This window comes from Somniosus microcephalus, chromosome 17, assembly GCF_052327205.1.
Source record: "Somniosus microcephalus isolate GS21.2 chromosome 17, FLI_Smic_1.0, whole genome shotgun sequence".
Taxonomy (NCBI): Eukaryota; Metazoa; Chordata; class Chondrichthyes; order Squaliformes; family Somniosidae; genus Somniosus; species Somniosus microcephalus.
The window spans coordinates 16,886,724-17,030,902 of record NC_141003.1 but is presented as its reverse complement, the minus strand read 5'-3'; the positions used below and the strand labels follow the sequence as shown (position 1 = coordinate 17,030,902).

The window sequence follows — 144,179 nt, the reverse complement described above, 5'->3', positions numbered from 1 at the left end:
GAGACTCCTGCACCTGTTCCGGGAGTTCCAGCACCGCTGTTCTTCTGGATGGACCCAGAGGCAGAGGATCGACATGCAGCTGAGCCGAGCTGGCAGAGTCCTGCGCCCTCCGATTAGGACTCTCCACTACTGTCCCTGTCTCCACAATCTGCTGATGCTCACTTGTGAGCTGTGATACACCAGGTGACAACACTACTCTATCTCGCGATGGTCCCACCAAGGTGTGAGTGTCTGCGCTGGTACTGGGTTGGCTGAATTCTGCTGACGCTGCACTCTCAGAGGTTGCAGCTTCCTCTGAGGAGTCTGGAGACTCAGGCTGTTCCTCCTGGCTAGTGGGGACGGGTGCTTGTGATGGTCCTGTGGGGGAGTAAAGGAAAGAGTCAGAGATGTGAGGCCAAGGTTGTAAAGTCTGTGGGTTGTGCAGTTAATAAATACACAGACTTCAGAAGTAACAAACAAAACAGGTCTTTACTATTCGAAGGTCCGGGCGAATCTGCCCCAGCAATCCTGCTACAACACTTATATACTGGTGTGGTCACTATCGGTATTACAGTATACAGAAGCCAAACAAATAGTGCCACACCTAAAGTAGTTCCCTTAAAGGTGAACGGTTACATTCAATAGTTCCCTTAAAGATAGACGGGTACATACACTACAATCCTCCCTTTTTAGCTTATTACTTACAGAGTCCCCGTTAAACATACATATCTTCAACTTCCTATAAAACAAATTACAGATATAATCTCGGTGGAGTCAATGTCATATAAAACAATTTACAAATATAATCTCGGTGGAAACAGTTCACAGGTTCAGTCTCTGCGGAAACAGTTCATAGATTCAGTCTCTGATCTTGACTCGTTCCGAACAACATTTCTTTGGTGTAGCCGGATTACCTGGCTAGCGTGACTCCTCCATAGCCTTTTTCTTGACGTAACAGCTTGAACCTTCGTCCTGTTGAACCAGCAGTGCGGACTTTTACAACCAACTGGCTGTCTTGACATTTTCCAGTTTTTCAACTAATTTAGCTCCTTTCGTAATGTCCCGCCTGGAATGGTAGAAGTGCTAATATTTTAGACAGTTATTATCTCCTGCTTCTTCTTTTTCTTTTCTGCCTTTTTGAAACTCTCGGAGCTCCTTTCTCGGCTGCCAGCTGTAGCGCCACCAACTCTCTATGTTCCTTAGACCTTAAGTGCTTCCTCCGGATTTCAGCACTTTGAGAGTTTTCATCACAAGCTGGACAGACCACATCCTCGTAATATTCAGTGTCACTCAACAGGTCATGGTAATATTCGGGTTCGTCCTGAGTTAGGTCAGCGAGAGAGACTTCTTCTTCCTCCTCACCCGTCTGGACGTTAGCTGACGGTGGTTCCTTCCCTAAACATCTTTCTTGAAAAGCCTTCTTCATGCATTCATATTCATCCCGCTCTTCCTGGGTTATCTGCCATTCCTTCACGGCGGACCTCATTTGTGAGTTCAATACCTTCCTTTCCATCGGTAATTGCGTTATCAGGCTATTTAACCCTTCTACTGAAGTAACGGTTTCCACATTCTTCTGTTCACCTTGACGTGATTCAACGTACTTTTGGCATCCTTGTAAAATTTGTGTTGCCACCTCAGCTATCTCCGTGACCTTTGAGAGCTCCGAACTCGTTCCCCCTGAAGATTGAAGCTCGTGTTCAGATTGTTCCCCTTGCAGAGTCTTGTCCTTCAGCATATGAAGGAGTTGGCTGACCGTTAACTCTTCCCTGGGAACACGGTGGATCAGAGTCTTCTCCATTTCCTCCACCTCTTTCTCCAATACTTCCACCTTACGTTCCTCTTGAACTTTGGCTTTCAGCGCTCGGAAAAGTTGCGCCCTGATGCTCTCTAGTTCATGTTCAGGGACCATTCTTACAGTGTCCTGTTCTTCCACTGAAAGGATTCCCAGTTGAATCTGTTCTTCAAGTTGTTGAACCTCGGTCATTGCCGCCTCATATTTGTCTTGGGTGTCCTTCAATGTTTTTATAAGTTCTTGGACATCCTGTCTTTCATGCTCTGCCATGAATTTCACCTCTAATTTCTCATCTATGGATGGAGCTCCTACCGATGAGTCTGTCTTGGCCTTGAGCTCATCAAGAATTTCCTGCAGCCTTTGGACTTCTTGCTCATGTTCAACCTTTAGTTGTTCATATGCTTCTACTGAAACTAGCTTTTCGGAGGCTGCCGAGTTAACCCCCTCCAGAATTGTAGCCTGGGCCTGTTCATACTGTTCTTTCAACTTCTCACACTCTGCTTGTGAGGAGTCGTAGAGAAGAACTGGAATAAAATCCTGGCTCCCTGAAGATTCCTCTTCCTTTGGTTCATTCTGTAAATATTCTAGTTCCTGAACAGCATCAGGGGAATGTGATTGGTATTTGACCACGATGGCTCTATGGTCACTCTCTGCTTGAGCTAGCTGTCTCTGTAGTCTTTCCAGGTTCTCCCATTCGGTGTCCCAGAACCTTTCCATATTTTTCATCTCTTGTACGAGACGGTCACTCAACTGTTCCAATTGTTGTCGTACTTTGACATAAGTTTGCGTCCGAGCTCGGTGTTCTTCCGTCATGGATGAATCCTTTGCTTGAACAGGCTCAGAATTCTCTGTCAACCTGGAGTTCTGCTCTGCAGCTTTATTCTTCTTGGTACCATAAGTCCTTCTGCATGTCTTCGTTTTCTTTCCCATCGTCGGCAAGTCCCTTTTAGCCTTGTCTTCCATATTCGACTTGGTCTTATCATCATCCATTTCAGAATCTGAGCAAATAGCTTGCACCGAGTCCTCCCTCATTATGGCTTTTAGGTAATGCCATTCCATGTCTATTTTCTTAATCCTCTCCCGTCCTAGAAGTGGTGGTCCTCCCTCAGGTAATACGTACAAGTTCATTCTTGGGTGTTCTTTACCCCATCTCTCACCTTGACTCTTATTTTCCCCACGGGGTATACGTTATGCCCCGTGTATGTCTGTAATACGAACTTGGTATTTCTTAAAGGTATGTGAGAGAATAGCCGGTGGTAGTCCCTTCGGTTGATGACTGATAGAGCTGATCCAGTGTCCAGCTCCATTCTTACTTGGACTCCAGCTATTTTTAGTATGACCCAGATGGCCTGTAGATCCGTTTCTTTACCCACATTGTGGATTCTCAGCCTACCCAGCTCCTGGTTGTTTGGGTCTGAGTCTGAATTCTGTTCGTCTGAACTCTTCTCAGCCACCTTGTGTACCTTGTTGTACTTTTCTTGTGGTGGCTTCCTTTGATTATTGGTCTTTTTCCCGGACCGGCATACCTTCGCGATGTGACCCAGTTTGCCACATTTCCTACACTCTTGGTTCTTAAACCAGCATTGATTCTGGTCATGCGTTGTCTTCCCACAACGGTAGCATTTTGTTGTGCTTGAAGTAATTTGGTCCACCCCGAGTGCCGCCGCCTTTAGTTGCATTTCCACCATTCCTTTCGCTGCGGCTTCGTGCGATGCAGCTATAAGGACAGCCCTGTCCAGTGTGAGGTCGTTCTCTTCCAGTAGTCGCTTCTGCGTCCCTTCTTTGGACAATCCGCATACGAACTTGTCCCGCAGCGCTTCTGTCAGATTCCCTCCGAACTGGCAGTATTTCGCTAGCCTACGCAGTTCGACCAAGTATTCCGCATTGCTTTCGTCTTTCTTCTGCGTTCTTGCGTAGAATTTGAATCGTTCAGCCAGCATCAGCGGTGTGGGGTTCAAGTGGTCCTTCAGCACAGCCACAATCTCTTCGAAGGTCTGATCCGCTGGTTTATTTGGTGCTATTAGATGCTTCAAGAGCCCGTATGTTTTTGCCCCCATCGAGTTTAGCAATGTTATCGCCTTGTCGTCTTCCTCTATTTTGTTGGCTTCGCAATAGATCTCTATGCGTTCCACGTACGTGGCCCAGTCTTCTATTTCAGAATTAAAGTCGTTAATATTCCCTCGCTTAGGCATTTTTCTTCCCTTGGGAGCAGCACCAGTATTTCTTTAAGTATTCTTATTTATTTGTTTGTTTCTAAGATGGCGGTTTTCCCGCGAAATCGGCGGTTTCCCGCTCTTTCCTTCTCTCCCCGCCCACTTCAATGGCGGTATGTCAATCAAGATGGCGGTTTTCCCGCGAAAATGGCGGTTTCCCGCTCTTCCTTTCTCGCCCCTCCCACTTCAATGGCGGTTTCCCGCTTCTGGCGTCTTCTCCGCCTAATGGCGGCTTCCCGCGTTTCTTCCCGGTGGAAGGGGTACGCTTCCCCCACAGCGGACAGGTTCAGCCGCTGGCTGGCTTCCGCACAGCTCCCCTTACTCGGCTATGTCTTTTCCTCCCGCCCGCACGGCTCTACCGGCGCTGGGTACACCCCGTTAACGGATGACAGTTCAGCCGCTGGACTGGCTCTCGCGCAGTCTCTCTCTCCGTACCCGGCTCTGTCGCTCTCTCACCCGCACGTTCGGTGCTACCGGCCCTGGGTACCCCGTTGGTGGAGAACAGTTCAGCCGCTGGACTGGCTCTCGCGCAGTCTCTCACCCCGTTTTTGGCTGTGTCTCTCACCCACTCCCGCATGTTCGGTTTTGCCGGCTCTGAGTACCCCGTTGGTGGAGAACAGCTCAGCCGCTGGACTGGCTCCTCGCAGTCTCTCTCTCCGCACCCGGCTCTCACCCGCACGGTTCCCGTTCGCCTCCCCAGCCCTCTCGCAGACCGGTGTTTCCCTCCCCGGCTGCGGCTGGGTTTCTCCTCCCGCGCCTACTCGCAGGCTCAGCGCTTCGTGGCTGCGGCCGCTGCCCGGATTTTTCCCGCCGATCACGGTCCGGCTGTCACCCGACGCCGTTGGACCCGACTTTTGGCCGGCACAGCTCCCCCTCGACCGAGGTCGAGTGCTCTGCCCTTATCACACCTTCCCCTACTCACAGTCTCTTCAGCCGCCTTGTTCCCTGCTGATCGGCTCACTCCGCACCGTGGTAGAAGGGTAGTCAGTGCCTGTTGCAGACGGAAGCTTTTGTTGCTAAAGTCTTCCACCTTTCTCCTGCTGCAGCCTCGTGTTTTCTTCCAGCAGCACGACGAGGGCGGTTGCCTCTCTTCGACGCTCTTCTTGCTTTGGTAATCTTGCCGCAGGGTACGATCGGACTCGTCGCCACTGTAAAGTCTGTGGGTTGTGCAGTTAATAAATACACAGACTTCAGAAGTAACAAACAAAACAGGTCTTTACTATTCGAAGGTCCGGGCGAATCTGCCCCAGCAATCCTGCTACAACACTTATATACTGGTGTGGTCACTATCGGTATTACAGTATACAGAAGCCAAACAAATAGTGCCACACCTAAAGTAGTTCCCTTAAAGGTGAACGGTTACATTCAATAGTTCCCTTAAAGATAGACGGGTACATACACTACAAAGGTTACATGCACATTGCATATTGCAGATGATCATAAGTCCATCTGTTAGAGCTTCAGAATCATTATCAGCGACTCATGCAATGTCAATGAGAGAGATGAAAAACTATTCTGTCACCAGCTTTCTCTGATGCACCCGCCTGTCCGTCCCCCACTTGCGCATCGTCCTCAAGTCCCACGATCTCCAGGACCGCCTCCTCCCAAGAGGTGAGGTGGGCTACTGAGGGTGGCCCTCCTCCTGTCCTCGCTCTTCCCCTCTTATTGTGAGCTCTCTTTTCCTGCAATGAGGGAGACAAGTGGAGTTTGAGTGAGAATGAAGGAGTGAGTGTAGAGAATCCATACCATAGATGCTTAGAAGGAGACAACGATGGAGTGAGGTGGCAAGGCCAAGGGCCCTCCCTGTGTGTTGTCAGTTGTTTTCATAGCATCACAGTGCTAGGGAGTGTGAGGGCTGCATAGTCGAATAGTTAAGTGAATGTGACCATGGAGAAAGAGGGAATGGGTAAGGGTGCAGGGATGTCAGTGTCAAGTGGGATGTGGAGGAAGAGATTGCTAAAGCTGAGTGCTGGTGAGGAGAGGCGATGGGGATCAGATTGAGGGTGATGGGAAATTCATACTCACTTTTCCAGTGTGCAGAAGGTCATGAAACCTCTTCCTGCACTGAAGCCAGGTTCTGCGGATCAGCGACAATGAGTTGACCTCCTGGGCCACCTGGATCCACACAGCCTTCGTCTGCTGGGGAGGCTTCTTCCTCCCTGAAGAAGGGAAGAGCACCTCCTTATTAGCTCTTGCTCCCTCCACCAGAGCTTGCAGGGCGACGTCATCAAATCTGGAAGCAGGCTTAGGTCTCCCGCTGCTCATTTTGCCTCCAGGTCCCTCTCACAGCAAAGGCCAAAAGGTTGGCAGTCTGTAGAAGAAGCAAGGCTTCTTGCAGACCTTAAATGCAGCAGCAATAATGACATCATCGGAGGCGACTTTCAGACTGAAAAAACTAATTGGGCCATGGGTTCCCACACGCTGGAACTCAATTGCCCAATTAGGTGAAAATCGCATCATTCTCCCACCACATTGATTTGGAATTGGGTGGATAACACGAAAAGTGGATGACACGACCCCAGCCCGCCCCATGACAAAATCGAGCCCTAAATGTTGGCAGGCTATGTGACGGGGTCGGGGTTATTACAACAGAGTCCAATTTCACCTACACACAAAATGGTTACATATACACACATGGTATAGCAAGTGTCACTGGACAACAATCAGGACAGAAGCCTTTGGCTGCTGCATTTTCTCTCCCTCACTCGGGTATTGATGCCAATTGTAGTGCCACTACCTTCCTCTCAGCTATACCTGCTAACTCAGCACAGACTGGGGATTTTCCTAGTTTGTTTGGCTTAGCATCATACTAGGCAGTGTATTTACTAACTGAACCAACCAAACGTTTACTGTACACTTGATCTCCTAATCTCTGTCATGCCTATGCAACCTGAGTTCCTTCTGTGTCTAATTGCATGCCCATTTTGGCTGCAGCTCTGGGCCCGAGCCTATTACTTCTACTTGCATGGTCAATAGAACCGAGGAGCTTTCTTTGTTAATTAACAATATAGAAGATGGTGTTTTTGACCTTAAACTACTCAATCTAGAGTCCTCATTCCTTGAATCCTAGTTTAGTTCTAGTTCTTTTAGTAGTTCTTGCAGTAGTCTTTGTAGTAGAAGGTGTAGCAGTTCTTCATCTAGTAATGTAGAAGCGAGTCTCTGTAAAATGGAAATTGCATCTCAGACAGAGAGAGAGGTTACAGAAGTTAAGCTTGTAAGGTAATACCAGGGAGATATAAATGTATCACTTTGATGTACAAGATCCAGCGAGATGAGATTTAAGCCAGTTCATCCAGTTACAACTACCAGGGCAGAAGGTGAATTTACGCATAACAGAGGATTCAGGAGGAATGAATACCACCTCTAGGGAAGGAGGATCATCACTCTGATGTATTAGAAGGTAAACACCATCCTCCCAGAGGAAGGCGAAGCAACTAGTTCATCCAGGCCAGCTTATAAGAACATGGTCGTAAAAGTTCTGGAAAAATTGCTAACCTTAAGCAGATACAAAATCAACAACAACTTGTATTTATATAGTGCCTTTAACATAGTGAAACATCCCAAGGCACTTCACAGTATTATAAGACAAAAAATTTGACACCGAGCCACATAAGGAGTAATTTGGGCAGTTGATCAAAAGCAGGTGGTCAAAGAGGTAGGTTTTAAGGAGTGTCTTAAAGGAGGAAAGAGAGGTTTAGGCAGGGAATTCCAGAGCTTAGGACCCAGGCAACAGAAGGCACGGCCACCAACGGTTGAGCGATTATAATCAGGAATGCTCAAGAGGGCAGAATTAGAGGAGCGCAGAGATCTCGGGGGGGTTGTGGGACTGAAGGAGATTACAGAGATAGGGAGGGGTGAGGAGGCCACGGAGGGATTTGAAAACACGGATGAGAATTTTGAAATTGAGACGCTGCTTAACCGGGAGCCAATGTAGGTCAGCGAGCACAGGGGTAATGGGTGAACGGGACTTGGTGCGAATTAGGACACAAGCAGCCGAGTTTTGGATGACCTCAAGTTTACGTAGGGTAGAATGTGGGAGGCCAGCCAGGAGTGTGTTGGTGTGTTGGAATAGTTAAGTCTAGAGGTAACAAAGGCATGGATGAGGATTTCAGCAGCAGATGAGCTGAGGCAAGGGCGGAGACAGGTGATGTTATGGAGGTGGAAATTGGCGGTCTTAGTTATGCCACGGATATGTGGTCAGAAGCTCATTTTGGGGTCAAATATGACACCAAGGTTACAAACAGTGTGGTTCAGCCTCAGACAGATGTTAGGGAGAGGGATGGAGTCAGTGGCTAAGGAACGGAGTTTGTGGTGGGGAACGAAAACAATGGCTTCGGTCTTCCCAATATTTAATTGGAGAAAATTTCTGCTCATCCAGAACTGGATGTCGGACAAGCAGTCTGACAATTTAGAGACGGTGGAGGGGTCGAGAGAAGTGGTGGTGATGTAGAGCTGGGTGTCATCAGCGTACATGTGGAAACTGACGCTGTGTTTTCGGATGATGTCACCAAGGGGCAGCATGTAGATAAGAAATAGGAGGGAGCCATGGATAGCTCCTTGGGGGACACCAGAGGCAACGATGTGTGAGCGGGAAGGGAAGCCGTTGCAGGTGATTCTCTGGCTACGATTAAATAGATAAGAATGGCACCAGGCTTTAAATGGATAGGTTTTAAATGATTCAATAGACTGGGTATGTTATGTTAACTCATCAGCTATCTAAGGAGTTTAATCTGAAATGAATCTCTCCAATTTATATTAATCACAGACACTTATGTCAACTGTAAATTTATAATCAGCAAGCAGTTAATTCTGAATGACAGTGACCTAATTGAACTGCCTCTGTAACCTCCGTTGTTTATTTTGGTAATTAACCCTATCTACTAATTAATTTTTATTCTCTGTTTAAGTATTATTAACTATGTTTCTAAGGTTAATAACAATTGTTAGCTCATGACTTTGTTGCCTGATTCTTTGTTGATAATTGGTAAGAAAGGGTTAATTCACCCAGTAGCTTGTGCGGAACCTGATGGGAGGTTGGTTGTGTAAATGCGAATATAATCTGAACTGCTTGATGTAAGGCAGTTCGGCGAGCCAAATGTAGGTATTATTAACTCCTAAGTATAGAGTGTGTGGGAAACCTCAGACTTTCCCTTGATGAGGAGTTAAGGTGAAGGAAGGGGTGAAGGATTCATCTGGTACCCTTGACGACTATTCTTGTTAGGGTATCGCGCCCAGGGTTCTTACAGTGGTGTGATGCACTTCACGGGCACTGGAGACTTCAAGCAAGGAAAATGGAAGTCGTGATACCTTCCAAAGGTGGAATGAAGTTATACTGGTACAAACTTACATCATTAAGCTGTAGCAGCCAAAATTCACAAGGTGCATCTAATTCTGAAGGCCCCTCAGTTCCAGGGAACTCTCATTTCTTGATGTGTACGTGATTTGTAATGTTCTGCTGATAGTCTTGCTCAGATTGAGGCACACACGTATATGTACAAACCAAAGGACAATCACAAGGGAGCCAACCTATCCAGTGGGCTCATCAACTTTCACAATTATGCTAATTGATCACATGCATTTCAGTTGAACTGGAAGTGTAACTTTCAGACGAATGGTACCTTTCTATAAGGTTCAGCTACCGTCTGTGCACTTTCGAATAATTGGATCATGTGTCCTCCAGACAACCAACCAAGACCTTGACACAAATTACTACACACTGAACAATTGAAGCTGAGGTTTCTGTTTCCCTCTGGTGTAGATTTCTCAGCATCACCTACAGCCAACATTTGCATCATCAAATGCAGTCTTGAACATTTCTGAAGTCCTATTATGGGTTGGACATCAGAGATCTATCAGTAGACAATGGCTCCTCCAGCCTTACAACCCTTCAAGAACTCTACGTTCCTCCAACTCTGGCCTCTTGTGCATTCCTCACTTCCTTCGCCCCACCATTGGTAGCCGTGCCTTCAGCTGCCTCTGAAGGCACGGCCACCAGTGGAATTCCCTCCCTAAACCTCTCCGCCTCTCCAGCTCTCTCTCCTGTTTTAAGACGCTCTTTAAATTCTACCTCTTTGACCAAGCTTTTGGCCACCTGTCCTAATGTCTCCATCTTTGGCTCCATGTCAACTCCCATGAAGCGCCTTGGAACATTTTACAACATTAAAGATGCTATTTAAATGCAAGTTGTTGTTGTTCCTCTTTTGATTCAAGTTGTTGTTATGTTCCTGCATTTGTCATCTTGCCCATCACCCGATTATTCTTTCGGTTTAGTTGATGTTGGTCTCAGTTGAGACTGTTTTTACAGGCCCTCATGGCCCTTATATCCTATTATGTTAACACTAGATTCTGCATCTAGCTTCAGGGGTATGACATTTCCATTAAGATTCATGGGAACAATCCATGACTCATTTCTGATGTTACTAACAGCAGCCACAAGATACCTCTCTTCATAACTGCCACTGGTTGAGACAGCATTCACAGAATATTTAATGCTTTTCAATCTGGTAAAGTGATTTCTCTAATTTTTTTTCTCCCTTGTGCAGGGTAGGAACTGAAGGAATGTTCATATCCACACAGCCACAGTTGTCTGGCTTACTGGCATAACCTTCACCTGCATCACTCCAAAAAAAACACTCAATTACTTAGTCTTAGTACTTGGGTCAGTTCTCTGTCAGTCATCTCTTCTTTCTGTTTTGTGACTTGGAAATCTCAGCTGTTCTACAAACATCTTATGTTCCTATCTATAGCTTTCTGTCCTTGTGTCTCTGATGATACCTGAGAGACAAATTTAATGGCCCAGAAATTCGGGTCTCCACGGGTGAGTACGCACAGAGTACTCACGCGTGGACCCGATGGAAGTGCCGGTTTCTTGCATGCACTGCGCATGCGCGGGAAACCGGCACTTCCGTTCCCCTGAACGAAGGGGTTCAGAGGTCGAACGCATGCGCGCGGGAGTCTGCGCGTGCGCTTTGAATTTACGTTTTTTTTACAGGTTTTTCCGTGAGGGTAAGTCTTTAGATTTTAGAAATGTTAAAACCAGGCGTAAGGCCTGCATTTTACAAGGTAAGTGGTCAATTAATTAAAATTAAAACATTTTTTCCACAGGTTTATTATTTTTAAATACTTTATTTTTAGCCCCGTTTGAATATAAAATTATTTTTTCCAAAAATTTAAATTATTGTTTAAAATAGTTATTTAATGTAATTTATAGTTTATTTAAAAAGTGTGATGATTTTTAAAAATTTATTTGAAGGTTTACTACTATTTTGGGGCCGTAGTATTTATAAGTTTTGACAGGTCTTCCTGTCACTACTTATGAATGGGCTTTTCCCTGCACCGATTGGCTGCCCATGGCCCACGTGATCCCAGGGGATGCATCACACTAACTACGCCCCTGGGACACGCAAGCACAGCGCGCCGGCAGCTGGGCCAGGCCCCGGAGCGGAATTCCACGGGGCCCTACAGCTCAACTGCCGGCGCGCAAGGTAAGTGCAGGTCGGGGGCTTGCACCCGCGGGAAGCCTCCGACCCGAATTTCTGGGCCATTGAATACAAGATCCAAACACAGAGCTCCACCTACCAGGAGAGATAGTGGTAAATTGAGAAGCAGGCTCCCATGCATGAATGGAAAATGATGGGGAGCACACGTGTTCCAGCAGGCAAGGTTCACTGGCAGGAGTGCGATTTTGTAAAGTTGGAACCTGGTTTCAATCCACAGATTACCTGGTGTCTAGTGGCAGGGTTCCCAAATTCATGAGTTAGGCTAATGTTTCAGGTCTATCACCAATTGATCAACACTTTAATTTAACCTCTTATGTCACTCATATAGTATGTGTTGGGCACATTACAATAGGTTTCAAAATATTCATCACTCTCATTAAGCTTATTTGTTCTTCTGCAAGTACAAACTTATTGAAGATAACCAAACACCTTCACCACTAAGGTAATGACATGCAAATGCAGGGAACATTGTAATGTTACTTTTAGGTGTCAGCTATGACTCAGTGGTATCATGCTCGCCTCTGAGTCAGAAGGTTGTGGGTTCAGGTCCCACTCCAGAAACCTCAACAACAACAACAACAACTTGTATTTATATAGCACCTTTAACGTAGTAAAACATCCCAAGGCGCTGCACAGGAGTATTATAAGACACAAAATTTGACACCGAGCCACATAAGGAGAAATTAGGATAGGTGACCAAAAGCTTCGACACATAATCTAAGCTGACACTTCAGTGCATTACTGAGGGAGTGCTGCACTGTCGGAGGTGCCGGCTTTCAGATGAGACCTTAAACCAAAGCCTTGTCTGCCCTCTCAGGTGGATGTAAAAGATCCCATGGCACTATTTAAAGAAGAGTAGGGGAGTTATCCCTGGTGTCTAAGTCTTTCTTTACCATATCACCAACTCAGTTGTATTTTCCTCTGTTGAAATGACACACACCCAGATCCCAATAAAGCTTGTTTTTCTATATTTGCAACAAGCCATGCTTGCAAAAATATCTGGGGTTTTTTAACTAAATTTAAGAGCCAAGCAATGCATCTTTGGTTAAACTAATACATTTACACAGATAACAACCACATCTGCCACACTGCAAAAAAAACCCTGCAAGGTATATATTCTATACTTCTTCTGTACTGCACCTTGCATCAGCTTTATGATGATATTTTGCATAGAAAACCCTTGTACTGTCATCCATATCCCTCTGAGCTCAGGTAACTCATACTTGTCCAAATAATTTTCCTCTCCAGCTGTGGAAACCTACATGCTCTCGCTTTGATCATACATGCTTCAACATACCCAACTGATTCCATTATTTTGTTCTTCATCATAAAATCCTGGTCCCTTTTGTACTAACCAGGAAATCTCCACACATAAGGGACCAAATTGTCCTCTTGCACAACCTCCAATATCCTCCCAAACCACACTGAACTTACAAGAGTAGAGAATAGAAACAAAACGACATTGGGAACCACTTTCCACTCTTCCTCTACTTCTCTGCACCATTTTTCTCTTCAATCTTCATTACAGTTGCCCACAAAAACTGGAAGACCATTTGATTTCTATTCATTCTTCGGATGTGGGCGTCGTTGGCAAGTGAGGTGCCTCAATGAATCTGAGACTCGACGTTAACGGAGCAAAGCAAGGCTTTTATTAACTCAGAAAGTAATACACATTGGAGAAGTGTCTCTCATCCAGAGATCTGCTGTACTGCTGTGAGACACGCTGGGGCTTGCTTAAGTAGGGGCCAGGTATGGGCGGAGCCCTACACACAATACAATACAGGTAAGGGAATGAAACTGAAACTAAACTAAACACAGGGAATACAGTGCCTGATGAATGGCATATTTCATCACAGCAAGGATGGCATTTATTGACTACCCCTAGTTGCCCTGTGAAGCTAGCTGCTTAATACAACGGAGTGGCTCGCTGGGCCACTTCAGAGGGCAGTCAAGAATCAACCACATTGGTGTGGGACTGGAGTCACATATAGGCCAGACCGGCAGGTTTCCTTCCCTAAAGGACATTAGTGAAGCTGTTGGGTTTTTACGACAATCCGACAGCTTCATGGTCACTTTTACTGACACCAGTTTTTTAGCTATATTTCCTATGATGGAGGAGTCCAGAACAAGGGGGCATAACCTTAACATTAGAGCTAGGCCATTTAGGGGGTAATATCAGGAAGGACTTCGTCACACAAAGGGTAGTGGAAATCCGGAACTCTCTCCCCTAAAACTTGTTGAGGCTGGGGGTCAGTTGGAAATTTCAAAACTGAGGTTGATAAACTTTTGTCAGGGAAGGGTATTAAGGGATATGGAAGCAAGGCGGGTAAATGGAGCTGCGATACAGATCAGCTAAGATCTAACTGAATGGCGGAACAGGCTCGAGGGGCTGAATCGCCTACTGCTGTTCCTACATTCCTATATTCCTAAAACACTTCTCCAAGAAGCTCTAAAATATTCTCCTTTAACTAATCCCGATAACAGCAATAAATCTCCAATGAAAGCCCATCGCCTTCCAGTGTTGTCTTATTGTCAATGATTATTTTGCTTGGGTTACCTCCTCCTCTGTGAAAGGAGTGGGCAAGTGTTTTTTTCCATCCTCCTCTTTACCCCATTGAAGAAAATATTTTGTTACTTTTTCACTGTACTTGGGGGATTCTAATAACTCACTTATTGGTCGGGACAGAGGGAGTAAATAGAGGAAAAGGAATGGAATTCGTAAAAGGTGTACCGAGCTCCTTCTTCAAGCCATATGTTGGTCGGCCTGTGAGGGCATAGGTGTTGCTTGAACTGGTTATGAGGAATTAAATCGATCAGGTAGATGAGCTATTTAATTACATTCAAGGTGGGTGGGCACCTTGAGAGTAGTGACCACAGTAAGATAGAAGTTTAAGCTGCAGCTAGAAAGCTAAAAAGTCAGTACAAAGATCAAAACGCCACATTGAATTAGGGCAGGTTTTAGAAAGATGAGGAGCGAGCTATCTGAGGTGAGGTGGAAGGAGAAAATGGTTCATAGACTGTAGAGCAACACTGGGATGTTTTTTATAAAGAAAGATTGCAAAAGTAGAGCATAAGTATATTACACTAAAAAAGAAAATTACTAGTTGTTTTAGGATGCTATGGATAAATAAAGAGCTTATAAACCAGTTAAAATTGAAGAAGAGTCAATAAGGATGATAAGAATAATTTTTTTTTAAACTAAAGGAGGGTATGAGAAAATAAGTAGAGGTTAAGAGTGGGATAATACAACAATAGAACGGCCCCTTGCATTTATATAGCGCCTTTAATGTAGTAAAACCTAGGAAACCTGGGAAAACTAAGAGGGAGCATGATGAAAACATTTCAAAAAACATCAAAAGGAAAGTTTTTTTATGTATGTCATTCAAAAGAGAATTGTTAAAAGTGAGGTGAGACACCTGAGGAAAGGATGGTCAATTTGCAGATGACGATCCAAAAATGGCGGAGGTATTTAATGAGTATTTTGTATCCACCTTTACTAAAGAGGTGGATATCGGAGCGGAAGTGAATGCTGAAGTGGTTGAGAGCGAGGTGAGTGATATAATGATGAATAAAAGGACATTTTTTGATATTGGTTATGTAGTGTATGTAACCTGTACCACCTTAAGAGAATACCTTAAGGTGATGGACTACTTTTTGATGGCTCCTGTACATTGTAGTACCGGTGGTGACCACACCGGTATATAAACCCTGTGGAGCAAAGTGTATTCCAGTTCAGCCCTGCCCCTCAATTACTAAAGACCTGTTTAATTATTTCTGTAGTCTGTGTCCAGTTATTCAGCATAACTACATTTGGAAACACAGACTCAACAGTGGCGACGAGTCTGATCTTACCTAGCGGCAGTTGCATCAAAGAAAGCTTCGCCTCTGAAATGGGCGTCGATCAAGGACATCCACCCTCAACATCCTGCTGGGCACTGCATAGCACGGGAGGCAATCGGGAACCCGGGTTGGTTTCTGGCCACGAAGTCAAACATCAGTGAACATCCCTTCGATGACAGCGGCGGGTAAGCCCGATCGAGCGGCACGGGGGGGAAGTCGGCCGAGTTGTCAGTAAGAGAAGGGGAGGGAAACGACGAAAAGGGCAGAGAACACGACCGCAGCCAGTGTCAGGGGCTGGACTGCAATCAGGGCAGAGACGCGCAGCAGCCAGAAAAGCGTTTATGTCCACAAGGACCGCGGGAGCGGCGGGGAACAAGAGCAGCAGCGTAGGGGAAAATAAAGGACCGCTGGGAGGCGAGAACAGCAACAGCGCGGTAATCACCATTTTGAGTCGGCGGGGGAAGAAGACAAGTGCGGGAAAAGCCGCCAAGCGCAGGAAGCCGCCATTTTGAAAAAAAATTAAATAAAATAATAATCATATCCGAAGGAAAGGAAACTCAACAAGGATGCCAAAAACGGGTAACATCACTGCTTTTGATAGCGATGTGGAAGATTGGGCCACTTATGTGGAACGCGTCGAAGTTTACTGTACAACAAATGAGGTACCGGAGGATAAGAAAGCACTAACCCTATTAAACTCGATGGGTGCGAAGACGTACGGGTTATTAAGGAACCTTGTAACACCAGACAAACTGGTAGGAAAGAGTTTCGCGGATATTGTTACTACCCTGCAAGAGCATTTAAACCCCACGCCGCTGCTGATAGCGGAACGATTTAAATTCTACAAAAGAATTCAACTTAAAGAGGAAAGCAACGCTGAATTCTTAATCGAACTGCGCAAGTTATCAAAGTACTGTCAGTTTGGTACAGGACTAGCAGACGCACTGAGAGATAAGTTTGTGTGTGGGCTCCTAAGGGAAGGAACCCAGAAGTGACTGCTAGAGGAAAAGGATCTTACGCTGGACAAAGCTTTCAAAATTGCAGCATCGCATGAGGCAGCAGCACGAGGCGCTGCAGAAATACAGCAAAGGCCATTGGAATTCAGCACCAATGAAATGGCATTGGGCGCAGTAAAGTGCTATCGTTGCGGAAGGACAACGCATGACCAGAACCAGTGCTGGTTCAAAGATAAAGAATGCAGGCAATGTGGCAAACTTGGTCACATAGCGAGAGTATGCCGGTCAGGAAAGAAGACCAGCAGCAAAAAGTCGCCGCAGGAGAAGTACAAAAAAGTACACAAGGTGACAGAGAACAGTTCGGATGAACAGAAGATGGATTCAGACTCCAGCAGTAAGGAACTCGGTTGTCTAAAAATACATAATGTGGGTAACACAGCAGACCACCAAACTATCTGGGTCATGCTTCGGATAGCAGGAGTCCAAGTGAAGATGGAATGGGACACTGGATCGGCATTGACGGTCATGAATAAGCAAGATTACAAAAGGTTATTCTCGCACATTCCCCTGAGGGATACGGAGATTGTATTGAAAACATACACGGGGCAATTAGTATACCCCATCGGAAAGATAAAAGTAAATGTGGTCTACAATGGTAAAGAAAGTCAGGAAATGGACTTGTATGTGTTACCTGATGGAGGTCCGCCACTACTGGGACGGGAATGGATCCGGAGAATAAATGTGGATTGGCATTCCATACAAGCACTGACTGTAGATTCCTGTAAAGAGGACGACGTCAAACCTAAACGACTGTCCAAAATATTGGACGATGCTAAGGAGGTGTTCCAACAGGGACTGGGAACACTGAAAGGAATTACGGCAAACATCAAGGTTGAAGAACATGCAAACCCAAAATTTTTCAAACCTGCTGTGGAAGCAGAGCTGGAAGGGCTAGAACGTTCAGGAGTACTGTCAAAGGTGGACTGGAGCGAATGGGCCACACCCATTGTTCCTGTCATGAAGCGTTCGTTGAGCAACAAGCCGGGGGAACCTGGGAAGGTTCGCATCCGTGGCGATTTCAAGATCACTGTTAATCCGGTTCTTCACACGGTGCAATATCCGCTTCCGCGGATTGAAGATATCTTCGCTTCGCTGTCTGGCGGGAAACACTTCACCAAGATAGACCTGGCGCAGGCGTACCTACAGATGGAAGTTGATGAAGCGTCACGCCAGTATCTTACGATCAACACACATAAGGGCTTATATTGGTATAATAGACTGGTTTTTGGAGTGGCATCGGCTCCAGCGATTTGGCAAAGGGCCATGGAGCAGGTATTGCAGGGAATTCCAGGCACACAATGCTACCTGGACGACATTCTGATTACAGGAGATGATGATAAGGATCACCTCGCGAATTTGGAGCAGGTGCTCACCAGATTGAAAGAATATGGGCTCAGAGTTAATCGCCAGAAATGTGAGTTCTTTCAAAAGCGAATCTCGTACTGCGGCCACGTCATTGACCAGGAGGGGCTCCATAAGTCACCTGACAAGATCGAAGCTGTTGTGAAAGCTCCCGCTCCGGAAAATGTATCCCAGTTGAGGTCGTTCCTTGGGTTGGTTAACTATTACCACAAGTTTCTTCCAAATTTATCCACGGTGTTACACCCGCTGAACACTCTTTTGCAAATGGGAATACCATGGAAGTGGAGTGATGATTGTAAGCGGGCTTTTCAAAAAAGCAAGGCACTGATCACCTCTAAGGAAGTGTTGGCTCACTTTAACCCAATGCTGCCTATTCGCTTAGCTTGTGATGCTTCTCCGTATGGTATCGGGGCAGTGCTCTCACATAAGTTTCCAAATGGCTTGGAAAGGCCAGTCGCGTTCGCATCCAGATCATTGACCTCCGCAGAGCGCAACTATGCTCAGATAGATAGGGAGGCTCTCAGCCTCGTGTGGGGAGTTAAGAAATTTAACCATTACCTGCAAGGCCAAAAGTTTACGCTGCTGACAGATCACCAGCCGTTGGTTTCCATTTTTAACCCTAAGAAGGGTGTTCCGGTTATGACGGCGCAGAGGCTTCAGAGATGGTCCCTTTTCCTAGGGGCAGATCAATATGATATCGAATTCAAAGGTACAAAGCAACATGGTAATGCTGATGGGCTGTCGTGCCTGCCACTACCTACAGCGGAAGAGGCACCGGCAGTTGACCCTGTCGAGATATTTCACTCGACCATCATCGAATGCTTACCAGTCACCAATGCGGGTATTGAGAGAGAGACCCGAAACGACCCGACACTGTCTCAGGTCTACGATTTGACAGTGAAGGGATGGCCAGCACATGGCGACCCACTGTTACCAGCATTCTCAGCCAGACGAGTACAGCTGTCCGTCTGTCAAGGAACATTGATGTATGGAACAAGGGTGATTATTCCTCCTAAATTAAGGGAGAGAGTTCTGAAGGAACTGCATGAAGGTCATCTGGGGGGAGTCAAGATGAAAAGCCTTGCTGGGGCTTATGTGTGGTGGCCAGGTATTGACAAACAAATAGAGGATCTGACTAAAAGCTGCTCAGGGTGCCAAAAAGTTCAAAACGCACCTCCAATTGCACCGCTGCATCCGTGGGAATGGCCTTCAACCCCATGGCAATGTGTGCATATCGACTTTGCAGGTCCATTCATGGATTCCATGTTTTTGATAGCAGTAGACGCACATTCTAAATGGCCAGAAGTGATTAAGATGTCGACCACTACCTCTGAAAAGACGATCGCAGTTCTAAGAACCATATTTGCAAGGAATGGGTTGCCGGAACAAATATGTTCAGGCAATGGACCACAGTTCGTGTCAGAAGAATTCCAGAAATTCATGAAAAAGAATGGGGTGAAACACTATACATCTGCCCCATATCATCCGGCTACAAATGGGTTGGCCGAGAGATTTGTACAAACGTTCAAAAAGGCGATAAAGGCCATGAGCGAAGACCATATTCCACTACAACACAAGGTGGACAATTTCCTGATGGCATATCGAAACGCCACGCATGCAGTGACAAATCAAAGCCCTGCCATAATGTTCTATAACAGGAGGTTGCGGTCCCGGTTGGATTTGTTAAAACCCAATGTGCGCAGGGAAGTCGAAAACAAGCAATTCCAGCACGTAAATAACAAGGCCACTCGGAGTTATGAAATAGGACAACCAGTGTTGGCCAGGGACTATAGGAATGATAAATGGCAATCCGGAACAATTCGTGCCTGACAAGGACCCTTGATGTACACGGTAGACGTTGGAGAGAACGTAATACGACATCATGCTGACCAACTTGTGGAATCGAGAACAAGGGTCGACCCCATGTCTACGGCAGAGACACCAGTTGAAGAAGTTATTGAGCCTGTAGCATCTACCTCAGACTCGAACGTACATGATGATGTTCAATCCATAGGAGATCAAATGGATGAGTCACCCCAGCAACGAGAACCAGAGACCCCTGAAAGGCGTTATCCGGCCCGGATCAGGAGGCCTCCTCAGCGACTGAATCTTTGAACAGTTTTGTGTGAAAGTTGTATATATGTTATCCATGTAATGTTTAAATTGGGGTGTACACTGTTAAGCTAAAAGGAGAGGAATTGTAGTGTATGTAACCTGTACCACCTTAAGAGAATACCTTAAGGTGATGGACTACTTTTTGATGGCTCCTGTACATTGTAGTACCGGTGGTGACCACACCGGTATATAAACCCTGTGGAGCAAAGTGTATTCCAGTTCAGCCCTGCCCCTCAATTACTAAAGACCTGTTTAATTATTTCTGTAGTCTGTGTCCAGTTATTCAGCATAACTACATTTGGAAACACAGACTCAACAGGTTAGGCTAAAGGATGGAAGGAAGAACCTGTATTTATATAACGCCTTTCACGGTGCCCTAAAATGCTTCACAGCCAATGAAATACTTTTGAATTGTAGTCACTGTGATAATGTATGGAAAGACAGCAAGGTCCCACAAACAGGAATGAGATAAAGTACCAGCTAATCTGTTTTTGGTGGTGCTGGTTGAGGGAAAATATTAGCCAGGACACCGGGGAGAACTCCCCTGCTCCTCTTCGAAAAGTGTCATGGGATCTTTTATATCCACCTAAGAGGTTTAACACCTCATGCGAAAGACAGCACATCTGACAGTGCAGCACTCCCTCAGTACTGCACTGGAGTGTCAGCCTGGACTTTGTGGTGAGGCTTCTGGAGTGGGACTTGAACCCACCACCTTCTAAACTCAAAAGCAAGAAGTGCTACCACTGAGCCACGACTGAAACCTAAAGGAAGGCTACCAGAGATATATCCTAGACACCCTAGAAATTATATATTAGGTCTCTGCTGAGTGTGGATGTGGGCTGGAGAGATAATCTGTGTAATTACTGGACAGTTAGTTTAATGTCTATGGTAGGGAAAACTTTAGAGTATTTAATTAAGGTTGAAAGCAATGTATGTAGATAAAGAGAAAATCGATGTAACCAGCACGGATTTCATTGGGAACGATTGTGCTTGACAAACCTCATTGGATTCTTTGAGGAGGCAACAGACATGGTGGATGGGGGAAATTAAATGGATGTAGTTTACAAGGTACCACATGGGAGATTACTCAAGAAGATTACAGTGCACAAAATTAAGGTAAGGACAGCAACTAGATTGAAATGGGAGGAAAAAAGATCAGGAGTTCAGGGCAGTTTTTCAGAGTGCTTGGAGGTGGACAGTGATGTCCCTCAGGGTTCAGTTCTGGGCCACTTCTGTTCACTATGTATAGCAATCATTAGGCCTAGAGGGAATGGTGTAGAGATTTGCAGATGATACCAAAATAGAAGGTACAGTTAATTCTTTAAAAGACCAAAGGAAGCTGCAAAGAGATATTGATAAGATGGGAGAATGGGCCGAAATGTAGCAGATGGAATTAAGTGTCAGTAAGTGTAATATGACACATTTTCTAACAAAATTAACAGTAATTATACTCTGAATCAAAGTAGGCTCGGTGCTGTGGAAAAGCAGAAGGATTTGAGGGTATAGAAAGAAAGAACTTGCATTTATATCACGCCTTTCATGACCTCAGGACGTCCCAATGCGCTTTGCAGCCAATATAGTTTAGTCACTGTTGTAATGTAGGAAACGCGGCAGCCAATTTGCGCACAGCACAATCCCACAAACAGCAGTGAGATACCTGATCAGATAATCGGTTGTAGTGATAAATATTGGCCAGGACACCGGGGAGAACTCACCTGCTCTTCTTCAAAATAGTGCCATGGGATCTTTTACGTCCACCTGTGAGGGCAGATGGGGGGTCTCGGTTTAACGTCTGATCCGAAAGACAGTGCAGCACTTCCTCAAAAGCTGTTTCCTTTCCCTAGCCATAGTTAGATGATATTCATTAATTAGTCTTAACTGTTTCCCATCGTATTTCTCAACCATCACTAATCCCTCAGGATCAATTTCCCACCCAGCAACTATATCAATTTCATCATTGACAAACAAGAGCCCTGCCTACCCCTGCTGCCTGCACATCGTTTGATCCCAACCCTTTTTAGAAGCTATACATTGATTTGAAAGATCATAAGGAATAGCAAATTGGCGCCAAATATAGTATTAGCTTTGTTACCTCTGCACACGGGTAAGGTTTTAGCACACCAGCTCCATTCTTTAACACTGCTTAAATTCAAATTAATACTTCCCCATCCCTTTAAGTCAAAATTCAATTCTCCACATTCTCTTTCCTCTACTCCTTCCCCAGCTCCCCCCTCTTCATTAGACAAAGTAACCTCCACATCACAGGGTAGAGTTTGCGCTTTGGGTGCTATCGGGAAATTGTGCCCCCAAAATGGCCTTGAAATTGCGCTGGTTAGGTCAGGCTTCAGGTTTCTGTTAAAATTCATTTGCATAATCACAAACATAAAATCTTCCATGAACCAGCGCAATCGGGCATTGTAATAGAATGTAATCATATTTTTTTTCATCCTATTAAAAAGTATTCCTTGATGTATTTAAAAAGAAAAAAGAAAGACTTGCATATCTATAGCGCCTTTCACGACCACCGGACGTCTCAAAGCGCTTTACAGCCCATGAAGTACTTTTAAAGTGTAGTCACTGTTGTAATGTGGGAAACGCGGCAGCCAATTTGCGCACAGCAAGCTCCCACAAACAACAATATAACAATGACCAGATAAACTGTTTTTTAGTGATGTTGGTTGAGGGATAAATATTGGCCAGGACACCGGGGATAACTCCCCTACTCTTCTTCGAAATAGTGCCATGGGATCTTATACGTCCACCTGAGAGAGCAGACGGGGCCTCGGTTTAACGCCTCATCTGAAAGACGGCAAAGTGGTACCCTGCTGTAGTTTTATTAATACAGCTGAAAATGGGTTTATCACAAAAAATAAGCATTTTTAATCAGAGTGTCCGGTCCTCCACCTTGTGAGTAACCTGATTTTAAATAATTGAAAATGACTTAAAAAAACCACAATGAACCATTTAATAGTACACTAGTCAGTTTCTTAGTAAATTAAATATTTTCTGATAATGAAAGAACTTTTAAAACCTGCTTTTGTCACCTAAGAGAATGAGCGCAATTTGAAGAGTGTCCCCGAACCAGCACAATCGGCGGAATCTCACAATTTTGACCTGGGGGTGTAGTGTCCGCGTATCAATAATACACGGACTGCAGGAGAACAATAATAACAGGTATTTACTGAACAGAGGGTAAGCTTAAAACTGAAAGTACAGAAGCCTGCTATGGCTTTATATACAGGTGTGGTCACTGCCGGTACTACAGTATAAAGTCAGTTCTCTCTTAAAGGTACATACATAACAATTCCTCCCCTTTTAGATAAACAGTACATAACATTCATTTAACAATTAAATAATAACTAATTACAATTACAATTTTCTCTGTACTATATACATCAACTGAAATAATCATTTATAAGTTCAGTCTTTGAGGAGGCTTCCTGATCCTGACTGGATAGCGCCTTTCTTGAGTATCCTGTTCTTGCGGCGGAGTCGATTCTGGCTCATTGTCATTGGTTGGTTCGTCAGCTTCCAATACCACTGATTCTGAGGTAGATGCAATCTGTACTTCAGGTTCATTACCAGGTGCACATGCTCGTGGTAAGGGTTTGGCTTGTTCCTGTGACTCTAGAATCTGGTCAGCATGGCATCTCACGATGCTCTCTCCAACGTCCACTGTGTACATTAGTGGTCCCTGCTGTGTGCATATCGTGCCTGGCTGCCATTTTTCTGTTCGGTAGTCGCGGGCCAAGACCGGTTGCCCTATCTTGAAGCTCCTGGTTGGCTTCTCATTGATGTGCTGGAATTGCTTATCCTCAACATCTCATCTTATGTTTGGTTTGAGCAAATCCAGGCGACATCTTAGCCTTTGGTTGAAGAACATTATGGCTGGAGCTTGGTTGGTGACTGCATGTGTCGCATTCCGGTAAGCAAACAAGAAATGATCCACCTTGTGTTGTAGTGGTATGTCGTCGTTATACATCGCCTTTATTGCCTTTTTAAAGGTCTGAACAAACCTCTCAGCCAATCCATTTGTGGCTGGATGATATGGGGCAAATGTGTAATGTTTCACCCCATTATTCCTCAGAAACCTCCGGAAATCCTCGGACACAAACTGTGGCCCATTGTCGGAGCAAATCTGTTCTGGCAAGCCACTCCTGGCGAAGATGGTCCGTAGGACTGCAATAGTTTTCTCCGTGGTGGTGGAGGACATTTTGATGACCTCTGGCCATTTCGAATGGGCATCCACGGCGATTAGAAATATTGAGTCCATAAATGGACCAGCAAAATCAATGTGTACCCGTTGCCATGGAGCTGAGGGCCACGCCCATGGGTGTAGCAGGGCCTGTGGTGGAGCGTTCTGGACCTTCTGGCATCCTATGCATCTCTTGGTCATATCCTCGATTTCTTTATCGATTCCCGGTCACCACACAAACGCCCTGGCTAGGCTCTTCATTTTTACCCCTCCCAGATGACCCTCATGAAGCTCATTGAGCACTCTATCTCTCAACTTGGGTGGAATTACCACTCGGGATCCACACATCAAGGTCCCCCGGCACACTGACAGCTGTTCTCTCCTTGGCGAGAATGCTGGCAACAGTGAGTCGCCATGTGCTGGCCATCCCTTCACCGTCAAATCATAGACCCGAGAGAGTGTCGGGTCATTTTGGGTTTCCTTCTCTATACTTGAGTTTGTAACAGGTAGACATTCGACTATGGTCGAATGGAATATCTCAACAGGGTCCACTGCCGGTGCTTCCTCCACCATAGTCAACAGTAGGCGCGACAGCCCATCAGCGTTTCCATGCTGTTTCGTAACCTTGTACTCTATGTCGTACTGATGTGCCCCTAGAAAAATTGACTATCTTTGCAGCCGTTGCGCCGTCATCACCGGAACGCCCTTCTTTGGGTTAAAAATGGAGACCAGAGGCTGATGATCAGTCAGTAGGGTGAATTTCTGCCCGTGCAGATAGTGATTGAACTTCTTCACCCCCCACACCAGGCTGAGGGCCTCCCTGTCAATCTGGGCGTAGTTACGCTCGGCTGAGGTTAACGAGCGCGACGCAAAGGCTATTGGCCTCTCTGAACCATCAAGGAATTTGTGTGACAGCACCGCTCCAATGCCATAGGGAGACGCACCACATGCCAACCGAATCAGTAGTGTTGGATTGTAGTGGGCCAATACTTCTTTTGAAGTGATTAGGCATTTACATTTCTGAAAGGCACGCTTACACTCATCACTCCATTTCCATGTTACTCCAGTTTGCAGCAGGGCATTCAGTGGGTGCAGAATTGTAGATAAATTCAACAAGAACTTATGGTAGTAGTTCACCAACCCGAGGAACGACCTCAGTTGCGACACATTTTCCGGTGCTGGAGCCTTGACTACTGCCTCAATCTTGTCTGGGGACTTATGCAACCCTTCCTCATCAATCATGTGGCCACAATATGAGATTTGTCTCCTGAAGAACTCACATTTGGGGCGGTTGGCTCGTAGCCCATATTCTTGTAATCTAGTAAGCACCTGCTCCAGGTTGGCAAGGTGTTCACTGTCATTTTCGCCCGTAACCAGGATGTCGTCCAAATAACACTGGGTCCCCGGGATCCCTTGCAGGACTTGTTCCATTGCCCTCTGCCAAATAGCCGGGGCTGATGCTACCCCGAATACCAGTCGGTTGTACTGGTAAAGACCTTTGTGAGTGTTTATCGTGAGGTATTTCCTAGATGCTTCTTCCACCTCCATTTGTAGGTACGCTTGGGCCAGATCAATCTTCATAAAGCGTTTCCCTCCAGATAGTGAGGTGAAAATATCTTCTATCCGTGGACTGGGTGCACAGTTACCTTGAAGACCCCACAGATGCGAACCTTCTTCGGCTCCCCAGGCGTGCTGCTCAATGATTTCTTCATTACAGGAACGATGGGTGTGGCCCACTCGCTCCAGTCCACCTTGGACAGCACACCCGAATGCTCCAGACTCTCCAGCTCTGCTTCAACGGCTGGGCGGATCGCGTACGATACCGGTCTGGCCTTAAAAACTTTTGGGTTTGCGTTATCTTCGATTTTTATCATTGCCGTTACTCCTTTTAGAGTCCCAAGTCCTTGTTGGAACACCTCTTTTGCGTCAGTTAGAATTTTTGACTGTCGTCCAGGTGTGACGTCGTCATCCTTTTTGTCAGTCACAGTTAGCGCCTGAATGGAATGCCAATCCAATTGTATTTTTCGGATCCATTCACGTCCCAATAATGGTGGTCCTCCATCTTGTAGTATATATAGATACCGTTTCTGTGTTTCCTTGCCGTCGTATTTAACTGGCACCCTTATTTTTCCTCTGGGGTAGACTTTTTGCCCCGTGTATGTCTTCAATACAATGGACGTGTCCTTCAAGGGTATGTGTGAGAATAGCCACTCATAGTCTCGTCGATTCATGACAGTTAGGGCTGATCCTATGTCCAATTCCATCTTTACTTGGGACCCTGCTATCATGAGGGTGACCCAAATGGTTCGGTGATCCTCCTTTGCGATCACGTTGTGTAACTTTAGACAACTTAGTCTCCTGCTCTCGGAGTCATTATCACTCTCCTGACCTTCTGAACTACCGTCTGTCATTTTTTTTACTTTCTTGTACTTTTCCTTAGTAGTTCTTTTAGTGTTGGTTTTCTTTCCCGACCTGCAGACTCTTGCTATGTGTCCCATTTTCCCACATTGCCTGCATACTTTGTCCTTAAACCAGCAGTCCTTCTGATCATGGGTTGTTCTGTTGCAGCGATAGCACTTTTTTGCTCCATACGCCATTTCGTTAGCGCTGTATTCTTGTGGTTTCTGTTGTATTTCCGCAGCTCCCCGTGCTGCTGCTTCGTAGGATACTGCCACGCTGAAAGCCTGTTCTAGCGTCAGGTCCTTTTCCGAAAGTAATCGTTTCTGGGTTCCTTCACTCTGGAGCCCGCAGACAAACTTATCCCTTAAGGTGTCTGCCAGTCCTGCTCCGAACTGGCAGTGCTTCGATAACTTGTGTAGTTCCGTAAGATAGTCAGCATTGCTCTCATCTTTGTGCTGGTTTCTTTTATGGAACTTGAATCTTTCTGCTATCAGCAGCGGTGTAGGGTTTAGGTGTTCCTGTAAGATATTAACAATCTCTTCAAAACTTATCTCCATTGGTTTAGCTGGGGTAATTAAATTCCGCAATAGGCCGTACTGTGGTGTATGTAACCTGTTCCACCTTAAGAGAACTACCTTAAGAGATGTACTACTTTTTCTTGGCTGCTGTATACTGTAATACTGTAATACCGGTGGTGACCACACCGGTATATAAGTGTTGTGCAAGGATCTGCTGGGCAGTTCAGCCCTGACCTCCGAATAGTAAAGACCTGTTAAAAGTTATTCTTGTTGTCTGTGTCCAGTGATTGATCCTAAACATAACTGGGACACACAGACTCAACAGTGGCGACGAGTCCGATCTTACCCTGCGGCAATTTTACATCCAAGGCAGCTTCGTCCTCAAAACGGGCGTCGAGAAGAGGCAGCCGCCCTTATCATCCTGCTGAGCACCATCGCACGGGAGGCATCGAGAACCCGGGTTAAAAAAAAAAAGAAAAAAATTCTGACCACGAAGCCCTCCATCAGCGACAGGCAGTGATCATCCCTTCTACCACGGTGGTGGGTAAGCCGATCAGCGACACGAGCAGAAAGTCGGCCACGTTGACTGTGGAGTAGGGGAGGGAAAACGGAGGAATAAGGGCGGAGAGCTCGACCGCGGCCGGTAGAAAGGGCCGGGCTGCAATCGAGGTCAAGAGGAGCAGCGACTGGGGCAGCTTAAGGCTCGAGAGCCGCGGAGAACTCAAACGCAGCCGGTGTACAGGACCGGGCTGCAAGCGGGGCTGCGAGGCAAAGCAGCGTCAGGGAGTTGAGAAGCTTAAGGCACGAGAGCCGCGGAGAATTCAAACGCAGCCGGTGTAAAGGACCGGGCTGCAAGCGGGGCTGCGAGGCAAAGCAGCGTCGGGGAGTGAGAACCGCTGGGGAGGCGAGAACGGCAGCAGCAAGGCAATCGCCATTGCAGCCAGCGGGGGAAGAAGGCAAACGCGGGAATCCGCCATTGTAGTCGTCGGGGGAAGAAGACGAGCACGGGGAAGACTGCCAAGCGCGGGAAGCCGCCGTTTTAGTAGGCGGGGGAAGAAGACAAGCGCGGGAAGCCGCCATTTTGAGAGAAAGAATTTTTTTTTTTTAAACTTGCAAGGATGCCTAAACATGGGAGCATTAATACCTTTGATAGTGATATTGAAGATTGGACCACGTATGTAGAACGCATGGAAGTTTATTGTAAAGCAAATAAGGTACCAGATGATGAGAAAGCACTAACCTTATTAAGCTCAATGGGTGCGAAGACATACGGGCTATTGAAGCACCTTCTATCACCAAATAAACCGACGGATCAGACTTTCGCGAATATTGTTACTGTCCTGAAAAATCATTCAAACCCCACGCCGCTGATGATAGCGGAACGATTTAAATTTTACAGGAGAACGCAGTTGAAAGACAAAAGCAACGCTGAATTTTTAATTGAACTACGTAAGCTATCGAAGTACTGTCAGTTTGGAACAGGACTAGCAGATGCGCTGAGAGATAAATTTGTGTGTGGATTGTTAAAAGAAGGAACACAAAAGCGGCTGCTTGAGGAGAATGATCTTACGCTTGATAAAGCTGTCACTATTGCAGCATCGCAAGAAGCCGCAGCAAGAGGCACTGCGGAAATGCAGTTACGGTCACCGGAACTCCGCACCAATCAAATGGTCTTGAGTACAGTAAAATGTTATCGTTGTGGAAAGACAATGCACGATCAGAACCAGTGCTGGTTCAAAAATCAGGAATGCAGAAAATGTGGCAGGCTTGGTCACATAGCTAAAGTATGCCGGTCAGGAAAGAAGACCAGCAACAAAAAGTCACCGCAGGAAAAGTACAGAAAGGTACACAAGGTGACAGAGAACAGTTCAAACGAACAGAAGTCAGATTCAGACTCCAGCAGTAATGAACTGGGTAGTCTAAGAGTACACAATGTTGGTAAGGAAGCAGACCTCCAAACAATTTGGGTCACACTTCAGATAGCAGGAGTCCAAGTGAAGATGGAATTGGACACTGGATCGGCATTGACGGTCATGAATAAGAAAGATTACAAAAGGTTATTCCCACATATTCCCCTACGGGATACGGAGATTGTATTGAAAACATACACGGGACAAAGAGTATACCCCATCGGGAAGATAGAGGTAAAGGTGGTCCACAAGGGCAAAGAAAGCCAAGGAATGGACTTATATGTGCTACCTGAGGGAGGTCTACCACTACTGGGACGGGAGTGGATTAGGAAAATAAATATGGACTGGCATTCCTTAAAAGCACTAACGGTAGATTCCGGTACAAAAGATGTCAAACCTAAACAATTGTCCAGAATATTGGATGATGCTAAAGAGGTGTTCCAACAGGGACTGGGAACACTGAGAGGAATTACGGCAAACATCAAGGTTGAAGAACATGCAAACCCGAAATTTTTCAAAGCCAGACCGGTACCTTATGCAATACGACCTGCTGTGGAAGCTGAGCTGGAAGGGCTAGAACGTTCAGGAGTACTGTCTAAGGTAGACTGGAGTGAGTGGGCCACGCCCATTGTCCCCGTCATGAAGCGTTCATCAAGCAACAAGCCGGGGGAACCGGGGAAGGTTCGCATCTGTGGAGATTTCAAGATCACTGTTAATCCGGTGCTTCACACGGTGCAGTATCCGCTTCCGCGGATTGAGGATATCTTCGCTTCGTTGTCTGGCGGGAAACACTTCACCAAGATAGACCTGGCGCAGGCGTACTTACAGATGGAAGTTGAGGAAGAGTCACGCCAGTATCTCACGATCAACACGCATAGAGGCTTGTACCGGTATAATAGACTGGTTTTTGGAGTGGCATCGGCTCCAGCAATTTGGCAGAGGGCCATGGAGCAGGTATTACAGGGAATTCCAGGCACACAATGTTACCTGGACGATATTCTGATTACAGGAGATGATGACGAGGAACACCTTGCAAACTTGGAACTGGTGCTCACCAGATTGAAAGAATATGGACTTCGAGTTAATCGCCAGAAATGTGAGTTCTTTCAGAAGCGGATCTCGTACTGTGGTCATGTCATTGACCAGGACGGGCTTCATAAGTCTCCTGACAAGATCGAAGCTGTTGTGAAGGCTCCCGCTCCGGATAATGTATCCCAATTGAGGTCGTTTCTAGGGTTGATTAACTATTACCATAAGTTTCTGCCAAATTTATCCACGGTGCTGCACCCGCTGAATGCTCTTTTGCAGAAGGGAGTACCATGGAAGTGGAGCGAGGACTGTAAGAGGGCCTTTCGCGAAAGCAAGGCATTGATCACCTCAGAGGAAGTGTTGGCTCACTTCAACCCAACGCTGCCTATTCGTTTGGCTTGCGATGCTTCTCCATATGGTATTGGGGCAGTACTCTCACACAAGTTGCCAAATGGCCAGGAGAGGCCAGTTGCATTCGCATCCAGATCATTGACCTCCGCTGAGCGCAACTATGCTCAGATAGATAGGGAGGCTCTCAGCCTTGTGTGGGGAGTAAAGAAGTTTAATCATTACCTGCAGGGCCAAAAGTTTACGCTTCTGACAGACCACCAGCCGTTGGTATCCATTTTTAACCCTAAGAAGGGTGTTTCGATGATGACAGCACAGAGACTCCAGAGATGGTCCCTTTTCCTAGGAGCACATCATATCAGATAGAATTCAAAGGTACAAAGCAGCATGGTAATGCTGATGGGCTGTCGCGCCTGCCACTACCTACAGAGGAGGAGGCACCGACGGTTGACCCTGTTGAGTTATTTCACTCGACCATCATCGAATGTTTACCAGTCACCAATGCAAGTATTGAAAGAGAAACCAGGAATGACCCGACACTGTCCAGGGTCTACGAAGTGACAGTGAAGGGATGGCCAGCACATGGTGATCCACTGTTACCGGCATTCTCAGCAAGACGAGAACAACTGTCCGTCTGTCAAGGAACATTGATGTATGGAACAAGGGTGATTATTCCTCCTAAGTTAAGAGAGAGAGTTCTAAAGGAACTGCATGAAGGTCATCTGGGGGGAGTCAAGATGAAAAGCCTTGCTAGGGCTTATGTATGGTGGCCGGGTATCGACCAACAGATAGAGGATCTGACGAAAAGCTGCTCAGGGTGCCAAAAAGTGCAAAATGCACCTCCGATTGCACCGCTGCATCCATGGGAATGGCCTTCAACCCCATGGCAACGTGTACATATTGACTTTGCTGGTCCATTCATGGACTCCATGTTTTTAATTGCAGTGGACGCACATTCTAAATGGCCAGAAGTGATTAAGATGACTACCACTGCCTCGGAAAAGACGATCGCGGTGCTGAGAACGATATTTGCAAGAAATGGATTGCCAGAACAAATATGTTCAGACAACGGACCGCAGTTCGTGTCAGAAGAATTCCAGAAATTCAGGAAGAAGAATGGGGTGAAACATTATACCTCTGCCCCATATCATCCGGCTACAAACGGGTTGGCCGAGAGATTTGTACAAACGTTTAAAAAAGCAATAAAGGCCATGAGCGAAGATCAGATTCCACTACAACACAAGGTGGACAAATTCCTGATGGCATATCGAAACGCCACTCATGCAGTGACAAACCAAAGTCCTGCCATGATGTTCTATAACAGGAGGTTGCGGTCCAGGTTGGACTTGTTAAAACCAAATGTGCGGAGGGAAGTTGAAAACAAACAGTTCCAGCATATAAATAACAAGACCACTCGGAGCTTCGAAATAGGACAACCAGTGTTAGCCCGGGACTATAAAAACGAGAAATGGCAATCTGGAACAATTCGGGCCAGACAAGGACCCCTGATGTACACGGTAGATATTGGTGAAAATGTAATACGGCGTCATGCTGACCAACTGGTAGAATTGAGAACAAGGGTCGAACCCATGGTTACGGCAGAGACAACCGTGAAAGAAGTTAGTGAACCTGAAGCATCTACCTCAGAAGTGAATGTACCTGATGATGATGTCCAATCCATAAGAGACCAACTAGATGAGTCACCCCAGCAACGAGAATCAGAGACCCCTGAAAGGCGTTATCCAACTCGAATCAGGAGGCCTCCTCAGAGACTGAATCTTTGAACTGTTTTGCATGAAGTTGTATATATATATATGTTATTATGTTATGTTAAATGGGGATATAACTGTTAAGCTAAAAAGGGAGGATTGTGGTGTATGTAACCTGTTCCACCTTAAGAGAACTACCTTAAGAGATGTACTACTTTCTCTTGGCTGCTGTATACTGTAATACTGTAATACCGGTGGTGACCACACCGGTATATAAGTGTTTTGCAAGGATTTGCTGGGCAGTTCAGCCCTGACCTCCGAATAGTAAAGACCTGTTAAAAGTTATTCTTGTTGTCTGTGTCCAGTGATTGATCCTAAACATAACTGGGACACACAGACTCAACACGTACGTTCTCGTGCCCATCAAATTTAATAATACCGACGCCTTCTTTCCATCGGCCACCTCATTTGCCTTGCAGTACACTTCAATTCTTTCCACATATGTGGTCCAGTCTTCTACCTCGTTGTCGAAAGCAGTGATACTGCCACTCTTCGGCATCTTGGGTGGTTTAAAATGGCGCCTCCCGCGCTTTTTCTTCTTCCCCAATGGATTAAAATGGCGCCTCCCGCGCTTTTCCTTCTTCCCCAATGGAATAAAATGGCACCTCCCGCGCTTTTCCTTCTTCCCCTTGCTGCCACGCTGCTCCTAGCGTTCTACAGGGTAATGGCGGCGACCCGCGGCTTCGGCACATCTCACTTTTCCTTCCCCTCGTTTTATTTTCTCTACGCTGCCCGGTTCTTGAGCACCGACCGCGCCCTGTGCGCTCCACCCTCTCTCTCTCTCTTTTCCTCCCGACGACGCTGCACGGCCCCTTTGCAGAGCCGCTCGATCGAGCTCGAGCCCACCGCAGTCCGGAAGGGTCAGCGCACTACCTGCTACCAGCACGATTTGCTGGAACACCTTGACTGGGGAGCCAAGCCCAGCTCTCCACAGCCTCCCCTGCAATTCTCCGAACTCCGATGGATCCCTGGGCAGTTGCCCGCGGTCGACGCCCGTTGCTCTGACTTCGACCTCCAAGAAACTTCTTTTCAGGGAAAGATCCCCATGAGGTGATGCAGTACTGCAGGTGAGTTCGAACCTGCTCGTCGCCAGATAGTGTTCGCGTATCAATAATACATGGACTGCAGGAGAACAATAATAACAGGTACTTACTGAACAGAGGGTAAGCTTAAAACTGAAAGTACAGAAGCCTGCTATGGCTTTATATACAGGTGTGGTCACTGCCGGTACTACAGTATAAAGTCAGTTCTCTCTTAAAGGTACATACACAACAGGGGGCATGGCCAGTTTTGTGGGCGGGGCCTGATTCAGGCAAATTGAGTCTTGAACCAGCGTAAAAGATTGCGGAAAACACGAGCGTGAGTGGTTTTGGGCGTAACTCACTTGCGTTTAAAATTCCCTGATCTTTCACGCTGGTTCGGCCGATACTGCCCGGATTGCACTGAGATAACTAACGGAAACAAGCGGCAACTCGACCCCCACCTCTTTATTGTTCATTCTCACCTTCTGTTTCTTTACCTATCACTTGGAAAAGATTTTCATTGGAGTTTGTCCTGTTATCATAGAATCATAGAATCATAGAATGGTTACAGCACAGAAAGAGGCCATTCGGCCTGTCAAGCCCATGCCGGCTCTCTGCAAGAGCACTTCAGCTAGTCCCACTCCCCCGCCCTTTCCCTGTAGCCTTGCAAATTTTTTTTCCTTCAGTTACTTATCCAATTCCCTTTTGAAATCTGTGATTGAGTCTGCCTCCTCCAGCCTTTCAGGCAGTGCACTCCAGATCCTAACCACTCGCTGCGTAAAAAAAAGTTTTCCCTCGTGTAGCCTTTGATCCTTTTGCCAATCCCCTTAAATCTGTATCCTCTGGTTCTTGGCCCTTCTGCCAATGGGAACAGTTTCTCTCTATCTACTCTGTCCAGATCCCTCATGATTTTGAACATCTCTATCAAATCTCCTCTCAATCTTCTCTACTCTAAGGAGAACAAGCCCAGCTTCTCCAGTCTATCCACGTAACTGAAGTCCCTCATTCCTGGAATCATTCTCGTCAATCTTTTCTGCACCCTCTCTAAGGCCTTCACATCCTTCCTAAAGTACGGTGCCCAGAATTGGACACAATACTCCAGTTGAGGCCGCACCAGTGTTTCATGCAGGTTTGTCATAATTTCCACGCTTTTGTACTCTATACCTCTATTCATGAAGCCCATAAGCTTTTTTAACTACTTTCTCAACCTGCCCTGCCACCTTCAATGATTTGTGCACATATACCACTAGGTCTCTCTGTTAATGCACCCCCTTTAGGATTGTACCCTTTAATTAAATTTCCTCTCTTCATTCTTTCTACCAAAATATATCACTTCACACTTTTCTGCATTAAATTTCATTTGCCACATGTCTGCCCATTCCACCAGCCTGTCTATGTCCTCTTCAAGTCTATCACTCTCCTCCTCACTGTTTACTATACTTCCAAGTTTTATGTCATCTGCATATTTTGAAATTGTTCCCTGTACACCCACATCCAAGTCATTAATATATATCAAGAAAAGCAGTGGTCCTAGAACCGACCCCTGGGGAAAACTACTGTATACCTCCCTCCAGTCCAAAAAACAACCGTTCACCACTACTCTGTGTTTCCTGTCACTTAGCCAATTTTGTAACCATGCTGCCACTGTCCCTTTTGTTCCATGGGCTTCAACTTTGCTGGCAAACCTATTATGTGGCACTTTGTCGAACGCCTTTTGGAAATCCATGTACACTACGTTAACTGCATTACCCTCATCAACCCTCTCAGTTACCTCATCAAAAAACTCGATCAAGTTGGTTAAACACAATTTGCCTTTAACAAATCCATGCTGGCTTTCTTTAATTATTCCACACCTGTCCAAGTGACTGTGTAAGGCTCGCAAAATTCTACAGATTCCCCCAAACCAAGAAAAGAAGAGATTTTGGACTGTTTGAAATAATATTGGGCCAAAAGGGGCTTAAAGTCAAAACCCCAGGATTTTTGGCTATTTTAACAGGCATGTTCAGGCCTGTGGAAAAGCTGCAACAAAGGAACTGGGTTGGGCACTGTGGGACAGACAGTTTGAGTATTGGAAAAGGCCAGATTGTCTGTGAATGTTCTGGACCATCCCAGTCATTCTACATAAAGACAATAGGCCCACGGAAGGACAGTTCCCGCCAAAAACCTACAGGGCCATCAAGAACATGAATAATACAATACATGCCACTAATCAACAAAAGAGACCCTGGCCCCAGCAGGAGAAGACAATCGAACAACAGTTTAAACCCACTCAGAGAGACATCCAAAACAACTTCGCACACTTAAACTGCTTTCAAAGCAATTCCGAAACTAGTTAAAAGTCAATTAAAAATAGATGGAACCAGCCCCGAAACTCGATAAGAATAAAACCTATTAAAATTAACGAGCCCACCAAAATTAACAATGGGCCAGAGGAGATTTGGCGGTCAGATAAGCCAGGCCTCAAAACAGTATAATTAAGGCCTGCTTTGTACACAAAAGCAGTACACAGAAGGCAGTGCAGAAAGAGTAGTTCACAGAGTTCGAGGAGAAGTTCGAAAGTACGGTTCAGCAGGAGTACTACTAATCATCATCACCATCGCGCACAGTCGGAGAATCGGAGACTTGAGGAAAGAAGAACGAAACGGAAGGAGAGAGGAATCACGGCAACCAAAGGCCTCAAGAAACCAACAACTAACAATATTACCACCAATTAGGTAATATTGGGCCTCCGCGACCAACAAGAAACCAACCTGGAAGAAACCGAAGATTCGCAAGTTTGTTTCCACTCTACAAGCTAGCCTAACTTACCCCTAGGGAAGATTTAACACAAAAGACTCTAAAACTATACCTAACCAAAGGAAATTGGGTACTTACCCGATAAATCCAACTACACACCCAGCCGCATCAGCGGACACGCGAAGACTGAAAACACAACGCAGGTGCAGTCTTCCACCACGTCTGGGGTACGGCAGGCCCCAACCGCCACAACTAAAGAGAACCCCAAAATCACGAACCTCTACAACTGTCAAGAAAGTCATTTGGTGAGCATTTCCTGGTCCTCTGGAATCCAACCTAGTTAGTATAGTGGGATTGGGAGGGGTAAGGTATTTTGTCTATTGTCATTCTCCCTCGCATATTCCAAAGTGTTCCCCCTTTTAGAGTATAAGATTTATTATATTGTATATTTTCCTGTCTCAAAATAAAATCTAAATTCTTTTTGACCAACTCAATTTCATTACAACCCCCAAATAAGTCCAAAGTCTAGAACCAAGGGAGTTGGAGTGATTCGAACTGCTCAGGGAGTCAGAGTCAAAGTTGACCACACACACCACCCCTTACAACTGTCAATTTGTCCCTGATTATTGTTTCTAAAAGCTTCCCCACTACCAAGGTTAAACTGACTGGCCTGTAGTTGTTGGGTTTATCTTTACACCCTTTTTTTGAACAAGGGTGTAACATTTGCAATTCTCCAGTCCTCTGGCTCCACCCCTGTTTCTAAGGAGGATTGGAAGATTATGGCCAGTACCTGCGCGATTTCTTCCTTCTCCATGAGTTTGTCCTGTTCCTCAACTTCTTTCTCCTAATCCCATTCCATTTGCACCTTCCTCGCTCTGTTGATGTAAGATTCTGGACAGCCATTAAACACACGTCTTATCTTCCCACGTGAGTTACACTTTTTTACCGCACTAGTCTCTGCTGGCCATCCGTTTTTTATAATGAGATTTGCTGTCCATTGTTTGAGCAAAGTGCCTCTGTCTAGCAAACTAACTTCTCAAAGGCAAAGACTATTTCAAAGAATTTTATGGATATAAGAATCCAACATTTTTGATGCACCATCTAACAGATACTTGCAGTTTTAGCTGCAACAGATGCGGAGGCAAGACGAAGATAGGATTCCATCCACAATTCAAAGGAAGATGCTTACCAGTCGAGTTCAAGTACCAACTTCCATTTTAATTATTGTTTGTCCTTTTTTTGCAACATCTGCAGAATAAGCCAATCAAAAGAACTCAACTGATGTATTTGTCCATTTAACCCTTTCATGAAATAAAAACAGAAAATGCTGGAAACCCTCAGCAGGTCAGGCAGCATCTGTGGAGAGAGAAACAGAGTTAACGTTTCAGGTCGATGACTTTCGTCAGAGGAGGGTTTTGATGAAAGGTCATCGACCTGAAATGTTAACTCTGTTTCTCTCTCCACAGATGCTGCCTGACCTGCTGAGTGTTTCCAGCGTTTTCTGTTTTGCTTTCAGATTTCCAGCATCCACAGTATTTTGCTTTTGTAACCCTTTCATGAACTGGTTCAAAGCCACAATGTTGTTTGGACTGACCTCAACAACTTGCTGTTACTGCTTGCATCTGTAAATGACTATTGTAATTAAACCTGTTGAGTAGTTTAGGCTGTTATAAAAAAATCTCTGATGTGACTGATAATCATCCTTTGAATTGACCTGGACAGATATTGGTAATCCTATGTGTGATCCAAGGTATTCAGCTAAGACATGCTATCCAAGATTTCTTTGCGCTCAAGGTCACCCTTCAGTTCATTGACGGCATTGGAAAAAAGTGACCAGATCGGACAAAGTCAACATGGCTTTACAAAAGGTAAATCATGCTTGACTAATCTACTGGAAATTTTGGAGGATGTAACTGGTAAAATAGATAAGGGAGAACCAGTGGATGTGGTGTATTTGGATTTTCAAAAGGCTTTCGATAAGGTCCCGCATAAGAGATTAGTGTCATAAATCGCAACTTCTACAAGAAGTAACTCAGGAAGTACTACTGAACGGCCAGCTGAGGGCGCCGCCCGAGGAGTATAAATACTCGGGTGTGGGCCCAACTTGGCCAGAGACAGTCTGGAAACAGGAAGCTAGTGGCTACTAACTAGACCTCCATGTTTTGTTACAAGTCGATTAAAGCCTTGCTTTATGTACAACCAAGTGCGTAGTGAGACTTTATTATGTCAATTAGCGTGTAAAATTAAGGCACATGGGATTGGGGGCAAGGTATTGACTTGGATAGAGAACTGGTTGGCAGACAGAAAGCAAAGAGTTGGAATAAGCGGCTCTTTTTCCGAGTGGCAGGCAGTGACCAGTGGGGTACCGCAGGGATCGGTCCTTGGACCCCAGCTATTCACAATATATATTAATGATCTGGACGAGGTAACTAGATGTAATATCTCCAAGTTTGCAGATGACACAAAGCTGGGTGGGCATGTGTGCTGTGAGGAGGATGGCGAGAAACTCCAGTGTGATTTGGACAGGTTGGGTGATTGGGCAGAAGCATGACAGATGCAATATAACATGGATAAATGCAAGGTTATCCACTTTGGTGTCAAAAACAGGAAGGCAGATTATTATCTAAATGGCAATAGATTGGGAGAAGGGGAAGTGCAACGAGACCTGGGTGTCCTTGTGCAGCAGTCGCTGAAAGTAAGCATGCAGGTGCAGCAGGCGGTTAAGAAGGCAAATGGTATGTTGGCCTTCGTAGCAAGAGGGTTTGAGTACAGGAACAAGGATGTCTTGCTGCAGTTGTACAGGGCCTTGGTGAGACCACATCTTGAGTATTGTGTGCAGTTTTGGTCACCTTATCTGAGGAAGGATGTTCTTGCCATGGAAGGAGTGCAGCGAAGATTCACCAGGCTGATACCTGGGATGGCAGGAATGACGTATGAGGAGAGATTGGGTCGATTAGGCTTGTACTTGCTGGAGTTTAGCAGAATGAGAGTGGATCTCATCGAAACTTATAAAATTCTAACAGGACGAGACAGACTAGATGCTGGAAGGGTGTTCCCAATGGTCGGGGAGTCCAGAACCAGGGGTCACAGTCTAAGGGTAAGGGGTAAGCCATTTAGGACATAGATGAGGAGGAATTTCTTCACCCAGAGAGTGGTGAACCTGTGGAATTCTCTGCCAAAGGCAGTAGAGGCCAATTCATTAAATATATTCAAGAAGGAGTTGGATATATTTCTTAAGGCTAAAGGGATCAAGGGATATGGAGAGAAGGCAGGAACAGGGTACTGAATTTGGATGATCAGCCATGATCTCATTGAATGGCGGAGCAGGCTCGAGGGGCCGAATGGCCTACTCCTGCTCCTATCTTCTATGTTTCTATGTTTCTATAGGCTTGCCTGTGCAATTTAGCTTTCGTTTTTTTGTTGGGGACAAGAAAAAGTTTCTGGAGAAGCCCAAATCATGACACTAATATTGCTTGGCAAGTGTCCGACACACCCCAGTTGTTTAGGCATAAGTCATGCCTTCAATTCTCACACCTCATTCCAAAATCTGTCCACATTCACAACCTATGATGCTGGTGACAGCAAAGGACAATATCACTTAAAGAGCATTTCAATTGAATCATCATGTACCTTTTCATTATACAGCTGTACTGTGAGTGCTTTTACTTCTCTCTCTGATAGATCTTCTACCAAGAATGACTTTTCATTCTATTTCTCATTGCAGAGTTCTCAAAAGCCTCGGAAGATTCAACAATTTCCTCATTACCTTTATTTCTCAGGTCAGGTGATGGGTACCCAGCGGGCTTTCTGTAGAATCTGCCTGCTGAAATCAGGGTGTTGTAAGCATCTCACTCGGTCCTCCCTGCCTTAACGCCAGCCTTACCACATAAGAGCACCACATCCATAATTCCCCTTGGACCAGGCTCCTCGCTTCTCCTCCCTAAGGGCAGATGCACCAAAGCACCTGCAGCAACCTACCTCTGCGGAATTACTTAAGAGAGCTTGTCGCAGCCCTGAGCCAGTCTCTTTACTCTTGAAGAGTGGGTGTTCAGAGAAAAAAACTCAGCAAGACTTTTAGAGCTAGATTTACAATTCAGCGCTAGTCGATGGGAGAAAAATCGAAGTGTCTTTAGTACACTGCATGTCTCAACATTTGCCTGTTTTGATACAAAGCAGCTGTGAGTGTCCAGTGGGGGATTAGTTTGCACAGCTCAACAGATAAAGTGTCATTTGAACTCTAGCAAAAATAGCAATATCAGAAAATATCTTGAGCTCATCTAGAAATTTAATGAGACATTGTTGATTGCAATACGTGACAAATTCTGAGTATCAACTAATTACAATGCACAATTCACATCAACATATTTACACAATGAAAACATCAAACAAACAGAATTATACAGATATCCAAAACAATTCAGATATTAAAAATTCCCCAAGGCACAAACATCAAGCCCTGAGCTCCTTTCACAACTGTCAGAAGCTGCTTGTGGGAAACATTAAAAATGTACATCCTGTGTTCCCCTGCTCTGTGCCTATTGGTGACCCTGCCTCGGAGGCCTAGATACATCAGTTGGCTAGTTCTGAGTGGGTTGCTAATGGCCCGGAAATTTAATCTATGCAACTACAAGAATCTCCATGATACAATTTTATGGCTTGTGTAGAGAAAATTAAATCCAGAGCAAAATTTGAATACATGACATACCATCTGAAACTTAGTAGGCTTCTTCTTCCCAACCTGCCACCCCTCTTAAAGAATGTGAAGTAGACAATACCAACTGATTTTAGGAGCACTACACCGTGATGAACCTTTCAGTGTGGTACTGTACCAGGCCTGTCTTTCCACTTGTTTCTTCTGTCCCTTCAATACATTCTGTCTTCCTTTTCTCCATGTGCTCCATTTTGTCCTATCCCATCCTCATTACTGTACCATAATCTTGTATTGAACAAATTAAGATTTAAAGGAAAATATCAATGAACTCTAATTCACTAAACAGGTGTCAGCCTTGGCTCAGTGGCAGCACTCTCACCTCTGACTTAGAAGGTTATGGGTTCAAGCATCACTCCAGAGACTTGAGCATGTATTCTAGGCTGACACTTCTGTGCAGTACTGAGAGTGTTCTATGCTGCCTCTCAGATGAGACATTAAACCGAGGCCTCATCTGTCCTTTCAGTTTGATGTGAAAGATCCCAAGCTGCTATTTTGAGGATGAGCAGGGGGTTTTCCTGGTGTTCTGGCCAATATTTATCCCTCAACCTGCATCAATAAAACAGATGACCTAGTCATTTATGTCATTGCTGTTTGTGGGAGCTTGCTGTGCACAAATTGGCTGCTGCATTTCCCTACATTACAACAGTGACGACACTTCAAAAGTACTTCATTGGCTGTAAAGCGCTTTGGGACACCCTGAGGTTGTGAAAGGCGCAAGTCTTTCTTATTTTACCAACAGTATTTCTCAAAATGAGATTTTACTAGACCTATTTGTGTGGATCTAACAGAACATTTGCCAGGAATTTCCTCGAGGCTTCTTCCAATCGGGCCAGCTTGATTTTGACGGGCAACGAATTTACTCGGTTTATCGGGGATTTCCGCCCACCTTCTGCCGGCCGACTAGGGGACAACTCGGCAAGGAAATCCCCAGTGATTCTTTTTAGTGTACGTGGAATCATGGACTGTTTTCTGTAGAAATTCCCAGGCGGTAGTTTGGTACATTGCAGTCTCTCTGCAGATATACCACGAGGAATAATCCCAGAAGAAAAACGGGAACTCGCATTATTATAGAGTACCTTTCATGTCCTCAAGGGAGCCCAATGATTACTTTAAGTGCGATCACTGTTATAATGTAACCTGACGAAACAGCCAATTTTCACACAGCAAGGTCCCACCAATAGCAATGAGATAAATTACTCAATAATCAGTTATTGGTGGAATTGGTTGAAGGAGCACAGCAGAAGAATTTCTCTTTTTCAAATAGCGCCATGGGAACCTTTACATCCACCTGAACAGGTGGACAAGGCCTCAGTTTAATGTCTTATCTGAAAGTGGGCAACTGTGACAGTGCAGCACTCCCTCAGTACTGCACTGAGGTGTCAGCCTAGATCATGGGCTCAAGTCCTGGAATGGGACGTAAACCCTGACCTTAAGGCTTGGAAGCAAGAGTACTATCAGTGCATCTGTAAAATTGTACTTTCATGCTCAACACTATTTACATGAAATAACCAAATTCACCTCCCCCTATGTGCTATTTTCTTATTAAAGTAGCGCTAAAGTAGCCTCAAACCTGGCACTATTTCAATTTCATTTCAATTTTATTTGTCACATAACCAAATACAACAAGTGAAATCCAGTCAATGAAATGCTTTTTTCTTAACGAGCCGAGCGCACCAAGCAGCAAAGGACATTTAGCTGCCTGGTATGCACGGAGCCCGCAAGGACGGCAGCCATCTTCATTGGCGCCATCACAATAGGGTCTGCTCTCGCCTCGCTCCGCCTTTCCCGCACTCCTAAGCTCATGGTCTACAGAGCAGCAGTGATACCGACCCTGCTGAATGCCTCAGAGACATGGACCATGTACAGCAGGCACCTCAAAGCACTGGAGAGGTACCACCAATGCTGCCTCCACAAGATCCTGCAAATCCATTGGCAGGATAGGCGCACCAACGTCAGTGTTCTCGCTCAGGCCAACATCCCAGCATCGAAGCTTTGACCACGTTCAATCAACTCCGATGGACGGGTCACATTGTCCGCATGCCCGATACAAGACTCCCAAAACAAACGCTCTACTTGGAGCTCCGGCACGGCAAGAGAGCCCCAGGTGGGCAGAGGAAACGCTTCAAGGACACCCTGAAAGCCTCCTTGAAAAAGTGCAACATCCCCACCGACACCTGGGAATCCCTGGCCCAAAACCGCACAAAGTGGAGAAGAAGCATCTGGGAAGGCACTGATTACCTCGAGTCTCTTCGCCAGGAGCATGCAGAAGCCAAGCGCAGGCAGCGCAAGGAGTGCACGTCAACCCAAGCACCCCACCCACCCGCTCCTTCAACCACCATCTGCCCCACCTGTGACAGAGACTGTAGGTCCCGCATTGGACTCATCAGTCACCTGAGAACTCATTTTTAATGTGGAAGCAAGTCATCCTCGGTTCCGAGGGACTACGTAAGAAGAAGAAGCGATCAAATTTTGCTCCTCTATAATGCTTCATGCTCAACTTTCAGAAATGTATAAATGTTACTTAGAATACTGTGTCCCGTGTTGGGCACCTTCGTTTGAGAACGATGCCAAGGTCATAGAGAGGGTGCAGAAGCGGTTCAGTAACACAATGCCAGAGATGAGAGCCTTTGGTTATAAGCAGAGACTAGTGAAAGTGGGGCTCATTTCCTTCGAGCAGAGGTTAAGAGGAAGTTTGGCAGCTAAGTAGGAGAAAACTTAATGGTTAGTGAGTCAGTAACTAGAGGACACAAGATTAAGATCACCACCAAAAGAACAGAGGGATTAGGAGGAATTTCTTTACATGGAGGGTTGTGACAGTAAGGAATGCTGTCTCAGAAACAGTGATGGAAGCAGAATCCATCATAACTTTTAAAAGGGAAATATTTGAAAAGGAAAAAATAAGAAAAAAAAGACTTGCATTTATATAGCACCTTTCATAACGTCCAAAGCACTTTACAGCCAATGAAGTACTTTTTAAAGTGTTATGTTGTAATGTAGGAAACGTAGCAGCCAATTTGCGCACAGCAAGCTCCCACAGACAGCCATGTGTCGATTGAGGGATAAATATTGGCCAGAACACCAGGGAGAACTCCGCCCCCCCCATCGCTCGTCTCTGAAATACAGGTAGACTATCCTTTATCCGAACTTCCGAAAACCGAAAACCTCTAAAATCCGAAAGTTTTTTCGTTCAGCATAAGTCGTGCGCACGACATGACCAGAGTGGTGCACGACTTACACTGAGCAGGGCAGAGGGTCACAGAGTTCCCTCCTGGGTAGGAGATTGCAGGCCGAGCCGGGCAGTGTGAAGGAGGTACCGGGAGAGTGAACCCAACAATACAGCGGCCCGTCCGATAGCTGCAGCGGCCCATCCGATATTCTTTTCTCCCCCGACCCGACCCGACCCGCGGCCCATCTGATATTCTTTTCTCCCCACCCCCCCACACCCGACCCGACCCGACCCCCGACCCGTCCGATATTCTTTTCTCCCGACCCGACCCGAACTGAACCGCGGCCCGTCCAATATTCTTTTCTCCCCCCTGACACCCGCCCCGGACCCCCCCCCGGACCCCCCCCCGACCCCGACCCCCCCGACCCCGACCCCCCCGACCCCGACCCCTACCCCCCCCCGGACCCCCCGGACCCCCCCCCGACCTCCCCCGGACCCCCCCGACCCCGACCTGAACCGCGGCCTGTCCGATATTCTTTTCTCCCCCCCCACCCGACCTGATTTGCGGGCCAGCTTAGTAGGAGTCAGCCGATATCCGGCTTTCCAGAGAAGCAGGAAGGGGAATGAGACACGGAACAGTCGCAAGAGGTAGCCTGAACTTTTAAAATTTATATTAAATACAAATTTCCCAGTCTTATAATAATACCTTCTGAAATCCGAAAAATTCCAAAAACCGAAACTCAGCTGGTCCCAAGGCTTTTGGATAAGGGATAGTGTACCTGTAGTACCATGGGATCTTTTACGTCCACCCGAGAGACCAGACGGGGCCTCGGTTTAACGTCTCATCCAAAAGACGGCACCTCCGACAGTGCAGCGCTCCCTCAGCACTGCACTGGAATGTCAGCCTAAATTTGCATGCTCAAGTCTCCGGAGTGGGACCTTCTGACTCGCAGGTGAGAGTGCTGACAAGCTAGATAAGTACATGAGGGATATTTACTTATCAGGAAAAGTAAGTTATGCTAATAGGGTGAGGTGAAGTAAGGTGGGAGAAGGTTTGTGTGGAGCATAAACACTGGCACAGACCTGTTGGGGTGAATGGCCTGTTTCTGTGCTGTAAAATTCTCTATAATTCTTACTCATAGCCGAAGGACAGAGGAATGGGATTAAATGGATATCCCTTTCAGGGAGCACCAGTTTGATGGTGCGAGTTGTCGCCTCCTCTGCTGTAAGATACTATGATTTTGTATTGCTCGCGTCCCCAAACTTTCACTGCCTTTCTACCCATGTTGGATTGGTCTTGGGCTGCTCTTGGAGGCTCGCTCGGCACAAACTGGCCTCCCTCAGCACGGCAACCCACTCCTGCCCTTAACCCCAACTAACCCCTACAAACCAAGTCCAAGAAGCTGCCTCAACCCCTCCTGACCCTGATTCAGGCCCAGTCATGACAATAAAACTTGATGTATCAGAGCACTCCTCCCGCAAGCACTGCGCGATCGAAATGCACGCTGGCTTCATCTAAAATATATATCAGCATGTACATTTAAATGTAAATTGGCTTCATGAGATATCTGTGCAAATGTAAACTTAAGTGGACATTGGCTTCATGAAATATATGTGAATGTACATTTAAATGTACAGTGGCTCCTAATGTTGATATGTAAATGTACATTTTTCAGAATTCAATAAAAAAAAAGTGTTAGATTACTGAATCTGACCCTTCTACTCTCACTCACTATCTTCGAATACCATCTGTCGAATGTTGAATGGCCTCAAATAATACAAGCAAGTAACTTGACAGAATGACTGGAGATGAGATAATGATATTGCCTTTAAGAACCTAAACGGCGTTGTCAGCAACCTAATTAATTTGAGTCAGTGTGTTTGACAAATATCCCTTAGGCTCTTTCAGTGCCATCTCCTACTGTTAATGTCCACTTCAGTGAAAAAAAACAAGGCTATATCACATCAGTTCATTAAGTTTTAAATGTAGTCCTCCTTCCATTTCTGCATGGGTACAATGAGAAAACACTATGTGGTGCATTTATAAGGACAGCTCGTCGAGCGATAAACAAAATCTGCATGGGCAGCCCTGCGCTGCGTGAAGGTACTGAATTCCATGGAACTTAAAAAAAAATTATGCAAATATGGAACTACTCAACGACATGTTTTCGAGAAAGTAATTGTTATTGGAGCAGTATGGCTGAATGGAAAATAACAAATCTTCTGTCCTTGTCCAGACAGAGCGTTAACCGGGCAGAATAAAGCTGTCGGGATGCAACCATTATAACCTGAATATTGCTCCAATATCACTTAGAATTTCCGCTTTATCCCTCCTTGGTCGCCATGACAGCTCTTGCCTTGCAATGGAGCATTATAGCACTGAGGAAAGAGCATTCCGAGAGTATTCAACCATTCCTCGTGATCCCGTGGTTTCATTTATAGAGGTTCATCGCGGTTATTTATCAGCTCTTTCAAAGTGTTTAGATGTCCAGCATTCCTTTTATATGCAAGTTGTACTCCAAGCATTAAGTGCCTTCAGTCGCCTAGGCCCTAAGCTCTGGAATTCCCTCCCTAAACCTCTCTGCCTCCCTCTCAAAATTCTCATCCTTGTTTTCAAATCCCTCCATGGCCTCGCCCCTCCCTATCTCTATAATCTCCTTCAACCCCACAACCCCCCGAGATATCTGCGCTCCTCTAATTCTGCCCCCTTGAGCATCCCTGATTATAATCGCTCAACCATTGCCTTCTTTTGCCTAGGCCCTTAGCTCTGGAATTCCCCGCCTAAACCTCTCCGCCTCGCTACCTCTCTTTCCTCCTTTAAGTCGCTCCTTAAAACCTACCTCTTTGACCAAGCTTTTGGACACCTGTCGTAATATCTCCTTATGTGGCTCGGTGTCAAATTTTGTTTGCTAACGCCCCTGTGAAGCGCCTTGGGATGTTTTACTACTTTGAAGGTGCTATACAAATGCAAGTTATTGTTGTTGATTTGTGACAAATAAATGTTATTTTTTAATAGGTTTCCTAGATCTTGATATCTGCAACACAGGTAGTGCTGAAATAACTGTCTCAACCTACCTGATGTGAAACACTACATTTGGGGCCGATTAAGATAAAATACAGTGTTATGTATATTGCTTTCCACCAGCAGTGACCTCAAATAGCCTTCGTATAAGCAGTCTCCCTGGAGTAATTGAAATAATGAATCTTCACCATGTTCACATGAAACATACAGAAGGATCTCAGGTTTAATCAAAAGAAATGGTGCCTCTTAAAGGGGAACTGGTCCCAGGTGGCAATGCCAGTACTTCCATTAAATGCTTACTGCTCACACGCCACATGCGTTACATTATTCTCTGTTGTTCTCCTTGTGTGTTTTCTCTTTCTCAATTATTCTTGTGACCAAATTACGGCGGACTATTCGCTTTATTCCTCCTTGGTCACCATGACAGCTCTTGTCCTGCGAAGTAACATTATAGCGCCGGGGAATGAAACGTCCTGGGTGAAGTCCAATTGGATGTCAGTCACCTACTATGAGTGACATTCATAAGGGTTGGATTCTCACAGGACGCAGTTGTAAGCAACATCATTTTTTTTTGCAACAAAGAGATAACATGGTAATTCAAATTGGCCTAAATAGACAATTAACCTGTTTTAGTCACAGGAATAATAAACAGCAGCGAAACGTCATCAGGAAAGTGGGGAGAAAAGAGAGTTCGGTGTAATTAAAAGACTGACTTCACAATTTGAGTTTAATTCTTCTGTAAACTGGTAACTTTCACACAAACATAACAAGATGATTATGTTGCAGCGATGTCTCCTATGATTTCCCCCGAGCCTCTCTGCGAGCCGTGTTTCTTTGCTATGCTGACAATTTGTGTACTTACAGTATTTGATTCTCATGGAACTTGTTTTGTGCTACGCATCTGGGCTGACAGCTGTTGTACAACAACTGTGTAGTAGCATCTTTGAAAGGATCATTTCTCAGCATTCTCAGTGCAAGATGTCTGCAGGTGCAACATGAAACAAGTAATGAGCCGTCATGCATTACAGAAAGACAGATAAAGAACAGGTATTTCTACAGTGTCTTTCATGACCAAAGCGCTTTACAGCCAATGAAGTGCTTTTGAAGTGTTGTCACTGTCATAATGTAGGAAAACCAGCAGCCAACTTGTGCACAGCAATGGCATAAATGACAAGATAATCTGTTTTATTGGTGGTGGTTGAGGGATAAATGTTGGCCAGAATATCGGGGGAAAACTCCCCTGCTCTTCTTCAAGTGCTGCCTTGGGATCTTCCACATCCACCTGAGAGGGCAGATGGGGCCTCGGTTTAACGTCTCATCCGAAAGACGGCACCTCTGACAGTGCAGCACTCCCTCAGTACTGCACTGGGAGCGTCAGCCTAGTGTCTCTGGAGTACTACACCGAGATGTCAGTGTAGATTTTCAGCTCGACTTTCATTGGGCCGTTGAGGCGGGATTGGAGGCGTGTGAGGGGTTAAAATTTCAAAAACTGGCGGGCGGGCCCAACACCGCCTCCATCCCGCCTCCAAGCAATTTTCATTAAATCGTGTCTAATGGTCCCGTCTCCGTTCCGCCTCCAAGAGGCAGGATAGGCCGTTAAGGCCCTTAACAACCACTAAATTGCCTCTATAATGCCATTTTGAAAGGCCTTTGCGATTTTAACCCTTTTCCCACGTGAAGCACGCCTGTTCTGAAACACGACGGTGAAACCTGGCGGGAGCACAATTGGATTGCTGACTATCAGCTGCAGCTCCACCATTAAATAGGAGATTTGATCAGCCATCATTTGCAGGAGGCAGGACTTTGCTGTCTCAGGTCTCGGGGAACTTTTAGAAGGCATAACCACAGCTGTGGAAGTTTGGAGCCTGACACCCATCTCCAGTGTGACCTCCTGGGAAACCCCTCTCGCCACCTTGACTGAGCGCTTCCTCAACTGAGGCATCTACCAGAAGCATGGGAGCCATTTATTTCCTTCCCTTCTGGACATCAGATGAGGACGAAGACCAGCCGCGGCACCAGCAGAACCAGGAACAACAGCAGCACCAACATCAGCAGCACCAACAGGAGCGCCAAGCTGCTGCTCACCCACCTGAAGCTGCACAGGCCAGAAGGCGCCAGCACACGACCACATTGCTGCCCGGGATGCAAGGAACGCACTCATCTTGGCCAGATTTGCTTAGCCTAGCCAATCAAGCACTTTTGCCTCGCAGCTTCTTACCTGAGCATCGACAATGTCCAAGAACCAGAGGATTCCTAGCAATTTGACCACCATACTGACAATTGCAAGTAATCCTAAGCCCTCAATGTGGAAGCCCCATTGGCGAAATGACACATGCCACAACTACAGCAGTAGCCATCAGATTTTTTATTTACAGGAATCATCTGATGGCTTTTTAACATAAAACATCAAATTTCACCCAAGTGACTACCCTTGCGACTATTTGTGCAGTATCTTTCTCTTACGCGTGCTCCTATGTGGTGCTTCCCCTGTGGCTTCAGCAGATGTGGAGGTCCCTTGCTCACTTTCTTGCTGCTCATGTCTTGACACCTTTGGCGGGCATCCTCTGGGGTTGCGAGCCTGTGAGGGCTCACCAACAGTCTGCTGCTCTTGCGGCTGTGCAGGGGTTGAGACGCCGATCTCAGTTGGGTGTGGACTCTGGTGCGGCTCTGACCGAGGGCTCTGCAGTGACACGGATGTGTGAGCGCTTGGAGAGGAGCCCCCACTTCCTTGATGTCTGCCACCAACTTCCCTCTCATGGGTCAGGTCCCCCTCAGCGCTTGCAAGTGGCTTGAGAGCACCTTGCTGCACATCAGGGGGCCATGGGGACCCATATCTGCACTGTCAGTCCTACTCAGAAGGACTTCCATGAAGGTCTGGTTTCTCTGTTCAATAGATGACCATCGCTCCTCCAGAGATGTCATTTTATTCAGAACACTCACCATGTTTTCTGCACTCTGGCGACTTATCACCTCCATGGAGGTTGCCATCCTTTCCATGATGATGCGTTCATGTGCCAATGACTCCACAAAGGCTCTGCTCATGTTCGCAATGGACTCCTCCATTCGCTCCACACTCGCAGCGACCCTGGAGACAAAACCTGCCAGAGAATCCTGCATCTGTTCCTGGAGTTTCAGCAGCGCTGATCTTATGGATGGACCCAGAGGCAGAGGGTCGACATGCAGCTGAGCCGAGCTGGCAGAGTCCTGCGCCCTCCGACGAGGACTCTCCACTGCTGTCCCTGTCTCCACCATCTGCTGATGCTCACTTGTGAGCTGTGATACACCAGGTGACAACTCTACTCTATGTCCCGAAGGTCCCACCGAGGTGTGAGTGTCTGCGCTGGTGCAGGGTGCGCTTAATTCTGCTGACGCTGCGCCCTCAGAGGTTGCAGCTTCCTCTGAGGAGTCTTGAGGCTCATGCTCTTCCTCCTGGCTAGTGGGGACGGGTGCTTGTGATGGTCCTGTGGGGGAGTAAAGGAAAGAGTCAGAGATGTGAGGCCAAGGTTACATGCACATTGCATATTGCAGATGATCATAAGTCCATCTGTTAGAGCTTCAGAATCATTATCAGTGACTCATGCAATGTCAATGAGAGAGATGAAAAACTACTCTGTCACCAGCTTGCTGTGATGCACCCGTCTGTCCGTCCCCCACTTGGGAATCTTCCTCCACTCCCACGATCTCCAGGACCGCCTCCTCCCAGGGGGTGAGCTGGGCTACTGAGGGTGGCCCTCCTCCTGTCCTGGCTCTTTCCCTTTTATTGTGAGCTCTCTTTTCCTGCAATGAGGGAGACAAGTGGAGTTTGAGTGAGAATGAAGGAGTGAGTGTAGAGAATCCATAGCATAGATGCTTAGAAGGAGACAAAGATGGAGTGAGGTGCAAGACCAAGGGCCCTCCCTGTGTGTTGTAAGTTGTTTTCATAGCATCACAGTGATAGGGAGTGTGAGGGCTGCATAGTCGAATAGTTAGGTGAATGTGACCATAGAGAGAGAGGGAATGGGTAAGAGTGCATGGATGTCAGTGTCAAGTGGGATGTGGAGGAAGAGATTGCTAAAGCTGAGTGCTGGTGAGGAGAGGCAATGGGGATCAGATTGAGGGTGATGGGAAATTCATACTCACTTTTCCAGTGTGCAGAAGGTCATGAAACCTCTTCCTGCACTGAATCCAGGTTCTGCGGGTTACTGACAATGAGTTGACCTCCTCTGCCACCTGGATCCACACAGCCTTGGTCTGCTGGGGAGGCTTCTTCCTCCCTGAAGAAGGGAAGAGCACCTCTTTATGTGCTCTTGCTCCCTCAACTAAAGCCTGCAGGGCAACGTCATCGAAGTGGGGTGCAGACCTAGGTCTCTGGCTGGCCATTCTTCCTGCAGGTGCCTCTAACATGCAAGGGCAAAAGCTTGGCAGTCTGCAGAAGAAGCAAGGCTTGTTGCAGACCTTAAATGCAGCAGCAATGATGACGTCATCGGAGGCGACTTTCAGACTGGAAAAACTCATTGGCCATGGGTTCCCACACGTTGGAACTCAATTGCCCATTTAAGTTAAAATCGCAGAATTTTCCCACATCGATTTAGAATCGGGTGGCTAACACGAAATGCGGATTACACGACCCCAGCCTGCCCCAGGATCAAAATCCAGCCCTTTGTGCTCAAGTGTCTGGAGTGCGGTTTGAACCCACAACCTTCTGACTCAGACGTGAGAGAGTCACGGTTGACACCCATGTAACATTGCTACCCGTAGATTTTCCAGCAATCGTTTTCAAATTATGGTTTTGATGAATGTGCAGGGATAACATCACAATTGTTGATCACTGACAATTAGCAGTCACGCTAACGGGTGCTTTCAACATAACAAACTCCCCCAAAACTGAATGAAACTGCCACATAAAACGAACAGGACAAATAAATATTATAAACAAAAGACATGGAGAGATACATTTTCTTCTTTTAGCAGGTTAATAGCTCGTACCCTGTAGAATTTAGTGGAGCAATTTTAAGATGGTGGCAGGTGCCATTTTACTTGCCTGATCCTCCTGATTTGCAAATCGACCAGCGTTAGGGAAAGTGAGTGGGCCAACGAGAACCCACTTGGAATAACACTGTCGTCATGCTTGTTAGGCATGTAAATGGTAATTAAATTGGTGTAAGTGGCAAAGTATTCTGCCATCCAGCTGTACAGTGTATAAAATCCTAAAGGAAATGGCTGACAGAGATTCCTTAAAGCGAGGCTCAGTGACTGTCCAGGATCAGGATGTCCACACCGATACTGAAATTGAGAGACACGTTGCACGTCTCAGTCCAGGGGCTGTCCAAAGAGTATGATGAGGGTCAGCGTGCCTGGATGGCTACTGTTAACAGGGTGAAGCCAGTGTCCATGCAGATTTTGAAGGCGTAGATCCACAAAACGTTCCACGTCCTGAAAAGGACAACCAAGATAAGTCAAGGAAATCCCCCCTTCCTTTATATGTGACAGATGAAGCTTTAAGTGGCATGTGTTCAATTTAGTGAATGAAACATTGTAACAGTTAAGTGCTTGAATGAGCATCTTAAGTAGTAGCCATCCTAAGATGGACGTGAAAACCATATTTGGCAGGTGAAGTTCTAAGTGGCGTTTAGAAAATCAAATCAATGTAGTAAATTAAATGGTCATGTATTCAAATGAATGCTTGTCATGGCAGGTAGCTAACAGCCTGTCTTAACATTAACACGATTCTTATGTTTTTAGACCAAACTTGTGCAGAGTAAGGAGAAGAACACGTGTGGAATAAAAACAGAAAATGCTGGAAACACTCAGTAGGTCAGGCAGCATCTGTGGAGAGAGAGAAACAGATTTAACATTTCAGCTCGATGATGTTTCATCAGGACAAGTGAGGACCTTATCGTGAAAAGATGTTAACTGCACATGAACACCGAATTGTGGAGTTCATAGGCACAGAGGCACTGCAAGGAGATTGGTGATACTGACAGACCGCTTAGTATGTACCATATTGCATATATATTCTATGTTATGTACCATATGTTACATCAATGTATCCTCGCACTTTGTGCACAGTCTTTCCATAGGTTATATACAGAAAAGATGATAGCCAAATGAAGAAGTGTGCTTGGGTATTATAACTTAGGTTCAGTGGGTAGCACTCTCGCCTCTGAGTCAGAGGATCGTGGGTTCAAGACCAACTCCAGAGACTTGAGCACATACTCCAGGCTGGCACTCCAGTGCAGTACTGAGGGAGTGCTGCATTGTCGGAGATGCCATATTTCTGATGCAATGTTAAACCGAGGCCCCATCTGCCCTCTCAAGTGGACGTAAAAGATCCCATGGCACTATTGGAAGAAGGTTTCCTGCCCAATATCCATCCCTCAACCAACATCACTTAAAAAACATATTGGCCCAGAAATTCGGGTCGGGGGCTTCCCGCGGGTGCAAGCCCCCGACCTGCACTTACATTGCGCGCCGGCAGTTGAGCTGTAGGGCCCCGTGGGATTCTGATCCGGGGCCTGCTCCAGCTGCCGGCGCGCAGTGCTTGCGTGTCCCAGGGGTGCAGTTAGTTCGATGCATCCCCTGGGATCACGTGGGCCATGGGCAGCCAATCGGAGGAGGGAAAAGCCCATTCATAAGTCTTGACAGGAAGAGCTGTCAAGACTTATAAATACTACGGCCCCAAAATAGCAGTAAACCTTCAAATAATTTTTTTTTTTAAATCACATTTTTAAAATAAACTATAAATTACATTAATTACATAACTATTTTAAACAATAATTTAAATTTTTGAAAAAAATAATTTTATATTCTAACGGGGCTAAAAATAAACTTACCTTGCTTTAAAGTATTAAAAAATAATAAACCTGTGGAAAAAATGTTTTAATTTTAATTAATGGACCACTTACCTTATAAAAAGCAGGCCTTACGCCTGCTTTTTAAATTTCTAAATTCTAAAGACTTACCCTCCCGGAAAAACCTGTAAAAAAAGCGTAAGTTCAAAGCGCACACGCAGACTCCCCTGCGCACGCGTTCGACCTCTGAACCCCCTCGTTCAGAGGAACGGAAGTGCCGGTTTCCCGCGCATGCGCAGTGCATGTACAAAACCGGCACTTCCATCGGGCTTACAGGGGAGTACCCAGCGCGTACTCACCCGTGGAGACCCGAATTTCTGGGTCTGGTCATTATCACATTGCTGTTTGTGGGAGCTTGCTGTATGCGAATTGGCTGCCACTTTTCCTACATTACAACAGCGACTACACTTCAAAAATGCTTCACTGGCTGTGAAGCGCTTTGGAACATCCTGGGGTCATGAAAGGCGCTGTATAAATGTAAGTCTTACTTTCTTTCTACTAATAATGTCCCATCTTCTCTCTTCATAGTGCACGGTGAGCTATTCGTCTGCAACAGTCCTTAATACAGAACCATTTATCACAGCATCAACTATCATCATTCATACTCATACTAAGCAGTCACACAAGTACATCCATTGTTTAGTGATGTGAATGAGGCAGCGACAGAGTTGGGCATAGGTGCTGAAAATGTAGCGAAGGAGATGGTCATGGATTGACGACCCAGTCTTGGGTGGAGGCCTTGTGTACTGCCTGCCCCTTGGGATCCTCACCTTAGTGGACCTGCTTTCCAGTGAATGGGACATGTTGAGCAGGTACTTGACTCTATGGCCAACACATTGCAAAGGATGGAAGAGCAGTTGTCTTTCTTTCTGAGTGTGATTGAGCAGGGGGGGCGACACCAGTGGCAACCTCAGTAATGCAGGCCATAGACACAAAGTAGGGAGATCTCACTCTGCTACCATGAATGCTTTAGATTTGAAGATCTATGGAACAGTCCGAGTAATATTCAACCCGCTTGAACAAAGCTTAAAGACAACCATCAGGGAGGGTTCCAAAGACATTTTCACCTTCACCAGCTGAGTGGGCCATTGAACTCAATAGGATGAAAATCAGGCAGGTTCTACAATGGGGGGACGGTCCAGTCTGCCAGATGCTGCCCAGGCAGTGAAGGTGAAAATCACCCCTTCTGAATCTCAGTCAGCTCAACCATTAAGCCCCACTGCTACTTCCTTAAGTAGGGGGACAATTAGGCACAGGGCACATCAGGAAGCAAATAAATAGAAGTCCAATACTGTGGAGGAGGAATTCCTGGAGTGTATACGGGATGGTTTCCTGGACCAATATGTCGAGGAACCAACCAGAGATCAGGCCATCTTAGACTGGGTATTATGTAACGAGAAAGGATTAATTAGCAATCTTGTTGTACGAGGCCCCTTGGGTTGGAGCGATCATAATATGATCGAATTCTTCATTAAGATGGAGAATGAAGTCGTTGACTCAGAGACTAGGGTCCTAAATTTAAATAAAGGAAACTACGATGGTCTGAGGCATGAGTTGGGTAGGATTGATTGGGGAGTGTCACTCAAAGGGTTGACGGTGGATAGGCAATGGCAAACATTCAAAGACCGCATGGATGAACTACAGAATTTGTTCATCCCAGTTTGGCATAAGAATAAAACAAAAAAGGTGACTCAACCGTGGCTAACAAGGGAAATTAGGGATAGCATAAGATCCAAGGAGAGGACATATAAATTGGCCAGAAAAAGCAGTAAACCTGAGGATTGGGAGCAGTTTAGGATTCAACAAAGGAGGACAAAGGGATTAATTAAGAAAGGGAAAATAGAATATGAGAGTAAGCTTGCAGGGAACATAAAAACTGACTGTAAAAGCTTTTATAGATATGTGAAGAGAAAAAGATTGGTGAAGTCAAGCGTAGGTCCCTTGCAGTCAGAATCAGGGGAATTTATAATGGGGAACAAAGAAATGGCAGACCAATTAAATACATATTTTAGTTGTCTTCACAAAGGAGGACACAAATAAACTCCCAGAGATGTAGTGGAACATAGGGTCTGATGAAAGGGAGGAACTGAAAAAAATCAGTATTTGTAGGGAAATGGTGTTAGTGAAATTGATGGGATTGAAGGCCGATAAATCCCCAGGGCCTGATAATCTACATCCTAGGGTACTAAAGGAAGTGGCCCTAGAAATAGCTGATGCTTTGCTGATCATCTTCCAGCATTCGATGGAATCTGGAACAGTACCCATGGATTGGAGGGTAGCTAATGTTACCCCACTATTCAAAAAAGGTGGTAGTGAGAAAACGGGGAATTACATTAATTACATTACATTACATGTAAGCCTGACATCGGTAGTGGGGAAAATGCTAGAGTCCATTATAAAATATGTAATAGGAGAGCACTTGGAAAGCAGTGACAGGATCGGACAAAGTCAACATGGTTTTACAAAGGGTAAATCGTGCTTGACTAATCTACTGGAATTTTTTGAGGATGCAACTGGTAAAATAGATAAGGGAGAACCAGTGGATGTGGTGTATTTGGACTTTCAGAAGGCTTTCGATAAGGTCCCACATAAGAGATTAGCATGTAAAGTTAAGGCACATGGGATTGGGGGCAAGGTATTGACTTGGATAGAGAACTGGTTGGCAGACAGAAAGCAAAGAGTTGGAATAAACGGGTCATTTTCCGAGTGGCAGGCAGTGACTAGTGGGGTACCGCAGGGATCGGTCCTTGGGCCCCAGCTATTTCACAATATATATTAATGATCTAGACAAGGGAACTAGATGTAATATCTCCAAATTTACAGATGACACAAAGCTGGGTGGGCATGTGTGCTGTGAGGAGGATGCCGAGAAACTGCAGGATGATTTGGACAGGTTGGGTGATTGGGCAAAAGCATGGCAGATGCAATATAACGTGGATAAATGCGAGGTTATCCACTTTGTGGCAAAAACAGGAAGGCAGATTATTATCTGAATGGCAATAGATTGGGAGAAGGGGAAGTGCAACGAGACCTGGGTGTCCTTGTGCACCAGTCACTGAAGGTAAGCATGCAGGTGCAGCAGGCGGTTAAGAAGGCAAATGGCATGTTGGCCTTCGTAGCGAGAAGGTTTGAGTACAGGAACAAGGATGTCTTGCTGCAGTTGTACAGGGCTTTGGTGAGACCACATCTTGAGTATTGTGTGCAGTTTTGGTCGCCTTATCTGAGGAAGGATGTTCTTGCCATGGAAGGAGTTCAGCGAAGATTCACCAGGCTGATACCTGGGATGGCAGGAATGACTTATGAGGAGAGATTGGGTCAATTGGGCTTGTACTCGCTGGAGTTTAGAAGAATGAGAAGTGATCTCATTGAAACTTATAAAATTCTGACAGGACTGGACAGACTAGATGCAGGAAGGATGTTCCCAATGGTCGGGGAGTCCAAAACCAGAGGACACAGTCTAAGGATAAAGGGTAGGCCATTTAGGACAGAAATGAGGAGGAATTTCTTCACCCAGAGAGTGGTGAACCTGGGGAATTCTCTACCACAGAAGGCAGTTGAGGCCAATACATTAAATATATTCAAGAAGGAGTTAGATATATTTCTTAAGGCTAAAGGGATCAAAGGGTATGGGGAGAAAGCAGGGACAGGGTACTGAATTTGGATGATCAGCCATGATCGCATTGAATGGCGGAGCAGGCTCGAGGGGCCGAATGGCCTACTCCTGCTCCTATCTTCTATGTTTCTATGTTTCCATGGTCACAGGAACAGCATAGAAAAACACACTGAGCACTCACATTACACGCACTGTAACATCATATGCAGGTGAATAGCACAGTCACTTATTTTTTGAATAAAGTTGCATCATTTGGAATACACCTGTAATTTTGAGCATGAATTCATAAATTGATGTGTTGAAAAATTAGTTTCTTTTATTCCAAAGTAAACCAAAGTTTACTTCACCACACGGACTGCAGCGGTTCCAGGAGAAGCCTCCCCACCACCTTCTCAAGGGCAACTAGGGATGGGCAATAAATGTCGACCTTGCCAGCGACGTCCAGAGCCCCAAGAATGGAAAAATAACCCTAGCCAGTCGTTAGAAACAGGAAAACAGCGTGAAGTGATTAGCAGTTCCATTACTCTAAATAAGTTCAATAGATTTTGATAGTGCCGAATTGCAGAGCCCGCGAGGCGCTTTGTACAACAGGATCCTTCTGCAAAGGACTCCCTGGCTGCAGTGGTTCGTGGTCTTGGCTGCTGCTGAATTCACGCTGTGCTGATGACAGCTCTGCCGTACTTCTATCACTGCTGTGGAAAAGCATTGACATCGTCCCCATCTTTTGCATTACTGACTCACAGTTAGTGATGCAAATTATGTCAGGCCAAGCTGGCCAATTCTTTAAAGAGTCAATGCAGATTGACCTTTATCAAAGTGTAAATAAGCAATTATTTGGGGGTGGGGTGGGGGGAGGTTGTGGTTGTGGCGGTGGGGGGAGGGAGGGAGGAATAATTTCTTTTAAAGCATTTGACCAAGGGAATAAAACTGTGAGCTACAATTAAACAAAAGGAAGAAAGGTCCATTATCGCTTCCTAATGTTTTCCCTCACTGGCTTACAGTAACATAGTGATACCATAGAAATGGTTTGGGCAGATGAAAGCCATTTGTCAATCCAGCCTACCCTTGCAAGCCTCCCATCAGGTTCCTTGCTGTGATTCTGGAACTAATAGCACTGACTCCCAGATTTCAAATAGGAACCCACCCAATCCCTTTTTAAAACCTGCTATGGCTTTCTGCTCCACCACCCACACATTTTGCTACCCTCCTGCTAAAAAATGTTGCCTATATTTTCTATTTTCATTCGGTACACTTAACTTTAAATTGTGTCCCTTATCCTAGTCCCTTAATCTTGTCCTTGACAGAAGAACTTCGCTGAATCCAAATTTTCCACATCATCACCAGGGAGTAGATTCCCAGGGTGGACGATCTTTGCTCATAGCTCAGCCCTCTAAGTTCAGGACTCAGTATTGTAGCCCTCTGCTGGGTTCCCACCAATAATCCAGTAATACGGAGACCAAACTGAACTCAGACTCCAGGTGCAGTTTTGCCAAGACCAGGCACAACTTCAACATCAGCACTTTAGGCTTGTGAGTAACACCCTCTGCTCTGCATCCCAACATTTAATTTGCTTTGAAACAAAAGCAAAATTCTGCGGAAATCTGAAATAAAAACGGAAAATGCTGGAAACACTCAGCAGGTCAGGCTGTTGAGAGGGAAACCGAGTTAAGATTTCAGGTCGGTGACCTTTCATCAGAACTGGAAGATGCTAGAGATGAACAGCTTTTAAGCAAACACAGAGCCAGGGAAACAGGAGGGCAAAGAAAGAACAAAGGGAAAGATCTGTGATAGAGTGGAGGGTAGGAGTGATTACAGTACATTTCAAAAGCTGTGTAACGCTGGCGGCGCACTATGTTGCAGCTTGCCATGAACAGAGGGACAACCAGTAAGCTAAGAAAAAAAATATATATAAACAATGCGAATGTATATTTATACACTCAGGGATATACCTGTTTATACACTGTATGAATAGAACTGCGTTTATGTGCTGAACCATAAATGTATTTTGATGCTTTGGCAACATAAGATGTAACTTATCATGCCAATAAAGCGATTTAAATTGTAAATTGTAAAAAAATTGGTGCAAGGCAACAGGGGGTGATAATGGGACAAACATGAAAACAAAAGGTCCGGAGGATTTAATTTGCTTTCTTTACCGCCTTTGAACCATGAGCCAATCTATTCACCAAAACCCCCGGATCTATTTCCTGCTCTGTTACCTCAAGCACGTTGCTATTTAATATCTAATCCCCATTCTTGCTTCTTCTTCCAGTTCCCATGACTTTGCACTTCTCCTTGTTGAAGTCCATCTTTGCCCATTGACCTAGCCTGTCCAGATCCCTTTGAAATATTACACCTAGGTTAGTACAATTGGCCACTACGCCTGATTTGGTGTAACCTGTCCTCTGGCAGCAGTCCCAAAGCCAACCCCAACGGAACTCCACTGGCGAAAGCAGTAGAACAGCACCTCATCTTCCGATTAGGCACTTTACAGCCTTCCGGACTCAATATCGTGTTCAACAATTTCAGATCATAACCTCGGCCCCTATTACATTTTTATATATTTTTTATCCACACTTTTGGTTTGTGCCTTTTCCTTTTTTTCTCTCCCACATGGCAGCTGTCTCTCATTCTGCCAGTGCATTTCACACTTCATCTAGAGCCGTCTTTTATCTCTTTACTTGTCCTATTACCATCTCGTCTCGTCTTGAATACCTCTTAATGTCTCTTCACTTCCCTTTTGTTCTTTCATCCCCTCCCCCATTTGCCAGCCCCCAAACTGGCCTTTTAATGTTTCATTTCCTGCCTTTTTTCTCAGTTCTGATGAAGGGTCATTGACCTAAAACGTTGACTCTATTTCTCTCTCCACGGATGTTGCCTGGCCTGCTGAGTTTTTCCAGCGTTTTCTGTTGTTATTTCGGAACTCCACTAGCAGCCAGTTTCCGCTCTGCCACCTCACCACGCTGTCTATTTTTGCTTCTGCCTTTCAGCCACGCATCAATCCAGCTTAACAACAGGAAACGCTGGAAAAACTCAGCAGGCCAGGGCAGCATCGGTGGAGAGAGAAACAGAGTTAACGTTTCAGGTCGATGACCTTTCATCAGAACTGGAAAAAAAGCAGGAAATGGAAAGCAAGTTTGGGGGCTGGGGGGTGAAAGAACAAACGGGAAGGTCAGTGATAGGATAGAAAGCAGGAGAGATTAAGAGACATTGAGAGACATTAAGAGATATTCAAGGCGAGAGGAGGTGGTAATATGACAGGTTAAGGAACAAAGGATGGCTCTAGATGAAGTGTGAATTGCGCTGGCAGAGTGAAGGACAGCTGCCATGTGGGAGGGAAGAAAAACAAAAAGTGTGGATAATAAAAGAAGAAAATATATATATGTGATAGGGGCCGAGGTTATGATCTGAAATTGTTGAACTCTATGTTGAGTCCAGAGGGCTATAGAGTGCCTAATCAAAAGATGAGATCAATCCAGCTTAATCCTTTGCCATCTCGCTCGTGGTCACACACTTCATGGAGCAGTCTGTTATATGTCACAGTGTCAAGTATCTTCCCAAAATCCAGTTAGATAATATCCGCGGCCTCACCCTTATCCACCGGATCTATAACCTTTTCAAAGAACTCCAGTAAATTGGTCGGACGTGACCTGCCCCTTCTGAACCCGTGCTGGCTCTCTCTAATCAGACGCTATCCTTCTAGATGATCCCCTGTGCTTTCCCTCATCATAGTTTTGAACAATCAAAGTAAGGCTTACACATCTGTAATTTGAGGGGGTCATCCCTTGCCTCTTTGTTATGGATGGAGGTCACATTTGTTTATTGTGCAGAGCTCTCTGTCAAACTTAGCCCAGTATTGAAACCAGTACGTTACTCTCAGAGCTGAGGTGACAGTTATAACCCATGCAAGCCTTGTTCTCAAGGTTGATGATTTTCCTCGGATTACTGACTTGTATTCACTGTCAGGTGTACATTCCACACTGTATTAAACAGTTTCGTTCTCAGCAATTGCCTGCCAGGAAAAACACCGGTAATATTTCACTACCTGTCCATCAATGTCATATGTGTTCAGGTGGAACATCAGAAACAGGCTAATTAGGCTTTCAGTAGCATCGCACAACTTCTCCCATGCCAGCACACGTAGCGCACAATCTCCATTAGCAAAGGGACAGGATCTAGACGTTATTGTTGGGTCATTCACTGAAGGTATTCAGTCAATATTAAATTTTTCTCAACAAAGCTGATCATGAACCAGAATGCGTCTGAAGGGCATTTGACCATAAATGAGAACAGGTTACTCTCACCAATGCAAATAACAATTGTGAGGCCATATCTGGAATATTGTCTGCAGTTTTGAGCACCTACCTTCAAAATAGCACTAACGTGCTGGAGAGGGTTCAGAGAAAAGGATGAGTCAAAGAGTTCTACTAAACCTTCATTGATTTTTAAAGGGAGGCAGGAGTAAAACTGATTGTTGTTAAAAAAAACAAAGGAACTATTCATTTGTGTTTAGTGTTGCTCTGAGACTTCCTAACCTCCAAAGATACATAGAGATACATGAAAGTTACAACATGGAAACAGGCCATTCGGCCCAACCAGTCCGTGTCGGTGTTTATCTCCATGTGAGTAAATAATTCCAATCACATTTACCCGCCCTGTTCCCATATCCCTTCAACCCCTTTTCCTTCATCCACCTCTCCAATCTAATCTTGAATGTCGAGACAGTTTCTGCCTCAGCCACTGACCCTGGAAGTGAATTCCACAGCCTCACAACTCTCCGTGTAAAGAGGTTTCACCTGCCCTCTGTTCTAAATATCTTACATTTGATCTTGTAGCTATGGCCTTTTGTTCTTCCACCTCTCAACTACTGGAAATAGTCTGCTTCTATCACAAAAACGAAATACTGCGGATGTTGGAAATCTGAAATAAAAACAGAAAATGCTGGAAGTACTCAGCAGGTCAGGCAGCATCTGTGGAGAGAGAAACAGAGTTAACGGTTCAGGTCGATGACCCTTCGTCAGAACTGGAAAAAGTTGGAGATGGAACAGGTCTTTAAGCAGGGGAGGCGATGGCATAGAAACATAGAAGATAGGAGCAGGAGTAGGCCATTCGAGCCTGCTCCACCATTCAACGAGATCATGGCTGATCATCCAAACCCTAGCACCCGGTTCCTATACCGACAGCCATCCTACCCAAGCCCTATCCCCGTAACCCCGCGTATTTAATCCCCCCTAACACTAAGGGCCAATTTTTATCATGGCCAATCAACCTAACCCGCACATCTTTGGACTGTGGGAGGAAACCGGAGCACCCGGAGGAAACCGGAGCACCTGGAGGAAACCCGCGCAAACACGGGGAGAATGTGCAAACTCCACACAGACAGTCACCCGAGGCCGGATTTGAACCCGGGTCCCTGGCGCTGTGAGGCAACAGTGCTAACCACTATGCCACCGTGCTGCCGGCATAGTGGTTATGTCACTAGACTAGGAAGCCAGAGACTCAGTCAAATGCTCTGAGGCTATGGGTTCAAATCCCACCATGGCAGCTGGTGGAATTTAAATTCAATTCAATTTAATTCTGGAATTAAATGTTAGTCTTAGTAATGGCGACCATGATACCACTGTCGATTGTTGCAAAAACCCAACTGGTTCACTAATGTTCTTTAGGGAAGGAAATCTGCTGTTCTTACCTGGTCTGGCCTACATGTGACTCCAGACCTACAGCAATGTGGTTGACTCTGAAATGGCCTAGCAAGCCACTCAGTTGTAAACAACTGCTACGAATAAGAGTAAAACCGGACCTACACCATATGGACTGCAGTGGCTCACCACCATCTTCTCAAGGGCAATTAGGGATGGGCACTAAATGCAGGCCTAGCCAGCGATGCCCACACCCCATCAATGAATTTAAAAAAAAGTAAGGGGGGAGGGGAGGAAAGAACATAAAGGGAAGGTCTGTGATAGGATGGAAGGCAGGAGAGATTAAGAGACAAAAGGGATGATGGTGCAAGGCAAAAGGAGATGGTAATAGGACAAGTTAAGAAACAAAAGATGACTCGAGATGAAGTGTAAATGGCACTGGCAGAATAATTGACAGCTGCCATGTGAGAGAGGGAAAAAAAATGATAAAAAGATAGGGACAGAGGTTATGGTCTGATAATTGTTGAACTTGATGTTGAGTCCAGAAGGCTGTAAAATGCCTAATCGAAAGATGATGGGGCTGTCCATTGAGCTTCATTGGAACAGTGTAAGAGGCCGAGGATGGCGAGGTCAGAGTGGGAGTGGAGCGGAGAATTAAAGTGACAGGCGACCGGAAGCTCGGGGTCACCCTTACAGACTGAACGGAGGTGTTCTGCATAGCAGTCGCTAATCTGCGTTTGGTCTCCCCAATGTAGAGGAGACCGCATCGTGAGCAGTGAATACAGTATACTAATTTGCAAGAAGTACAAGTAAATCGCTGTTTCACCTGGAAGGATTGTTTGGGACCCTGGACAGTGGGAAGGGAGGAGGTAAACGGGCAGGTGTTGCATCTCCTGCGCTTACACGTGAAGGTGTTAGGGGTGATTGAGGAGTGGGCCCGGGTGTCGTGGAGGGAGTGGTCCCTTCGGAATGCTGAAAGGGGAGGTGAGGGGAAGATGTGTTTGGTGGTGGGATCACGCTGGAGGTGGCGGAAATGGCAGAGGATGATCTGTTGAATGTGGAGGCTGGTGGGGTGAAAGGTGAGGACAAAGGGAACCCTATCGTGGTTCCGGGAGGGAGGGGAAGGGGTGAAAGCAGAAGTGCAGGAAATAGAACGGACACGGTCAAGGGCCGTGTCAACCGCAGTAGAGGGAAATCCTCGGTTGAGGAGAAAGGAAGACATGTCGGAAGCACTGGTATGGAAGGTGGCATCGTCAGAACAGATGCGGCTGAGATGGAGAAACTGGGAGAATGGAACAGAGTCCTTACAGGAAGCGGGATGGGAGGAAGTGTAGTCCAGGTAGCTGTGGGAGTCAGTGGGCTTATAGTGAATGTTTGTCAATAGCCTATCCCCAGAGATGGAGACGGAGAAGTCGAGGAAGGAAAGAGTCGGAGTTGGACCATGTGAAGGTGAGGGAAGGGTGGAAATTGGAAGCAATAGTCTGCTTCTATCTATCTTGTCACATTCTTTCATAATTTTAAACATTTCTATCATAATAATTCAAGTGAAAAGTAGACAGGAGTGGAAATGGAGAGATGTTAAATAAACAAAGGAACTATTCAAGTGCTTATTTTTAAAAATTCATTCTTGGGATGCGGGCATCGCTGGCAAGTCCACATTTATTGCCCATCCCCAGTTGCCCTGACAAGATGGTGGTGGGCCTTCTCCTTAACTTGCTGGCAGTCCGTGTGGTGAAGGTGCCCCCACAATGCTGCAGCAGTTTGATTTGACTGAATGGCTTGTTAGGTCACTTCAGAGGGCATGTTGGTGTGGGACTGGGGTCATGTATAGACCAGCCCAGGTAAGGAGGGCAGATTTCCTTCCCGAATGGTCACTGGTGAACCAGTTGGGTTTTTATGACAATCCGACAGCTTCACGGTCACTTTTACTAACACCAGATGTTTATATCTAGATTTTTAAAACTGAATTCAAATTCTCAACCTGCCCCGGTGGGATTTGAACTTATGCTCTGCCAGATTATTTTTCCAGGCCTCTGGATTATTAGTCCTGTAACAGATTAGTGCTGATTTGATCCTGAATTCGTCAAATTAAAAGTTTTCTTTGAAGGAGAAGGGGTATTTTATATGCTAATTGCATGATCAGTCTGTCAGACGCGAGTGCTGTTTACCACCAGCACCGATAACATTAGCATGGCTGGTTGTTCTGGTATCTGTGAATTAACTGCTGGACGTACAAACCATCCTTTCCTTAATTGTTAAACAAATGGAGATGCAGTCCAAATGGTGGTGTAGGATTGGTGTCAGTGCCTCAGGGCAAGACACTATTGTTGCAACCGTCATTAAAGCATCTTCTTGAACTTCAAAGAAGAAAAACGTATAAACCAGGAATAAAAACAGAAAATGCAGCAGATACTCAGCAGGTCAAGCAACATCTGTGAAGAGAGAAACAGAGTTAAGGTTTCAGGTCGGTGACCTTTCGTCAGAACTGACGAGTTATGACGAAAAGTCATCGACCGGAAACGTTAACTCTGTTTCTCTCTTCACAGATGCTGCCTGACCTGCTGAGTATCTCCAGCATTTTCTGTTTTTATCTCAGATTTCCAGCATCCGCAGCATTTTCTTTTTGTGTCATCCAGGAACTTTCTTGTGGTCTTCAATTTTCTCTTCATTGTGTTGTTTGTTAGGTGTCAGCCATGGCTCAGTTGGCGGCACCCTTGCCTCTGAATCAGAAGGTTGTGGGTTCATAGTCCCAGCCAAGAGACTTGAGCACATGATCCAGGCTGACACTCCGGCTGCACTGTCAGAGGTGCCGTTTTTCGGATGGGATATTAAACCAGCCCTTGCAGGTGGATGTAAAAGATCTCATGGCACTATTTGAAGAAGAGCAGGGGAATTCAAGGTGTGTTCTACAATAGGTGGGTGATCTGCTCTGCCCAGGTGTTAAAGGTGAAAATTAACCACACTTTTGGGGGTCTCTTAATATTTCAGTACAAAGAATAGCAAAAGGACAAGTACAAACAAGGAGTTTTCAATCAAAGCTCCGAGAAGGGATATTAATGTCTGGCAATGCCGTTTGACACTTGTTTTTAAAAGACGGCAAATGTAGAAAGCAATTTAAAAAAAAAAAATGCAAAAAGGACACTTATGTGTGGGAGTCTTTGTGTGGGAGGATAATCATTTCATCGGCGTCTTGTTCAGTAGGTATACAATGGAACCAGTTTGGAAAATGCACTACACTGTTAACATGAAAGGTCCAGCTAAGTGTGCTAAATGTGGGAGAGGACGGTGCAAATAACAAACAGGGAGTGAAGCATTTCTGCACCGCAACTAAACTAATATAACTTTAGCATCTTGTGATTTGTGTCCCCAAGTCTCATTTCCTTCTAGTTTTTGGGGTCAGTTTATAAAGGTTTTAGGACAAAGGCTCTCAAACGAGGCCTCAGAGGCCACGGGATGATCCCAATGGGTTAGCAAGGACATCAGAATTTTGTCGCCCGTCCTCAGATTTCTGTTGCTGTATGTAAACAAAAAAGAAACCGCTTCCTACAGTAAGAGCACTGATATACTTTAGGTAGCTGGCACTATCTTTCGGAAGTTAGAACGGGGTGTCCTGGGGAGCGTGCCAGTATTTGCAGTGGGACCGCTATACAGAAAAGTTTATAAAACCATTGGTTTGGAAATTTGTGAAAGGTTTTCCAACTGGCAAAATCATTAAGAGGTTTGTGGGAAAAAATTGTGGTGATTAAGTGGGATAATTTTCGTCACAAAACAGCTTACATCTCTTTCCCATCGGCTTTGTATTGGAAATCACAGATTTGTGTGAAAATGACTCAAAACTGCTTTGACAATTGAAACGAATATAGATAAGTCGGCTTTTTAGAACTTAAAAGAATGCAAGTCCACACAGGCATGCTTCACATAGTGAACACATAGGGATGAAAGTTTTAGTTGTACTTTAAATCCAAAGTACTTCCTCTTTTATGGCTGTATTGGGTCGCTAGTTTGCATGCTCAGACAGTTCCATAATAAACCTAAAGATATCTGCCTTGCATGTCAATCTAGAGCTCTCCACAGAGCAAAGGTTGCAGTGATGTTTAGTTATTTCTCCCCACAATGTTTTCTAACCTTTTCCTTAGTTCTCCATTATCTTCCAAACATCTTACAGTTCCTTATCTGCCTGAGCCCTTTCTCACCACCTTCACACCTGAAATACCCTTTATATTCCTTCACACCATGTCTTCGGACTCAGCTTTGTTGAACCTTCTTGCCATCATTGCTGTATTTTCCAACGTAACGTGTGGGTTTTGCTGCCTGGACCCCGAGCTCTGGGATTCCCTCCCCAAACCTCTCCGCCTCTCTCTCTTCCTTTAAGATGCTCCTTAAAACCGACCTCTTTGGCTATGCCCTTTCCTAATATCTCCTTATATGGCTCGGTGTCAAATATTGTTTGATAAACACTCCTGTGAAGCACCTTGGGACATTTTAGTACGCTAAAGGCGCAATATAAATGCAAGTTGTTGTTGTATCGCAGTGAAAGCTGTACAATACCTGTTGCCTGCGTTACATAGCGGGGTGAAATTTGTCTTCGCCAGTAGTGTGAAATGGGCTCATAGTGAATCGGCAGCCCCGTTTTACATTTCCACTGAGGTATGTGAGGGACCTCTACTTACTGGAATTACATCGAAATTACAGCATAGCAACAGCACATTCGGCCCATCTAGTTTATGCTCCACACGAGCCTCCTCCCACCTTACTTCATCCCACCCCAGAGCATAACCTTCTAGTCCTTTCTCCCTCATGTGTTTATCTAGCTTCCCCTTAAATGTATCTATGCTATTCACCTCGAACACTCCCTGTGGTAGCGAGTTGCACATTCTCACCACTCTCCCAGTAAAGAAGTTTCTCCTGAATTCCCTATTGGATTTATCAGAGACTATCTTTTATTTATTAGTTACTAGCTTCCCCGTAATTGCATTGAATGAACTTCTTCTGTGATCTTTACCGTGGGAAGGACACTTTCATTTTGGTTTCGTCTTTTGGTGGGTATGGTGGTGTTGTGGTTATATTGCTGGACCAGTAACCCAAAGGCCTGGACTAATAATCCAGAGAATCTGAGTTCAAATCCCATTGGGGCAGTTTGATAATTTTGAATAGTTTTTTTTTAAATCTGGAAATAAAAACTGCTATCAGTAAAAAGTGACCGTGAAGCTGTTTTGTCATTAAAAATCCCAACTGGTTCACTAATGTCCTTTAGGGAAAGAAACCTGCCGTCTTTACCTGGTCTGGCCTGTATGTGACTCCAGGTCCCACCCTAACATGGTCTGAAGCCCCTCAGTTGTATCAAAAATCACTACAAAGAATAACACCTTCACCACAAGGACTGCGTCGGTTTGAGCAGAAGGGCCCACCACCAACTTCTCAAGGGAAACTAGGGATGGTCAATAAATGCCGGCCTTGCCAGTGATGTCCAAAACCCGAGAATAAATCTTTCAAAAATCAGTCGCAATTTACTCCAAATCAGGCATATGTCCACATGACTGATTTCAGACATCACCGTGCATTTCTAGGCTATCTCTGATCGGCTAACTGTATCCTTTCGAGTCTTCTAATTTTGTCAGTACTTTGAAAACACCCGATTTGTGAAAACTCAACTTTTCTTGTTTTCCACTCATTCGAGTAACAGTGGCACTTTCGATTGTCCTACAATGGAGCCGATACTGCGATCAGGGTAGCAGGTGCTGACGTGCACCATGTTGAGCCTGTGACCAGCCTCACAAGAAGCTGCTATAAAGTCGAGGGGATCTAAAAACTATTAGTAATGTTGGACCCTGCTCTCAGTACAGCCCATAATCCTTAGCATTATGAAGCTGACTTTCACAAAAGAAATCATGTGACTTTCACAGCCCTGAGCAATCTGTAAAATCCCACATTAGCAAAGGCGTCAAGGATCCAACAAACCACACCGCCTCTTTCTGGTTCCCTTATGGTCCCACAGACGGTGGAGTAGGGCAACTTCTAGGATGTCACCTGTGAGGAAGCAAAACACTGAGGGTGAATTTAAACTAATTCGCTGGGCGGAGAACCCACGGGATCGGGTGGAATGCCCTGCCCGATATTACTCTCCACCGACTTCAATGGATAGTAAAATCAGGCCGGGTGTGTTGATAGCGCATCAGTGTAAAACCAGCGTCGCACCCAATCCGTACTGTGTCCCCAACGGGCCGGTTGGGTTAAAATTGCCCCCACATGGATCGTCAGTGACCAGTTTAGAGAGAGACCACTCCTGACCTCACGGGACATTGTAGTGTGGGTCTGTCAGAGGAGGGAACGGTTAAAGGAAAATTCATTAAAAAAGCAAGGAAGTTATGCTAAGCCTTTATAAATCACTGGTTCGGCCTCAGCTGGAGTATTGTGTCCAATTCTGGGCACCACACTTTAGGAAGGATGTCAAGGCCTTGGAGAGGGCGCAGAGGAGATTTACTGGAATGGTACCAGGAATGAGGGACTTCAGTTATGTGGAGAGACTAGAGAAGCTGGGGTTGTTCTCCTTAGAGCAGAGATGATTAAGGGGAGATTTTTAATTGAGATGCTCAAAATTATATGGGGTTTTGATAGATGGGGGAAAACTGTTTCCACTAGCAGGAGGGTTGGTAACCAGAGATCACAGATTTAAGGTGATTGGCAAAAGAACCAGTTATGTAGCAAGATGCTATTATTATCTGGAATGCACTGCCTGAAAGGGTGGTGAAAGCAGAATCAATAATAACTTTCAAAAGGAAATTGGGTATAAACTCTTTCTTATCCAGCACCTATGGGACCAGGATGGTGCCAGTTGATGACAAATTCTGGATAACAGAGGTATACCTACCAAGGCAATTTCCACTCACCATCACCACTGACCAACTCGGCCACCACGGGAGACTCGGAAAAACGAGTGCTGGATGGATTCGGCAAGATTACCGGTTATTGAGGTGTTGTTTTGTATTGATATATCGATTTTTGCCGGTTATTAAAGTATTCCGGATGATAAAGTGCTGTTTAAACAAGAGTTTACTGTACTTGAAAAGGAAAAACGTGCAGGGCTATGGGGAAAGTGTAGGGGAGTCGGACTAATTGGAGAGCTCATTCCAAGAGCTGGCACAAGCACGAAGGGCTGAATGGCCTCTTTTCTGTGCTGTATGATTCTATAAACGCGATACTCAGCGAGCGTTACAAGTCCATCAAGCTTGTCGGGGGGGGGGTGGGCGTGGGTAGGGGTCACACAGAGTGGCTAACTAAGTGATTGTGGTACAGTGCAAATGGGATCACAAAACATCTCGTGCATGGTGCACAATTAGTGTTGAGAAATAACTTTCATGACCTCATGAGGTCAGATCATGAAAAATACTATGATTTCAAGTGCTGCTGCCTGCTTATGAGGCAGGAGCTGACGACAGAGCTAGCTCTGGCCGCCCCAACATCTCTCACCTGTTTTATACAGCGATCTGCTGTCTGCAAAGTTTGGCACATATCCCGTGCCGTCGCTTCAAAGGACTTCAGCAGCATACAAGTCCAAGGCTGTGGTCACCCTGCCAATCACTGGCAAAGCTGGCCTTGCCCTAGAAGATGTCTGCAAGTCTGGATCAAGGAGGGAATATTTCTGTGGTGCATAGGCGGTAAAGGCGGACCTCCGACATGCCTCTGTAGGTGCTCCTTGCTCAGTCGACACAGGTGGTTGGGGAGGGATGGCCGGGGCAAGACCACCTCCCCGTCATCTATGCTCAGATCCCCCCATTTCATCTCCAAAAACAGCAAGTTGCAAGGTATACCAATCTTTAGAATTGTGGCTGGGTGCAGCCTATATTGCGGGAACCAAATAAAGCCACAGATGAAATATAGGGGAATGGAAATAAATCCAAAATATACAAAAACTGGGCAGCATTAAATCTAGCAGCAAAAACAATGCAAAAAAAAGCAGGACGAACCACTGCAACAAAACAATACTCCACAGCTCTTAATAGCACTCCCCTTTAAGAATGCGATCTCCAAAATGGATGAAGTGCCTCCAGTGCAGTTCCCATTCTAAGTGGACAATCAGCGAGCCCAGCATACTTCCAGCTCTGAAGATGTGAAATGGGGCCACCTAGATCAGCATAGTTCTTAAAGTCTTAAATTGAACAAAGAGTGCCGCTGCACTTGCTCTAAGACAGGGCCTGACCGCAGAATGGCACCAATGCGCACTGGGTTAGAAGCCAGCTTTCCCAATTATACGGCCCCTGCTTGGCACCAGCATGGCCAAAACCATCTCAACTATATCGAAGGGGGGGGGGGGGGGCCCATAATTTCTATTGAATTTGTAAGTGTGCTGTCAGAGAAAAGAGATGCATCACATACTGTACATCCAAAATTCTGTGTTCAGTAATTTGTGATTTAGGAAGAAAGTGATGGAAAAACTAGGCTGGTTCTTAGAAACCAGGAAAAAAAAACATTCCAAGTGATAAAGCTAATTAAGATCCATGCACGCAAATGACTCTAACCTGAACTGAGTGAGCGAACTGCTTTTTATTCTGTATTGTTGCAGCCACACAGGCCTGGACTTTCCCGTTTCCCACCCGCAGGGGAGTGGGCCGGTAAACCGCGGGAAGCCTGGGTTTCTCTGCCGCTGTGCAGGTTTAACTGCACGGTTGGCTGCTCGGCCCCCATCCCGCCCGAGTAAAAGGTGACGGTGGGTGGGTTGGGTTTTAAATTTTTACAACATTCAGTTCCCCCCCTGAACCTCCAACCCGCCCATTTGTCAATGTGAAAATTCCCCACAGTAATTAAAAACGACTTTCATTTCTATAGCGCCTTTCACGACCTCAGGATGTCCCAAAGCGCTTTACAGCCAATGAAGTACTTTTGAGGTGGAGTCACTGTTGTAATGTGGGAAACGCGGCAGCCAATTTGCGCACAGCAAGCTCCCACACACAGCAATGTGATAATGACCAGATAATCTGTTTTAGTGACGTGGATTGAGGGGTCAATATTGGCCAGAACGCCTGTTCTTCGTCGAAGTAGTGCTGTGGGATCTTTTACATCCACCGGAGAGCAGGCGGGGCCTCGGTTTAACGTCTCATCCGAAAGACGACACCTTCGACAGTGCAGCACTCTCTCAGTATTGCATTGGAGTGTCAGCCTAGATTATGTGCTCAAGTCTCTGGAGTGGGACTTGAACCCACAACCTTCTGACTCAGAGGCTACGACTGACACTCAAATAATCACGGTTCATTGTCCCTTAAACAAACAGGATTGTCACACCTGGAAATCCATTCATGACGTACATTTAGAGGTGATGAAAGTGTTCCATTTTTTGCCGTTCCTTATTCGTTATTGAAACCAGAATTGATTTTTATTGAACTGCTTTCTCAAAACAAAATAGTCACTTTGAATGTTGAAGGCAAAAAGTAAAAAGAAAAAAAGTACAAAGTAAAAAGAAAGATTCCACGACAAACTTTTTATTGAGCCCGTGGTCATGTATATAATCAACAGTACAACTCACACAACAGCATTGCACTATTAAACACAGTGTGAAATATTTTATTACACAATTATGTCCAAAGATGTGCGGGTTAGGTTGATTGGCTATGATAAATTGACCCTTAGTGTGTTAGGGGGATTAAATACATGGGGTTACGGGGATAGGGTGGGATATGTGTTGGTGTAGGGGTTACGGGGAGCGGGTGGGATATGTCAGTGCAGGCTCGATGGGCCGAAATGGCCTCTATCTGCACTGTGGGGTTTCTGTGATTCTGTGAATTATAGGGCAGAAACTGCAAGGGCTCACTGCCTGCACAATGATTTGTTAGATGTAAGCACAGGTCCCAGATACTAAGACAGAAGAAAGAACTTGCAGTTATATAACATCCCCAGGATGTCCCAAAACACTTCACAGGCAATGAAGTACTTTTTGAAGTGTAGTCACTGTTGAAATGTAGGGAAAAGCAGCATTCAATTTACCCACAGCAAGCTCCCACAAACACCAAGGAGGTAAATGTCCACACCATCTGTTTTTAGTGATGTTGGTTGAGGAATAAATATTGACCAGGACACCAGGGAGAACTCCCCCTGCTCTTCTTCGAAACAGTGCCGAGAGATCTTTTAAATCCACCTGAGAGGGCAGACAGGGCCTCGGTTTAAACGTCTCATCCAAAAGACGGCACCTCCGACAGTGCAGCACTCCCTCAGTAACTCCGATTCTGGGCCCTGTGCCTGAGTCACCAAAGCTTTGAGACTGGCAACTGAGCCTTGCAATTTCTGTCTATATATATTATATAAAAAAATATGTATATACAATGCGTAGTGAATAACCCTGTGATCTTCTAGGTAAAATAGCAGCTTGCTGGTCACACAACAGAGTTTTCTGTCAATATTTCAGTCTTGAAAGCTTGGAATGTTCTATGAGTTGCATGACTACATCAATGGTGCTCACTGGAGGGAGGACAACACCATCACCCACACCCACTAAGCTGAAGTTCTAAAGGTTATGACTTAATTTACATTATAGGGTTACACAAGTGTAGTGGTCACAGTATTGGACCAGCAACCCCAAGGCCATGAGCTCAAACCCCATCGCTAACACTTGGTGAAACGGAGTGTTCAATAACATTTGTGGGCTGGCACAAAGAGAAAAGAATGACCATGGAAAGGTGCTGGGCTGTTGTATAAACCCAAATGGCTCACACAAGTCCTTCAGATAAGGAAGCATAGGAACAGGAGGAGGCCATTCAGCCCCTCGAGCCTGTTCAGTTAGATCATGGCTGATCTGTATCTTAGCACCATTTAGCCGCTTTGGTTGCTAAACCCTTAATACCCTCGCCTAATAAAAATCTATCGACCTGCCACCCTGACCCGATCTAGCCTATGTGCGACTCCAATCCCACAGGGTATGGTTGACTCTTAAAACCCACCATCTTTCCAGGGTAATAAAGGATAGGGAATAAATACAGTCTTGAGTGTCACCCACACTCCGAGAACAGAGATAGAACAATTAATTCATATTTTACCTTTTAAAACTCAACTACACAGTATATATTATACCTATACATACTAGTAAGGTATCAGGAGTACACTAAAGGCTGCTTAGAAGTTATCAAAGGTTCACACGATGTGATCTGAGCCTCTGAGATTGGCATACAGCCTTGTAGTTCACTCGGAGGAATCTATTATTTGGCATTTTCAACTGTTATGACTACCCAGTTACAATTCTACTTTTGGATCACTGCTTATGTGTCATTATTACTGATACAATATGATTCCAAGGCATTTAGGATTCTATGAGCATAAAATATAATGTGATGTTGACCCCGATTCCAGACAGTAATCTATTTTTTTTGTTGGGTTGGGAAAATGATCTCCCATTGTGAACGGTTCACTAGCCTAACAGCAGCACATCAACGATGGCTCGTGTATAAATTCCTTTGTACACAGTCGCTGACTACATGCTAAGCACAATGAATCAACAGGCCCCGACATCCTGGCCGTAGGGTATTCGAGTAGAGTGTCAAAGGCGATGAAATGTCTGTAACTCGCGAGTCAATATCACACAGAGTCGCTACGAAACAGGAGAGAACTGGGAACAGGACAGGGCTGAAGCTCGTCGACAAAAATCGAATTAGAACCTGCGAGAAGGCAGTTCTTGCCAGTGGCTCCGTCTGGCACTCAACTGCAGGATTGGCTCGCCTCCTCTATCGAGCGGAATAGTACAATACACACGATTACAATTCACGTCCAGATTACAAAATGCTTTGTGCTTTAGTCTAATGCGGGCAGCAGTCACGAACCTTCGTCAGGTGTTCCCAGCTGCTGGGCTGCAGTTTGTGCTGTTTTGACACTCAGCCCTCGTTCTGTTGCTGAGCAATTCACTCGTTCTGCTTTCAATGATGGTCCAAAACGTCACGCCACCAGGCAGGTCCAGTCACTCGCTGCTCGCCCGTACTGTCAAAGATATTTCAATCCTATTAGCATACGCCATGACTCCAAATGCGCACATGTATCAAGTTCATATATTGCCAAAAGGAAACACATTACAATTATCTGCACATTACCTCGCCGTTAATCTTTGATTGTGTTACAAGCATTTATTTTCCTACCTCGTGGTAATAGCCTTAAATTACCCCTCTCAAGCTTTTAAATATTGTTTTCCAAAGTATACATTATCTTTTGCATCTCAATTGTACTAGCGTGGCTGATCTTGTATAATAGTTGTCACCTAATCTAGGCCGGTGTTTCAGTGCAGTATTGAGGTGCTACAAGAGGTGTCGAGTTTCGGATACGACGTTAAACCGAGGGGCTGTCTGCCCTCTCAGGTGGATGTAAAGGATCCCACGGCACTATTCAAAGAAGAGCAGGGGAGTCCTCCCTGGTGTACTGGCCAATATTTATCCCTCAACCAACATCACTAAAACAGTCATTTCTCTCATTACTGTTTGTGGGACCTTGCGGTGCGCAATTTGGCTGTCGCATTTTCCACATTCTAACAGTGACTACACTTCAAAAAGTACGTCACTGGCTGAGATCATGAAAGGTGCTATTTAAATGCGAGTAAAAGAAATATTAACCAGGAAACCACTAAAATGAGATTTGGTGGGAGGGTGGAATTTTCCCAGGTTGCTCAATGCCAGTGTGGGGCCTCGCACTCCAGCCTGGCAGATTGGGCAAACATGGGCACCCTACTGGCACAGTATCCGTCCAAAATAAGCCGGACCCCTGGGATTTCACTCCACAACAAGCCGCACCCCTGGGATTTCACTCCACAACAAGCCGCACCCCTGGGATTTCACTCCACAATAAGCCGCACCCCTGGGATTTCACTCCACAATAAGCCGCACCCCTGGGATTTTACTCCACAATAAGCAGCACCCCTGGGATTTCAACCCACAATAAGCAGCACCCCGGGATCTCCATTCACAATAAGCCGCACCCCTGGGATCTCCAGGTGCGCACTGCCAGCAGGCGAGACTCCTGCCTGCAGATGGCAACTCAGGAGATCGTCCCTTTAATGTCAGTGATGGGGCATTGACTGCGCGGAGTTGTTTCAGGGGTTTTCAGCTCCATTGGAATCCCGCTGTATCGTCAATGGGACAGGCTTCGTTCTCACCTTAACGTTCCACTCCTGACCCCGGATCAGGGTCAGGCTATATAGCACATTTAGAAACAGAAGATAGGAGCAGGAGTAGGCCATTCGGCCCCTCGAGCCTGCTCCGCCATTCAATGCGATCATGGCTGATCATCCAAACTCAGTACCCTGTCCCTGCCTTCTCTCCATATCCCTTGATCCCTTTAGCCTGAAGAAATATATCTAACTCCTTCTTGAATATATTTAATGAATTGGCCTCAACTGCCTTCTGTGGTAGAGAATTCCACAGGTTCACCACTCTCTGGGTGAAGAAATTCCTCCTCATCTCTGTCCTAAATGGCTTACCCCTTATCTTTAGACTGTGACCCCTGGTTCTGGACTCCCTCGCCATCGGGAACATCCTTCCTGCATCTAGTCTGTCTAGTCTTTAGAATTTTATAAGTTTCAATGAGATCCCCTCTCATTCTTCTAAACTCCAGCGAGTATAAGCCCAATCGACCCAATCTCTCCTCATACGTCATTCCTGCCATCCCAGGTATCAGCCTGGTGAATCTCCGCTGCACTCCCTCCATGGCAGGAACATCCTTCCTCAGATAAGGCGACCAAAACTGCACACAATACTCAAGGTGTGGTCTCACCAAGGCCCTGTATAACTGCAGCAGGACATCCTTGTTCCTGTACTCAAACCCCCTCGCTACAAAGGCCAACATACCACCTGCATGCTTACCTTCAGCGACTGGTGCACAAGGACACCCAGGTCTCGTTGCAATTCCCCTTCTCCCAATCTATTGCCATTCAGATAATAATCTGCCTTCCTGTTTTTGCCACCAAAGTGGATAACCTCGCATTTATCCACATTATACTGCATCTGCCATGCATCTGCCCAATCACCCAACCTGTCCAAATCATACTGGAGTTTCTCTGCATCCTCCTCACAGCACACACGCCCACCCAGCTTTGTGTCATCTGCAAACTTGGAGATATTACATCTAGTTCCCTCGTCTAGATCATTAATATATATTGTGAATAGCTGGGGTCCTAGGACCAATCCCTGCGGTACCCCACTAGTCACTGCCTGCCACTTGGAAAAAGACCCGTTTATTCCAACTCTTTGCTTCCTGTCTGCCAACCAGTTCTCTATCCAAGTCAATACCTTGCCCCCAATCCGATGTCCTTTAACTTTACACGCTAATCTCTTATGCGGGACCTTATCGAAAGCCTTCTGAAAGTCCAAATACACCACATCCACTGGTTCTCCATTATCTATTCTACCAGTTACATCCTCAAAAAATTCCAGTAGATTAGCCAAGCACGATTTACCTTTTGTGGCTGATCCCCACTGGATTCCGGCCTCTGTTGGGGGTGGGGCAGGGGGGAGAAGGTGGAAAACGGGCACTGCACGAATTGCATTTTATTCATTCTCAGGATGTGGGCAAAGTTGGCATTTATTGCCCATACAGGTGCCCTGGGAAGGTGATGGTGGGCCTTCTTGAACCACTGATAGCAGTTTGGTACAACCGAGTGACCTGCTCAGCTGAGAGGGCAGTCAAGAGTCAACTATATTGGTGTGGGACTGGAGTCACATATAGGCCAGACCGGGTCAGCGTGGCAGATTTCCTCCCCGCAAAGGGCATTAGTGAACCAGTTGGGTTTTTACAACAAATCAACAGCTTCATGAACAATATTACTAACCCTAAATGCCAGCTTTTTATATCCTGATTCCTTTTCTTTTTAACTGAATTCAAATTCTCAAAGAGCCGTGACAGAATTTGAATTCAGGTTCTCTGGATCATTAGTCCAGGCCTCTGGATTACTCGTCCAGTAGCACTGCAGGTGTCATACAAACTATGATCTCAGCCTGTGCAAGCAAATGCCCTGCAATTGATGGCATAGCCTAAGGTACCCTTTTAAATTTTAAAAGCCCCCTTCTGCCCCAGTTACACCGACGTTCCTAGCACCAGGTGTACTCTGTGCAAGTGGCAGGAAATACATAACAATGTGTTATTAGAGTCAGTTAGAACACTGTTCCAGTTTTGATATCCTCACGTGGAGGGCAATATTAAGGCTTTGGAAAGGGTGCAGAGGAGGGCCACTGGATGCATTCCCAGTTTAAAGCATCTTAATTAGCAAGATAGGTTCAAATTGCTGGGTCGCGATACTTTAGGGAAGCCGAGACTTAGGGGTGGTCCAACTGAAATTTATTTGAGCTGAATTCGTTAGGGAGGACCGGGGTCAGAATTTCAAGGTGTGTAAGGCCACAACTCAGTTTGATTTTAGGAGGTGGTTCTTTTCCCAGAGAGTAGTGGACCGTGGAAGAGACTGCCGGCTCGTGCCGTGAACGTCGATTTGTCGAATTCCTTCAAGTGGCAGCTGGACCTGTTTTAATATGGGGCGGAGGTCAGCTTGTACCAAAGGTAGGTACTGTATAACAGTACAGACAGCCCATGGGATTAAAGGGACAGTGGCGGTGTGGATACGAAATTGGCTAAGGGACAGGAAGTCAAGAGTAGTGGTGAACGGTTGATTTTCAGACTGGACTGAGGTATACAATGTGTCCCCCAGGCGACAGTATTGGGACCACTGTTCTTTCGGATAGTTAGTAATAACCTGGACTTGGGTATAATTTCAAAGTCTGCAGATAACACGACACTCGCAAATGCAGTAAACAGTGAGGAGGATAGTAACAAACTTCAGGAGGACAGACTGGTGAAATGGGCAGACACATGGCAGACATTTAACACAGAGAGGTGTGAAGTGATACATTTTGGTAGAAAGAATGAGGAGAGGCAATATAAACTAAATGGTACAATTTTAAAGGGGGTGCAGGAACAGAGAGACCTGGGGGGTGAATGTACACAAATCTTTGAAGATGGCCGGACAAGTTGAGAATGCGGTTAAAAAGGTCTGACCTCTCTGTCCTCGGCCTCCTACACTGTTCCAATGAAGCCCAACTTAAGTTCTCATCTTTCGATTAGGCACTTTACAGCCTCCTGGACTCAACATGGAGTTCAACAATTTCAGATCATAATCTCTGCCCCCATTTTTTCGGACAGCAGTTGTTGATGATTCTGCTATTCCCATTTATATCTCTTCTCGACCCACCTTTTGTTTCTTTACTTGTCCCATTACCATCTCCTTTTGCCTTGCACCGTCATCACTTTTATCATTTAATCTCTCCTGCCTTCCATCCTATTACATGCCTTCACTTTTGTTCTTTCCTCCCCTCCCCACTTTTCCTGCCTCTGTACTTGCTTGAAATCGGTTATATCTCTAACTTTTTCCAGTTCTGACGAAGGGTCACAGACCTGAAACGTTAACTCTGTTTCTCTCTCCACAAATGCTGCCTGAGCTGCTGAGTGTTTCCAGCATTTTCTGTTTTTATTTCAGATTTCCAGAATCCGCAGTATTTTGCTTTGGTGTTAAAAAAGCGTATGGGATCCTTGAGGAATAGAGTACAAAAGCAAGGAAGTTGTGCTAAACCTTTATAAATCACTGGTTAGGCCTCAGCTGAAGTATTGTGATCAATTCTGGGCACCACACTTTAGGAAGGATGTCAAGGCTGTAGAGGGAGTGCAGAAGAGATTTACTGGAATGGTACCAGGGATGAGTGACTTCGGTCATGTGGAGAGACTGGAGAAACTGTGGTTGTTCTCCTTGGAGCAGAGAAGGTTGAGAGGTGATTTGAGAGAGGGCTTCAAAAATATGAACGGTTTTGAAAGAGTAAATAAGGAGAAACTGTTTCCAGTGGCAGAAGGGTCAGTAACCATTTGGAGAAAAAACCAGAGCTGAGAGGAGGAAACATTTTTTTACACAGAGAGTGGTGATCTGGAATGCAGTGCCTGAAAGGGTGGTGGAAGCAGATTCAATAATAACTTTCAAAAGAGGATTGGATAAATACTTGAAGGGAAAAAATTGGCAGGGCAATGGGGAGAGAGCAGGGGAGTGGGATTAATTGGAGAGCTCTACCAAAGAGCGGGTACCGGCACGATGGGCCGAATGGCCTCCTGTGCTGTATCATTCTATGATTAATCAGGGCCAGAGTGGTCTCCGGGACTAGTTTTGATTGCCTGAGGGGTTGGAGAGGACTTTTCCAGATTTCCAGCATTTGTGGCCTTTATTTCATCATCTACTAATGTCCCTCGGAGGTGCCAGCCCTGAAGCTCGGTCCCTCTCTGTCAGGAGTTCTGCCGAAAGGTCAATATTTCAGGAGGGGCCATTCCCTTTGAAATAATGATCGACCTGCTGTGTACTTCCAGCATTTTTCTGATCCCACCCCCTCCCCACCCACCCTTAATTTGCGCCTTTTCTTTTAACCTCTACAGTTTTTCACATTGCGCCTTTTTGTTGTAGCAGCCGATGGGTTTAACAGGGGAAGCTCCTTTTCACAGGCACTATTCTGCCATTATAGTAATACCGTCTTGTCACCTAGTTGAATCAGGGTACCAGGTTGCTAAGGGAATTGGGGGAGGAGATAGCGGAAGGGCTTGCCATCATTTTCCAATCTTCCCTAAATGCGGGGGAGGTGCCGGAGGATTGGAAAGTGGCAAATGTGACACCATTGTTCAAGAAAGGGTGTAAGGGCAATCCTAGTAACTACAGGCTGGTCAGTTTAACATCAGTGGTGGGTAGTGTTTCAGAAACAATAATCAAGGAAAAAATTAACGGGCACTTGGTGAGGTTTAAGCTAAATAAGGAGAGCCAACAGTAAAAGGCAGATCGTGTTTGACTAATCTAATTGAATTTTTTAATGAAGTAACAGGGAGGATTGATGAAGGGAATGCCCAATGGATGTTGTCTACATGGATTTTCGGAAGGCGTTTGACAAAGTACCACATAGAAGGCTGGTTAACAAAATTGAGGCTCATGGAATAGGTGGGTCAGTGGCAGCTTGGATAAGGAATTGGCTTAAGGACAGAAAACAGCGAGTTGTGGGAAATGGCTGTTTTTCAGACTGGAGGATGGTAGACAGTGGTGTTTCCCAAGGGTCGGTGCTGAGGCCACTGCTATATATAAATGACCTGGATAAATGACCTGGATATTGGAATAGAGTAGAATTTCTAAATTTGTTGATGACACCAAACTTGGGGGTGTGACAAACAGTGATGATGATACCAATCAACTGCAACAGGACATAGAAAGGCTAGCAGAATGGACAGACAAGTGGCAGATGGAATTTAATACAGAGAAGTGTGAGGTGATGCATTTTAGCAGAAGGAACAGGGAGAGGCAATACACACTTAATGGCACAGTTTTAAAGAGTGTGCAGGGACAGAGGGACCTGGGAGTTAATGTGCATAGGTCCCTGAAGGTGGCAGGACATATTGAGAGAGTGGTTAACAAAGCATTTGGGATCTTGGGCTTCATAAATAGAGGTATTGAGTACAGAAGTAGAGAAGTTATGCTGAACCTTTATAAAGTGCTGGTTAGGCCACAACTGGGGCATTGCGTCCAGTTCTGGTCACCACACTTTAGGAAGGATGTGAAGGCCCTCGAGAGGGTGCAGAGGAGATTTACCAGAATGGTTCCGGGGATGGGGGATCTTAGCTACAAGGACAGGTTGGAGAAGCTGGATTTGTTTTCATTAGAGCAAAGGAGGTTGAGGGGTGGTTTGATAGAGGTGTACAAGATTATGACAGGTTTGGATAGGCTCGACAGGGAAAGGCTGTTCCCACTAGTTAATGGTACAAGGACTAGGGGACACAGATTTAAGGTTTGGGGCAAGAGATACAGGGGGGAGGTGAGGGAAAACTTTTTTACACAGCGAGTGGAGAGGACCTGGAACTCGCTGCTGATGGAAGTGGTGGAAGCAGAGACACTAAATGTTTTCAAGGGGAGACTGGATAGGCACTTGAGGGAAATAAACTTGCAGGGCTACAGGGATAGAGCGGGGGAATGGGACTGACTGGATTGCTCTGCAGAGAACTGGCACGGACTCAATGGGCCGAATGGCCTCCTCCTGTGCCGTTATGACTCTATGACCAGCCTGACCCTTTTAGTGGTCAAAAAATACAAGAAAAATCAATAATCGATGCTGCTATTAACAAGGCTCTTCATCTGATTCAAACTGTTGCCTTCACAATACCAACTATGCTAAATACTTGCAAAGCAGCTCGTTGTTTTGTTTAATTGAGCTGCCTGATGTTGCTTTTGCACAGGGAGCGATTGTCACTATTTTGGCTTTTCAATGAGCGGACTCAAGGACCCCGCTTTGAAACACACGGGCAGAGCAGAATGTCCGTTTGCAAAGTGTCCCTTTCTCCGGTAAAATAAAATCACAACAGATTTTGAAATCAGATTTCCTGAGCCTAAAATGCAGCATTTCTTCTAGCAGATTCTGCCAAGCCATCAATTAGGCTCTTTTCTGTTCTTTTCAAACTGGTCAGTAGGATTTAAATGAGCCACAAATATATCATCGTTTGCACCCAACTGTTCTCCCCCAACAAAACCCAGTATTGACCACAATACTCTGGCACCTGCCTAATTGTTGCTCCGATGAGTATTTCTTTGTGTTGCAATACGTCTCATGATCTCGGTGTGGAGCTTTGCCCCCTTCGACCCCCGAGACCTACGACCCCCTCCAACCCAGTCCCTCTCCATCCCCGACCTCCGCGATTCCCAGACCCAATGTGACCCCCGGCTCCAATCCCCAGCCCTAATTCGATCCCTGGCCCCGATTCCATACCCGACCCACTTGCATGAGTTCCACTGCGGCACGAGCAGCAGTCCGATATGGCAGTGCTCTTCGCCGGCAGGGTCTCATCATAATGAGACTCAAGCCCAATATCTGGGGAGCCTCGGGCCTCACCATTCAGACGCAGGGCATTTACCAGTGTCCCCCCTCCTCAACCCCCACACCCCCGGACGCCCCAAAAATGGGCACGCCCGAATTTCTAGGCCCAAGTATCCTGATACACACCCATACCACTGCTGTCTTATTGTCCCATGCCATAGTTGGACACTTCTCAAATCTTCACCTGTGGGGACTTTGTGACGATGACATATGTCCTTGAGGGCAAATAAAAACCACATCATAGAATCACAATGATATATAACAGACTGAGGCCATTCGGCCCATTGTGCCTGTGCCGGCTCTTTGAAAGAGCTATCCAATTAGTCCCACTCCCCCGCTCTTTCCTCATAGCCCTGTAAACTTTTCCCTTTCAAGTATGTATCCAATTCCCTTTTGAAAGTTATTGAATCTGCTTCTACCGCCCTTTCAGGCAGCGCATTCCAGATCACGGTGTAAAAAAAATTCTCCTCATCTTCCCTGTGGTTCTGTCACCAATCACCTTAAATCTGTCCCCTCTGGTTACTGACCCTTCTGCCACTGGAAACAGTTTCTCTTTATTTACTCTATCAAAACCAGTCATGATTTTGAACACCTCCATCAAATCTCCCCTTAACCTTCTCTGCTCTAAAGAGAATAACCCCAGCTTCTCCACATAACTGAAGTCTTTCATCCCATCTCTGGTGCCATTCCAGTAAATCTCCTCTGCACCCTCTCCAAGGCCTTGACATCCTTCCTAAAGTGTGGTGCCCAGTTGGGGCCTAACCAGTGTTTTATAAAGGTTTAGCATAACTCCCTTGCTTGTGTACTCTCTGCCTCTATTTATAAAGCCAAGTATCCCAGAATCCCAGAATGATATCACAGAAGGAGGCCATTCGGCCCATCATGCCTGTGCCGGCTCTTTGAAAGAGCTACCCAATTAGTCCCAGTAAACTACTGGAATTTTGAGGATGTAACTGGTAGAATAGATAAGGGAGAACCAGTGGACGGGGTGTATTTGGACTTTCAGAAGGCTTTCGATAAGGTCCCGCATAAGAGATTAGCGTGTAAAGTTAAAGCACATGGGATTGGGGGCAAGGTACTGACTTGGATAGAGAACTGGTTGGCAGACAGGAAGCAAAGAGTTGGAATAAACGGGTCTTTTTCCGAGTGGCAGGCAGTGACTAGTGGGGTACCGCAGGGATCGGTGCTAGGACCCCAGCTATTCACAATATATATTAATGATCTAGACGAGGGAACTAGATGTAATATATCCAAGTTTGCAGACGACACAAAGCTGGGTGGGCGTGTGTGCTGTGAGGAGGATGCCGAGAAACTCCAGTATGATTTGGACAGGTTGAGTGATTGGGCAGATGCACGGCAGATGCAGTATAATGTGGATAAATGTGAGGTTATCCACTTTGGTGGCAAAAACAGGAAGGCAGATTATTATCTGAACGGTAATAGATTGGGAGAAGGGGAAGTGCAACGAGACCTGGGAGTTCTTGTGCACCAGTCGCTGAAGGTAAGCATGCAGGTGCAGCAGGCGGTTAAGAAGGCAAATGGTATGTTGGCCTTCATAGCAAGAAGATTCGAGTACAGGGGCAAGGATGTCTTGCTGCAGTTGTACAGGGCATTGGCGAGACCACACCTTGAGTATTGTGTGCAGTTTTGGTCACCTTATCGGAGGAAGGATGTTCTTGCCATGGAGGGAGTGCAGCGAAGATTCACCAGACTGATACCTGGGATGGCAGGATTGACGTACGAGGAGAGATTGGGTCGATTGGGCTTATATTCGCTGGAGTTTCGAAGAATGAGAGGGGATCGCATTTAAACTTATAACATTCTAACAGGACTAGACAGACCAGATGCAGGAAGGATGTTCCCGATGGCAGGGGAGTCCAGAACCAGGGGTCACAGTCTAAAGATAAGGGGTAAGTCATTTAGGACAGAGATGAGGAGGAATTTCTTCACCCAGAGTGGTGAACCTGTGGAATTCTCTACCACAGAAGGCAGTTGAGGCCAATTCATTAAATATATTCAAGAAGGAGTTAGATATATTTCTTAAGGCTAAAGGGATCAAGGGATATGGGGAGAAAGCAGGGACAAGGTACTGAATTTGGATGATCAGCCATGATCACATTGAATGGCGGAGCAGGCTCGAGGGGCCGAATGGCCTACTCCTGCTCCTATCTTCTATGTTTCTATCCCGTATGCTTTAACAGCTTTCTCAACTTGTCCTGCCACCTTCAAAGACTTGTGTACATACAACCCGAGGTCTCTCTTTTCCTGCACCCCCATCAAATTGTACCCTTTAGTTTATATTGCCTCTTTTCATTCTTCCTACCAAAATGTATTACTTCACACTTCTCTGCGTTAAATTTCATCTGCCATGTGTCTACCCATTTCACCAGTCTATGTGCTCCTGAAATCTGTTACTATCCTCTTCGCATCATCTGCAAACTTTGAAATTATGCCCAGTACACCTAAGTCCAGGTCATTAATACACATCAAAAAGAGCAGTGGTCCCACACGTTGAATTGTTCCGGTTAACTAAACTATCTGGGGGCCTACGCGCTTTGCGTGCTGGGGATGACAAAGCTCCAAGACAGCTGGGATTACAGGCCGAGCCTGCATCCGCTAAACAATAATAAAAAAATCTTTAGGTAAACAGTTATTATTAACTAATATAGGTTTGCCTTTTGTAATGCAATTTGTGGTGTTCTGTACAGTAGCCTATCTGTATAAAGCCAAGGATCTGGTGCTCATAGTACTGGTCTAGCAACCTAGATGGTTCAGAGTTCAAATCCCACCAGGGCAAGTTGTGAAATTAAGTTGTGTGGGCTGGCATCAGAAAAACATGACTATGAAAGTGGATAGGTCATAAAAATCTGGTTCATGGATGATCCTCAGGGAAGGGGAACTGCCACCCTTACCCGGTCTGGCCTCCAAGTGACTCCAGTCCCACATTAAATCATTAATTCCCTCTTAACTCCCTCAAGGCAACTAGATATGGGCAAAAAATATTGGCTCACTAGTGTTGTAAGAGCTTTCCAGGAGTAGGCCATTCAGCCCCTTGAGCTGATCTCTGTCTCAATGCCATTTACCTGTCTTTGTTGATTTCTATTGAGTTCCAGATTTCCACTCCTCGCTCTAATGCCCCCCTTGGTTCTGGATTCCCCCAGCAGAGGAAATAGTTTCTTTATGCCCACTCTATCGAATCCCTTTATCATTTTACACACCTCAACTTCTAAACTCAAGGGGATACAAACATCCCAAGAACAAATAAAGAAATATGCATTAATTGTCTAGACTGCACATTTCCTTATTGTGTACCCCATATTTCTGTAGCAATAGAAATCATGGAACAACTGCATTAAGCCTAACCGCCAGTTATCCCTCCCTCATTCAGTTATCCTGTGGTGTTTCATTGTCAAACTACTGGCATTAGCCACGGCAATCTTGTAATCTGGGAAGTGACACTACACACTCACATGTATGTCAGTAAGGGTTTCAAGGAGCCGTGTTGCTAATTTCGGTCCATTTTCCATGGTTGGAATATGCAAATTCTGGGAAAATAAAGAGGGGAGAAAACAGACTGTAAAATTGTAACAGTCCCCACCACTTACACCGTCCATGCTCATCATGGACATTCGCCTATATCGGGCAAACAGTGCTCACCGTTACCATCACCATAGGAGTCAATGGCAGAAGCGCTGCTTAAACCGTATGAAGCCTGCAGGCTATTTCATGCAGTTAGTTATTTACCGCTTTAGAAGCTCTGTTGATTCCAGGAGCTTCAATTAGCTGATAGCAACTACGCAACGTGGAGACTTCGGGCGGCTTCTGGAGTTATGTCACTGACACAACCTTTTACTGTCCACTGCGTATAGCGGGAAATGGCCTGAGCACGAACACGCCCGCTATACACGGAAGGGCGACTAGTCTACAGACCCTTTCTGGGCTCCAGGGCTCCATTGGATTTCTGGATCGGCCTGGAGCTTTGGGTCATTGCAAGGATTGTAAAGCAATCAGCAGCTTCACTTCACCTTCTTTAGGGGGGCGGGGGGCAGCACCTTACAGACATTAATGAGACGAATTTCCACGGGAGAGGAGGGGTCCTCCCACTCGTCTGCTTTGGAAGAGTCATGGAAACATTCTGCAGATCATCCGTCAAAGTTACAGCAGGCAGAGGGGGACCCTTGTAGACATTCAGCCCTTATAGGTTCACATTGTTATCAATGATGTTGGTAGGATGGATGTACAGACACGGGGGGCAGGGGCGGTGAGAAAAGGGGCAAAACTTTTGTCACTATGACAGTAACCAATTTCTGGGTTGGTTGCTGGGGGTGATCACGTCACATCCGTAACAGCTAACCAAACAAAATGCGTGTGTATAGAAAAAGGATTGTGCTCATGTTGTGCCGTATCGCATCCCTCAGAAATGTCTCAAAAGAATGCATCACGGAGAATGGGTAAACGCCGAGGCAGAGTGACTGTTATGTGGGAGAGCGCGGCTGCCATTTTTGTGGACGAGCGCGGCCACCATTTTTGTGCGGTGCTCCGTGTGAGGGGTGCGACGGGAGTAAGCTTCACCGCTACAGTGTCTCCCGAGGGCAGGAGATGCCGGGCGGAGGTTTCCGTTTCTACGCTGGTCAACTTCGCAATTCTCCCGTCCGTCCGTTCTAATAGATGAAACGTCGCCGGCTGCCTAGCAACAGAAAACCGGGGCCGTCGTCTTGAGTTTGACCTTTTTTTTGTTTAAAAGGGAGGGATGAGTTTGCAGAACAACCAGCTGGGAGCAGATAATTCTGGGTTTTAACTCCACGCGGAACGAGACATATAAAACAGTCTCAGGCAAAGGAAGAGACCCTCATCTCATTTGCATACAATGACAAACTGGTGCAGACCATGAGTGAACATGGGGAACCCAAGGGGGGAATCCAGTTCTGTCCTAGAGCAGCATTTGCACTGTGCTCAAACAGGGCAAAAATTTAAAACAACATTTTTATTACATAGAATTACATATCACTTACAGCACAGAAACAGGTCATTCGGTCTATGCCGGTTTTTATACTCCACACAAGTCTCCCCCCCCCCCCACTCTAATTACCTCTTCCTGCCCTGCCCCATAACCCTCTGTTCCCGTCTCCCTCGTGCATGCATCAAACCTCCCCTTAAATGCAGCAAAATAATCTGCTGCAGTCACTCCATGTGGCAGCTTTGGTCTTTGCACTCTCTACATCTCTCTCTGTAATTATCTTAACCCTTATTACGCTGTGATCACCACTCCCTAGACGTTCTCCCACACATACTTCTCTTATCTGCTCCGGTTCATTTCTCATTACCAGGTCTCGCGCTGCTCCCTCCCTTGTTGGGTTTCTTCCTTATTGGGTCAGAAAGAAGTCCCGTACGCACTACAAAAAAAAAGCGTCACCCGTCTCCCCTTTCACTCCCTCTCCCTGCCAGGTTATTTGGGGGGGGGGGGTAGTTGAAATTCCCCAAACTGCGCTTTCAGATGGTGCGGTTAATAAATCTGTCAAACTTGAGCTGAAGACAACTCATCATTTACATAATTAGACGTTTCGCGCTCACCTCGCCCTCGTACAAGATCCGTCCTACTGGGCACACGACACAGGCAGTTCCTGAACCAAATACCTCCTTGACCCGGTTTGCCTTTAGTGCACCGAGAAGCTGGCTCATAGTGACAGAACGCTCTTCAACTTTGAACAGATTCTTTTTATCCCCAAAAAAGGAAGGAAAAGCAATCAGATCTCGTTCACCTATTTTCACATTATTAATTAATTAATTAAAGATAAAATTATAACTAAACATACTTTAATCACTGATTTAACATTGGTAGTCTGAAACAACAGTGACAAGTCCACATTTGAACGGTTAATAACCAGACATGCTAAGCGCATTTTTAAAGAAACGGAGGTCTACCCAGGGCTCATCAAATATTTACCCCACAGAAGCACAAGAGGTTAATAAATATGTCAGATTAAGTTGACTGTTCAGTTGGTAATAATAGATATTGATTCTCACTATTGAAGAAATGTAACATTGTTGAGTTACATTAATATTTAACGTTTAAATCAAAACTAAACAGCGAGATTAGTAGACTACAAATTTGATGCTACATTAGGAGCACCTAATTAGCTGTTAGGGTGAGGTTAATATCTCACTTGAATGTAGTAGTTAATGCTCTCTCATTAAGGAATATCTACTGACCCACTTGCATGCAAGGTCCAGGATGCTTTGCCTGACGACACCAGGTAATATGACGCCATCTAGTGGTGGTGTAGCGAGCTCCTCCTCTAAGAGAACAGAACAGATTGTCCTTAGCAAATGTACAGCAGGAAGGCTGATACACTTATTCAAGATGTGCACAGATATCCAGTTGCAGGCAGTGTGCCAGCTGTTTAATCCTGCACCTAATTCCTGCAGCTTTTTAAAGGTGCACCTTTTATCGCCAAAGATTTCTTCTGTTTCCCTGCAAGTGCGGTGGCATAGTGGTTAGCACTGTTGCCTCACAGCGCCAGGGACCCGGGTTTGAATCCGGCCTCGGGTGACTGTCTGTGTGGAGTTTGCACATTCTCCCCGTGTTTGCGTGGGTTTCCTCCGGGTGCTCCGGTTTCCTCCCACAGTCCAAAGATGTGCGGGTTAGGTTGATTGGCTATGATAAATTGACCCTTAGTGTTAGGGGGATTAAATACATGGGGTTACGGGGATAGGGTGGGATATGTGTTGGTGTAGGGGTTATGGGGATCGGGTGGGATATGTGTCGGTGCAGGCTCGATGGGCCGAAATGGCCTCTATCTGCACTGTGGGGTTTCTGTGATTCTGTGAATACACCAGTCCATTTCATACCGCACAGCAGGAGGCTGTTCGGCCCATCGTACCTGTGCCGGCTCTTTGAAAGAGATGTCCAATTAGTCCCTCTCCCCCCCTGCTCGTTCCCTATAGCCCTGCAAATGTTACCTTTTTAAGTATTTATCTAATTCCCTTTTCAAATTGAATCTGCTTCCACCACCCTTTCAGACAGTGCGTTCCAGATCACAACTTACTGTGTAAAATTTTTTTTTCCTCATCTCCCCTCTAGTTCCTTTGCCCATTATCTTAATTTCTCACAATGTTTAAAGCTGCCCTGATTTAAAAAAAGCACTTTTTGCTGCCGGATTCTGTTAACGGGAAGAATTTTCTGAGACATTTCAACTTGTATAAGCCTTAGGACTTGACTTCAAGTGAATTCCAAGCCCAATGAAGGACATGCTGCATTCCTTCATTCCTTTCCTGCCACACGTTGAACAATTCTTCCATTACTTTTTCTCCTTCTATTCAGATAATCACACATCAATATTTAACACAAAGAAACCAAAAGGGTACAAGATGTTAATAACAGCAGAAAAATATACTGCATGAATTATTAAGTTGTCAGTGTGTCAACTACTGACCACTATTGGAGAGTTGCATCGTGCCCTCACTCAAGTAGGCAGGGACGTACCCTGCTCCCAGGCCTCGGTTGATGCCACTCTGAGTCCAGCTGCTAAGAGGTTCCGGAGAATGGCCAGGAATAACTCATCCTTTGATTTCTTTTCCGTCTCTCCCTGCGGGGAAGCCACCAGCATCTGCTCAGTACCTATCGAAGGACACTGTGGAAATCGGAAACTCACTGCAGCTTAGTGTCAGCCTTGGCTCAGTGGTAGTGCCCACACCTCTGAGTCGTGAAGGTCGGGGGTTCAAGTCCCATTTCTTCGGCAGCACCTCCCAAACCCACGACCTCTACCACCTAGAAGGACAAGGGCAGCAGACGCATGGGAACACCACCACTTCCAAGTTCCCCTCCAAGTCACACACCTTCCTGACTTGGGAGTATATCGGCCGTTCCTTCATCATCGCTTGGTCAAAATCCTGGAGCTCCCTCCCTAACAGCACTGTGGGAGCACCTTCACCACACGGACCGCAGCGGTTCAAGAAGGCGGCTCACCACCACCTTCTCAAGGGCAACTAGGGATAGGCAATAAATGCTGGCATTGCCAGCAACGTCCACATCCCATGAGCGAATTTTAAAAAATCCAGAGACTGGAGCACATAATCCAGGCTGACACTCCAGTGCAATGCTGAGGGAGTGCTGCACTGTTGGAGGTGCCGTCTTTCGGGTGAGACATTAAAGCGAGACCCCATCTGTGCTCTCAGGTGGGTGTAAAAGATCCCACGGCTCTATTCAAATAAGAATAGGAGAGTTCTCTCCTGGCCAATATTTATGCCTCAAACAACACCTATAACAGATTATCTGGTCACGATCTCATTGCTGTTTGTGGGATCTTGCTGTGTGTAAAGTGGCTGCCATGTTTCCTACATTACAACAGTGACTACTTCAAAAGTACTTCACTGGCTGTAAAGTGTTTTGGGGCGTCCTGAGGTCGTGCAAGGCGCTGTGTTATTGCAAGTCTTTCTTTTAATTCTTTATCAGAAATTGTTGTCAGTGTAGAGCTTTACACCACTGGCAATTCAGTAATGGTGGCAGCAAGTTCGGGCGGACAACGCTGACCACGCGGTTCCCCGCACCACGGGTAGTTATGGAACCAGTAGTGACTGCGAATGCACTCAAGTCGGGCGTGACATTAATTATAAGGGTCACGAATGGGCGGTCAAGATGGGGAACTCATCCCCCACTGTTCCTGCAGCAGTGTGAGTGTAACACGTTCACCCGGATGGAAGAGGTGCACAGGGAGAGGTGCTGCCTGATTCGGTGGTGGAAGCAGATTCAATAGTAACTTTGAAAAGGTAATTGGATCTCTACTTAAAAAGGAAAACATTTGCAGGGCTGTGGGGAAAGAGCGGGGGAGTGGGACTAATTGGCTAGCTCTCTCAAAGGGCCGGCACAGGCACAATGGGCCGAATGGCCTCATTCTGTGTCGTAAGATTCAATGATTCTATGAGAAGCTGCACTGGGGAAGCTGGTGTTTCAGTTAAATGGAAGATTGAAATTTCCGTTCCACCCTCTCGGTTTGTGGCCTGTACTCAGTGTTCCAGTAACACTGGACTTGGCAGAGGAGGAGGACCAAGGAGAGCAGGAAAGGGCTGCCCATGAGGTGAGCTGACACACGTAGCATTGCGTCAGGCCGGGCTGCTCCACCATGCAGCAGGTTTCCCGTAGCAGGCAGAGAGGGAGGTGCCCAAGGAGTCACTGAGCGAGCTGCACTTGCCTCCCCCACAAGCAGCTCTCCTTGACACGGGACATCCATGTGGCACGGTCAGTGATCACCAGACTCAGTCTGGCCCACACTTGCTTTTGGTGTCGGGTTCTTTCCTAGTGTACGAAAGGCTGATATTTAAAGATATTTAGTAGACGAGAATCATATATGTCTAACTTCAAGTGTAGCCACTGACCAAATAATATTACCCATAATTACTCCTGGGTAACTAAAAAGCTAAGACTTGTTCAAAATGCAGCTGCGAAGGACAGTCAAAAGCAGTTTTGACTAAGTTTTGATAACAAACAGTCACAGACTGCGAGTGAAGGTCAAATGATTAAATAACATATTATAATGCTGTATAGAACTTAGAATTCACTTAAAACTAATTGCGACAATATTAAAAAAATAATTAGTATAAGGACATAAAATGAGAGAGATCGTGGAGATAATTTATCTGGTAGATTAAAGTGAGATAGTTTGGATACCTCAAGACTAGTGAAACAGGGCTGATATGGGCCCTTGGTATAAAGGCCTTGTACCAGGGAGGCTAGAAATGAAAGAGATAAAGTAAATTCCAATGGGGTGAAAAACTATAAACAAGATAACACTGAACATGGTAAAGTTGGTGGAAAAATACTGGAAAGGCGAGATGCTACCTTAGTCTGAATGACAATGGTATATTGGCCATTAGAACCAATTATAAAAGGTAATTTTGTTAAAGACCATATATGGACACTGGCCAAACCAACTTTTGATAAGAAAAGGGTTAAAACCTCAATACTCAAAGAACAACTTTACACAGACGTACTGCGAGAACAAAGGAACAGGCTTAAGACGATGTCATCTCTGTCCGAGAGGTTCCAGAGACCAAGGGCTCTGAGCTACTCGTTAAAACTATCGCCTAATATTAAGTACATTACGCTGTATGCTTAATAAATCTTGATCTATTGCTCAAACATACTGGCTGCTGCCTATTGGTGTCTTGTCCGGAGATCATTAAGATCTTACACTAGTTCGAACTGGGGACATCTGTAGTGTCAGCCAGTTTGATAGACCTGGGACAGGAGGAGGCCATTCAGCTCCTTGAGCTTGCTCCACCATTCAATTAGATCACAGCCGATTGGTACCTCAACTCCATTTACCCTTGATACCCTTACTCAACAAAAATCTATCGCTCTCGCTCTTGAAAGCTCCAACTATCCCAGCATCCACAGCCTTTTGGGGAGAGAGTCCCAGGTTTCCACTACCCTTTGCTTGAAAAAGTGCTTCTTGATTTCACCCAGCTCTAATTTTACGATTATACCCCCTCGTTCTTGATTCCCCCTCCCAGAGGAAATAGCTTTTCCATATCTACTCTTATCAAATCCATTAACATTTTAAACACCTCGATCAGATACCCCGCTCCCCCCCCCCCTCAAGCTGCATTATTCAGCAGACGCAGCACATCCAGCACTAACGGACAGCAGTGGTGTGGGAGGGCAGCACATCTCCACAGGACGGGGGGCCTTTCCAGAGGATCAACGACTGTACCTATTGAGCCGTTGGCGTCTCTGCGCACAATGCCATGACCCGAAAAGGATTTAAAAAAAAAGTAACATCTCAATGAGGCTGGGGTATGTAAACAACAGCTCGGAATCATGAACACCAATGCCTGTGTGATGGAAGCAAAGCTCGGACTTGCAAAATTTCCGTATCCGGGGGAAAAGACAACGCAGAAATACAAGAGATGTTTTACTGCGTGAAAGGCCCTATATATAACTGCACGTTGTTGGTGTTGTTGTTGCCTACATGCTCAGGGGGTGACGGCAGGGCCTGGAGTGGCCAATTTCCCGGTCGGAAGTCACCTCATCTCCTCACAGGCTTTGACTGCAACAGCGTTTCCCTCGCGCTTTCGAAACGTTAAATGCTTGCAACATTTGCAGGCACCTGTCGAAGAATTCCAAGAATTTGAAACAAATTCCCACAAGGAGGCTGCACTACTCAGAGGTTGTCATCCTGACTGTGTTTTCCCAGCTGGTAGCAGAGAGACGCCATGTCTTCCCCATGCTGAAATTTTAGTTCAAAGAAATCGAGGAAAAAAAACTGCTGTCACTTTTAAAACCTAATGCTATAATTTTCCTTGCGTGTTATGATGGGATGAATCATTGACGATCTTTAACAGGGAAGGAAGTATCTGGGTGAAAACACTAACGGATAATTGTATAATAACGATAATTGTAATGACTGCTTTGAAGACGCTTTCACACTGGCGCTTGTTTCAGTCATAGAATAGTAGAATGTTACAGCACACAAGGTGGCCATTCGGCCCATCGCACTAGTGTTGGCCCTCCAAAAGAGATCTCCATTTGGTCCCATTCCTCTTCCCCATATCCTTTTAACTGTTTTTCTTTTTTAAATATTTATACACTTCCTTTTTAAAAGCTTTGATGGATTCTGCTTCTACCACTGTGGTCAGAAATTCCTTGTCCCAATAACCCTTTGGTTGTAAAAAAATAGAAATTCCTGTAATCTCCTAACCTCTCCCTCCGTTCTTCTGGTGAAGATGTAAAATTTATGCCCTCTAACTCTTGACTCGCTAACCAGGCGCCGCAGTTTACCCGTTTTAGCAGCCGCCACGGGACAGCAGTATCTGTGCGCCGGCTCTCGATGGTTACGCTGCCTAGATCTGCCCGCCTGAGGGCAGAGCTACAGACCCTCCAAAATGGTTGGAGAAAGCGGCTCGTTTTAGCAGTGGCAACACGGCATGCTCCCCGTGATGCGAACTGACTAAAGGTGTCAACTTTGCCCGAATGGGTAGCACTCTCTCGCCTCGGAGTCAGAACGTCGTGAGTTCAAGTCCCACTACTTGAGACTTGAGCACGTAATCCAGGCTGACAGTCCAATGCAGCGCGGAGGGAGTGCCATTTTTCGGATGAGGCGTTAAACCGAGGCCCCGTCTGCCTTCTCATATGACCGTAAAAAAATCCCATGGCACTATTCGAAGAGAGCGGGGCGTCCTGGCCAATATTTCTCTCTCGAGCAACACCTAAAACAGATTATCTGGATATTAGCACATTGCTGTTTGTGGGAGCTTGCTGTGCGCAATTTGGCTGCCGCGTTTCCTACATTACAACAGTGACTACACTTCAAAAGTACTTCATTGGCTGTAAAGCACTTTGGGATGTCCGGTGGTCATGAAAGGCGCTATAGAAATGGAAGTGCTTTCTTTCATTCGTAAACAAGTGCCAATGTGAAAGCATCTTCAGTAGATTCCTCAGAATCGCACTCCTGGCTTGAGTTTCCAGGAGCTCCTTGTGACATAGGCCCAGAAATTCAGGTCCCAACGCGTGAGTACGGACAGAGTACTCATGCGTGGGCCCGATGGAAGTGCCGGAATCTTGCATGCACTACGCATGCGCGGGAAACCGGCACTTCCGATCCTCCGAACCAAGGGGTTCAGAGGTCGAACGCGTGCACGCGGGAGTCTGCACGTGCGCGTTGAACTTCCTTTTTTTTCAGGTTTTAACGTGCGGGTAAGTCTGTACATTTTAGAAATGTAAAAATCAACCGTAAGGACTTCATTTTCAAAGGTAAGTGGTCAATTATTTAAAATTAAAACATTTTTCCACAGGTTTTTTACTTTTAAATACTTTAAAGCAAGGTAAGTTTATTTTTAGCCCCGTTTTTTATAAATTTATTTTTTTCAAAAATTTAAATTTTTGTTTAAAATAGTTATTTAATGTCATTTATAGTTTATTTATAAAGTGTGATGTTTTTTAAAAATTTATTTGAAGGTAAAGTACAGTTTTACAGCCTCAGCATTTATGCGTTTTGACAGGTCTATCTGTCAAGACTTATGAATGGAGCATTCCCTGCTCCGATTGGCTGCCTGTTGCTCACGTGATCCCAGGGGACGCTTCGCACTAACTACGCCCCTGGGACACGCCAGCATAGCGCGCCGGCCTCTGGGACAGGCCTCGGAGAGGAATTCTACGCAGGCCAAGAGGTCAACTAGGTAAGTGTAGGTCGGGGGCTTGCACCAGCGGGAAGCCCCCGGCCCGAATTTCTGGGCCATAATGATTAGTGCAGGAGGCAATGAAAGTGAACCCTAATCTTATCAGGCCGTTGAACAACAGTTCCCTCTCTCGTAAAACCATTAAGTGGCACAATGACTTAACTGATTAAATCCTGAAAAACAATTGGGCTAAGAATTAGGCACCGAGAGTGCTTCATTGGCTGTAAAGCGTTTTGGAACATCCTGGGGCAGTGAAAGGCGCTATGTGAATGCAAGTCTTTCTTTCTGATTTCCTGTATGAGCCTATACATTAGTGGTGGTGTGTTACTCATGGGTAAACTGTTTGTTGCTAGGGTTGACTGTACTGAGAGAGTAAAACTGGTTTCACAGGCCAGAGGTGCCAAGGCCTGCTGCAACGGCTTAGGCTTTCAATTTATGAGACGGATATTTACCCCGAGACTACGACGAGTACTTTAGTCCCACAGAGCCGCGCCCACTGCTGCAGCATAGGCAGGGAATTGGAGAATAGGGGAAAAACTTACTGTTTCAAACAGGGTGCGCCACCTCAAGAACGACAACTTGCATTTATATAGCACCTTTAACATAGTATAATGTCCCAAGGCACTTCACAAAGAAAGACTTGCATTTATACAGCCCCTTTCATGATCACTGGACGTCCCAAAGCGCTTTACAGCCAATTAAGTACTTTCCGAAATGTAGTCATTGTTGTAATGTAGGCAGCCAAATTGCACACAGCAAACTCCCACATCAGCAATGACATGAATCAATCATTCATGAAAGACTTATGAAATAATACTGAGCGGCCTGCGGGTGGCGCTGTCCAGGGAGTGTATAAATACTCGGGCACGGGCCCAGCTTGCGCAGGACATTCTTAACAGGAACTATTGAAGGGCACAACTAGACCTCCATGTTGTAAAACAATTGATTAAAACTTTGTTTAATGTTTAGACCAAGTGCCTAGTAGTTTTCTTATGTCAAGCAATGTGATAATGACCAGATCATCTGTTTTTGGTGATGTTGATTGAGGGATAAATATTGGCCAGGACACCAGGGAGATCTCCCCTGCTCTACTTCGAAATAGTGCCATAGGATCTTTTACGTCCACCTGAGAGCGCAGACGGGGCCTCGGTTTAATGTCTCATCTGAAAGACGGCACCTCCGACAGTGCAGCACTCCCTCAGCACTGCACTTCAGTGTCAGCTGAGATTTTTGCGCTCCAGTCCCTGGAGTGGGACTTGAACCCACAACCTTCTGACTCAGAGGCGAGGGTGCTACGCACTGAGCCACAGGAGTGTTATCAAACAAAATCTGACACCGAGCCACATAAGGAGATATTAGGAGAGCTTGGTCACAGAGGTAGGTATTAAGGAGAAACTTAAAGGAGGAGGAGAGAGAGAGGTGGATAGGTAGAGGTGTTTAGGGAGGGAATTCCAGAGCATAGGGCCTAGTTGACTGAAGGCATGGCCGTCAATGGTAGAGCGATGAAAATCAGAGATGCGCAAGAGGTCAGAATTAAAGGAACGTAGAGATCTCAGCGGATTGTAGGGCTGGAGGAGGTTAGAGAGATAGGGAGGGGCAAGGCCATGGAGGGTTTTGAAAACAAGGATGAGAATTTTAAGATTGAGGCGCTGCTGGACCAGGAGCCAGTGTAGGTCAGCGAGCACAGCAGGGTGATACGGGTGAACGGGACTTGGTGCGAGTTAGGACATGGGCAGCAGAGTTCTGGATGAGCTCAGGTTTACGGAGGGTGCAAGGTGGGGAGGCCAGGGAGGAGAACATTGGAATAGTCGAGTCTCATCCTGCAAAGGCCTGGGTGAGGGTGTCAGCAGCAGGTGAGCTGAGGCAGGGGTGGGGACGGGCGATGTTACGGAGGTGGAAATAGGCGTCTTGGCGATGGAGCAAAAGATGTTAACATCTAAGCAGTTTGTAATTCAAATACAGAGGTTGTCTTTTATTTTGCTTAAAACACTTGGGGGAGAAATTCGGTGGCGCCCCCTTTGGGGCAATAACTTCGCCAGGACGCTACTTTTAGTGCCCCGAAAAAGTTAGTGCCCCTGCGCCGTAAATTCAGTAGTAGTGCCCGAAGCCCCTCCTTCCTGGGGTGCTACCATTGAATATCGCAGACCTCCCTCCCCTGATTAAAGGGGAGGGGGCTAGTGCCGCGCGCGCCGGGGCCCTGCTGGAACACCTGGGAGCGGGAAAACAGCCCGGCACTCAAGGGGAGTGCTGGCTGCGAAGGGGGCAGGTGCTGGCAGGCGGCCGCAAAAAAACACTACCCTGACCCTATTGGACATAGCGTCCGGCGGTAGGTCAGGGGGCGCAGGCGAAGTTTGCAGCTGGGGCGCTGCGCAGGGCGATGACATCATCGCCAGAGGCGCAGCGCCGCGGGGGGGCTACCGGCTACTGCTGTTGCTAACCTCCCGCGTTACCGGCGCCGTGCCCAGGCGCTAGGGGCGCTAACAGGAGGCGCAAAGCAACCCAATTTTTCCCCCTTGGGGATTAAGCCCTAACTTATCCATTAATAGTTGAGATAAGTAATTATGTGCGAGGATAAATATGGTTGTCGAATCGTTTCAGAATCTAATCCCAGAATACTACTGCCCTTCGATGATGCTGCTATGTATTCAAATTTTGACGTTTAGATGCTTAAAATGTGCAGATCCTAAAAGGGTTATTCCAGAGAAAACTTTCACGGCGCTATGGGACAATATATTGTCAAGCTAGCCGAGTGCATTATAATAAGTACTAAAGAAGACACACTTGTTTTCCCATAAGGGACAATAACACGTTCAGCTTATTCGAGCTTCAATTAAGATGTATTCAATCTCTGCCGGGACTAGGAATGGTTGAACACAGATAGCTGCCCTTCTTTCTATTCTACTGTGTGTGTACCAGCTCACTACCCTTTTAATGAACAATACAAGACATTCTGAACAGATCCAAAGTAAAATGTCACTGATGTCCCCTGCCATGTTCGGGAGTACAGCGTCTTTACAAAATTGCCACACACCAACAGCAACAACTTGCATTTATACAGCGCCTTAACGTAGTAAAACGTCCCAAGGCGCTTGACAGGAGCGTTATCAGACAAAAATTGACACCGAGCCACATAAGATGTTAGGATAGGTGACCAAAAGCTTGGTCAAAGAGCTAGGATTTAAGGAGCATCTTAAAGGGAGAGAGAGAGAGAGGTCGAGAGGCGGAGAGGTTTAGGGAGGAAATTCCAGCGTTTTGGGCCTAGGCAGCTGAAGGCACGGCCGCCACCGGAGTAGCGAAGGAAATCAGGGATGCGCAAGAGGCCAGAATTGGGGGAGCGCAGAGATCTCAGAGGGTTGTAGGGATGGAGGGGGTTACAGAGGTAGGGAGTGGCGAGGCCATGGAGGGATTTGAACACAAGGATGAGAATTGGAAATATGAGGTGTTCGGGGACTGGGAACCAATGTAGGTCAGCGAGCACAGGGGGTGATAGGTGAACGGGGCTTGGTGCAAGTCAAGGTACGGGCAGCCGCGCTTTGGATGAGCTGAAATTTACGGAGGACGGAAGATGGGAAGCTGGCCAGGGTCACTTAGGACAGCGAGCTTGCGAACAGTCTGATTCAGTGACCAGGGAAGGGGATGGAATCAGTGACTAGAGAATGGAATTTACGGCGGGGGACCGAAGACAACGGCTTCAGTTAAAAACTTAAATCAGACCACAAAGCAGCAGCAACAGCAATGTTGTCATGGTCCGCCATGTTTCATCGAAGATAGGAGCAGGAAATTCAGCCCCTCGAGTCTGCTCCGCCATTTAATGCGATCATGGCTGATCATCCAAATTCAGTACCCGGTCCCTGCTTTCTCCCCATATCCCTTGATCCCTTTAGCCTTAAGAAATATATCTAACTCCTTCTTGAATATATTTAATAAGTTGGCCTCAACTGCCTTCTGTGGTAGAGAATTCCACAGGTTCACCACTCTCTGGGTGAAGAAATTCCTCATCTCTGTCCTAAATGGCTTACCCCTTATCCTTAGACTGTGACCCCTGGTTCTGGACTCCCCGACCATCAGGAACATCCTTCCTGCATCAAGTCTGTCTAGTCCTGTTAGAATGTTAGAAGTTTCAATGAGATCCCCTCTCATTCTTCTAAACTCCAGCAAGTATAAGCCCAATCGACCCAATCTCTCCTCATACGTCATTCCTGCCATCCCAGGTATCAGTCTGGTGAATCTTTGCTGCACTCCCTCTATGGCAAGAACATCCTTCCTCAGATAAGGCGACCAAAACTGCACACAATACTCAAGGTGTGGTGTCACCAAGGCCCTGTACAACTGCAGCAAGACATCCTTGTTCCTGTACTCGAATCCTCTCGCTACGAAGGCCAACATACCTTTTGCCTTCTTAACCGCCCGCTGCATCTGCACGCTTACCTTCAGCGACTGGTGCACAAGGACACCCAGGTCTCGTTGCACTTCCCTTCTCCCAATCTATTGCCTTCAGATAATAATCTACCTTCCTGTTTTTGCCACCAAAGTGGATAACCTCGCATTTATCCACATTATACTGCATCTGCCATATATCTGCCCAATCACCCAAACTGTCCAAATCATACAGGAGTTTCTCGGTATCCTCCTCACAGCACACACGCCCACCCAGCTTTGTGTCATCTGCAAACTTGGAGATATTACATAGAGTTCCCTCATCTAGATCATTAATATATATTGTTGGAAGGTTCAAGAGAACCTTTAAAATAATGAACGAATTTTACTCTTCACATGGTGCATGGGTGCTGGAGCACTGTGCACTGCCCCTTCACACTATTGGAGCTGTATTATTCAGGTGTTTGTAACTAACCATCAGAAAACCTCACAGAATACCATTCAGCAGCTCCAGGACCTCACATCACATCGTCTCACCTTTCTCTCCCTCACGGTGCAAGTCAACACAGAAAAGCCACAGGAAATGGGGAATAGCTTCATTTACATATCCTACGGCAAACATCACTTCTGCATTTATTGCAATGCTGTTTGCAGGTTCTTGCTGTGCGCAAATTTTCTGTCGCCTTTACTGCAGTACAACAGGGACTGCACTTCAAAAGAAGTACCTCATTGGTTGTAAAGCGTGTTAGGACGTTCTGGGGTGCTATATAAATGCACACTCCAGCAACACTCAAGAAGCTCGACACCATCCAGGACAAAGCAGCCCGCTTGACTGGCACCCCATCCACCACCTTAAACATTCACTCCATGCACCACCGGCGCACCATGGCTGCAGTGTGTACCATCGACAAGATGCACTGCAGCAACTCACCAAGGCTTCTTCAGCAGTACCTCCCAAACCTGCGACCTCTACCACCTAGAAGGACAAGGGCAGCAGACGCATGGGAACAGCACCACCTCCAAGTTCCCCTCCAAGTCACACACCATCCTGACTTGGAAGTATATCGGCCGTTCCTTCATCGTCGCTGGGTCAAAATCCTGAAACTCCCTCCCCAACAGCACTGTGGGAGTACCTTCACCACACGGACTGCAGCGGTTCAAGGCGGCGACTCACCACCACCTTCTCAAGGGCAACTGGGGATGGGCTATAAATGCTGGCCTTGCCAGCGACGCCCACATCCCATAAACAAATTTAAAAAAACACTGCTGCTGTAATAAACAGCCTCAGACACCTCGCTGCACACTGCAGGAAAATTGGAGAGGAAGTCGTCACACACTGCCCTTGAATGGTTTGTAATAGCTACTTTTTAAAGAGTCCTTTCTCTCTTGCATTGATAAAACAATTCTCACACTGTTAATTAAGCCATAGAAAGCAGTCTGCCAACAGAAATGGAGCGTAGCATTAATCTCTGTACAGCATTTCTCTAAACAGGTAGGAGCTTTCCACTGCGAGGTAATTACATGCTTATCTTACATCCCTTATCAATTCAGTTTGCAAGACTTTCACTAAAATCTTTGCAGCTAGATTAGAGAATATATTACTGCGTTTGACTGGGGAGGATCAAGCGGGTTTTATTAAAGGCACAGCCACGAGGGATATTTTAAAGGGAGAATGGTGGCTTTTGTAATAAATGCAGAGAGAAACAACTCGGGCAGCTCCCTCTACGCTTCATAGGATTAAACTGACTTTTATTTACTTTATATGATGTCTTAGCTTTTAGGGAACATCATTTTATGAATAAGTTTCAGGAAATACTCCAAAGACAAGCGGCAATTGGCAGAAAATGGCTTTTATTACGAGAACGTCCTTGGCATAAAGAGATCTGGCAAATCCCCATCTCCTTTATTACGCATAACTGTTCTGGGTTTAGGAACAATCGCCATTTTTAAACTACATTCATCCTTCCCCAAAGAGAGAATAGGAGGCTTTCTCATTGAAAGGGATTTGTGATTTATTGGGCCAGATCTTGCTGGCGCAGAACAGTTCTGTAGAAGGGTTTCGACCTGAAACGTTGACTCTGTTTCTCGCTCCACGGATGTTGCCTGGCCTGCTGAGTTTTTCCAGCATTTTCTGTTGTTACAGGAAACTGTGTGATATCCGGCACCGACGGGACCGGCGTGTTGCCGATCTATCAAAACTGCCGGACATACAAAAAGTTAATGTTGAAGCATACGGAGGTTTTCATCTCCGTATCTGACAACAAACACTGTTGCTTAGCAACAGCTTCTAAAGAGTCGGCTGCAGCTGCAAGCGTCTGTAGCTGAAGCTGTTGCTATAGCTACAGACTTTGCAGTGGCTGACTGGGGAAAAAAAAAGAACGGAGATCTAAAAAAAAAACGGCTCCTGATTTTTGCCGTTAGATCAAGTATTCCGGACATACAACCTCTGGATAAACCAAAGTTTCCTGTATTTCGAATTTCCAGCATCCGCAGTATTTTGCTATTGTATCATAAGATTCGTATCAATTTGCTTTTAGTATGCAAGGGAAATTGATGAGACGTTAAACCGAGGCCCCGTCTGCCCTCTCAGGTGGACGTAAAAGATCCCATGGCACTATTCGAAGAAGAGCAGGGGAGTTCTCCCCCCGGTGTCCTGGTCAATATTTATCCCTCAACTAACATCACTAAAAACAGATTATCTGGTCACTTATCACATTGCTGTTTGTGGCATCTCACTGTGTGCAAATTGGCTGCCATATTTCCTACGTGACAAGTGACTCCACTTCAAAATTACTTCATTGGTTGTTAAAACACCTTGGGGCTGTGAAAGGCACTATATAAATGCAAGTTAGTTCCTTCTCTTATAATATATTCAGTCAATGTATTCATTAGAAAAGCCAAAAAATAAATAATACAAATGGAATCGAGTTTGGTTTCTCGATCACTGTACCTCCTTGCTCGTTTATCCAGTAAAGAAACAGGTTCATGGTCCCAACCTCCGTTATCTTGTGCTCATCTCCATAGAGCCATAAAGCCTGCTGACACCCTGCAGCCGCAGCTGCATCTTGAACATGAAGCGACGCTCCGTAATTTCTAGAACGAGAGAGAAGAAAGAGTTATGATCTGGCTTTATTTCTTTAAAGTTGTTTCTCCCGGCTGAACGCTGGGTTAAAAGAAGAGGCCCCGGTTTGAACCAGCTGCCAATCTCGGGGGCCCTGCCCACTGGCACTGGCAGTCGGGAGGGGCAAGACTGGCCGCAGGTGGTGAGTCTCGCTCTTCTCGTTAAGTGCAACAGGCTCCCAGTGTCTGGAAGACGGACCTCGGGAGTCGAGCCCAGCAATCAGCCATACTGCAGGTAAAGGTCAGTAAAGGAGCCAAGGAAGTATGGAGAATGGCGGCCTCCTGGTGAAAAGAACCCAATATAGGGAGCGACATGCAACTGCATGTCAGCCTGGTGCAGTGGTGCCACTCTGGGTCGGAACACTTTCAGGCAGGAGAAAGCCATCTAGCCCACCTCTTCACAGTATCCCCCTTTGGTGCATTTTTAGGATTACACTGAATCTGGTCTACGCCGGAGTTTATACTCCACGCAAGCCTCCCATTCTAATGACCTCTTCCCAACCTGCCCCCCACCCCTCTATTCCCTTCTCCCTCAACCCCTGAATCCCATTTGTTGACTAGAAGTTGTCTATCTCCTTCTTGCAACTCTTTCAGGTTTCTTGTTCCACCACCTGTGCCGGTAATGTGCCGCACATATTTACCACCCTTACAGTAAAATAATTGCTGCTGCATTTCCTGATTCCTTTTGTTGTTCTTAATTTGTAAATATAACTCCTTGTGCTTAAGTTCTGTACGTGGCAGAAAAGCTTAGTTGGATCCTATTTGTCAAACCTTTCACAATTTTAAACATCTCGATCATATCCCTCCTCAGTCTTCACTTTTCAAGAGAACAGTCAATCTTTCCTCATTCGTTTAAATTCTAGCATTGACAGGGGTAGCCCTTCCCTTCTCTGTACCCTCTCCAATAACTGAATATCCTTTTTGAAATAGCGAGATCAAAACTGCACGCAGTACTCCAGATGTGGCCTTACCAGGGTCAAATACAGTTTTCAAATGACCTCCCTTGGAATGATATGTTATAAGGCAGTGGGTTCAAGCCCCACACAAGGACTTGAGTGTATAAATCCGGGCTGATATTTCCGAGAAATAGCGAGGGAGTGCTTGCATTGTCTGTTGTGAGAGATGATAAACCGAGGTCCTGTCTACTTGGTGAAGCGGATATAAAAGATCCCATGGCACTAAATGCGGAGGAGCAGGCAAGTTGTCCCAGTTTCCTAATCTCTCTGTTCAGAATCTCTCTCTCTCTCTCTCTCTTTGTCTAGTTCAGTAACTCCTCCCACCTAATATCAGTCGTCCTTTTGAGAGAAACCAAGCGAAACGGAAAGAAGAGAATTATCCACAAGTTCTTCGAAAGAAGCATCGGTGATTCTTAAAAGGAAAGCCAGCAATGCTTCTCACCAAGTAAATTATATTACTTAATGGAAAGGGGCGTGTACAGCAAAAGAATTAAGGCCAGACATGCTAATAGGGGCACGCAATTAACTTTTTCAAATTTAGCAAGTGTCACATCAATTAAGGCAAAATTCACACATTCAAAAGGTGTTGAATTTTAAAATTGAAGATATGAAATTAATTTATTGCCTTGAGGCAAATGAAGTGAAGTTGTCTCGTGCTCCTTTCTACAGAGCCCAGCTGTAAAGCCTGACCTCCGCACATCCCTGTCGCAATGGTGCCACTCACTGGCTCCCTATGAAAACTCATAGTCATTATGCCATTAGGAGTAACACACGATGAAGGAACAGTGCTAATTAAGTAACGTTTGCATATGTAAATTTGCTCCGTTAGAAAGCCTTTCCCCGTCCGATCAAAGAAAAAAAAATCCTCCTGTCTTTACAAAACATTGACGGTATAATCAACACGGCGAATCTCTGAGCATCGCGGAGGAGTTTAGTTATCGAAGTGCTGTCAGGCCGAGGGGCCTCGAATGGGTTTTACTCACAACAGCAGCATCAGCTGAGAGACAACATTTTTAATTCACCCTTTCAGCTACAGGGTCCCTCTCCTGCCTCTGGCAACTATATGTCTCTTTCTCTCTCCTTCTTGCTCAACATAGCCTCTCTCTCTCTCCCACAATGGTCTCTCATTCTCTCTCGTCCTTCGGATGAGACGTTAAACCGAGGCCCCGTCTGCTCTCTCAGGTGGACGTAAAAGATCCCAGGGCACTATTTCAAAGAAGAGCAGGGGAGTTCTCCCCGGTGTACTGGCCAATATTTATCCCTCAATCAACATAACAAAAACAGATTATCTGGTCATTATCATGTTGCTGTTTGTGGGAGCTTGCTGTGCGCAAATTGGCTGCCGCCATTCCTACATTACAACAGTGACTACACGCCAAAAGTACTTCATTGGCTGTAAAGCGCTTCGAGAAGTCCGGTGGTCGTGAAAGGCGCTATATAAATGCAAGTCTTTCTTTCTCTCTCCTTTTCCCTTCAACAGGGTCTCTCTCCCTCCCCCATGTTTCCTCATCTCCTTGCCCTTCAAAGCATTCAAAGCAGTCCCTCCTGTTTTTCTTTATAGATACATAGAAGATAGGAGCAGGAGTAGGACATTCAGCTCCTCGAGCCTGTTCCGCCATTTAACGAGATCATGGCTGATCATCCAAATTCAGTACCCTGTCCCTGCTTTCTCCCCATATCCCTTTAGCCTTAAGAAATATATCTAACTCCTTCTTGAATATATTTAATGAATTGGCCTCAACTGCCTTCTGTGGTAGAGAATTCCACAGGTTCACCACTCTCTGGGTGAAGAAATTCCTCCTCATCTCAGTCCTAAATGGCATACCCCTTATCCTTAGACTGTGACCCCTGGTTCTGGATTCCCCTGCCATCGGGAACATCCTTCCTGCATCTAGCCCGTCTAGTCCTGTTAGAATTTTATAAGTTTCAATGAGATCCCCTCTCATTTTTCTAAACTCTAGCGAATATAAGCCTAATCGACCCAATCTCTCCTCATACATCATTCTTGCCATCCCAGGTATCAGTCTGGTGAATCTTCGCTGCACTCTCTCCATGGCAAGAACATCCTTCCTCAGATAAGGCGACCAAAACTGCACACAATACTCAAGGTGTGGTCTCGCCAAGGCCCTGTACAACTGCAGCAAGACATCCTTGCTCCTATACTCGAATCTTCTCGCTATGAAGGCCAACATACCATTTGCCTTCTTAACCGCCTGCTGCACCTGCATGCTTACCTTCAGCGACTGGTGCACAAGGACACCCAGGTCTCGTTGCACTGCCCCTTTTCCCAACCTATTGCCGTTCAGATAATAATCTGTCTTCCTGTTTTTGCCACCGAAGTGGATAACCTCGCATTTATCCACATTATACTGCATTTGCCATGCATCTGCCCAATCACCCAACCTGTCCAAATCATACTGGAGTTTCTCTGCATCCTCCTCACAGCACACACACCCACCCAGCTTTGTGTCGTCTGCAAACTTGGAGATATTACATCTAGTTCCCTTGTCTAGATCATTAATATATATTGTGAATAGCTGGGGTCCTAGCACCGATCCCTGCGGTACCCCACTAGTCACTGCCTGCCACTCGGAAAAAGGACCCGTTTATTCCAACTCTTTGCTTCCGGTCTGCCAACCAGTTCTTACCCCCAATCCCATGTGCTTTAACTTTGCACGCTAATCTCTTATGCGGGACCTTATCGAAAGTCTTCTGAAAGTCCAAATACACCACATCCACTGGTTCTCCCTTATCAATTCTACCAGTTACATCCTCAAAAAATTCCAGTAGATTAGTCAAGCATGATTTACCTTTTGTAAATCCATGTTGAATTTTTCCAATCCGGTCACTGTTTTCCAAGTGCTCTGCTATTACATCTTTTATAATGGACTCTAGCATTTTTCCCACTACCGATGTCAGACTTACCAGACTATAATTCCCAGTTTTCTCTCTACCACCTTTTTTAAATAGTGGGGTTACATTAGCTACCCTCCAATCTATGGGAACTGTTGCAGAGTCTATAGAATTTTGGAAGATGACCAGCAATGCATCTACTATTTCTAGGGCCACTTCCTTAAGTACCCTAGGATGTAGATGATCAGGCCCTGGGGATTTAGCGGCCTTCAATCCCATCAATTTCCCTATCACCATTTCCCTGCAAATACGGATTTCTTTCAGTTCCTCCCTCTCATTAGACCCTATGTTCCCTGACATCTCTGGGTTATTCGTGTCCTCCTTTGTGAAGACAGAACCAAAGTATGTATTTAATTGGTCTGCCATTTCTTTGTTCCCCATTATAAATTCCCCTGATTCTGACTGCAAAGGACCTACGCTTGACTTCACCAATCTTCTTCTCTTCACATATCTATACCTTTATAAAGGCATGATGCTGGAAGTCTGGACAAGGCCTGCTACACAGGAACAGGAGGAGGCCATTCAGCCCCTCGAGCCTGTTCCTCCATTCAATTAGATCATGGTTGATCTGTATCTTAACGCCAGCTACCCGCCTTGGTTCCATAACCCTTCAATACCCTTCCCCAACAAAAATCTATCAATCCCAGTTTTGAAACTTTCAATTGACCCCCAGCCTCAGCAGCTGTTTGGGAGAGAGGGATCCAGATTTCCACCACCCTTTGTGTGAAGAAGTGCTTCCCGACATCACCCCCGAATGGTCTAGCTCGAATTTTAAGATTATGCCCCTTTGTTCAGAGGAAACAGTTTCTATCTGCCCTGTCAAATCCTTTAATCATCTCAAACACCTCAATTAGATCACCCCTTAATCTTCTAAACTCGAGAGTGGCAGCACGGTGGCATAGTGGTTAGCACTGTTGCCTCACAGCGCCAGGGACCCGGGTTCAAAGCCGGCCTCGGGTGACTGTCTGTGTGGAGTTTGCACATTCTCCCCGTGTTTGCGTGGGTTTCCTCCGGGTGCTCCGGTTTCCTCCCACAGTCCAAAGATGTGTGGGTTAGGTTGATTGGCCATGATAAAAAAAATTGGCCCTTAGTGTTAGGGGGATTAAATATGTGGGGTTACGGGGTTACAGGGATAGGGCTTGGGTGGGATGGCTGTCGGTGTAGGGACCGGGTGCTAGGGTTTGGATGATCAGCCACGATCTCGTTGAATGGCGGAGCAGGGCCGAATGGCCTACTCCTGCTCCTATCTTCTATGTTTCTATGAGAGAATACACGCCTAGTCTATGCAACCTGTCCTCATAATTTAACCCTTTTAGTCCCAATATAATTCTGGTGAATCTGCGCTGCACCCCCTCCAAGGCCACTCTATCCTCCTGAGGTGCGGTGCCCAGAACTATTTCCATTCTATTCCCCTTTGCTGGATGGCACCTGGGCTCCTGAAAACAGCGAGAACCTAAGGCAAGAAATCTACACCCCTGCCTCTCCTGAAAATGTATTTTATAAATGGGAAAATTTGCTAAAATAATTAAATAAGGCCAGGACCTCATCTGGAGCTGTGCAGTATGTGGACTTTGCTCAGCCCGACTACATTTATAATTCGCAACAGATGATATCCCCAGCTCAATTCCCCACTTCTTAATCCAGGCTGGCACTCCGGTGCGGTGCTGAGGGGCGTGCCGCACTGTCGGAGGGGCGGTGCGGAGGGGAACGCCGCACTGTCGGAGGGGCGGTGCGGAGGGGAGCGCCGCACTGTCGGAGGGGCGGTGCGGAGGGGAGCGCCGCACTGTCGGAGGGGCGGTGCGGAGGGGAGCGCCGCACTGTCGGAGGGGCCATCTCTCGGATGAGACTTCAAACCAAGTCTGCCTCGCAGGTGGACGTAAAAGATCCCACGGCACTAATTCGAAGAAGTGCAGGCGAGTTCTCCCCGGTGTCCTGGGCCAATACTTATCCCTCGACCAACGTCACTAAAACAGGACTAACAACAGAAAATGCTGGAAAAACTCAGCAGGCCAGGCAACATCCGTAGAGAGAGAAATTAGAGTCGACGTTTCGGGTGAACCCTTTTTCAAAACTGGAAAGGAAATGAAATAGATCGAAGGCAGGGCTGCGATAGAACAAAAGAAGTAAAGAGACAGTAAGAGGTATTCAAAACCAGACGAGATGGTAATAGGACAGTGGAGACAAAAGACGGCTCTTGCTTTTGCTATATCACTAAAACAGGGGTCATTATCACAGTGCTGCTTGTGGGAGCTTGCTGTGCGCAAATTAAGCTGCTGGGTTTCCCACGTTACAACATTGACTGCACTTCATAACGTGCTACATTGGCCGCGAAGCACCTTGGGATGTCCTGAGGTTATGAAAGGCGCTGTATAATTGCGCGGTTTGTTTCAGCGGATTTCTGTTGATTTTACGTACCCTCCCATTTTGCAGTCGCCTGTTCCTCCTTTCCAGGCTCGAACGTACTTCGGATCTGCCATGAGGGACACTGGGGAAAAGCTTCCCGTCGAGAAATAAGGACCGACCGGACTGAGGATCACGTAGAGCAAGGCCTTTGTCGGTTTCTTCACTCCAAGGGAAGGCTTTGATTAAAACCAGAAGGAGGTTAGTCAGCATCAAAACGAGCTAAAACGTAAGCCTCACCAGCAAGGTAACGTTCTCAGTCTCCCCCGGGGCGCTAATCTAGGGGTTGCCAACCCTCCAGGGCTGCCCTGGAGTCTCCAGGAATTGAAGATTCATCTCCTGGACACAGCTGTGAGCAACACCCAGGAGAAACATGACAGGGGTGTTAAAATAATTGTGTTTATCGCTCATTTACTTTGAACACTTTTTGTTTATAAAATTATTGGTGATGGGGAAAAAGCTGTTTGACTGGACGGGGCGGTTGGAGATGGGAGGTCAAGTGGTGAGGCCTCCAGAATACGGCCAGAGTTGGCAACCCTACTCTAATCTGGCGGAGCGGATCGGATTGGCCAATTGTTGTAAAAACCGCTGATCTCAACAGGATGGAAAATCGAGTGGGTTCTACAGCAGGTCGGACAGATTACTGCCCCGGGGGTTAAAAACTGGCCTCAACACGTCAGCCGAAGACAGGAGAAGGAAAGAAACTCAACATTGGGGAAGCAGGGTTGTAAATAGCGCGTCAGACTGAGGATCTCAAGGTCCCGGCTTCAATCCTGGGCCGAGGAAGGAAACATTCCGGTTTGAACAGTCCGCCTCGCACAACCTGCACATGCCACCACCCTGACTGAGGCCATTCGGCCTTCTTCAGCCAGGCGCTACACTTGGAGCAATAAAGCTTATGAACGAGGAGCAATACGAACAATGACAGACAGCAAAAGGCCCTCTGGCCCATCCAGCCTGACCCACACACAATATAAACACCCTCCAGCCACCCAAAACCATGCGCTCACCCGGGACGGGAAGGGTCACGAAATTAAAGGGTTATTTGGAATTTAGTCCTTTGGATCTACAGTATAATAACACAAGACAGAAATCACAGACGGAAATTTTGTTCACTCAAACTCGCACGGTAATTGGAACTCTGGACCAAGCGATGAAGTTTGAGCAATCCCCATATTAATCAAAATTGTTGATTTTTCTGTCGGGGATATATTGGGGAGTGCTCCCGTTATTTTTATCCCCTTTTCTTCATTCACTTGGGCTGGCGTCCTGTGGCCAAGAGAGTGGGTACACGGCTTAATCCAAGTCCCTCTAACCCGGCATCAGGAGGCACCCCAGGCTCCAGCAAGCATGACTCCTCTCTCTGAATGATCGGCTATCAAACACCGCAGTGACCACTCAGCACCTGCCCAGGTCACAACAAGAGCTGCGTCGGTCTCTGTTCACAGCCACGGAGCTTTTGCTGTGCACGCAGTGCCACACACACACGCAGTGCCACACATACGCGCAGTGCCACACACACACACGCGGTGCCACACACAGTGCCACACACTGTCACACACGCAGTGTGCCACAGTGCCACACACAGTGCCAGTGTCACACACATGCAGTGCCACAAAGTGTCGCACACAGAGACAGTGCCACACACACAGTGCCACACGCACAGAGTGCCACCCAGTCTCTCACAGTGCCACAGTCTCAGTGCCACACACACGCAGACAGTATCACACAGTGCCACACACACACAGTGCCACAGGCGCACATAGTGCCAGTGTCAGTGTCGCAGTGTCAGTGTCACACAGTGCCACCCAGTCTCAGTGTCACACACAGTGAAAGTGTCACCCACACAGTGCCACCCAGTGCCAGTCTCTCAGTGCCAGTTTCTCAGTGCCAGTCTCACACACAGTGCCAGTGTCACACACAGTGCCACAGTCTCTCAGTCTCTCAGTGCCACACAGACAGTATCACAGTGCCAGTGTCACACAGTGCCACACGCGCACAGTGCCAGTGTCCGTGTCGTACTGTCAGTGTCACAGTGCCACCCAGTCTCTCAGTGAAACAGTGTCACCCACAGTGCCACCCTGTGCCAGTCTCAGTGCCAGTCTCTCACACAGTGCCAGTCTCTCACACAGTGCCACACTCAGTGTCACACAGACAGTGCCACACAGTGCCAGTCACACACACAGTGCCAGTCACACAAACAGTGCCAGTGTCAGTGTCACACACACAGTGCCAGTGTCAGTGTCACACAGTGCCACCCAGTCTCTCTCTCACACAGCCAGTGAAACAGTGTCACCCACACAGTGCCACCCAGTCTCTCACACACAGTGCCACACACACGCAGAGTTGCACAGTGTCGCACAGAGACAGTGCCACACACACACAGTGCCCCCTACACACACTGTCACCCCACACACACTGTCACAGTGACACACACACACAGTGTCACAGTCACAGAGCCACACACAGCGTCAGTGTTACACACACACACAGTGCCACACACACAGTGCCACACTGGGCTGCCAACTCTAGTTGGATGTGTCCGGGAGGTTTCATCACATGACCTTCCGCTCCCATGCTCCGGCCATTGCTGGTCGGACACGCCCACCCTCGCGACACACCGCCTTCCCACGGCCGCATGGAAAGTGAACAGATTCTTCGTTACCTGATTGGAGGACTCCTGATTCGCAGTCAAACAGCGTTTTTACCAATCTCTGATGTTTTTATAACTAATAAATGAAAGTGTTCAAAGAAAATGAAAAAGACGCACCATTTTTTTCGATGCCTCCATGACTTTTCTCCTGGGTTGCTCACAGCAGTGTCTGGGAGATTGACTTTTCATTCCTGGAGACAGGGTTGACAACCCTAACATAAGCACACAAGTGCAAATATTTGCACACGTGCACAAATACACGTACACACACATGCGCACGCACACGGACTAGCAAACGCACACACACAGGACCAGATGTTCTCACCTCTGTTCCAATGAAGACTGGGCGAATGTAGAGGCTGGCAGACTTTGAGTATGGCACCCAATCTTTGTCTATCTCCACCAGCTTTTTGATGCACCCCAACAGCTCCTCTCGATCGAAGCTCTGGCAAAGGAAACACTTATTCAAACAAAGTTCCTTTTGCTCATGAATTGAACAGGAAAAAAAAAATCATAAAAACTAATCGGCCAGCTGCAGAAACTATTAATGCGCAATACACATTAACCATGGAAGCATAGTTAATCTTACTAAAGATTGCTTCGAAGAATGAATACAGCGACTGAGGCTACTCGTCTGCAGGAAAGCACTTAACAGTTGACTTTTCTAAACAAGCATGTTTATGCTTTTAAAATCTCTTGTGGCGCAAAAAGGGAGCATCGAGAGACTTGGACGATAGGCCAGTTGGGCTGAATGGCCTGTTTCTGTGCTATAAATTCTATGTAATTCTGTGTTCAGATCTTGAGTTTAGAGGCCGAGGGGTGATCTAATCAAGGTGTTTAAAATGACAAAAGGATTGGATCGGGTAGATACAGAGAAACTATTCGATCCGAAGAGGCGCGACTTTTACATTGGAGCCGGGCCATTCAGTGAAATCAGGACGCACTTCTCCGCACAAAGGGTAGTGAAAATCTGGAACTCCAGAAGGCTGTGGGGTCAATTAGAGCTTTCGAGACGGAGATCGCTAGCTTTTCATTAGGTAAGGTTAACAAGTGATCTGGAGCAAAGGTGGGTAAACAGAGCCGAGGTACAGACCTAACTGAATGATGGGACAGGCACGAGGGTATGAATGGCCTACTCCTGTTCCTATGTTGTTAGATGTCGAATGCAAAGTTGTAAATACAGACAATTGGAGCTGTAATTAAAGTTCTATGCGCTGGTTACACCATACATTGATTAACAAGATCGCACAACCGGTGGATCGAGCATTGCATTACAGAAGACAAACACACTGAGTTACAAGGAGCTGCTAAGTTACGATCCACACGTTTGCTTCATCATAATCGATCTGTTAAGGAAAATGCTGGCACACCTGCCCATCTACTCACAGGCAAACAGGCTCTCTCGGCGGATCTCAGCATCCGCTCCATGTTCAGCATGGGTCTGAACAGGCGAATCTTATCATCAACTCCTCGATACGCTTTCATCCCTTCAAATAGCTGTGGGGGAAACATCAGATGAAACGAGAGGCCAGTTAACACATCATTTTCAGGAGACTTCCTGGCTAAGCGAGAAAAGTTGTCTGTGAATTGCCTAAGTAAGGCACTTCACTGTAGGTCTGATTTTCTGTAGAGTTCCATTTTCTATTTTACAGGTCAGTTAAGATTCCACAAAATCTTGCTCGGTTAAGTTCTCCATCAGCTGATTGTGGGAGCTTGCTGTGCGTAATTTGACTGCCGTGTTTCCTACATTACAACAGTGACTACACTTCAAAAGTATTTCATTGGCTGTAAAGCGCTTTGGGACGTCCTGAGGTCGTGAAAGGCGGTGTATAGAAACGCAAGTTCTTTCTTTCTTCCAGTGGTGCCGCACTCATGCAGTACTGGGTAATAGCCACAAGAGTGTGCAGTGATCTGTCTCTGGCGGTATGCCGGGCTCTCAGGTACAACCGGAGAGAGCCAGGAAAAGGCTCCCTTCAGGGCAATGTCTGTCACACTGTTCAATTACTGTTTCAGAGTCATACAGTCTCCAAAATATTAACTGTAACTTAACAGGTCTTCTGAATCAAAACATTAACAAGTTCAATCACAGAGCCATTTAACTAGCAACCCCGATTTAACAGTCAAATCATATCTCTCCTGCATATAACGTATCAGGTACAAATTAAGAGAAATTTGTATCTTTGCCATACAACATGTAAATGCATTGTTAAATTCACTCTGATCCGAGAATGTTTTGGCGTTATATATATCATCTTGAAAACATCTTTGGCAAATCGTGGCTCAGTGAGCAGCACTCACATCAGAATCAGAAGGTCGTAGGTTCAGGTCTCGCTTCAGAGACTTAAGCGCAAAATCTAGGCCGACACTCAATTCCGTACTGAGGGAGTGCTGCACTGTCGGAGGTGCCGTCTTTCAGACGAGACAATAAACCGAGTCCCTGTCTGCCCTCTCGGGTGGGCATAAAGAAGAGCAGGGGAGTTCTCCCCGGTCTCCCGGCCAATATTTATCCCTGAACCAACATCACTAAAACATATTATCTGGTCAGAGGGTTCCTACATCACAAAAGTGACTACACTTCAAAAAGTACTTCAGTGGCTGTAAAGCGCTGTATGGGTCTCTGGTGGTATTGGGTCTGTTGAGGGCGTCAGCCTTAAGAGTAACGTGATCCTGATCTCCCCGGCACCGATCCTGATCTCCCCGGCACCGATTCAGGCTCTCACCTCAGCAGCTGAGTGGTCAAGAATGGGTAAACCATGGGGGGCCGGCAGGGGGAAAAAAAGAGTTCGATAGTCGCAGATCACCAGCATACGGCGCATCACCCGACACCAAGGAAAAGCAGTTGCCTGTGTCCATCTCATAGTAAAAGTAACTACCTGCACGTGTTATTCGGGTTGCACGAGGAGTTCAGTCTATATTTAAAGCCCCGTTACTGCTGATGTCAGGTAGGGTGTGTAGCACCCTAGCTGGTTAAGCTCAAAGGGCCTAACACAGTAGAAACCTATTCCTCAACTCTGGTCCAGAGTTGAAAAATAAGTATGTTTGAATTCTGATTAAGTTTTCTATTACTGTATTTACCTATTTTAAGTCAAAGTCCTATCTGACTCCAGGGCGAGACTCCTTGAGGAGGGACTAGCCTCACACCACTTCAGCTTGACACCACATGCAGTGTAAATCTGGTGCGGTGTCACACCTGGTCCACAAGGTACTCTTGGGACTAGGAGAGGGTCCTGACCCCTTGGCCCACTGTGTAAACCCAACTAATCTCAAGTTCCTGTTTTATCAACATTTATACTTTAACTGTTTGGAGTGAGCTCTGTGCAGCCGTGCGTCTAGTCTGTCGCACAGCCCTCTCCCGGGCAGGACCGTTAACAGCCTGTGTCTGGGTTGCTGACAGACCTGTCTGGGAGAGGGCCGTGCGATTGACTAGATGCAGAGGCGATGGTTCTGCCTGGCTGGAGGTGGCCCCAGACCAGCGATTACAGTGTAACCGGCCTGCGTAAAACCCCAAATTAGCCCCAAAAATAAAACTGCTCTACTGCCATAAAGAAAGTCTTGCATTTATATAGCGCCTTTCACAAATTCAGGACGTTCCAAAGTGCTTTACAGCCAATGAAGTACTTTTTGAAGTGTAGCCATTGTTGTAATGTAGGAAACACAGCAGCCAATTTGCGCACAGCAAGCTCCCACAAACAGCAATGTGATAATGACCAGATAATCGGTTTAGTGATGTAGGTTGAGGGATAAACATTAGACAGGACACCGAGGAGAACTCCCCTGCTCTTCTTCGAAATAGTGCCGTGGGATCTCCCACCTGAGAGGGAAGACGTCTCATCTGTTTACCATCTCATCCGAAAGACGGCACCTCTGACGGTGCAGCACTCCCTCAGTACTACACTGGGAATGTCAGCCTAGATTATGCGCTCAATTTGGACTCAAACCCACAACCTTCCAACTCCGAGGCGAGAGTGCTACCAACTGAGCCACAGCTGACGTTGAATAAATCAAAGCGAAATAAAGGCAGGGATTCCCTTCCGCCAACTCACCTCCACTGAATAATGGAGCGCCGATACTGCGGGGTGCAGCGAGAGATTCTGCAGCGGTTTAATCTGTGGCTTCTCCCAGCCTCTGGCTGCCGTCCAGTGAATCATGAGCATGTGATCAGTGAACACCGTCCCAAACACAAGCTGGTTAGGGTCCGGCTTCTCTGCTGAAGCTTCAACCAATTCAATCTCGAGATCTGTGGCCTTGACGAAAAGAAGAAAAAAATATATTAAAAGGTTAAAGAAACACCAGCTTTAAATCTTTTGAAAAGTTGGTGTGTGCAATATTACAGAGTCGGCAGCACAGAAATTTGGCCCAATTGGTCTATGCCAGTATTTATACTCCACACGGGTCTCCTCCCACTCGAAATAACTCTTCCTACCCTGCCCAGCTATCCCTCGGTTCCCTTCTCCCTCATGTAATCAAGGGGAGGCTTGACGCATACATCAATGCTCTCGGTTTAAACCACTCCGTGTGCAGCAAGTTCCACATTCTCACCACTCTCTGTAAATAATTCCTTCTAAATTCTCTATTTGTTCTGTTAGTCACTCTTATATTTATGCCCCCTTGTTCTGGTCTTCCCCACAAGTGGAAACAATTTCTCCACATCCACCCTATCATCATTTTAAAGGCCCCCATCAGGTCTCCTCTTCAGAGAAAAGAGCCCCGAGACTGTTCAATCTTTCCTCAGTCGCATCCTCTCCATTCTGGTAGCATCCTTGTAAAACTGAACAGTTCACAGTTTTTTTTTAAGGTTCTTTTCTGGTGAATACAGCAAATTAGGAATGATTGCCTGCAAGGAGCGACTGTGCGACCCATGGCTCCCGATAAGAGATTGGCGAGCTCGGAGCCCGCACCTCGTGAAACCGGAGCCGCGCGTCCGAGATTTCCTGGGGTGCAGTCCCTTGCGGTCATCACTCGAAACGTCAGACGGTGGAATCACCACTGTGTTTCCTTAGTTTGACCTTGTCGCTAATGGTCACTGCATGCAGGTGTCCAAACAGGCTGGGCCATGGAACAGTAAAGCCGGTGATAAATTCCCAACATGGCGAGTTCCCTATCTCAGTCGGGTCGTGGGAAGGGGGAGCCAAGAAGGCACTTTCCAATGGAGAGGGGAGGAAAAATCAAAGTGGGAGTCAAGAATAGCTGCTCTTGTCCACCTTCTGATGGCCAGTTACACAGCTGGCACTGACCCCCAGCGAGGGACCATGATGCTTGCAAACCCTCACAAATAGGGTAATTGGGCATAACTGAAAGGAAGTCTCAAACAATGGATTGAACAAAAACTATTAGTTGGAGCATAGGAACAGGAGGAGGCCATTCAGCCCCTTGAGTCTGTACCGCCATTCAATGATATCATGGCTGATCTGTACCTCAACTCCATGTACCCGCCTTTGCTCCATGTCCCTTCATACCCTTTCCCAACAAAGATCTATCAATCTCAGTCTTGAAAGCTCCAACTGGCCCCCAGCACCCACAGCCTTTCTTGGGGGGAGAATTCCAGATTTCGACTACCCATTGTGTGAAAAAGTACTTCCTGATTTACCTCCTGAACGGCCTGGCTCCAATTTGAAGATTGTGCCCCCTTCTTCTGGATTCCCCCAGCAGAGGAAATCGTTTCTCCGTATCTACCCTATCGAATCCTTTTATCATTTTAAGCACCTCGATCAAGCCAAGTTCATGCAAGCTGTCCGCATCATTTAACCATTAATTGGATGGGAAGTTAAAGTTATGCACAAAAAGACAGATGTCATGCAGAAAAGAAATGTGGACATTTTAAAAGCTACCAAGGAAATCTATTGCATTATATCATTTTGAAAAATGAGAACAGTTCACAAGATCGATCAGGTTTGTTGTATATGGTATGTGTCTAGTTCGCTTTATAAATAATTCACCTGGGGCCGATTTCCGTCATCAGTTCGAATTAGATTTTCATTGTTTTATGACCTGCCTGAATCCCCGTTGCAGATAGCACTCAATGTTCCACTGTATCCTCATTTGTACAGTTATTCACAACTCCAGGGGCAAAGGGAAGCAGGTTTATAGGTGACACAACTGGCAGGAGTTGAACAACTGTGTTGGGGTTACATCACACCGTGGAAGTGGCGCAAAGGGAACTTTGTACCTCACATGACCCTTGCACGTTGGCTTTGCCTCTCACTATTGTACCTGCCCCCCCCACGCCAGCACCAAGCACGGGCTGAAGCAACAGCAATCTCGGGCGTGTGTGAGATTTATCGGTGCCAGGTTGGATGATGCGGAGAAAGGACGCCAGGCTAAAACAAACGTGAGGCCCTCTGTGTAAGTCTGGGGTCAAAGCTGTGGCCCAGAAGCCAAAGGAGGAGGAACGCATTTGTTCACCTGTTGGTCGCTGCCGGACGATTTCCTCCGTGGCTGACTGCATTTATACAGCACCTTTCACAACCTCAGGACGTCCCAAAGCGCTTTACAGCCAATGAAGTACTTTTTGAAGTGTTGTCGCTGTTGTAATGTAGGAAACACGGCAGCCAATTTGCGCACAGCAAGCTCCCACAAACAGCAACGTGATGATGACCAGATAGTCTGTTTTTGTAGGTGCTGGTTGAGGGATAGATATTGGCCCCAGGACACCAGGGAAATCTCCCCTGCTCTTATTCAAAAATAGTGCCATGGGATCTTTTACACCCACCTGAGAGAGCTGACTGAAAGACGGCACCTCCGACAGTGCAGCACTCCCTCAGCACTGCACTGGAGGGTCAGCCTAGACATTGGCCCAGAAATTCCAGAACGGGGCTTGCAGCGCGTGCAAGCCCCGTATTTGCACTTACCCCGCGCTCGTGCCGATCAGCTTCTGGGACGCCTGAACTTGCAGAAATAGAAAGCACATTCCCGAGCAGCGTATGACGTCACGCCGCCCAGGAGTGCAGCCAGCGCGAAGCCAGGAGCGTGCAGTGTAAGTGAGACACGCCCCTTGAGGTCTCAGTTTCACTGGACACGCCCCCAATGTTTCTGTCAAGCTGCTAAGGATTTTTACATGCAAAGCAGCAGTTTAAATAGGTTTTTGGAAGTTTTTTGAAGGTTTTGGTAACTTTCATAAACTTTTTAAAATGTTTACATTATTTTGAGTAATCTGAAGTAGTTTTAAAGAGAATTAAAGCAATTTAAAGACTTTTAAAAGCCCTAAAAGAATTTTTTTAATTCCATTTATTTATTTAGCAATGTCGTCGTCATACGTGTCTTCACACTGTTCCCTTTGGGGAACTGTATGAAGTGGTGGAAGGATTTATGGCCATGATTAACGCTCATTCCGTGACCGTAACCATCTTTGAACCAGCCATTAGGGCGGTTAGTCCTATGGCGGGAGGGTTTTACGGGCTCCCACAAGCTATACAAGGAGGGGGGGCCACCCACACCCACGGACGCAAATATCCCACTGGATGTCAACCCAGAATTTAGAGCCGGAGCTCCGACTCCACTTGCCGGGACTGTCTGGAGCGGGGTTCGAAACCCTACCCTGATCTGGCCCAGCGGCGGGGATCCTACCGCTATGACAAAGGCCCAATCCAATTAGCAACGTGAAATGGCAGCATAGGGCTCCAGTCACGGGGAGGGAAAAGGCGCAGGAAACGTATGGGTGTCACCTTTTGTGCGGAGTGGGCCTTTTGCGTAGCAGTAAGCATCCCCGCCGCTGGGCCAGAAGTAGTAGGGTTTTGAACCCCACTCCAGACAGTCCCGGCAAGTGGAGTCGGAGCTCCAACTTTAAATTCTGGGTGGACATCCAGCGGGATACTTGCGTCCGTGGGTGTTGGTGGCGCCCCCCCCCCCTCAGATGGGTTGCGGGAGCCCGTAAAACCCTCCCGCCATAGGACTAACCACCCTAATGGCTGGTTCAAAGATGGTTACGGTCACGGAATGAGCGTTAATCACGGCCATAAATCCTTCCACCACTTCATACAGTTCTCCAAAGGGAACAGTGTGAGGATACGTACGATGATGACCTCTTGCGCAATGCACCTCCTTGGACCCTCAGTCGCAGATGCGAGGGGGCAAGTCGTGCAATTGTTAAATTTTTTATTTTATTGACATGTAAAATGTTGGCCCAGTAATTCCCTTCCAAATGCGCTAGTACGGTCGGGGTACTTACGCATCTGGCCGGATGAAATGCCGGTTTTCAGCATGCACAGTGCATGTGGGGAAAACCGGCATTTCCTGTCCTCTGAACGAAGGGGTTCAGAGGCAGAACGCGTGCGACTGCACAGGCAGCGCGTGCGCAGTATAATTCGCCGCTTTCATTAATGCTTTCAGTGAGGTCCAGTCATTACAACTTACACATGAAAAAAGCATGGGTACAGTTGCTCCAGAGGCTGCGGAGGAAGATATTTCTTATCGTGGAGTTTCTGAAAGTATGTATGTCTGTATATATTCCTTTGCGTGTTATGTATATATTCCTTTACTTGTGTATGAATGTATTATTTAATTATGACTTTCAGAGAAAGTAACTTATTGGAAAATCATAATTAAAAATATACATTCATACACATTAGTAAAGGAATATAAAACATACATACATATACGTAAAGGAATATATGTGGACATACATACATAACTCATTCTCACATTCCATTCACACAGCCACAATTGCTCCTTCTACCTACCGTTCTGAAAATCCGTTTAAAAAAAAAAAAATTAAAGTTTAAAACTTACTTAAAATTTCTTAAAATAACTTCCCTCCCTTTCCCAAACCTAAATATTGCATTTCATAAGCTCCTCCATAAAATATATCTCCTTCCCCAGCCAATGAACAACTTTACACTTGCTTTTTTCCAAGTGTAAGTTCTAGGGACTTACCCTCACTGAATCCATCAGTGAAATCTACAAAGTTCACTGCGCAAGCGCTGCCTGTGCAGTCGCACGCGCTGTGAATAGACCTCGGGTCTGGAAATGCCGGCGTTCCCCGCATGCGCAGTTCCTGCTGAACGTCGGCATTTCCAACGGCCAGATGCGTGAGTAACCCGACCGTACTCACGCTTCTGGCCTGGAATTTCTGGCCCATTGTGCTCAAGTCTCGGGAGTAGGACTCGAACCCATGACCTTCTGACTCAGAGGCAAGTGTGCTACAGCTGGCACACAAAGCAAGAAACAGGAATGGCTACACTTCAGAGTACTTCATTGGCTGTGAAATCTTTTGGGACACCCCGACGACGAGAAAGGCGCTATAAAATGCAAGTTTTTTTTAAACATTCTTATCCAGATATATTAAGCTACGGCAAGAAACTACCTTGTGCAAACTGCAGACAAACAAGTCAAAATTCAAGAAGAGCTGAACTGGCAAAGGCAAGAGGCAGTCGGTATGTAAACATAACACACTTGTATTTATTTTATCAATTAGCCCATTTGGTTTTTGTAGAGTTGGTGCAACATTCTCTGGACTTCATATTTCCAAAAACTGCACTAACATGTATATTGGCAGACTCAAATACAATAATATACACCGTTACTCATAGCACTCTAGTGGTTGCACGTCTCCACGGTTCTGAATCTGGTCTTATTATAAAATATTCTTCCCACACACGTGGCACAGTGACATTAGCAATAAAACGCCGAACCACATCCCAGAGGCAAAGATGACAACGTTTATAAGCATCAGATCTCTAGTTAGGTAAAGTAGTCTCCCTGCTCAGGTTGTTTAACTGAAAAAATATCTAGTGCACGTGACCTGACCACATACACTTTGCCTCGGGGGGGAGTGGGGGGATTTGGAGAGGCGATGGTATATCGTACATTCGTTGTCAGGCGCTTTTAAACAATGAGGGGAGAAATGTCCAAAGGTTCACTTAAACGAGCTCAATCTTCTGACTGCGTACTCCCACACAGAATCTCATCCACCTGGGAGTGGACATCAGGAAATCACAGGTGCACATCAAAGAAATTACAATCTCCGCACGGGCAATTTGCCGATACTGTATATGCTTCCAGCAACTGAGGCTCTAGCCCGGGAGCAGGCAATGGGAAAATTTACCCCGACAGTAATTAATGATAAATGTCACCGCACATTACAATGACATTCAAGGCAATTATCTGTATCTTATGTCTACATTCCTGACTGCACAACTTGACTTCATGTTGTGATGTTTATGCTACTTTTTAAAGTCGACCATCCCTCCCTTCCCCCTCCAATTATAAATTGCTATGTCCACAGTGATAAAGGGTTTTGCCTATGTCATCTTGTCGCTTGACTTGTGCAATCTGGCCACTGGATTCCCGCAAATCACTCAAAATCCCTTCAGAAATTATTTATTTCGTCCCTCAGTAACTTCAATTTCTAATATCCGAAAGAAGGGTTTAAACACAATAAATTCCCCCCACCCTCCCTCCCCAAAATGTACCTACATAACAAGGTGACTGAATTTAAGAAAAACAAAGACTTGCATTTATATAGCACCTTTCACGACCACCGGACGTCCCAAAGCGCTTTACAGCCAATGAAGTAGAGTCACTGAAATAATGTGGGAAACGCGACAGCCAATTTGCGCACAGCAAGCTCCCACAAACAGCAATGTGATAATAACCAGACAATCTTTTTGTTATGTTGATTGAGGGATAAATATTGGCCAGGACACCAGGGCTAACTCCCCTGCTCTTCTTCGAAATAGTGCCATGGGATCTTTTACGTCAACCCGAGAGCACGCGGGGCCTCGGTTTAACGTCTCATCTGAATGACGACACCTCCGACAGTGCAGCGTTCCCTCAGCACCGCACTGGAGTGTCAGCCTAACTTTAGGTGCTGAAGTTCCGTGGAGTGGGACTTGAACCCACAACCTTCTGACTGAGAAGCGAGTGTGCTACCCACTGAGTCACGGCTGACATTCATTGAACATTGATTGTCTTTTGTGTCAGTAAGGTTTTTACTTGACGACGTCAGCTTCTCTAAAAAGCTTGGGCGTGGACTTGATGGCCCAGAAATTCGGGTCTCCACGGGTGAGTACGCATGGGGTACTCATGCGTAGGCCCAACGAAAGTGCCGGTTTCATGCATGCACTGCGCATGCGCGGGAAACCGGAACTTCCGTTCCCTTGAAAGAAGGGGTTGACAGGTGGAACGCGTGCGCCGGAGAGGCAGCGCGTGCACATCGAACTTATGTTTTTTTACAGGTTTCTCCGGGAGAATAAATCTCCAGCAGTTACACTGTTAAAAAGTAGGCGCAAGGCCTGCTTTTAACAAGGTAAGTGGTGAATTAATTAAAATTAAAACATTTTTTCCCCACAGGTTTATTATTTTTAAATACTTTAAAGAAAGGGAAGTTTATTTTTAGCCCTGTTAGAAAATGTAATTAATTTTTTCAAAAATGTAAATTGTTTAAAATAGTTATTTTTTAATGTAATTTATAGTTATTTTAAAAATGTGATTAAAAAAAATTTATTTGAAGTTTTAATTATGTTTTGGGGCTTATAGTATTTATAGGTTTGACAGCTCTTCCTGTCAAATTTATGAATGAAGCATTCCCTGCTACCATTGGCTCTCCATGGCCCACGTGATCCCAGGGGACACATCGAACTAACTGCGCCCCTGGGATACGCAAGCACTGCATGCCATCAGTTGGAGCAGGCCCAGGATCGGAATCCCACGCGGGCCCACAGCTCAACGGCCGGCGCGCTAGGTAAGTGATGGTCGGAGGCTTGCACCCACGGGAAGCCCCCGACCTGAATTTCTGGGCTGATATTTTTGCCCAAGTTGTGACTCTGAACTGAATTTCGATTGTCCAGTCTGAGCATGTGCATTGTACTGAATCCCCAGGATATATCAATACCAGTCAGTGAGCTGTCCTGATGGGATATTTTTCTTTAGTTTCTACCAATTTCTTCTCAAAGGTTTTCAAAATTGTTGGACCTCATGCTAAAGGACAAATTTCAAGATCTTTATTTAGGAACAATATACATTGAGTGTTTTTTTAAAGCAGAGGGGGTTGTGTTTGTACGCGTGTGTGAGTGAACCTGTTGATTATACATCCTATGTAGCTTTTGTTTGGTGTTCTATAAACTTCACAAAGCTCAGAGACAAACAGTCCCTATCCTTGTTGTAATTAGAGTTCATTTTTCAAAATAGAGTATTTGAATTTTGAAGCAAATAGCCTCATATTTCTCAACTAATTATCAGCTGTGTTACGTTGACAGTTAGAAAATGTAAACATTCTACTTACTAACAGTTGCCAGACACGGAGCGAGTCACACACAGAGGAACTCATCTTAACTTTGGGCAGTGGTGGAAAATGGGCAGTAGTGGATGGGCCGTCCATTATACACCTGCCGGACCTCTAATGTAACCACAGCCCAGGACCGTCCCCAGTGTAACCAAACCCAGGGACCGCCCCCAATATAACCAAACCCCGGGACCGTCCCCAGTGTAACCAAACCCAGGGACCGACCCCCAGTGTAACCAAACCCAGGGACCGACCCCCAGTGTAACCAAACCCAGGGACCGACCCCCAGTGTAACCAAACCCCGGGACCGTCCCCAGTGTAACCAAACCCCGGGACCGTCCCCAGTGTAACCAAACCCAGGGACCGACCCCCAGTGTAACCAAACCCCGGGACCGTCCCCAGTGTAACCAAACCCCGGGACCGTCCCCAGTGTAACCAAACCCAGGGACCGACCCCCAGTGTAACCAAACCCCGGGACCGTCCCCAGTGTAACCAAACCCCGGGACCGTCCCCCAGTGTAACCAAACCCCAGGGACCGTCCCCCAGTGTAACCAAACCCCGGGACCGCCCCCAGTGTAACCAAACCCCGGGACCGCCCCCAGTGTAACCAAACCCCGGGACCGACCCCCAGTGTAACCAAACCCCAGGGACTGCCCCCAGTGTAACCAAACCCCAGGGACCGCCCCCAGTGTAACCAAACCCCAGGGACCGTCCCCAGTGTAACCAAACCCAGGGACCGACCCCCAGTGTAACCAAACCCCAGGGACTGTCCCCCAGTGTAACCAAACCCCAGGGACCGCCCCCAGTGTAACCAAACCCAGGGACCGACCCCCAGTGTAACCAAACCCCAGGGACCGTCCCCCAGTGTAACCACACAACTCCCTCCAGTGCAGCTAATCTCCATTGTCCCTCCCCAGTACTGAACAGTTGTTTATACAAACAGTTCCCATTATAAATGTGTAATAGAAATATAAAAATAAGAATAGAATATGTGGCTTTAAGATGGGGACGGAATAATGTCTGGATTCCCTGGTCCTCCACCCCTCGCTAACCTCACTTTACTTGAAGACTACACTAGATCTTGTGTGCAAAGCCACAGAAGATCAGCTAGTGTTTATGTTAAAGGTTTATTAAAGTGAAACAGCCTCCCATATTCTACAGTTGTGTACTAACTAATGACAAACACTTGGATTAGTTTGGACATAGAGAATACTGCTTTTGATTTCCGTTTGTCTAATTACTATGTATATAATCAAGACTTCAGGTAAGATTACAACCAAGAAATCACTAGGTGTTATTTAATTGTAATGTACACTAACTGGTAATAAACTGCGAATTATTACTCCGTAAATTGCAATCATTATGCCACAATCATAATCCATCATTGGCACTGGACATCAACGACAGATCAGCCGGACCATTGATGTTTATTAAACACATTTCCCCAAATCCATCACCAAAAAAAAGCTACCACAATAAGTAAACAAATTGCCCAGAACATGCACAGTATACAATATAAAAATAATGGACACATAATGGATCAAGTCTCTGTTGTGTATGTAACCTGTTCCACCTTAAGAGATGTACTACTTTCTCAGGCTGCTGTAGACGTAATACCGGGGGTGAACACACCGGTATATAAGCACTGTGCAGTAATCTTGTATTCAGTGTAGTCCCTACCTCCAACCAGTAAAGACCTGTTTTATTGTCACTGATTAAGTCTGAGTATTAATTACTTGAACAACTCACAGACTTAACACTTCAGCCCAGACTCTAGAACTGATGATGGTAAGACCAACCCATGTGCAAAAGACAAAGTTTCAGCACAGAATTCCACTGAGCAACAACAACATAGTTTAACGGAGAATTCTGAGTCTGTCAAGTCTACTGATATGCACATTTTTGAGGGACACTGGGCTCGAACTCAACTCCATTTCAAACTACAACAGCATTTAGAACAAATGATTCGCCGTTTTGAGCAAGAGATGAATGAAATAAAAAAGTTCTTTGTTACAGAGTGGGAGAATCTGGAAAGGCAACAGAAGCAACTGATGGAGAAAATGGAGCAGGAGCACACCAACCATCTGCGCGAGGAGGCCGAACGAATCAAAGCTGATTCAGGTTCTGAAGGTGCGTGCCATAATCTGGTGTCAGAAGAGTTAACGGTCAGCCAACTCCTTCATATGCTGAGGGACAAGACTCTGAAATGGGAAAAACTTGAACACGAGCTGCGATCTTCAAAGGAAAAGGGTTCGGAGCTCTCAAAAGTCATTGAGATGGCTGATGTGACGACACAGACTGAAACGACTGCAACAGAGCAGCCATTGGATGCCAAACGTACGCTGACTCACGTCAATGTAGAACAACAGACCGCTGAAACAGCTGCTCCGGTAGAGGGATTGCATAGTCCGATCAATCAATCTCCAAAGGAAGTTGAAGTATTAAAATCACAAATGAGGTCACTAGTAAACGACTTGCTGAAAGCCCAGAAAAAGCTGGATGCAGAGGTACACATGAAGAAGTCTCTTCAGGAAAGATGTCTGGATTTGGAACAAGAGCTGGCTAACGTCCAGCTGGGTATGGAGGAAATAGACGACCCTCTCGCTGACCTGTCGGACGACTCCGAATATTACTATGTCCTGTCCAACTTGTAACTTCGACTCCCACCATACAGAAATCATGGAGGAGCACCGAAAGTCTACGGAACATCGGGAGAAGGTGGCTCTACTACGAAAAAAGGAGGAAGAGAAGGAGGAACTGCGCATGCAGCTGGCAGCTGTGGCAGCTGACAATGGAGCCCAGAGAGTCTCCAAGAAGCAGAAAAGGAAAAGTAAAAACAGAAGATGACCCATCTGAACCATTATCACCTCTACCAGATCACACACGTGGTCCCTCCGAACGGAGCCAAATCAGTTCGGAAGTTCAAGCTGTTAAATCCATGAAAGGACTATTGAATGAGTAACGTGAACCGACTACACCACAGAGATTGAATCTGTGAACTGTTTTCCGCAGAGACTGAATCTGTGATATGTTACGTTAAACATGAAGTTATACATGTATATATGTTATTACGTTATGTTAAATGGGGGGGATGACTATAAAGCTAAGAAGGGAGGAGTGTTGTGTATGTAACCTGTTCCACCTTAAGAGAGCTTAAGCCTGTTCCACCTTAAGAGATGTACTACTTTCTCAGGCTGCTGTAGACGTAATACCGGGGGTGAACACACCGGTATATAAGCACTGTGCAGTAATCTTGTATTCAGAATAGTCCCTACCTCCAACCAGTAAAGACCTGTTTTATTGTTACTGATTAAGTCTGAGTATTAATTACTTGAACAACTCACAGACTTAACAGTCTCCAGGATATTTCCCAGTTTCATGAATGTAATGACTGATAGCGTATCACACAATCAGTTCAAATAGGCTGGAAACAGAACTTCATCATCAAATCTCTAATCAAACGTAACACAATTTGGGAGTATGACACACCTGTGTGTACGTGTGGGTCAGTGTGTGTGTGTGCGTGTACACACGTGTGTGTGTCAGTACCAGTGTGTACGTGTGTGTGCACGCATGTGTGCGTCAGTACGCGTGTGCGTCAGTACGCGTGTGTGTGTGTGTCAGTACGTGCGTGTGTGTGTGCGCGTGTATATATGTGTGTGTGCACGTGCGTATGTACCTGTGACATGAATCAGTCATTCATGAAAGAAGGACTTATGAAATAATACTGAGCGGCCTGCGGGTGGCGCTGTCCAGGGAGAGTATACTCAGGCACAGGCCCAGCTTGTTCAGGACATTCTTCAAAGGAACTAGTGAAGGACACAACTAGACTCCATGTTGTAAAACAGTTGATTAAAGCCTTGTTTAATACTCAGATCAAGTGCCTAGTAGTTTTCTTACGTCAACCTGTGTGTGTACCTGCTGTGTCTCTACCTCTGCTGCAAAAAGATTTTTACCTTTAAACTTCCGGCTCTGTCTCTGCTGAACTGGTTCTACTGATTCTTCAGCTCTGCTGGCTTGTAGGTAGCAACTGTTGCTCCACTTGCTGTCCAGTGACTCGTTCAACTGCTTTTCAGCTTTGCTGGTCGCTGGCTTGTGGTTTTACATTTTCTCCACCGCTTTGCTCTACGGTGGCCTCCAACTCGTGTCAATTTAGCCACCATCTTTCTGCATCGCTATCGACTCTCATTCCTACGGCAACAACCTCCATCCTCGAACTCTCTACCCTTCAAATAGATTCTAGACTTCACTCACCTGCTTTGTACAGCGGTTCGTCGATGCTCCATACTGGCCCCATCCTGCTCACGTTGGCTTGTCCTTCCATGGGACCTCTGACTTTGACCCTGGTCTCCCTCCCTACTATTGTCCCCAACCTATTCCCTGCTACCAGGAAATATGTGTTCCGTTAATTATTACATTTAAACAGGCCTATGTAACCTGAGCTTTTCCCATGTGTCCATTTGCGTGCGCACTTTGGCTGCCGCTCCTGACCCAAGCCATTCCACTTTTTCCCCCCTATTTTCCTTTTCTCTCTATCCCTCCCTGACCGCTCTCTCCTGTCGTCATGCCTCCTTTCACCTCTCCTCTCTCAGATACTCTGCCCTCCCAAATCCCTACCCCAATCCTTCATTACTCTTCAACCTTCCTACTCTCCGGCCGCCGTCCCAGGCTTGACTCATTCTTAGATAAGCCCACAGCTTCCCTCGGTGCCTCTCTTGGCATCCTACGAAGGGCCTATTGAGGCACTCGTCACTGCCGCCTTACGAGCAGCAACCCCTGTGGATGCTGGCAGTGGGGCAGCCATCACCAACCCTCTCCGCATCTCCCTCCAGAATGTCCATTCACTTACGAACAAGGACCTTGCCATCATGAGCTTATTGTGGATGATTGCATCGACATCATGGCTGACGGAAATTTGGCTGAGGAGTGATGACACCTTACCCTTAAATGAAGCCTCCCCACCTGGCTATACCTTCCACCACTTGCCCCGCTCAGACCGCCGTGGTGGCGGTGTGGCTCTCATCACCAAATCACACCTTGGTCTGTCCCCCTACTCCTCCGGCACTTTCTCCTCCTTTGAGCATCTCACTTTATTCCACCCCGCTCACCTCTCATTTAAATTTCTTGTTCTCTGCCGCCCACCCAAGTACCATAAAAATGTTATTTCCGAGATATCTTCACTGCTCTCCTCCCTCAGCCTCTGCACTGAACGACTTCTCATCCTCGGTGATTTCAACCTCCATCTCAATTCATCATGCTCTCTCTCCTCTGAGTTCACTCGCCTTCTATCCTTAATATCTCCCTCCATGTAAACTCCCCAACCCATATTCACGGCCACCCCCTCGACCTTGCCATCTCTCGTGGCCTCGCATCCAGATAAGGCCATCTCTGACCACTTCCTTGTATCGCTCTCCACCCACATCCCCCTTCCACCCCCTCCAACCCTACTTCCTTCTGTGTCCGCCCCTGGAAAAAACTCTCCCAACTCTCTTACAACGGCACTTACAAAATCCCAACTGTTCAGCTTCTGGCCCTCCATTCACCACAAAATTTCTGCAGCCACCGATCTGCTCAGCCACGCCCTCACCACCACCTTTGATGCCCTAACCCCTATTAAAACAGTTACTCTCTCTCACCCTGGCCATTCCCCCTGGTACAGCCCTCATCTTCACTCCCTTAAGTCCAAAGGACACAGACCTGAACGGATGTGGCGGACAACTGGTTTAGCCATTCCTCGCCAGACCTGGCTGGACTAAATAAAGCAGTATCGGGCCCTGCTCTCGTCTGCCAAAATTGCTCACTATTCCAGAATCATTCTGGAATGCAAAGATAAACCCCGGCTCCTATTCTCTACTGCTAACCGTCATCTTAAACCCCTCTCCCCTGTCTCCTCCACCCTCACTTCCGATAACAAGTGTGAGGAGCTCATGGACTTCTTTGTCTCCAAGATTGAGACCATCCATTCAGCTGCCTCTGTCACTTCCCTTCCTTCCCCTAGCCCATCAGGCGAAACTTCCTCTAAGGTTCCCCCCATGCCCTGAACTCACATCTTTCTTCAGTTTCTCTCCGATCTCCCCTCATGCCCTCTCCGCGCTCATCTTGTCCACGAGACCCACCTCCTGCTCCTGCGACCCTATTCCCACCAAACTGCTGACCACCCAACTTCCTTCTCTGGCTCCCATGTTAGCTGACATTGTTAACGCTTCTCTCTCCTCAGGTACTGTCCTCCTCTCCTTCAAATCTGCCGTCATCACCCCTCTCCTCAGAAAACCAACCCGTGACCCCTCCGTCCTTGCAAACTACCGCCCCATCTCCAACCTCCCTTTCCTCTCCAAAGTCCTTGAACGTGTTGTCGCCTCCCAAATCCGTGTCCATCTTTCCTGCAATACCATGTTTGAATACCTCCAATCAGGTTTCCGCCCTTGCCACAGTACCGAAACTGCTCTCATCAAAGTCACAAATGACATCCTTTGTGACTGTGACAAAGGTAAACTATCCCTCCTCATCCTTCTTGACTTGTCTGCAGCCTTTGACACGGTTGACCACTCCGTCCTTTGACACCTCTCCACCGTCGTCCAGCTGGGTGGGACTGCACTCGCCTGGTTCCATTCTTATCTATCTAACCGTAGCCAGAGAATCACCTGCAATGGCTTCACTTCGCACTCCCGCATCGTTACTTCTGGTGTCCCCCAAGGATCTATCCTTGGCCTCCTCCTATTTCTCATCTACATGTTGCCCCTTGGCGACATCATCCGAAAACACAGCGTCAGTTTCCACATGTACACTGACGACACCCAGCTCTACCTCACCACCACTTCTCTCAACCCCTCCACGGTCTCTAAATTGTCGGACAGTTTGTCTGACATCCAGTTCTGGATGAGCAGAAATTTTCTCCAATTAAATATTGGGAAGATCGAAGCCATTGTTTTCTGTCCCCGCCACAAACTCTGTTCCCTAGCCACTGACTCCTTCCCTCTCCAACATCTGGCTGAAGCTGAACCACACTGTTCGCAACCTTGGTGTCATATTTGACCCCAAAATGAGCATCCGGCCACATATCTGCAGCATAACAAAGACCGCCTACTTCCACCTCCGTAACATCGCCCGTCTCCACCCTTGCGCCTCAGCTCATCCGCTGCTAAAACCCTCATCCATGCCTTTGTTACCTCCAGACTTGACTATTCCAACACACTCTGGCTGGCCTCCCACATTCTACCCTACGTAAACTTGAGGTCATCCAAAACTCTGCTGCCCGTGTCCTAACTCGCACCAAGTCCCATTTGCCCATCACCCCTGTGCTCGCTGACCTACATTGGCTCCCAGTTAAGCAGCGTCTCAATTTCAAAATTCTCATCCTTGTTTTCAAATCCCTCCATGGCCTCGCCCCTCCCTATCTCTGTAATCTCCTTCAGCCCCCCCCCCCCACCAAGAGATATCTGTGCTCCTCTAATTCTGCCCTCTTGAGCATCCCTGATTATAATCGCTCAACCATTGGCAGCCGTGCCTTCTGTTGCCTAGGCCCTAAGCTCTGGAATTCCCTCCCTAAACCTCTCCGCCTCTCTACCTCTCTCTCCTCCTTTAAGACGCTCCTTAAAACCTACCTCTTTGACCAAGCTTTTGGTCACCTGCCCTAATTTCTCCTTATGTGGTTTGCTGTCAAATTTTTTGTCTTATAATACTCCTGTGAAGCGCCTTGGGACGTTTTACTATGTTAAAGACGCTATATAAATACAAGTTGTTGTGTGTACGTGTGTCAGCACCTGTGTGTCTGTCAGATGGAAATACACATGTGCAGCTCCCCAGAGCCCTGACTAGAGTGCTGAAGAACCAACAGTATAACTTGAGCCTGTCTGCTCTACTGCAGTCTAAGGATGTACTGGCTCCTACTTGGCATTGCCCTCCAGTCTCGGTGTTCAACACGCATTTTAAAGCGCCCTTCACATGTAACACTGAACCACATATATGTGGTGTCCAGACACTAATCTAGATTCAGAGGCATACCTTAAATTTGTCAGTACCAGACTGTGGGAAATTCCTATCAATTCCATGTTTTCCACCCTACAGGAAATAAAGAACAAAAGATGGTAACTGGATAGGAAAGGCACCATGTCAAGCTTCAACCAAAAAAATTCCACTTTTGCTTCAAGAGAAAGCAATTCGGAGACATTTGCAACAACACTTGTCAAATCCGTTTAGTAAACCTGCTCACACTAACCCCCCACCCCAACACTTGCAATTATTCAGGAGTTTGAAATGACCCACTTTAGCGACATACTTTGCCAGTAAATATTGTTCAACGATAGCTGGAATGTACACAGCAGAATGCATCGACCTTTGAGTTTGACAAATATATGAACCCTTTGGCCAGAGGATAATGCAATGACAAGTATAAACAAATAGCCAGTCCGATATAGCGGGATACAGGCAGTTTAAGAATCATTTAACAATATACATATACAAAAATAAATTAAAACAATTATAATTGACCAAATAAATGAGTTAAAAGCACAAACATTAACGAGCACTTAAAAGCTCTAAAGCTGTCAGTCGCCATAACATTACACTGACCTTGGAGACTTGCACCTGCTGTCTATGTAACAAGAGGGCATGCATTTATTTATCGAACAGGACACTCACTGCCTTGTCCCGGATACTCATCCTAGTGCAACAACGTCTTTAGAGGGTCGCAGTTAAGCACTTGTTGGGGACGGCAGTGAGGCGGAGAGGCGCCCACGTACTCTGGTGAACATGCTGCAAATCGCTGCTTCATCTGGGCTTTGCTAAAATCAACCATCAACCCACTGCCCCAAGAGATCTCCCCCTGTCCTCTTTATTTCAATTGTCTTACATGGTGCCTGCAGAATGCTGGATAATCGGTGTGTGCCACGATTGATACGAGCCTGGGGGATTTTATTATAAAAAGCTGTACGTTTTCGGTTTCTAAAACCTGATCTGAGACTTGGGGGTATATGTGCACAAATCATTGAAGGTGGCAGGGCAGGTTGAGAAAGCGGTTAAAAAAGCATACGGGATCCTGGGCTTCATAAATAGAGGTATAGAGTACAAAAGTGTGGAAATTATGATGAACTTGTATAAAACACTAGTTCGGCCTCAGTATTGTGTCCAATTCTGAGCGCCACACTTTAGGAAGGATGTGAAGGCCTTAGAGAGGGTGCAGAAAAGACTTACGAGAATGATTCCAGGAATGAGGGACTTCAGTTATATTGATAGACTCGAGAAGCTGGGGTTGTTCTCCTTGGAGCGGAGAAGATTAAGAGATTTGATAGAGGTGTTCAAAATCATGTGGGGTCTAGACAGAGTAGATAGAGAGAAACTGTTCCCATTAGCGGAAGGGTCGAGAACCAGAGGACACAGATTTAAGGTGATTGGCGAAAGAACCAAAGGCGACATAAAAAACTTTTTTACACAGCGAGTGGTTAAGATCTAGAGGGCACTGCCTGAAAGGGTGGTGGAGACAGACTCAATCTTATCTTTCAAAAGGGAGTTGGATAAGTACCTGAAGGAAAAAGATTTACAGGGAAAGGGCTGGGGAGTGGGACTAGCTGAGAATCGGAACGGGCTCGACGGGCCGAATGGCCTTCTTCCGTGCTGTAACCATTCTATGAACCAATTGCACGGTGCACGTTGGTAAATCTAAAAGCATTCGGTGTTTAATTACTGGCTAAATGTGGACAGAGGCAGGGCAGGATCTTAGAAAGATATTGATTGTAGTTATTCCAGCTATCAATTGTGGAACAACAGAAGTGATCTCTGGGGTGCTATAATGGGCAGCTCCAGCTTTCTGTTTCAGTCCTAATAAAGCACTCACTCCTGTTTCGTTATCCTCCAAACAGTACTATTGCATTATAACCTTTGAATGCATTGTACCTTGGGGACTCTTGAATTTCATTTACTCAAGGCCTACACACATACCCACTACCCATCACACCGGCCAACCACAATTTCCATTTCTGTTGACTGATTCCGGGATTTTTTATTATTATTTTTAGTGGTGTTTTGGGATTGCACTCTGCATTCCCGTTCACTGTTCCACACAAAAAAATGCCAACTTTTCACAGAACAGATGAAACAGCAAACATCAACTGCACTTTGGTAACACCTTCCCTTCACCTCCTGACAGGGTGGAGACGAGAGGCCCAGAAGTCGGGTAATGAAAATTAAACGACGCAGCTGAGCCCCTCGCCAGGTTTTGCAGGGCTAGTCTCTCCCTTTCTCATTCTATTAGGGTCCACGTGCACAATGAGATGTAATTCCAAAGCTCCTCTTGACCTGAGAGAGCAGACGGGGCCTCGGTTTAACGTCTCATTCAAAAGATGACACCTCTGACAGTGTAGCACTCCCTCAGTACTGCCGAGATTATGTTTTCAAATCTCTGAAGTGGGAACTTGAACCCACAACCTTCTGATGGCTACAGGTGAGAGTGTTACCAATTGAGCCAAGCAGCCAATTCTTTACACTTCATCTAGAGCCATCCTTTGTTTCTTAACCTGTCCCATTACCATCTCCTTTTGCCTTAAATATCTCTTAATGTCTCTTAACCTCTTCCGCCTTCCATCCTATCAGACCTTCCCTTTTGTTCTTTCATCCCCTCCCCCCTTTCCCAGCCTCTTCACGAGCTTAAAAAATCTGTTCCATTTCCTGCTTTTTTCTAGTTCTGACGAAAGGTCATCGACCTGAAACGTTAGCTCTGTTTCTCTCTTCACCGATCCTGCCTGGCCTGCCGAGTTTCTCCAGCATTTTCCGTTTTTATTATAGCCAATTCTCTGATCGGCAGCAGCATGGGTCACATCCAGTGGGAAGTCAAGCTTCCAATTAGAGCACAGACACAGTTTAGCACCTTAACAGCAGGAACTAAGCCTCTTGAACCAAGTGTCCTGTCTTGCAGATGTGCTGACTGGGAAACAATGAATACACATTTTACTGAGTGGAAATGGCAAACAGCCTAAAGGAAGTGTTGTCGAGGAGGGCAGGGATCTTTAGCTTGGAATTTCTCGCCTACGACCTGCACAGCTGAAAGGAGCCAGGGTGGAAATAATGGCCCAGAAATTCGGGTCGGGGGCTTCCCGCGGGTGCAAGCCCCCGACCTGCACTTACCTTGCGCGCCGGCAGTTGAGCTCTCGGGCCCCGTGGAATTCCGCTCCGGGGCGTGGCCCAGCTGCCGGTGCGCTGTGCTTGCGTGTCCCAGGGGCGTAGTTACTGTGATGCGTCCCCTGGGATCACGTGAGCCGTGAGCCATGGGCAGCCAATCGGAGGAGGGAAAAGCCCATTCATAAGATTGACAGGAAGACCTGTGAAAACTTATGAATATACGGGCCCCAAAATAGCAGTAAACCTTCAAATAATAATTTTTTTTTTTTTTTTAAATCACACTTTTTAAATAAACTATAAATTACATTAAATAACTATTTTAAACAATAATTTAAATTTTTTGAAAAAAATAATTTTATAAAAAAACAGGGCTAAAAATAAACTTACCTTGCTTTAAAGTATTTAAAAATAATAAACCTGTGGAAAAAATGTTTTAATTTTAATTAATTGACCACTTACCTTGTAAAAAGCAGGCCTTACGCCTGCTTTTTAAATGTGTAAATCCTGCAGACTTACCCTCCCGGGAAAACCTGCAAAAAAAAACGTAAGTTCAAAGCGCACGCGCAGCCTCCCCTGCATGCGCGTTCGACCTCTGAACCCCTTCATTCAGAGGATCGGAAGTGCCGGTTTCCCACGCATGCGCAGTGCATGCAGGAAACCGGCATTTCCATTCGGCCTACGGGTGAGTACCCCGTGCGTACTCACCCGTGGAGACCCGAATTTCTGGGCCAATAAGATGGGTGATCATTATCTCTAAAAGTCAAGAAGCCTGCCAGCACTCACTTACGGCCAACTAATTATCATTGAAGTGCAGACACTGTTGTTACATAGGAAAGCGTGACAGTCAATTTGTGGACAATAAGATCTCACAAACAGCAATGAGATAAACGATTAGTCAATCTGCTTTGGTTGGGGGATAACTGTTGGCCAGGACCAAAAGACTTGCATTTACATAAGAAAACATCCCAAGGCAGTTCACAGGAGCGTAGTCAAAAATTGACATTGAGGCAAAGAAGGGCATATTGGGGTGGGGGTGGGGGAGTCAGCTGTGGCTCAGTTGGTAGCACACTCTCCTCTGAGTCAGAAGGTTGTGGGTTCAAGTCCCACTCCAGGGACTTGCGCACATAAAGCTAGGCTGACACTCCAGTGCAGTGCTGAGGGAATGCTGCACTGTCAGAGGTGCCGTTTTTTAGATGAGACGTTAAACCGAGGCCCAGTCTGCTCTCTCAGGTGGACATAAAAGATCCCATAGCACTATTTCGAAGAAGAGCAGGGGAGTTATCCCTGGTGTCCTGGCCAATATTTATCCCTCAACCAAAATAACAAAAACAGATTATCTGGTCATTATCACATTGCTGTTTGTGGGAGCTTGCTGGGTGCAAATTGGCTGCCGCGTTTCCCACATTACAACAGTGACTACATTTCAAAAAGTACTTCATTGGCTGTAAAGCGCTTTGAGACGTCCTGTGATTGTGAAAGGCGCTATATAAATGCAAATCTTACATGTCTTTCTTTAAAATCTTGGTCAAATTTTAAGGAAAGTCTCAAAGGATGACAAAGGGGTTGAGAGGGGGAGAGGTTGAGGGAGAGAATTACAGAGCTGAGGGCCTAGACGGTTGAAGGCACAGCCACCAATGGTGGGGCGAAGGGATTGGGGTAAATGTGGAAGGCCAGAGTTGGAGGAACGCAGAGTTCATGGAGGGTTGGCAGGCTGGAGCCGATTATAGAGATAGGGAGCAGCGAGGCAATGAAAAGATTTGAACACGAGGATGAGAATTTTAAATTTGAGGTATTCGAGGACCAGAAGCCAATGTAGGACAGGGATGCTGGGTGAGCAGGACTTGGTGTGGGTTAGGATACAGGCAGCAGAATTTGGTTGAGCTCAAGTTTATGGAGGGTGTAGGATGGGAGCCCAACCAGGAAAGCATTGCAATAGTCCATTGTGGAGGTGGCAAAAGCATGGTTGAGGATTCAAGCAACAGATGGGCTGAGGCAGGGGCAGAGAATGGCAGTATGATGAAGAATAGGAGGGGGCCAAGGATAGATCCTTGGGCGATTTCAAAAGTAAAGGTACAGTAGCTGGAAGAGAAGCCATTGCTGGAGATGCTCTAGCTACGATTGGATAGGTAAGACTGGAACTAAATGAGGGGCAGTCCCACTCAGCTGGACAACGGAGGAGAGGCGTTGGAAGAGGGTGGTGTGGTTGAATGTGTCAAAGGCAGAGAGAGGTCAAGAAGGATGAGGAGAGATAGTTTACCGCAGTCATAGTCACATTGGATGTCCTTTGTGACTTTGATGAGGGCCATTTCAGTGCTGTGGCAAGGGGAAAACCTGATTGGAGAGGTTCAAACATGGAGTTGCGGGAAGGATGGACACAGATTTGGGAGGCGACAACACGATCAAGGGCTTTGGACAGGAAAGGAAGGCTGTAGATTGGGTGGCAGTTTGCAAAGACAGAGGGGTCGAAGGTGAGTTTGTTTGAGGTGGGGGTGATGACGACAGTATTGAAATGGGAGGAGGACAGTACCTGAAGAGAGGAAACCATTTACAATGTTCTCTATCATTGGGGTCAGGAAGGGAAGTCGGGTGAATAGTAGTTTAGTGGGAATGGGGTCAAGAGAGCAGCAGGTGGGTCTCATGGACAAGGTGAGCTTGGAGAGGGCATGAGGGGAAATGGACAGAAACTAGAGCAAGGCACAGGTTCAGAACTAAGGCATCAATACATCCATGTAGGTTTTTTTTATACAAACTGCAACACTGAAGCACGAGTGGACTATGTAGACAGCCTTCCAAGCATATTTTGTGTGCAATTTTTCTTTGAAGGGAATGGACGACATGGAATGGCTGCATTCATTGGTTATCCTTAGCTCAACTGTATGACTTGCTCAGCCACTTCCGAGAGCATTAAAAGTCAAACATCTAGAGTTACAAGTAGGCCAGACTGGGGCGGGAGTGTTTGGGGAAGGGGTGGGGGGTGGGGGGTGAAGGGGTGACAGGTTTCATTAGGTGAACCATCTGGGTCTTTACAACAATTCATTCGTTTTCATGGTTTTTTGGATACCCCCCCAGCCCACAAATTATCAGATTTATTAAACTGAATTTCACAACTGGTGGGGCGTAAAGTCACAGGAGGTCATTTTAACTTTAGCGCTTGAGTGCTAAACTGGCGGAGCAGATTGCCCACCCGTTACAAAACCCGACAAATTTCCATTTACATTGATTTTGAACGGGATGAAAATCCGGCAGGTTCTGTAACTGGTGCAGGCCATTCAGCCCCTTGTGCTTGTTCCGCCATTCAATTAGATCATGGCAGATCTGTAACTCAACTCCATTTACCCGCCTTGGTTCCATATCCCTTAATAATCTTAACTAACAAAAATCTATCAATTTCAGTTTTGAAATTTTCAGTTGACCCTCCAGCCTCAACAGCTTTTTGGGAGGAGAGTTCCAGATTCCCACTACCCCTTGTGTGAAGAAGTGCTTCCTGACATCACCCCTGAACGGCCTAGCTCTAATTTTAAGATCGTGCCCCCTTGCTCTGGATTCCTCCAACAGAGGAAATAGTTTCTCTCTATTTACCCTATCAAATCCTTTAAACATCTTAAACATCTCAATAACATCACCCCTCAATCTTCTATACGCAAGGGAAGACAAACCTAGTCCATGCAACCTGTCCTCATAATGTAACCCTTTTAGCCCCAGTGTCATTGTGGTGAATCGGCACTGCGCCCCCTCCAAGGCCAATATACCCTTCCTGAGGTGCGGGGCCCAGAACTGTAACTTTTTAAGTGGGAGGAATCTACTCCGCCAGTGAATCACCTTGCCACTGAAGGTGAAAACTGTCCCCACAATCTCTGGGTTGTTAGTCCAGTACCATTGTACCCACATGATGTAGAGATATGGCTAATATTATCAGACTCAAGTTATCCAGTGACTTTTGTTTTCCTTTGGTATATTTACTCATTTGATTGCTGATATGGACCCAAGTGTGTGCAAACACAGAAAGGAAAGTTCTTGCCCTTTCAGTTTAAATGAGGCTGTTGGAACTCAAAACTCAAGAACAGAAAGAGAAGAAAATTATATCTGCCTACAAGAAAATGTGGTTCTGCACAAATGCACGTGATGCTGGTTATTTAGTCACTGCACATTAAATGCAATTAGGCAAAAACATGTGACTTTTGAACTCTGGACAGTGAACTAAATTGTTCAGACCATCATCTTAAAATTGCAGATTGTTTTTTATTCAGAGATTGTGGGGGCAGTTTTTACCAATGACACCACTGAAGGTAAGGCCGGCATTTATTGCCCATCCCTAATTGCCACCTTCTTGAACCAGAGGGCAGTTAAGAATCAACCACATTGCTGTCTGGGCATATATAGGCCAGACTTCCTTCCCTAAAGGAAGTTAGTGAAACCAGATGGGTTTTTACAACAATCCGATAGTTTCATGGATACTAGCTTTTAATTCCAGATTTATTTAATTAATTGAATTTAAATTCCCCAACTATCCCGTGGTGGGATTTGAGTTCATGTCTCGGATTATTAATCCAGGCCTCTGGATTACTAGTCCAGCAACATAACCACTATACTACCGTACCCATACAATATAGAGGAAATCAAAATGGTATATTAACCAAGAAGTTGCACAGTTGATGCCACGTATCAAAGTAACTGCACTTGCACAAAGCCACCCCAGATTTTAAATGGTTTACAGTGTGATAGAATTTCTGTTCAGCCAGCATTTTTCTTTCAATCACAGCACATCAAGGTACAGGAGACAGCCTGGCCCAACCTGTTTCCCCATTACACAACAATATTACAAAAAACAGAATACTGCGGAGGCTGGAAATCTGAAATAAAAACAGAGAATGCTGAAAACACTCAGCCGGTCAGACGGCAGCATCTGCGGAGAGAAAAACAGAGTTAACGTTTCAGCTCGATGACCTTATCTGCACATTGTGTTTGTGGGAGCTTGCTGTCCGCAAATTGGCTGCTGCATCTTCCTACATTACAACAGTGACTACACTTCAAAAGGACTTCATTAGCTGTAAAGTGCTTTGGGACGGCCGGAAGTTGTGAAAGGCGTTATATAAATGCAAGTTCTTTCTTTCCAAGATTTTTTTTCTCTCTCAAATGTTATTTCCTTTCTCTCCTTGATCCAGCAAAAGAGAAACGATGTTAATTTTACAATAATTTTGTCATTGGGGGGGGGGGGGGAGAAGGTATGCTATGAATTTTCCATACACATGAGAAACATGGCATTCATTATATGGCAGTGCCACACACTGAACATCTCCACCGAGCTCTCAAATGTTAAAAAGGAGGAGAAACGAGACAGCAGCTCTCGACCAGTCACACTGGGAGCTGTCAGCTCCAGTTAACTAAGCTGTGCCCTTCAGCACTGCTAGAAATACACCAACAGGCTGGTTAGGGGGGAGGGGACGCCAAGGACTACTGTACAATCGCAACGTAAACAGGGAGTGCAGCTTCCCTACCCGACTCACGCCTGCTGAACAGGAATTCAGATCCTTTTCTCATTAGTGAGCACACTTTTTCATGATTCTTGCACGGAAACACACAGGCATGCAGGACCGTTTATTTTTTTTGCATTATTTAAAATTACATCTAAAACAGTCAGATTATTCTGCACCCACCCCGGAGCAGATTGCAACATACCTTTTAACAAGAGTTAATCATTCTGACCTTCGCAAAATTGCATCGTGTTGAGGAAGCTTTTGTTAAAATCACGCGGTCCAAATCCATTAATACCAGATGCAATTGCAATCAAATAATCTGCACACTTACCTCCATTTTTTTAACAGATAAATCTCCAGCCACGTTTTCTTTCAGTGGATGCAGCTGTGGATTCTGCAGATAGGAAATGTTTTTTTTAAACATTTAAGTGTAACGTGTCACTGTCAGTTGCAGCAACAAAGCGGAGCCGGTACCCAGGCAGATGCTGTCTCCGGCGATCCCAGGGGCTCTCACTCCACAGCCCAGCAGTGGAGAGCTACGCGTTTGCAGCGAGCTGGGCTCGATTTCCCCTTTTATTTAAGGTGGCTCCAATCTGCCCCTCATTGCATCAGCCGGGAGAGCGCATCTGTCTGCCCGCGTCACTCAGCCCACAGTACAGGGCAAAGCCCAGCACCCTCCCACAGCCTTTCCAAATCTTGCCCTGCACTCTGTGTTCCCAAATACTCGCTAAACCTACGTCATTGTTTTTGTTCGGTTAAATGCACGATTACATATATATATGAAAAAAAGTACTGCAAGTTCAAAAATGTAAATCAGATGTTTCAAACCCCCCCCCCCCCCCCCACCCCCCCCCTAAAGCAAGATCTTTCTCATTTCATCTTGGGGATGGATAATAGAAAAAAAGAAAGACTTGCATTTATACAGCGCCTTTCACGGCCGCCGGGACGTCCCAAAGCGGTTTACAGCCAATGACGTGCATTTGAAGTGTTGGAATGCAGGAAACGCGGCAGCCAATTTGCGCACAGCAAGCTCCCACAAACAGCAATGCGATAATGACCAGATAATCTGTTTTTAGTGATGTTGATTGAGGGATAAATATTGGCCAAGACACCAGGGAGAACTCCCCTGCTGTTCTTCAAAATAGTGCCATGGGATCTAAACTGAGGCCTCGGTTTAGCGTCTCATCCGAAAGACGGCACCTCCGACAGTGCAGCACTCCCTCAGTACTGCACTGGTGTGTCGGCCTAGGTTTTTGTGCTCAAGTCCCTAGATGTGGGTAAAGCCACATTTATTGCCGATTCACAATTGCCCTGAGGTGATAGTGGCTCGCTAGGTCACTTAAGAGGGCATTAAGAGTCAACCACATAGAAAAGAAAGATGCTGCATTTATGGGGTTGTGGGGAAAGAGCAGGGGGGAGTGGGACTAATTGGAGAGCTCTTTCAAAGAGTCAGCACAGGCACGATGGGCCGAATGGCCTCCTTCTGTGCTGTATGATTCTGTGATTTATATAGTGATTTTCACGACGTCCCAAAGTGCTTTGCAGCCAATGAAGTCGCTTTTGAAGTGTAGTCACTGTTGTAATGTAGGAAACGCAACTGCCAATTTGTGCGCAGAAAGATCCCACAAATAGCAACATGATAACAACCAGATAATCTGTTTTTAGTGATGTTTGTATAGAGATAAATGTTGGCCAGAACACCAGGAAAACCCCCTTGCTCTTCTTCAAAAAGTGCTGTGGAATCTTCTACTTCCACTTGCGAGGGCAGACAGGGCCTCGGTTTAACATTTCATCCGAAAGATGGCACCTCCGGACAGTATAGCACTCATAAGAAATGTAAAAAAAGGCAAAGAGGGAACTAAGACCAAACATCGTTTCGTAAGACAGATACAACTGTAAGAACATCTTCCAGTGTTACGACAGCAAAGGAGAATTGAGGTCTCTTGATGATGCAACAGGATTTAAACTGGGGATGAACTTAACATAGGAGCAGGAGGAGGCCACTCAGCCCCTCGAACCTGCTCCTCCATTCAAATAGATCATGGCTGATCAGTACCTCAACCCCATTTATTCGCCTTTGCTACATACAACGAAAATCTAGTGACCTCAGTCCTGAAAGCTCCACTTGATCCTGCACCTTCTGGGGGAGAGAATTCCAGATTTCTATTACCCTCTGTGTGAAAGAATTCTTCCCGATTTACCTCCTGGATGGCCTAGCTTTCATTTTAAGATTATGTCCCCTCATTCTTGATTCCCAGGCAGAGTATCTACCCTATCAAATCCTTTTAACATTTTAAACGCCTCCATCAGATCACCCCTCAATCTGCTGCGCTCAAAGGAATACAAGCCAAGTTTATGCAACCTGCCTTCATCATTTAACCCTTTTAGCCCCAGTATCGCTCTGATGAATCTGCGCTGCACCCCTTCCAAGGCCAGTATATCCTTCCTAAAGTGTGGTGCCCAGGACTGAACACAGTACACCAGATGGGTTCTGACCATTATGAAAGTTGTTAACGTACTAAATCATTCCCCAGTTTCTGGGGTGCAGTGTTGCAAAGATCATTTTGCCAAGGATCACGAAATGAGCCTTTTTGTCAGAAGAGTTTCTGGAAGGTTATGTACACTACGTCACTTCTTTGTTTGACTTTGAATCGGTCCATAATGATTTGAACTGTTGACTAGACTCAATGTAGTGATTTATATCGTATAGTAACAGTCACAAACATTTGGATAACTATGCCTACAGAGTATCCTGGTTACTGGCTGGAAACAAATGCCTCACGGACTTCATGAGCTAACATACTCAAGGGGCGGCTCCTGATTCCTGATATGCGTTTCCGATGTCTGAAGTTCCACTCCGGGAGAGTAAATTCATACAATTATCCCTTTAGACTTCTCTTCTCCACTGCCTTCAAAACAAAAACATCAATCAGGATTTGAACTCATGGTCCTACACAAAGAATGTTTAATCAGCTGTTTTATTAAGCACTACAACAACAACGTGCATTTATATAGCGCCTTTAACATAGTAAAACGTCCCAAGGCGCTTCACAGGAGCAATTATCAAACAAGGTTTGACACCGAGCCACATAACGAGATATTGGGGCAGGTGACCAAAAGGTTGGTCAAAGAGGCAGGTTTTAAGGAGCATCTGAAAGGACGAGAGAGAGGCGGAGAGGT

At 46.1% G+C, this 144,179-nt stretch overlaps 1 protein-coding gene across 3 annotated transcripts; it reads right to left on the bottom strand.

Annotated features, from left to right (window-relative positions):
* Positions 1 to 72,181: 72,181 nt before the first annotated feature.
* On the bottom strand, positions 72,182 to 141,717 carry bcat1 (branched chain amino-acid transaminase 1, cytosolic). Of its 3 annotated transcripts, none has more exons than XM_086009981.1 (11): positions 141,331 to 141,717; positions 132,418 to 132,474; positions 116,243 to 116,443; positions 113,586 to 113,696; positions 112,525 to 112,644; positions 109,562 to 109,725; positions 103,108 to 103,250; positions 88,818 to 88,903; positions 88,179 to 88,319; positions 86,078 to 86,152; positions 72,182 to 74,676 (listed from the first exon to the last, which is right to left on the bottom strand). In XM_086009981.1, exons 1-11 carry the CDS (start codon positions 141,421 to 141,423, stop codon positions 74,635 to 74,637), a joined length of 1,233 nt encoding a protein of 410 aa, XP_085866107.1. In that variant the 5' UTR covers positions 141,424 to 141,717; the 3' UTR covers positions 72,182 to 74,634. The 3 variants fall into 3 exon arrangements, with proteins under 3 accessions (XP_085866107.1, XP_085866109.1, XP_085866108.1); XM_086009983.1 differs by lacking the exon at positions 141,331 to 141,717 and adding an exon at positions 141,202 to 141,262; XM_086009982.1 differs by lacking the exon at positions 132,418 to 132,474.
* Positions 141,718 to 144,179: the final 2,462 nt, after the last annotated feature.

Bases quoted from the DNA above. Each gene is read 5' to 3' on its own strand.
- bcat1 (XM_086009981.1), bottom strand. From the start codon at position 141,423: ATGTTTAAAAAAAACATTTCCTATCTGCAGAATCCACAGCTGCATCCA. The intron at 88,320-88,817 runs GTCAGTAGATAT...GGGGATAAAAAG, and splicing joins TGGACCTTGCATGCAAGTGG to AATCTGTTCAAAGTTGAAGA. The intron at 86,153-88,178 runs GTGAGCGCGAAA...TTATTTTCCCAG, and splicing joins GGATCTTGTACGAGGGCGAG to AATTTGCATATTCCAACCAT.